This window comes from Armigeres subalbatus, unplaced genomic scaffold, assembly GCF_024139115.2.
Source record: "Armigeres subalbatus isolate Guangzhou_Male unplaced genomic scaffold, GZ_Asu_2 Contig382, whole genome shotgun sequence".
Lineage (NCBI taxonomy): Eukaryota > Metazoa > Arthropoda > Insecta > Diptera > Culicidae > Armigeres > Armigeres subalbatus.
The window spans coordinates 27,037-157,045 of NW_026943133.1; the positions used below are offsets into that span (position 1 = coordinate 27,037).

General features: G+C 40.0%; 6 protein-coding genes, 1 long non-coding RNA gene and 1 pseudogene across 10 annotated transcripts in view; 5 read left to right on the plus strand and 3 right to left on the minus strand.

Annotated features, from left to right (window-relative positions):
* The window catches only part of LOC134204082 (pancreatic triacylglycerol lipase-like), a 23,574-nt gene extending 17,927 nt beyond the window's left edge, over positions 1-5,647 (plus strand). Inside the window, exons 2-5 of one of the 2 annotated variants that reach the window (XM_062678911.1) lie at positions 3,305-4,282; positions 4,463-4,678; positions 4,745-5,078; positions 5,218-5,647. In XM_062678911.1, coding sequence (XP_062534895.1) covers positions 3,305-4,282; positions 4,463-4,678; positions 4,745-5,078; positions 5,218-5,323 — 1,634 coding nt within the window. In that variant the 3' untranslated portion in view covers positions 5,324-5,647. The remainder of the gene's footprint in view (positions 1-3,304; positions 4,283-4,462; positions 4,679-4,744; positions 5,079-5,217) is intronic. The other variant, XM_062678912.1, reaches the window with a different exon arrangement.
* Positions 5,648-9,009: 3,362 nt separating this feature from the next.
* LOC134204085 (serine/threonine-protein kinase Nek5-like) lies at positions 9,010-32,825 on the minus strand. Of its 2 annotated transcripts, XM_062678915.1 has the most exons (3): positions 32,753-32,825; positions 32,506-32,646; positions 9,010-9,936 (listed from the first exon to the last, which is right to left on the minus strand). In XM_062678915.1, the coding sequence occupies exons 2-3, from the start codon at positions 32,571-32,573 to the stop codon at positions 9,156-9,158; spliced, it is 849 nt and encodes a 282-aa protein (XP_062534899.1). In that variant the 5' UTR covers positions 32,574-32,646; positions 32,753-32,825; the 3' UTR covers positions 9,010-9,155. The 2 variants fall into 2 exon arrangements, with proteins under 2 accessions (XP_062534899.1, XP_062534898.1); XM_062678914.1 differs by having other exon boundaries at positions 32,506-32,814.
* On the plus strand, positions 15,385-16,243 carry LOC134204078 (uncharacterized). Its single transcript, XR_009977771.1, has 3 exons — positions 15,385-15,613; positions 15,707-15,812; positions 15,877-16,243. It is a non-coding gene; the product is annotated as an uncharacterized LOC134204078 (long non-coding RNA).
* Positions 32,826-33,181: 356 nt separating the features above from the next.
* Positions 33,182-34,546, plus strand: LOC134204084 (uncharacterized). Its single transcript, XM_062678913.1, has 2 exons — positions 33,182-33,483; positions 33,545-34,546. Exons 1-2 carry the CDS (start codon positions 33,469-33,471, stop codon positions 34,409-34,411), a joined length of 882 nt encoding a protein of 293 aa, XP_062534897.1. The 5' UTR covers positions 33,182-33,468; the 3' UTR covers positions 34,412-34,546.
* A 1,326-nt stretch (positions 34,547-35,872) lies between these two features.
* LOC134204086 (probable U2 small nuclear ribonucleoprotein A') lies at positions 35,873-37,370 on the minus strand. Of its 2 annotated transcripts, XM_062678916.1 has the most exons (5): positions 37,352-37,370; positions 37,138-37,234; positions 36,919-37,066; positions 36,228-36,787; positions 36,032-36,167 (listed from the first exon to the last, which is right to left on the minus strand). In XM_062678916.1, exons 2-4 carry the CDS (start codon positions 37,217-37,219, stop codon positions 36,271-36,273), a joined length of 747 nt encoding a protein of 248 aa, XP_062534900.1. In that variant the 5' UTR covers positions 37,220-37,234; positions 37,352-37,370; the 3' UTR covers positions 36,032-36,167; positions 36,228-36,270. The 2 variants fall into 2 exon arrangements, with proteins under 2 accessions (XP_062534901.1, XP_062534900.1); XM_062678917.1 differs by lacking the exon at positions 37,352-37,370 and having other exon boundaries at positions 35,873-36,043; positions 36,318-36,787; positions 37,138-37,339.
* Positions 37,371-45,721: 8,351 nt separating this feature from the next.
* Positions 45,722-47,560, plus strand: LOC134204081 (eukaryotic translation initiation factor 3 subunit G). The gene is made up of 3 exons (XM_062678910.1): positions 45,722-45,856; positions 46,037-46,487; positions 47,099-47,560. Exons 2-3 carry the CDS (start codon positions 46,040-46,042, stop codon positions 47,461-47,463), a joined length of 813 nt encoding a protein of 270 aa, XP_062534894.1. The 5' UTR covers positions 45,722-45,856; positions 46,037-46,039; the 3' UTR covers positions 47,464-47,560.
* Positions 47,561-55,528: 7,968 nt separating this feature from the next.
* On the minus strand, positions 55,529-119,261 carry LOC134204076 (facilitated trehalose transporter Tret1-like; annotated as a pseudogene).
* LOC134204077 (uncharacterized) lies at positions 81,638-85,412 on the plus strand. The gene is made up of 2 exons (XM_062678907.1): positions 81,638-83,355; positions 84,474-85,412. Exons 1-2 carry the CDS (start codon positions 81,949-81,951, stop codon positions 85,410-85,412), a joined length of 2,346 nt encoding a protein of 781 aa, XP_062534891.1. The 5' UTR covers positions 81,638-81,948.
* Positions 119,262-130,009: the final 10,748 nt, after the last annotated feature.

Sequence of the window (130,009 nt, forward strand, 5' to 3'; positions counted from 1 at the left end):
AACATTCTGGAGAACTGATAAAAAACAATTCAAAAACATACAAACAAAAAAACACTTGACAAACGCCTTCTACCACTTAGAGTTACATAGAGATTCGAGAGACTTGACCACCTTCCTGTCGGAGAACGGAATGTTCAGGTTCACTCGACTGATGTTCGGAGTGAACTGTGCTCCGGAGATATTTCAGAGGGAAATGACCCGTATCCTGGAAGGTGTTGAGAACATTATTATTTACATCGACGACGTCCTCATATTCGCTGACAGTTTGGAAAAACTGCGTGCCACAGTCGCCGAAGTGCTGAGAATTTTGAAAGCACACAACTTGACTATCAACTCAGCGAAATGCGAATTTGATAAAACAACGATTGGTTTCCTCGGGCATCAACTTGATGAGAACGGTTTCAACACCAATGGAACAAAAGTCAGGGATATACAAAGATTCAGACAGCCACGCACAGTTTCCGAACTTCGCAGCTTTTTAGGATAAGCTTCGTTTGTCAGCCCGTACATCAAAGGGTTTGCAGATATTGCAAGTCCATTGTGGGCAGCAACTAGTGCCGATGGATGGATATGGGGTCATGAGCAAGAAAAAGCTTTTCAAAACCTGAAGGAACAAATTATGAACTGCACAACATCCCTTGGCTACTTTTCGGAAGAAGACAAAACGTTCCTCTACACGGATGCCTCCCCGAATGCTCTGGGTGCAGTTCTTGTTCAGCAAGCCAGTAGTCAACCACCTCGTGTGATTAGTTTTGCTTCAAAAGCCCTTACAGCGACTGAAAAAAAGATATCCACAAAATCAGCGCGAGGCTTTAGCAACAGTTTGGGCTGTCGAGCATTTCGCGTATTTCTTGCTTGGCAGACCATTTGTTATTCGCACTGATGCGCAAGGTGTAACGTTCATTCTCAGAAGCCGTAAGGCTAAGCCCTTACAAATTCGATGTCGAGTACGTGCGTGGTCGAGAAAACATAGCCGACCCACCAGGAAGAAGAAATAAGAGAAGCAACTGCTGAAGATCATAAACTGCACGAGGTATTGCTTTTAAATTAAATCAATCGTTGATCCGAGGTCACATATCACTTTTGTTTTTTTTTTCACGACAGGTAACAGACGCTCTCGATTCTGGAATGTGGCACCACACATTAAGTGTCTCTTACTGAGCAGAAGACACTGAATACAGCCTTACTGTTGAGGTTGAAATACGTATCTGTCAAAAGTACGATCAAATGGTGGAATGGAATGGAATTGTACAAACTTGTCTTATGACGTAAAGTCATATTCCACTAAAAGCTCAAAATAATTTTCTTATCAAAATGCTTTTTTTGTTGTTGTTCATAAATAACCTAGGAACCTGATATCACAGCATTTTTTTATTATTATGTCATTTGTTTGTTATTCACCTCGACCCGGGTTCGTGCCGCTCTTCGTGAAATCTTGATTATGCCCAGACGGTATGTTGCACGATTTTGTTGTCTGTGCTTGCGATGTCGGGGCCCTCCTTAGCCGTGTGGTAAGACGCGCGGCTACTAAGCAAGACCATGCTGAGGGTGGCTGGGTTCGATTCCCGGTGCCGGTCTAGGCAATTTTCGGATTGGAAATTGTCTCGACTTCCCTGGGCATAAAAGTATCATCGTGTTAGCCTCATGATATACGAATGCAAAAATGGTAACCTGGCTTAGAAACCTCGCAGTTAATAACTGTGAAAGTGCTTAATGAAACACTAAGATGCGAGGCGGCTCTCTCCCAGTGTGGGGACGTAATGCCAATAAGAAGAAGAAGAAGAAGAAGAAGAAGAAGAAGCTTGCGATGTACATACTGGATTTGTTGGTTTACCGATTTTAACAGTGCCTGGTGAAATTCAGTTTTTCAATAGATTAGTAATTTTAATCCATTGTTTTTAATAGTTGAGCAAAATCTTAAATAGTTCACTTGTCATAAGACGAGTTTATACAATCCCATTGAATTCCACCACTTAATTGTATCTTGACTGATACGTATTTCGACTTCAACACTAAGGCCGTCTTCAGTGTCTCGTACTTGACTCAACTCTAAGTCGAGTCAAGTACGAGACACTGAAGACGGCCTTACTGTTGAGGTCGAAATACGTATCTGTCAAGATACAATTAAGTGGTGGAATTCAATGGGATTGTATAAACTCGTCTTATGACAAGTGAAGACATTCCACTAAAAAGCTCAAAATAATTTTCTTAACTTAAATAGTTTCTTAATAGATGATACCAAAATCTCCTTATCGGTTGGAAGACGGTCGAGATATTAGCCCATTTACTGAACACTTTTCGTGACGGTCTCAAATTTGAATCTGCAGAATGACCTATCTTCCCGGAGGACTTAATCCTATGTCAAAACATGATGTTTCGATCATTCCTCGAAGACACTAACAGAGAAGGTGGGGTTGCTTCTTCTTCCCTATCAGTGTCTGGGGTTTGCTCCACCAGAGACAGAGAATGTCCGGAAGTGCATATTCGGTCGAGTGCCTGTTTACCAAGAAGATTCAGCTCACAACTATTTCTGTGCCCTAGCGAAGGCTTCAAACAAAACAGTGCACTGTGGTCCTACGGAAATTTTGGAGGGATGGTCTTTCAGAAATGTAGGGGGTTGGTGTCAGGCTCTGTAAATCAGACTTTAAAACTATGCGACGAAAAGCGCCAATCGATTGATAGCTCCAAAGTCCAATGTGAACATTTTGAATTGATCTTATTAGTTTAGGTTAACATAATTTTTGTACATTCTAAGCCAGACCTACTCAAAATTGCGTCGAATTTTGAAACAATTTGAAAATGAGTAGGTAAAATACCTTTACATTAATAACATGATAATTTCACAAGATTTAGGTGTTCCGTTTATAATATGAAATCATTATTTTATTGGGTAGGCTTTGTTCAATGTTTGGGTCGTTTAATTTTGAACGAAAACTATTCGATGATGAATTCGACGCATAACATCTTACTACTTTAGGTGATTTAGGTGTTCCGTTTATAATATGAAATCATTATTTTATTGGGTAGGCTTTGTTCAATGTTTGGGTCGTTTAATTTTGAACGAAAACTATTCGATGACGAATTCGACGCATAACATCTTACTACTGTTGCGACTATTAACCTAAACCAACTATTTGAAAGCACAATATAGGATATTTTAGTATCAATTCCATTTTCACAATCCGTTACTGTACTTTAATACTGATCCTATTAACGACAATTTACAGCTCATACGAGAACGCCCGGTTGCGACGTGACCAACTCACGAGTACCTTCTCTTCAACTACTTTCAACCACTTTACAGCAACTATCCAAGACGATTTTCTCGTACTTTCCAAATGGGTGACAGTAGCAATCGATACCATACCAGAAATAATGCCACGCAATTCCCCCTTTTCCCATTCAGATGAAAACATGACCCGTTGCTACGGGGAGCTGGGCTGTCTGAACATCACCAAAGAATGGTACCACCTGATCTTCCGACCGTTCAACGTGTTCCCACTGCCACGGAGTGTGATCAACACCCGGTTTATTCTGTACACGGAGAAGAACCCAACGGATGGCCAGCTGCTCCAGGCCGAAACGAAGGAGACCATCATGAAGAGCCAGTTCCGCTCCGAATGGGACACCAAGTTCATCATCCACGGGTTTATTGATACCCCGCTGTCCAACTGGGTGTCGGAAATGCGCGACGAACTGATCACGCGCGGTGGTCTCAACGTGATAGTTGTGGACTGGGCCGGTGGATCACTGCCTCTCTACACGCAAGCCACGGCAAACACTAGACTGGTAGGATTAGAGATAGCGTATCTGATCAAGAAATTGGCGGAATACAAAGGACTCAGACCGGAAGACGTTCATCTCATTGGGCACTCATTGGGTGCACATACTGCAGGGTACGCTGCCGAAAGAATTCCAGGCTTGGGAAGAATTACAGGGCTAGATCCAGCTGAACCATATTTCCAGGGGATGGACCCAATTGTAAGGCTTGACCCTTCGGACGCCGCTCTGGTGGATGTGATCCATACGGATGGTCGTAGTGTGTTCCGGCTGGAGATACCGGGGTACGGAATGTCCCACACATGCGGACATTTGGACTTCTATCCGAATAACGGTAAAGAACAACCGGGCTGTGCCCTCTCGCAAGAAGGAGCTGCCACCATTCCGCTAACGCTGATCAAAGACGGTATAGAGGAGGCGTCCCGTGTTCTCCTAGCTTGTAATCACATTAGAGCCATTAAATTATTTATCGATAGTATTAACGGAAAATGTCCGTATGTAGGTAAGTGGTATGAAGGCGTCAATTTACACCCGATTCAAATTCAAAATTTCATATAACTGATCAATCAATGGAGCAATTTTGCATACTTTTCATGAGTTTGTTTCACACAGCAGTAGAATGGAATCGGATGTATTCCTATTTTATTTCTTAATGCTGAAACTCATAAACAAATCTCCTTAGCCCATCGCTGCCCTTCCTATCAGCACTTCCTGAGTGGGAACTGCTTCAAATGCACTTCCGGAAACTGCGCCCTGATGGGCTACCATGCGTCGCTTCCAATCACAACCACCAAACAGAACATTTCAGAGAACGATATTGCCGTCGGCTCATCGATCCCGGTGGCACCCCAACCGGGCAAGTACTTCCTAGCTACAGGACGCGATTTCCCCTTTTGTCGTAAGTTTCAATGATTCTTCGTAACAAGGACCGACTTCGCTTCTCACCCAATTTCTTCCTTTCCAGAGCGTCACTACCGGTTCACGATCGAGCTTGCCAAGCCAAAATCGGCCGAACAGTGGGTCCAGGGTCACCTAACGGCGGGAATTTTCTCCGAGCGAGGAGCGATCCGAAGTATGGATCTCACGCCGAAGGGTACGGCGCGGTTCGAACACGGAACCGTCTACCAGGTAGTGGTGACCAATCCACACGATCTGGGCGATCGCATTCGAAAGGTGGAATTGTCCTGGGCGCACGACATGAACGTGTTAGAGCCGACCACGCTGTGCCTATTTTGGTGCAACAATCACCTCTACGTCAAATCGATTCAGGTCGAAACTATGCAGATGCCATCTCGAGAGTGAGTCGGATTTTATTTCTTCAATCTTATTTTAAACAAATCAGTAGGATTTGAACCCATGACATTTATTTTTAATCTGAACATAATAAAACTGCTCATGGAAAAAATGTTAATTTCACATTTTTGTTATTCAACACAGGAAGCGCAACACCGAATATTCAAACAAGCTGTGCGCTCCGAAGCGCGAGTTTGCCGACATTGCCAGCCGTGGTTCGTACTCTTTCTACGACAACTGTAAACGATGAAACGGAAGTTTTACTGGTTTTGCTGATACCGTTGAAATACTCTCGTGAAGTTTGAGCGTTATACATAGCTAGAGAAACCTATCGACGCTTTCCCCGATTAGAACCCGTTGCAGCAGAGATACATATATGGAAGAATTCAATGTTGCTGTTGTACGGATCGGTTATCCATAATAATTAATTTTTTTGGTACATTCAAAGTTAATTGCCTATATGCCGGGTATTAAGCCACCCGGAGTGGAAATTAATTACTATGTCTGAAACTTGATTATGCATATGTACAACATGTGATAGATTTAGTTCGGAAAAGGTATTGGAGGGTAACCGCCCCTTCGGTGGGGTTTGATCCCACGACCCCAGTTCGCATGACAGGTGCTTTCCCTACTAAGCTACGAAGGACCTCCGTCGTCCACCGCAGCTTAGCGGGTACTGATGAAACCAAATTCCCAGCACCAGGTACCAGCCGATCTCTCGCAATACATTTTCAGAACTAACTCTCTCAAATGTATTTTTGTACACAATGTCAACCAAGTAGGATGAGTATTTAATATTGTCCGGCTCCTACACACTTGCTTCATCAGCAACGGCGCTCAATGAAGTAGGGTTGTGTGAGGTTGTGCCAGTTTGGTCGTCAGATCCCAACACGACCACACAAGCGAAGAGAGATCGCCACTCGAGATCAGTACATTCAAAGTTAATTGCCTATATGCCGGGTATTAAGGCACCCGGAGTGGAAATTAATTACTATGTCTGAAACTTGATTATGCATATGTACAACATGTGATAGATTTAGTTCGGAAAAGGTATTGGAGGGTAACCGCCCCTTCGGTGGGGTTTGATCCCACGACCCCAGTTCGCATGACAGGTGCTTTCCCTACTAAGCTACGAAGGACCTCCGTCGTCCACCGCAGCTTAGCGGGTACTGATGAAACCAAATTCCCAGCACCAGGTACCAGCCGATCTCTCGCAATACATTTTCAGAACTAACTCTCTCAAATGTATTTTTTGTACACAATGTCAACCAAGTAGGATGAGTATTTAATATTGTCCGGCTCCTACACACTTGCTTCATCAGCAACGGCGCTCAATGAAGTAGGGTTGTGTCAGGTTGTGCCAGTTTGGTCGTCAGATCAACACGACCACACAAGCGAAGAGATCGCCACTCGAGATCAGTACATTCAAAGTTAATTGCCTATATGCCGGGTATTAAGCCACGGGTGGAAATTAAGGTCCTTCGTAGCTTAGTAGGGAAAGCACCTGTCATGCGAACTGGGGTCGTGGGATCAAACCCCACCGAAGGGGCGGTTACCCTCAATACCTTTTCCGAACTAAATCTATCACATGTTGTACATATGCATAATCAAGTTTCAGACATAGTAATTAATTTCCACTCCGGGTGGCTTAATACCCGGCATATAGGCAATTAACTTTGAATGTACTGATCTCGAGTGGCGATCTCTCTTCGCTTGTGTGGTCGTGTTGGGATCTGACGACCAAACTGGCACAACCTCACACAACCCTACTTCATTGAGCGCCGTTGCTGATGAAGCAAGTGTGTAGGAGCCGGACAATATTAAATACTCATCCTACTTGGTTGACATTGTGTACAAAATACATTTGAGAGAGTTAGTTCTGAAAATGTATTGCGAGAGATCGGCTGGTACCTGGTGCTGGGAATTTGGTTTCATCAGTACCCGCTAAGCTGCGGTGGACGACGGAGGTCCTTCGTAGCTTAGTAGGAAAGCACCTGTCATGCGAACTGGGGTCGTGGGATCAAACCCCACCGAAGGGGCGGTTACCCTCAATACCTTTTCCGAACTAAATCTATCACATGTTGTACATATGCATAATCAAGTTTCAGACATAGTAATTAATTTCCACTCCGGGTGGCTTAATACCCGGCATATAGGCAATTAACTTTGAATGTACTGAACTCGAGTGGCGATCTCTTATCGCTTATGTGGTCGGGTTGGGATCTGACGACCAACTGGCACAACCTCACACAACCCTACTTCATTGAGCGCCGTTGCTGATGAAGCAAGTGTGTAGGAGCCGGACAATATTAAATACTCATCCTACTTGGTTGACATTGTGTACAAAAATACATTTGAGAGAGTTAGTTCTGAAAATGTATTGCGAGAGATCGGCTGGTACCTGGTGCTGGGAATTTGGTTTCATCAGTACCCGCTAAGCTGCGGTGGACGACGGAGGTCCTTCGTAGCTTAGTAGGGAAAGCACCTGTCATGCGAACTGGGGTCGTGGGATCAAACCCCACCGAAGGGCGGTTACCCTCAATACCTTTCCGAACTAAATCTATCACATGTTGTACATATGCATAATCAAGTTTCAGACATAGTAATTAATTTCCACCCGGGTGGCTTAATACCCGCATATAGGCAATTAACTTTGAATGTACTGATCTCGAGTGGCGATCTCTCTTCGCTTGTGTGGTCGTGTTGGGATCTGACGACCAAACTGGCACAACCTCACACAACCCTACTTCATTGAGCGCCGTTGCTGATGAAGCAAGTGTGTAGGAGCCGGACAATATTAAATACTCATCCTACTTGGTTGACATTGTGTACAAAAATACATTTGAGAGAGTTAGTTCTGAAAATGTATTGCGAGAGATCGGCTGGTACCTGGTGCTGGGAATTTGGTTTCATCAGTACCCGCTAAGCTGCGGTGGACGACGGAGGTCCTTCGTAGCTTAGTAGGGAAAGCACCTGTCATGCGAACTGGGGTCGTGGGATCAAACCCCACCGAAGGGGCGGTTACCCTCCAATACCTTTTCCGAACTAAATCTATCACATGTTGTACATATGCATAATTAATTTTTTTGATCGATCGAGAGGCACACTTATCGAAATTCTTATTCAGTTCGTACAAAATGTGTTTCCGTCTAATCGTAGAATTTCATGTCGTAGGAGAAAAAGCTTCATATGTGATTTTAAGTGCGTTTATATACTTTTTCCTCTGAATTGAATGGCTGATGCAATTGAATGAATGGACAGAAACGTGACAGGCATGATTGAATTTTGAATGAACGCAGATTTGTTGAGAAAGGAAAGTCATTTATTTTTGTCTAGTTAAGAATCGAATACAAGTACCATAAAACCACGTGTTCCCTACAAGCATATTCAATTGTACAAATTTCTTCATAGAACAATTTAAACAAAAACGTAACTATTTCCCGCGTGCTTTTATCATACTTTGTAAACAAACGGTTGATTATTTAGAAGTTATAAGAATATTTCTATGAAATTTATTTACTCCATTGTCTTGAAACTTGAAAAATTTACCTGTTGTTATGGTTAAATTTTCATTTCTAAATTCTTAGCTTTTACTGTTTCTGTAGAGAAGAAAATCATTATTGATCCTGTCTAGTGGAATGTTCTCAACTGTCCATAAGACGAATTAGAGCTTTCACACTGAATTCCATTACTGGATTATGAACCAGCAATCAGCATCATATAGCTAAATGGTAAGGCCGGCATTAATGTGTCGAATTTGACTCAACCAAGTACGATGCATAGAAGATGGTCTTTAAAGTCAATGTCAAACAACGAGTCAGTAGAATTACAATCCGGTAATGGAATTATATAAAAAGTAATAACTCATCTTATTGAAAGGCTGTTTCTATAGTTGTGAGGTGATAGTAATGAAAGCTTTCAACAACAACTTTGAAGTTTGATTATGCATAACAAAATTTATTTGCGATCTACTTTATAAAATCAGACACTTTTCTACATTCCTTAGAATAAACGCTAAGATATGTGATACATTCTTCAAATAAATTATAAAATCAGACGACATAGTCAGTTTCTCTTCCATATCACATCTCCCGCTTCATCAGTCGAATAATGCGATCATTTTTCAAAATTTTCTCCAACGTCCAGCGTTTTTCCGGATTTACCTGAAACATCATCTCACACAGTGTCTGAATCTCGTCCTGATATCCCCTTCGGACGCAATCAACCCGTGGCGTCACAAATCGTTCCTTACCGTCATCTCCTATCACCAGACAGTTCTCCATGAATGGATGCTCCAGCATGCACAGCTCGTAGAAGATAATCCCCAATGGCCATATGTCGCTTTTGTAATCGTACGCTTTTCCACTGGCCACTTCCGGGGCCATGTACAGCGGTGTTCCAACTATCGTCATATTGAGTTCCTCGCCCGGGATCGCATTTGTGAAAATTTTTGCTATGCCAAAATCGGCCAACTTCAACCGGTTGTCGGCATCGATCAGAACATTTTCCGGCTTTAGGTCACGGTGGATTACTTTACGTTGGTGTAGATACTGAAGGGCCTCTGCAATGTCTCCGAACTTTGCCATTACAGAACGTTGACATAGGTACTCATTGTGCTTTGAACGCCGCTCCAGAAACTTTGCCAGATTTCCACGTTCAGCAAATTCCGTTACCATGTTCCACGAGTCTTCGGTTTGAAAGAAACCGAAGTAACGAAGAATGCGTGGATGGTTCACCTGCGACAGAATGGTGTGCTCTTTGAGTACCGCCTGGTAGGCATAGTCTGGGCTGCTGTATGGAATAGATTTTACCACGGTACGGCGGCTTCTTTTGTCTTTCTTATTGCGAAACAAACACACGTGGCTGCATTTAACGGAGAAGAAATAGGATATGATTAATTTTGAAGATTTATTTTTGGTTGTCAGCTTTCAGGCTTATTTCTATAATAGGTAACGTTTTCTTTTAAAAATTGGTGTCAGGAAGTCATTAAGCAATCAAAAATGGTAAGAATGCAGTTATAACAAACTCTTCTTCTTATTCTTATTGGCATTACATCCCCACACTGGGACAGAGCCGCCTCGCAGCTTAGTGCTCAGTGCGAGCCAGGTTACCATTTTTGCATTCGTATATCATGAGGCTAACACGATGATACTTTTATGACCAGGGAAGTCGAGACAGTTTCCAATCAGAAAATTGACTAGACCGGAACCGGGAATCGAACCCAGCCACCCTCAGCATGGTCTTGCTTTGTAGCCGCGCGTCTTACCGCACGGCCAACGAGGGCAAACAAACTACACCCCTGGAAATAAGTAAAAGTAAAAGAGGATAAAAGTTATTTAGTAAAATTAATTTTTATTTTACTTTTGATGTTTACATATTGTAATATGGTAATATATTAAGTGATCGACCTAGGTCCTCCTTCTTTGTGTCGTATTTAAAATTTCTAGTCCTAACTGTCGCGACCAAGCTTTCATTCTATGCCGCTTTAATACAGCGACCGGGGTTGGATGAATGAAGCAATGAAGATGAGGAGGACCAATGCGTCAGCACCAGATATACTCCCGAGGAAGGTAGCTTCATGAGAGAACAGTTTCAAAGTGCTTAGTGAAGAATGCTTCCTCGCTCCATATGACACTGCTGTACGAAACAGCCGGAGAGTGAAATCAAGCACTCACTTATAGTGAGTTGCGCATTTCAGTTGGAATGAATGTGTAAAAGAGAGGTATATGATGCATTCTCTCTCTTCCTCGCTAATATGGTTTTGCATATACACAACACCTTGCACAACACTCACTCGCATCTGAAACACTGCCGATGAAAGAAGGAAGCATCTTCCTTTCACGCTGCCCTACTGAACAATGGCTCCTCGGCACTACCCGGCTTGTGAAGATACCACCTTCAAAACTCCCCACTTTCAATGTATAAAACGAATGCTTTATATTTGCCTCTTCCCTTGTTCGTGCAGCCAGCAACACGTCGTCAAGCGCACATCAATCGGTGCACCGAAATTGAAACCTCACTACGGGCTAAAAACGAAGCATTCGTTCGTTTTTGAACGAATTTTCCAAGGCCTGTACAGCGAGCATAAAGGTTCCCCCAAACACGACAGTCGTGTCACGATTCTATCACTTGGCGACAGCGATTCTGTCGCCATTGGTTTGGAAGGGTATATAGAACATTGCCTGCAGCGACCCAATGATAGAATCGCGGTGACTAGTTGTCGCCGTCGCGGCTATGAAATCGCTAAAGGTTACTCCTGACGGAATCCAAGATTCAAAGTGCTCGCGTTTTCGGGGGCACACCACTCGATACGGAAGCAACGCACAACTGTAATTTTTGTTGACTTAGCATTGCTGCGTCGCAGCATGCGTGAAATAATAAAAATGACAGTTGTGCGTTGCTTCCGTATCGAATGGTGTGCCCCCGAAAACGCGAGCACCTTGAAACATGGATTCCGTCAGGAGTGACCTTAAGTCTGGGGGAGCCTTAAAACCTGACTGTCATCGTCCTGATAATAGCAGAGGCAACCACCTGTTGGTTGCAGCGAGGAGAACCTCACAAACCTCGCTGCAAAGCCAACCGCAAGGCCAAGCCGTCTGCTATTCCACTCCAACGCACGCCTCCTTCACGATGTACATGGCAGAGCTCCAGTTGCTGCCGATGTCGATGTGTTGCCTGTTGCCTCCATCCCAGCTGCTGCCGATGTGTCGCCTCCAGTCCAGGGTCCAGGGCTGTTCCAGCGACTGCCGATGTTTCACCTCCAGCTCTGTGTCTATCCTGCTGCTCCGACGCGAGTCTGTTCACATACTTACGCCGAAAAATCGAAATCAAATTTTAGTTAAAAATACATTTATTTTCCATTTTTCGTCGTACACATTATTTTTATAGCATTTCAAGTGGTTGGCCTTTGGGCCCTTCAACTTAAGTTTAGTTTCTAATTTTAATTGTTTAAATTTTAATTTATACAAGTTTATCTAATTTTTCAAAATAGCCTTAAAGAAGCATTGGTTAATTTTTAAAATTTGTGTAACCTAACTATTTACACAAATATTTACAATAATAATTTGATAACCTAGATTGGAACAAGCGCCCTAATTGAAGCTTGGTCCGAAGATAAGCAACGAACCCTAAACCGATCTCTACACTAACCAAAGCGTTCTTGTAGTGTTTTAATACCGGTCAGACGGTGGACCTCAGAAGTTGGCGTCCTCCTGGGAGGGGTGTTATGGAACGTACACACGGTCAAGCAGTTTGACCAACATTGACTCCACCTCTCGTTTATTCAAACATCCATAAAGTTTCACCAACAGCGGCACGAACAATCAATTTATTCGACCAACAATATCACACACGAACAACCGAAGTGCCAACTTGAGCACCAACCATCAAAAAATATATGGGGGTTTGTGCAACTTCACTACAAATGCTCAAACATGTTCGGCGAACCTTGACTCCACCCCCGACAACTCAAACCAAAATCAAACCGTTTTAATTTTTTCCAACCGAGCCGCCAACTGTCAAATGGTTGTTCGAACAACTTCACACACGTTCAAACAAAACAGCAACCAAAGCGTTTTCTCGGGGGCGAAGTCAATGTTCGTCAAACTGCTTGACTGGCGTGTACGTTCCATTAAGGATCATCCTCAGGAATTTGTTCAGCACACTTTGGAGTATCGAAATCAAATGATGCGTTATTATTATTATTTATTCAGACTAAGGCCGAAGTGGCATGTGCGGTATATAAGAGTCTTCTCCATTCGGCTCGGTCCATGGCTACACGTCGCCAACCACGCAGTCTACGGAGGGTCCGCAAGTCATGTTCCACCTGATCGATCCACCTTGCCCGCTGCGCATCTCGCCTTCTTGTGCCCGTCGGATCGTTGTCGAGAACCATTTTCACCGGGTTATTGTCCGACATTCTGGCTACGTGCCCGGCCCACCGCAGTCGTCCGATTTTCGCGGTGTGAACGATGGGTGGTTCTCCCAACAGCTGATGCAATTCGTGGTTCATTCGCCTCCTCCACGTACCGTCCGCGATCTGCACCCCACCATAGATGGTACGCAGCACTTTCCTTTCGAAAACTCTGAGTGCGCGTTGGTCCTCCACGAGCATCGTCCAGGTCTCGTGTCCGTAGAGGACTACAGGTCTAATGAGCGTTTTGTAGATTGTCAGTTTGGTACGGTGGCGAACTCTATTCGATCGGAGCGTTATGCGGAGTCCAAAGTATGTACGATTTCCAGCCACTATGCGTCTCCGAATTTCTCTGCTGGTATCATTTTCGGCAGTCACCAGTGAGCCCAAGTACACAAATTCTTCTACCACCTACCACCTTCGTCACCACCGATGCCAACTCGCGGTGGGTGGCCTACATTGTCTTCTCTTGAACCTCTTCCTATCATGTACTTCGTCTTCGACGTGTTGATGACTAGTCCGATCTGCTTGGCTTCCCTCTTCATTCTGATGTAGGCTTCCTCCATCTTCTCAAAGTTACGTGCCATAATATCTATGTCATCGGCGAAGCCAAATAGCTGGACGGTCTTATTGAAAATTGTACCACTCGTGTTAATCCCTGCTCTTCGTATTACCCCTTCCAAAGCGATGTTGAATAGCAGACACGAAAGACCATCACCTTGCCGTCACCCTGTGCGGGTTTCGAAGGGACTCGAGAATGCCCCTGAAACTCGAACTACGCGCATCACCCGATCCATAGTCGCTTTGATCAACCGTGTCAGATTATCCGGAAATCCGTTTTCGTGCATTAGCTGCCATAGGTCCCGATCGATTGTATCATATGCGGCCTTGAAGTTGATGAATAGATGATGTGTGGGCACGTTGTATTCGCGGCATTTCTGCAGTACTTGGCGAATGGCGAACACCTGGTCCGTGCCCGTGGTGGAGCGTTCGCCCATAAAATCAGCCTGGTACTGCCCCACGAACTCCCTTGCAATTGGTGCTAGTCGACGGCATAAAATTTGGGAGAGTACCTTGTAGGCGGCGTTCAGCAATGTGATTGCGCGGTAGTTGCTACAATCCAGCTTATCGCCTTTTTTGTAGATGGGACACACGACACCTTCCATCCACTCCTGCGGCAAAACTTCCTCCTCCCAAATCTTGGTAATGACCCAGTGCAGCGCTCTAGCCAGTGATGAATGGACAACGTATAAATCGTTCGGTTTTGAATCATTCGCTTTCGTTCCTCTGACGATTCGTCAAAAGACTGTTAGAACAAAATAGCAATATTTTTTTTTTAAATCTTTATTTAGGTGTTTTTTTTTATTCTAGTTTAAGTTCAACACCGCAAAATAGCAATAGGCGTTCTTCGATAAAGATTCGATTATTTTTTAAACACAATTTCGAATATAATACTGCATTTCAAAATGCATAATAGCCTATTCAGATTACGCCATTAATGACATAATAATTGGCGTTTCAGGGTAAATACGCTTTATGATGTCATTATTTACGTAATATTCCATACATTTTGCGCTGTCAAAAGATACCCGCTAAAAAGAATTTATTACGAACAATTATTACGAGAGAGCTTTCGTTCTAACTGGGATGCAGGGAGAAATTCAACAAAACAAAACTGACAAGCGTCACGCTCTCTTTGCCAGAGAGAAAATTCTCTCTGTTTTCATTTCGTTTCGTAGTTGACAGTCATGCTCTTTCTGTCGCAGCAGGGTCGAATGCATGTTAGATGGAAATCTTCTGAGCGCTGAAGAATAACTCGGATTGTGATGGTTTTGTGGAAAGCATTTTATATGATGAAAAATAATGATGATAATTATTTATTCTCCACTTATTCAACATGAATTGTTTAAAAAACAGATGCTCTCTAGAATTAACATGAAGTATTTACTTACTTCATAAATACAATACATTTAAATGTTACAATAAATTCTTTTATACGTTTATTGTTTCCCTGTATTTTGTATTTTACATTATAATTAGAAACTAATATTCTAGTTAACGTATTCGCACAATGAGGCAAGCATTTTTGAAGATAAAATTAAAATGATTTCTAAAACATTGTTGTATTGATAGAACAACAAATGAATACAATTGAATAACAATACACTTTGTTGTCAAAAAATAAATAAATCGAAATTGTAATTTACGAAATGTTCCGAATTTCAAGTAATAATTCAAAAATCAAAAACGACATTATTTCATACAAATTTACTTGAAAAAGGCAATTTGTAAAATATTTTTTATTATTTGCTTTTTTTGTGTGATTTACTTTGAGAGTGTATGTCCTCAGCACTTTGACAGTTTACTCCAGATGTTTATGTTTTCTTTCTCAACCTCGATCTCAACTATAAATAAAATGTGTTGCGTGTAGACATTATTCCATCTTTTTATTCCTTCTGAAGAAGTACATTGTGATATTTAATTGGAAATTGTGATATGAAAATGAAAACAGTTTGCAATAAGGGTTGGGTGTCGGAGCAAAAAACAAAGTGCCATTTTCTTTTAGCTTCTCATCTGGAGCTCGTCTGGGGCGGTGCTGTTTTCGATTTAGCCGGACCGGAATGCAAGGTAGGAGATGATTAGATATCCGGCAAGAATATACGATGATTACCGTATCGGAATAGATTACTATTCATATTCATTCAAATTAACTCCCGTTAGGAAAAACACATCCTCTAAACCATTATGGAAGTCATCAAGAATATGATATTCAGCCAAGGCTACTCTCATCGTTATTTAAAAATTAGGATCAAAAACAAGATCAAGGGTAAGTGTTTGTTGATTCATGAGCTTCGCAATATAAAACAGAATGTTTCTTTTCTATACTACAGGAAAACTTAATCATAAGAGGTGCAGAGGTGGAAAGTGTAATGAGAATGTCCGCAATAATCCAGCACAGTAATTAGGAATGTATCGTTCCACGACCTCGCAGGAGGAAATCACCCATTTCGAATGCATCCTTCATCAATAGTTTCCGTGGAATCCAACTAATTGTGATATAGTTTTAATTTAACATATATAATTGATGTTGTGTCTCCAGATAATGTGTTAATCGAACGAAGTCCATAAATTGAAATGTTAAATTTTTTATTTAAATATTTAAGTTTTATTGTGTGTTAAAATCAAATTTAGTTTAAGTTAAAATAACATTAAGTTGATATTATGTAGTACTACACACTTAAAATAAATCGCCGAATTCGGTAAAATTTTACCGAAATCTCAACAGCAGAACTGTTCGGTAAATAAGTTTACTGATTTTCGGTGATTTTGACAGTTGAACAATGGAAAAAATTACAAAAAATCTGTAAAATAATTACCGAACAGATCTGCTGTTGAGATTTCGGTAAAATTTACCGAATACGGTGAATTGAGTTAAGTGTGTATCCTGTACTATCCCATTAATTCCACCACTGCATTCTAACTTAACCGACACGCGTTTCAACGTCAACAGTAAGGCTGTCTTGAGTGTCTCGTACTTGGCTCGAGTCGAGTACGAGACACTACTGCCGAGGTCTAAATATGTTTTTGTAAAGTTACAATCAAGTGGTGGTATTTATTGGGATAGCACTAACTCGTCTTATTATTGTGCTTCCAGTTGAAAACCGAAGTGAGCTCTCGCGACAATTGAGTTTTTCCTTATTTCCTGATGTCGCAACTGCATCGCGACTAGTGCGCATCTATGCCACCGTCGTGCGCCATGATGCGCACTAGTCGCGACGTAGTTGCGACAAACGGAAACGGGAGAAAACTCCATTGTCGCGAGAGCTCACTTCGGTTTTCAACTGGAAGTACAATATATCTTACAAGTGAAGACATGCAACTAAAAAGCTCAAAATAATTTTCTATATCAAAATTAATTGTTTTTCACGTATCAATAAAAAATGGTAATACATAAAACTGTACTATATTTCTATTGTAGTATTGGAGCAAAATGTATTTTATATCATATTGTACTTTTACAGTAAAACAATAAAAAAAGTAATAGAAAACATTTAAAACACGTTATTTTCTATTGTTTTGTCCTTCGAAATCGTCTCATTGAAGAACCGTAAAATCTATTGTTTTGCTCTAAATTTTGTATGGAAAATTTTCAAATTTTTTATTGTAAAGATACATAACAACCCCTATTTTTTTTTGTAAAAGTGCCATTTACCATTCATTTTATCGTGGAAAACCATTGTTTCTTATGTGATTTAATTGTCAAAATTCCATTACATTCAATGGTAATTACTATGTTTTGAATGGTGTTGTAACAATAAAAGCCATGGTATTTCAATGGTATTTTTTATCCGGGAACACCATCAATAGGTAGGTGAAGGTTCCCGCTACCTGTTGGTGATGTTGGTTTGCGTGGGAGAGCTATCAGATTCGTCAAATCGTCGTTTGAATCTTTGTTTACAAAAGCAGATAAGTCGTTTTTGAAAATTTTGTCTTGATTTGTTATCTTTGGAGGAAAACCAAAGCAGAAAAAATCATGAAAACCTGAGAATCTCCGATGATGATAACAGTATAAATGAAAACCTAATGTTGCTTCTGAAAACATTACGTATAGGAAATCCTGTGAGAACAACACCAAAGAAAATCGAATCAATTTTCTTGAGTACCCCGGAGTTTTTCGTTCGGAATTCTTGAAGTAGTTGAAGAAGTTGTGCTTAGGTTTATCACTCTGGAATGTGGAGATAGCGCTGGTAGAGTCTACAAGTACGAAGATGTGTTCCCTGGACGGGTAGATAACGGCGCCTTCAGCCGAAGAAATGCGCTACATATCTGGGAGGCGGTCCGAGATAGTGAAGCCGGTCCCAGTGACCCCAATACCAACTCCACCCATCCGTAAACCGACCTTCTAAGAGTCACGGAATTGCAAATTATTTATATTCACCGCAGGCCATAGTGTGTATTCTCCTGCAGTGGCTGCGGTTAACGAGCCGGCTAGTGGCAGATGGCTACCAGCGCACGGTGGCAAAAATGCAGAATGCCAGCCTCGGCACAGGTAGACTCGGCTGGTGTTGCGAGTAACAATTCTGAGGCGGCTCGAACGTAGGAATTGAAGGACCTATTGTTGTTTTTTTGATGAGGATGAGACAAGGTCCGAACCATTGACGAATACATTCGTTAATGTCCGAACCACGTTGTCTCTGGTCCGACAATTTATTTTGAGTTCGTGGCAGTACAAAAGAAACGAGAGGCTCCGATCAATGGAGACATCGAGAACTTCCAAAATCTTGTTGATGGAAATGGGTTAGTCACCCAACCAGCGGAATGAGGAAGTGTCCTCGAACGCATTTGCTAGTGGTCAGAGTCTACCAAGTTCCGGAAAAAAGCAAGTTGCTGGAAAATCCCCATTCTTGCCACTGTTAGAAGTCCTGATGAATGCCTTGGAAATGTTCTAGATCCGCGTGCTTGTCGTCGTTGTAGGCGTTGTGCAGTACATCTTCCAGATATGCGACGTATGTGCCCGTGCCGTATCCCGGGCGGAATGCTTGATAGCGAAAGCCGAACCTATTATCGACTTCTAATTTACAGCCGCTGATTTACATTTACAGGATTGCAAATCTTTCCACAGCTTTGAAGGCCAGTACATTGTGACATCTCGAGAGGAAATGTTGTTTTTGTGGATGGGTACAACGAGGCTTTTCCGCCATTCATCCGGAAAAATTCGATCAGACCAAGCTTGGTTGATCAACCCCAGAGCAAGGTTTTGGCGGAGTTGGGAAAGTTTTTGATGATGAAATAACCAACCATATCGAAACATGATGATTTTCCATTACTCATTGAGAGGGCGAAGGCAGCTCTGAGGCGGAAAACGCAGAATTGAAATTGGCGTTTTGTGAATCCGGGGAGACTTGAAAGATGGAGAGTGGCCGCTGAATCTCAGGTGGATAATCGCTAACGGAAACTAAATGAATTACAATTATTTGTATTATACATTATTAATTATTTCATGGAACGAAAACTTATTTCGAATTTCAGATTATTGAAGCCTTGATATTCGATGATATCAAAAATGTATGGTTTTGAGTAATTTTCTATTTCCAGTATACCTCTGAAGCCCCATATAGACAAATACAGACATTTTACTGAGATTAACACAGATAGGGGGAATGACGGCTTTGGCAGGTTTTGTTCTATTATTGGCAGGGGGGTTTTTAAGGACTGATTTTGCTGAAATTTGGCCTGAACATTCTTTGCATATCAAAGAATATTGTGGCCAAATTTCATAAAATTCGGTCGACAAAAACCCCCCTGCCAATAATAGAACAAAACCTGCCAAAGCCGTCTGTTCCCCTATTTAAAAATTGTATCTGGCATCCCTGTTCCAGAAATAATCTGGACTTAAACAAATCTTAGCGGAAAGAATAATTTGAGAAGTTTTCTACGATTCTCTGGAAAAATGTTGCTTTTCCAAGATTGCTTAAGGATAACTAAGAAGAAGCATGACATACATATTTGAATTCTCAATTATCGAACATTTTTACAAGCTTCATGGATCACAGAAATATATATGAATCTTCAATGGTTTCAATCAATTATTGCTTATTATTGGTTATGGATCTAGTGATCCAAAGCAAACTTTGAAGAAATCGTATGATTGTCAAAGAATCTTTTGAGAGCTCAAAATTTCTTACGGGCCAGATTTCAAGTGGACTTTATAATGTCTGTGGTTCCTCAGATTTCAATAAAACTTTTCAGGTTTGTAGAAAACCTTTTTCCTTGGGCTTCCAATAATTCATTTAAAAGCACTCCATCTATCAATACTTTAAAATTTTTTAATTAATCCCGTTTGCTGATTTCAATAACTTTTTTTAACCGTCTAAGACGAATTAAGTACTCTCCATTTAATTCCACTAGTTAATTTTCGTTATCTTTGCAGATACGTATTTCGACCACAACTGTGTGGTCGTCTTCAGTGTCTCGTACTTGACTCGACTTGCCTTTTTTTACCTCTGTAAAACTTTTAGAGCAAGGATATTTCTGATCATTTAGTAATCAAGGTACGATCATTCAATAGATTGCCAATTAATCATTACAGATGAATTCCAAAATATTGATAAACTACTAAATCATTGAACCCAAATTACAAGATGGTCGAAAATATCCTTGCTTTAGACATCTTGAACGCTTTCGAGATTATAAAGTGCTCAAAGTCCTAAAAAATAATCAGTAGTCTATTCATTCAGGATCTAAGAAAACTCTATGATAATACTCTGATTAAATTTGAAATCACCTTTTTATAACATGGGTAGGACAATGCTTTGACTGTCCCACCCAGGAAAATTCGTGTGTAGAACATGTCCTACTTGTCCCACCCACTCCCGGCGCCACTGAAATTCATTATGCTGTCAGTTTACCAATTCGTGCTGAGATTTTGTTTTGGTTCATTTGTATGGATTTGACTGTCGGATTAACGAGAGAAACCTCGATAGTCCGGCCATACATTTGTCGGATCAGCTGGAGTGTACTGTACAACATGTCGTAGCGTGTATGGGGCTCCTTAAGAGCATGCAACCCAGAACGCTGGGACTGTCTTCGAGTGACTTTTCGTAAACGGATCAAATCTTTGGTTAGTGTATCAATGGCACATGTTGTTCACGGCCAGGGACATCGCCTCTCAGTTGGCGTAGGGCTGCTCGTTGATTTCAGGTATCGAATCATTTTAATAGGATGTCTTATCCAGCTTTCCACGAGCGGTAATGGCCGCTAGCTTGCCTGCGGGTTTGTTTCTGATTTGACGTTTGTGGAGGTCAACTGCACCCGAGACTGCACCCACCGTTCCGAGCATTCCAATGTGACCAGCGATGCCAGATTGATTCAACATCAATTCCGTAGATTCACTAAAAAATGTTTGCTGGCCCTATTTCGGCGTTCCTTTACAATCCTAGTATACAGAACATTACACGACTGATCTCTTACTTTTCTCAATGCATAAAAATTAGATAACAACAAGACTACTAACCGTTAAAATTTATAGTTACTGGTCTTGTTATATCCTAACTTTCATAAAAAACCAAAAAGAAATACTATATTCCATTTAGGGGAAAAGACTGCTTTGGCAGGTTTTGTTCTATTATTGTCAAAGGGGTTTTTGTTGACCAAATTTTATGAAATTTGGCCACAATATTCTTTGATATGCAAAGAATGTTTAGGCCAAATTTGAGCATAATCATTAATCAGTCATAAAAAACCCCCGTGACAATAATAGAACAAAACCTGCCAAAGCCGTCATTCCCCGTCAATTCAACTACGTTTTGGTATCATTACAGATACGTATTTCGGTCTCAACTGTGAGGGCGTCTTCAGTGTCTACTACTAAACTAAAGTACACCCGATTCTGTTTTTACACGGCCGTGTAAAAAAATCCCATACACAATTTTTGCAAAGTTGCTCCATTTTGCATGATTCGTCGAGAAATCATGAAACTTTTTTTACACGGATTTTCGAATTTTAAACTGAAAACTTTTTTTACACGGAACGCATCCCCCGTGTAAAAAAAAGAATCGGGTGTACTAAACTCGTCTTAGACAGTTGAAAACATTCCACTAAAAGAGCTTAAATAATTTATCTGAAAAAGAAATAGAGAGTAGAGTGGGGTAAGAGTACGTTTTCGATTTTTTGAAGTAATAAAAAAAGATAAACTAGCAGCACTGCATCAGTTTGACAGGTAAGCATTCTGGCCAACTATTATCATGTGTAATTGTAAACGATTTGAATAAAAAACAAGAGAGATATGGAGTTAGATAATTTTTTGATCGTTTTGCGAAAAATAATTGGATTTCCGCAACTAGTATTTCATTACCATATATACGTTCAATCAGGTGAACATTATACCATTTCGATAACCTATCAGGGCTGGTAGCGACCGATGCAGCTCAAAAAAGTGACTTTAGTGACCAAAACTGACGAAAAAAGGGACCAAATAGTGACTTTCAGTTGCAGAAAAAGTGACCAAATAGTGACTTTCAGTTTCAGTTGCAAGTTCGATGAGACGAAATTAAGCGTTTTTGGGTCGAATGAGAATCATCTTTCACTCACCACTCTTTTGCCTTAGAACGAACTCAGAAGAGAAATGAAAATCGTACACGCTAACTTTTATCTACTCAGAAAAATTGTATTGGCCTTCCTTTTAATCCCACGGAAATTTTATTAAATATCAGTCAAAAACAGTACTCAAAACTATGAGTAGTCCTCCGAGAAAATCAAATTTTTACGCCACTGGAAGTGCGCGAAACATGGTTATCACTCATAAGATCTGTTTTCTTTTCTGAAAAATGATTTCTTGGCAAAAATCTGCGTGAAGGAGCATTCCCTTCACGTGAGAATCAGTGAAAATTAAGTTCACTGGATTAGCTGAATACCTATAGGTATATATTTAAGAAAGATGCACGATTTATCATAGGTGCCACGGAAGTTATTGGAATTTTCAGTGCAAAAAAAACAACAGTACGGATCGTTTGGGTAGAAAACGGAACAACAAATTATGAAGATCCAGTACAACGAGCCTGCGATTGAACGCTCAACCTTCTGCTTATACTGCAGGACTATGCTCTCTGAACTATTTGAATTTTTTTTTTCCAAAATACGCAGATTTCCCTACTTGCTGTACGTATTCATGAACGATTTTTGCTATGGAATTCGAAAGCGCATGCAATATTCAAAATGGGGGGACTTGGTTCTCTCTCTATAACATCTACTCAATAAATATTTTTTTTAGAGCAAACCCTTCATCACATCTGTCAAATCTACAAAAAATAGCCGCTTGAGAACAAATTTATATTTTCTTGAATTTGTTTGCCAAACTTCTCAAGTCTCAGAATCAAGTCTCCTCATATTGTGACAACAACTCAAAATCCAATTATCCTGAAATTGTGGTGGAATGTTGGCATTTTTATCAGTGAAGATCATTTAGCATATTGACGGCTTGTGCTGTGAAAAAATGATAGCATTTTGTCAATATTAGGGGAAGTTGTTCAAATTTTGCTTAAATACATCTTTAGGAGGGACAAACACAGTAAATAATAGAGTAAATAAGGCTGTCAATCAAAAAATAATTCGCCACATAACGATCAGTTGTCTAGAGGATCTATAATAAAAGTACACTCTAACAATACTGCTATACTGCCGTTCTACGCATAATTGTCCCATGTTATCTTTGATGAAAAAACCCAGTCAATTTGTCCCACTAAATTTAGAATCCAAGACAAAATTTTCAAAACGACTTAACTGCTTTTGTAAACAAAGATTCAAACGACGATTTGACGAATCTGATAGCTCTCCCACGCAAACCAACACCAACAACAGGTAGCGGAATCCTTCAGCTACCTATTGATGGTATTGGTTTGCGTGGGAGAGCTATCAGATTCGTCAAATCGTCGTTTGAAACTTTGTTTACAAAAGCAGTTAAGTCGTTTTGAAAATTTTGTCTTGAATCGATTGGATCTTGAGATTTACCAAATATTTTTTGGATGTTAATGAGCGTAGGCAACACGTTTGCAGAACATAAAACGAATCACTACTTATTTAAATGGTTTTCAGACTAGATTTTCATAAAAAACAACTTCATTTTTTCAGTGAGACAAATTGACTCGTGTTTGAGATTTTTCATCAAAGGTAACATGGGACAATTATGCGTAGAACGGCAGTATAGTTCTCGGTAAAACAGCGGAGAATTAAGTCTCCCAAGGGGTCAAGTCTCCCAAGGAATCAAATCTTCCCACCTTCTCCTACTGTATAAAGTTTGAGCTTTAAAACAAAATCGGAATTGGCAGGTCTCCTGCTTGCATGACTGTATACCGATTTATAAATTGTAACGTGAAACTCCTTCAATTAGCTACTGGTGAAATGCCAGTAAAAGCAGCGAGTTAAACGGCTGACGAAGTTTCAGCGCGATCATTTTTTAAGATCTGTAATTTTATTTCCGCCATGATCAAAGCATCATCCGATGGGTACATAAGGTTTTATTTAAAAAAAATCTCAGTCAATAGTTTCAAAATAGTTGAAAATAGTGACTTTTTGCGAGAAAAAGTGACTTTAGTGACTTGAGGTCGAAAAAAGGGACTTTTTAGTGACTTGCCCGAAAAAAGTGACCAAGTCACTAAAAAGTGACCCGCTACCAGGCCTGCTATTGTATAGAGTACTTTATGGTGCAGAACACCAATCCGGTTGGTTTTCCAAGAAGTCAAAACCATTACTTGACTAATTTTTGGGACTGTGGGGTAAAAGTACGCATATGAATCTTCAAGTTTTGATGTCAAACCCGTAACACCGGGTGAAATAATGGGCCAAACACAATTGGTACGTTTGCGTACGTTTTGACAGTTTTCCCATGGGAAAACTGTCAAAACGTACGCAAACGTACCAATTGTGTTTGGCCCATAAGACTTCTTCCAAAGCGTAAAGATCCACAACTAAGAAAAAAGGGACAGAATTCGAAATTATAACAAGTTTTTAGGATAAGTTGAAGTAATTCGGTGTTAGAAAGGACTTAGCGAACCAAGCACTGAAGCGAAATAACAGTACGAAAACACAATTTCATCTAAATGATAATTTCATTTAATCAAAAGAAATATTCATAAATTACGCAACGTTTATCTGGGAGGGGTTGCGAGATGTATGACGATCCATATAATTTTCAGAGGATTCATACAAAAAGTATAATATGGGGGGAGGGGTGATGGAATAACCAAATTTTACGTTACGTGATTGGTGGACTTCCTTTAAGGAAAATTCATTTGTATACGCCACGTGAAACCTGCTATATATTTTTACCTCTGTAGTTGTTTGTATATACAAAAAAACCCAGATTAATCCACCTAGCAGTGATGATGCCTTTCTCGTGCATTATAAAATATATTGAAAGAATCACATTAGAAAGGTCAAAAAAGCTCTTTAGGAGAATAGATCACATTTTTTCGATCATTTTGCATGTTTTTGCATTAGTTAAAATGTATTGCCACCATTTTCGGAAAAAATTTTTTTTTCGGTTTTGAATTTTTTTTCCAAGGGGGGACCCTTGGGAAAAAACAATGATTTTTCAATAATTCCGAAATGCAATGTCCGATCGAGCCAATTTTCAATAGCAAACAATGGGACCGCATTCCCCGTCGAATGCAACTTGTTGCGAGTAAATCGGATAATGCTAAGTTCCAAAAAGTGTGTCTACAAAATTTGAACACATACACACATACACACACACACAAATACATACATACACACATACAGACATCACCTCAATTCGTCGAGCTGAGTCGACCGGTATATGAAAATCGGCCCTCCGGGCCTCCTATAAAAATTTTGTTTTTGAAGCAATATTATAGCCTTTACGTACACTTAGTGTACGAGAAAGGCAACAATGGTTTTTCGTATGAAAGTGCACATTTTTAGGACCCCCTCCCCCTTTAAGAGTTACGTAATCTTTTAACATTCCCTAATATATGCTTATTAAACATCAATTAAATGTTATTAACTCTTATTTGTGTTAATATATACTTAAAGCATATGATTGGACAAATGCGTACTCTTACACCCAAAAAAATCTGCACGTTGTTTCCACCTGAAAAAGTACGTAGATTTTTTCCACCTGAAATTCACGTAACTTTTACCTGTTTTTTGATAGAATTCTCATTCTACGTGAAAATCAGGTAAGTTCTACCTGAGTTTTGGATAGAATTCATCGGACACGTAAGTTTCACCTGAATTTTCTGAAGCATTTGCAGCTACGTGTGCACGTAAAATGTACCTGAAAATTCAGGTGGAAACAACGTTTAGATTATTTGGAGTGTACTCCACCCGATCCGCACTTTTACCCCACCGGTGGGGTAAGAGTGCGTTTTTCACTTGTCTTGCAATAAGGGTTCTACTAAAACGAATCTCAATAATTTCAATATTTTTTCCACTGGGTAACTTAAAGGAAGAGTATATGAATCATCGACACTGATTTGATATGCAGAAGCTTGCTTTATAAGGGCCACATGATCGATTGAAAACTAAGTGCGTACTCTTGCCCCACTCTACTCTACATATTTTTGACTACCGTTTTCACATTTTATTTCAGTACATACATTCAAAGTTAATTGCCTATATTTATTAGCCACCCGGTATTAAGCCACCCGGAGTGGAAATTAATTACTATGTCTGAAACTCGATTATGCATATGTTGTGTACTTAATACACAGTATTGGCGCTTTGATGTTGCACGAAGAAGAAGAAGCAGAAAGATGATAATCGAAAAAATCTCCACGGGAAACCATACGGAGAAGTTTTTAAAACTCTTCTCAAAAAATCTAAAAGCAATTTAATTCAAAACGGTAAGCAGTACGGGGTTGGACTTTTCTTATACTGTGTTTTTTACTTTTTTGTCTTTCTCGTATACTGCCCATGATCGCATATTTGTAACATTTGCATTTTGGTTGATTTTGTAAATCGTTTTTCAATCCCTCCCACAAACTCAATAATTTCCGCCTTACCACAGATAACTAAGATAGTAAAGCCTATTTTACTTTTGTGGGATTGGATGCAATCAATTGACCCTTCTGAACGAATCACAGGCTTTTTACAAAATGAACAAAAATGCGAGTGTTACAAATATGCGATCATGGGCAGTATACTAAGTATACGTAAAGGCTATATGATCGCTCCAAAAATAAACTTTTTATAGAAGGCTCGGAGACCCATAGTGTTATATACCCACATATACCGATCGACTCAGCTCGACGAATTGAGGTGATGTCTTTGTGTATGTGTGTGTGTTTTTTTTTTCCTAAGCAATGGGGGGGAATCTGCTCAACAGACATCCTGGGTTGTCCAGGAAGTGCGGGGAGGGATCACCTCCAATAGCAAACGAGGGAGGCAGGACTACATCCCCGACCCGCTAAACCGTTTCCATTGCCGCCAAGCCCATAGTCCCTTCGGTACAACCAGAAAGTAATGCTTCAAAGGGGGGCCAGTGCACAACGCACCCTCGAGGTTAGCTGCGTGTCCTTGCAGCATCGAACTTCGTGACTCGCTTTTTTAGAAGAACACCATGGTATCGTGCCAGCGCATTACCGGCTTTCCAGGTGGCCTTACCACGCCCTATGTCCTCGGAAGGTGGGAAGGGTCGACTTCGCGCCTGCTTCCCTCTGCACGACTGGTATCAAGAATGATGATGCCGCGTGCACCCCAAATTGACCTTTCTGCGATAGGGCCTATTCGCCAGCACACAGAGGGACTTGCCGACGCGGTGCCTACGCCTGCCCCAGCCTTGACGAGGACCCCTTTCCGTCCTCGGGCTCGGAACCCGCCCGGTTGACCTACGCCGCGAAAGCGACGATACCATGTTGTACTTCGCGCGGCCACTTGTTCGATAAAAGGATCGAGTTCGACCACAGAGCATGACCCCCGGTATGACCCATGAAGCCGACTCCGATCCCTTGGACCACCTCTTATTTGCGCCTGAACTAGCCATCCTTGAGTCCACGCGCCACCTTCTGTGTAGCTCCGAGACGATTTGGGCGATAGCCGATAAAACGGCGTTCCAGCCAACTTCATCTTTACACATCCTCCGAACTAGGTTGTCCGGGGTAGTGTCCAGACCACATGTGGCAAGCATGTGGTCACGCATTGCGCGAAAACGTGAGCACACGAACAACACGTGTTCCGCCGTTTCCTCTAAACCTGCGCACACCAAACACTCGGGCGAGGCCGAGCAAGCCAGCTGCGTTACCTGCACTGTGATTTTGCAGCACGCTTAAACGCCGGGCACATCGAACCCCCCATTGGGTGCTTGCTGTTTACAGCTTTGCTGGAACAAATCAAACAATTGGGAGGGTTCGTGCAGCATTGTGCCTTATGTCCCTCCAATCCGCAGCGTCGGCAGAGATTGCTTCTGTCAGGGCCTTTGCAGTCCCATTGCTTGTGCCCCGGTTCCAGGCACTTGAAGCAAACTTCGGGTTGCTCGTATATGCCCACAGGGCATACCGACCATCCCACCTTGACGATCCCTAACTTGACTACCTTGGAGGCGTCCGCTGCAGATAGCCGAACCAATGCTACCTGCGTCCCTGCCGGACCTTTCCGTAGCCGAACGGCTGCGGTGGGCGTCTCCACTTCACACTGTCGCCGCAGTGCCGTGCCGAGCTCTTCGACTTCGGTGATCTCGTCCAGGTCTTTAACCCTTAGATTCACCTCCGTAGTGAGTGCCCTCACCTTGACCGTCTCGCCTAGAACTTCCTCCGCCAACTTCTTGTAGGCGGCGCCTTTTTGCGAGACGCCCCGCTTCAGCTCGAGGATCATCTCGCCCATCCGGGTACGTCTTATTCGACGTACGTCGGCGCCGAGTTCACCGAGCTTGACGTCACTCCTCATCGCCTTCAAGTACGTCGGCGCCGAGTACTTAGCCTCGTCCGCCGTGATGACTAGGGCATCGCCCCTGGAGCGATTGGCGCCTACCCTAGACTTCTTGCTACCCGCATTCGCCTGGGCCTTCTTTTCGGCCCTTGACGTCTTCGGTTTCCTTTTGTTCGTGACCAGGGTCCAGGAGGCGTCATCCCCCTCTATTTCCCTGGTCTGGTGCGGCTGAGAGCTCTCAGCCTGCCGTAACCCCTTACCACTGTCTTTACTGGGTGGACGTACCTTTCCAGGTCCTTCCTCCCCCGGTTTTGGAGGTACCTGGCCGGGGTTCAACTTCCCAGCCCCACTACCCTTGTTCGGGGCAGTAACCCTCCGCGTTTTGGAGTAATTTGTAATGTAAGTTGTGAATGAGCCCTTAACCGATTTACTCGCAACAAGTTGCATTCAACGCAGGATACTCTACCATTGTTTCCTATAGAGGTTGCTGGCGTTTAATCATCCCTCTCTCTCAAGCGCAAAGGAAAGATAGGATTTGTTTTCATCGGGAAACGCTTCCGATGAAAACAAACTCCATCCTTGCCACGCGCTTGAAGAAGAAAGACGATTAAACGTCAGCAACCCTTATTGAAAATTGGTCAGATCGGACTATGGGCTAGGAAGTTATGGCCAAAATACTATTTTTATAATGCACGAGAAAGGCACCATCACCGCTTGGTGGATTAATCAGGGTTTTTATACTGCGTTTTAAGTGTAATATTAGAATATAAAATTTCGAATGGAAATATTGTGTTTATTATACAGTAGAAGAAAAGTCCAACCCCGTACTGCTTACCATTGCTAATTAAATTGCTTTTAGAATTTTTGAGAAGAGTTTTAAAAACTTCTTCGTGTGCTTTCCTTTCTTTCTGCTTCTTTTGTGCTTTTTTTCTATCTGCTTCTTCTTCTTCATACATGCACGAAGAAGAAGAAGCAAAAAGATGATAATCCAAAAAATCTCCACGTGAAACCATACGAAGAAGTTTTTAAAACTCCTCTCAAAAATTTTAAAAGCAATTTAATTAAAAACGGTACGCAGTACGGGGTTGGACTTTTCTTATACTGTGTTTTAAGCGTAATATTAGAAAATAAAATTTCGAATAGAAATATTGTGTTTATTATACAGTAGAAGAAAAGTTCAACCCCGTACTGCTTACCGTTTTCAATAAAATTGCTTTTAGAATTTTTGAGAAGAGTTTTAAGAACTTCTTCGTATGGTTTCACGTGGAGATTTTTTACATTATCATCTTTCAGCTTCTTCTTCTTCATGCAACATCAAAGCGCCAATAAAACGGTAAAACTTCATGCGTCACAGATTGGGTGGGTAAAAAGATATTTTAGTTACAGGGTTGTTACGGAGATCCTGAAATATTTTCCGCGCCAAATCCGCGCCGAGTAAAATCAAATCCGCGCCATTTCCGCGCGACTTAGAACTAAATTCTAAGCAATTACACGTGAAATTTCAATTTTTTTACTGAACCTCATTTCTTCAAGTTCGCTTTTATAATATTCTTATTCTTTAATGGCAATACATTCCAACTAGAACTTAGCCTGATTTTCATCTTTTCAACTTCAACTATATTAGCATTTTCTCTACATATTGTAGCCTTCGTGGCCGTGCGGTTAGCGACGTCAATCGTATAGACGTATGGGTTATGGAGCGTGGGTTCGATTCCGCCCCGGTAAGGAGAAAACTTTTCGTGATCGAAAAAATCTCCACCGGTCCACTGGGTGTTATGTGTCCTGTCCGTTGTCTAGGTGTTAAGTGTTCAGTCTGAACGACCTCTGATCGAAGACGGTGTTCCATTCTGTTTTTTTTAAGTAGCCCGCATTTAGTATTACAACCACTCTAGATGGCCCTATAAGTGAACAAGAACTAAACAGCCAAAACTATTTAAATAGGCACCGCTTTTAAAACGAAATGATGGTTTTTGCATGTTTTGTTCCGTTATTGTCAGTTGATTTTTTGTTGGTCAAACTTTATAAAATTTGGCACAAGATACATTGATATACAAAGAATGTTCAGGTCAGATTTGATCGAAATTGATCATAGATAAACTTGTTATTATGCAACTTTGTTGTCATTATTCAAGACAAACACATTATCACAAGACAAACTTGCGTAGAGATCAAGGAATTAGACATTGCAGCTCCGGGTTTGATCAAAACTTCTGTGAAATAATTATTTGAATTCATGGTTACTTAAACTCCATTGATTTGCCAGGTCAGAATCCTGATTTGAAGCGTAAATTCCTTCGGATATTTCAGAGGAATATTTTCAGAAATTTCAATAGAATTTTTTGGGAATTTGGCAGAATAATTTCCGTAAACTTTAGCAAAAATTGATCCGATTTGTGTGTTATTTCTCCTTCAATTCTTGTAGCAAGTTTCTCTAAGAGTTCATGCATAAATTTCGACAACATTTTTAGTGGGAATTAATTTACAATTTTTTGACCGTTTTTTATTTTGACCGTACTGGAATTTCAGCCAAAATCTCCGAGAATTCCTGCAGAAATTCATCATTCGTTTATAGATTCATCCCAGAAATGGCTGCGATTAATCCTAAGGGAAATTTTCTTGCAAATATTTGCAGAAATCCAACTGCTCTCAGATCTGCTGCAGAAGTCGTTGTATAATTGTACAAAAGCTTCACTAGGAAATTTTGGAATTTGACGTAAGTTCAAAAAACAACCTGCGGAAAATCTTCAGAGCCTTGCATAGATCTTCTAATGAATTCCTGCGGGAATCGCTTGAGAAATTCTTACAGAAATTGAAGAAATTCCGCGAATATTCCCCCAGAAATATTTTTATAACTTTTTGCATTTTGAATGCTACAAAAATCTTTCTAGGCTATAGAAATATGATGATATAAGTATAATGCTAAATGGTTCATCGTAAAAGAAATAATCAATCAGAAACTGACAGGTATCTCGGAATTACAAAAGAAATTGACAAGGTGGAAATGAGAGTTCATGTCCTTCAATAGACATGATTTGTGATGTTTCAGAATGGTTTAAAAATAGCAACAATGCAAAAAATAGCAAGAATGCTTCAGAGTATAATACATATTCAATAAGGGCTTGGGCATATCAGAAAAATAATGTTGGTAACCTTCAAGCGTAAGTTTTTTTTTCAACAACATCTGCTAATGAAAGATCCAAAAAGACATAAAACTATTTTGTAAATTAACGTCCTTAGATCTAGCATTTTATTTATTAAATTTTTACCTAAAACTAAATCCGCGCGAAATCTTAAAATCGTTATGTAAATCCGCGCCAAATTCGCGAAATCCGCGTAGTCGTAACAACCCTGGATAAAGATTGTCGCTGTCGTCGCTGTCCGGAACATCTTTTGCTGGCGAGGATAGGGGATCTAAATGTCAATGAAGGAAAAATACATACGATTTGACAGTTTGATACCACACATGTTTTGGACAGCAGAACAAAGGGAACCGAAGCGACAATCGTTATCTAGTAAGGGTCTGTTCAAATATTACGTAACGCAATAGGGGGTGGGGGGTTGTTTGATTTTTGTTACGATTTGTTATAATATTCATTATCTTTGAAGTAGCATGAAATATACAATAGATAATTATTTATTGCACTGTCCTTTAAATTCTACTGAAATTAAGATTTTTTTCAAAAAATAGCATTTGTTACGCGTTACGCATAGGGGTGGGGGTGGTTTTGAAAATTGTTACGGATTGTTACAAGGGGGTGGGGGGTTCTTAAAAACAACGTTTTTCGCGTTACGTAATATTTGAACAGGCCCTAACTGAAATATCTTTTTATTTTAGTTACTAGATAAAGATTGTCGCTTCGGTTCCCTTTGTTCTGCTGGCCGAAACATGTGTGGTATCAAACTGTCAAATGGTATGTATTTTTCCTTCATTGACATTTAGATCCCCTATCCTCGCCAGCAAAAGATGTTCCGGACAGCGACGACAGCGACAATCGTTATCTGGTAACTAAAATATCTTTTTTGCAAACAAATCACAGAGGGGTGGGGATGGGGGATCAAATTTGTGTTTTTTTGCGTTATGAACTTTGTGAACGAGCCCAATTCAGTAACGCCTACCCGAGTCATAAAATGTTACTCACCCTCCATAACAACCAGATCCCAGATGAGCTTCAAACTCCAGATTCACTACATCAATATTCTGCAACATATTCGCAAGCTTTTACTAAACAAATACAAATTCTTTACACATTTGCAAAACAGTCGAAAAAGATTTAAAGAGTCTTTAATAAACACAAAAAAACAGTCGAAATGTAAGACAACATGAATAAATAAAAATTATTAGATTGTTGAATATTCTTATGTGCGTTGCTGGTGAAGAATACAAACATTATCAGAATTTCTATTGTTTCTCACGCTCCTTCACTCGGCGGTACTTTCATTACAAAACTTTCCAGGGATCATTCTATTTCACGACCCACATGTTGGCAACGCTGTTCCCGAGGCCGGCTCTTGAACTGAAACTGAAAACGACTATACTTTGACATGAGCTCATATTTTTTACCCTGGGCTTCTCATTTCTCACTTTCTAGCATCCGCGAATGACGACACATTTTATGTATCTTTTTCATCACTTTACAAGTATTGCAAATTGTAAAATACTCTAGTTTCAGTTTTGTTTTTAATATGAACAATCATGTTTAATTTCTTGCATTGCAAAACCACATTGCAAAATACCAGATTTTTTTACAGCTTTATTATTTTAGTACGGCATCTTAGGATGCACTTTTTTCTGCCCATCTCGCTTTCACCGTGTTCACAAATCACAATCGTCAGCAGCGTCATCACCGCGCAGGAGTGATTGAGTGAAATTTTCCGACTTTTTCTTCGCCGTGAGCACATCTCAGGGCTCGCTTGGCGCTGCTCAATATCCACAAAATTGTGCTAAATGAGTGTGAGATTTTGAGAAAATCCTGTTTTCGAGCGCAAGAAATCGTTCGTTGTTCACCAATAATATTTACCTAAACAGTTCGACATTTTTTTGTGAGCGCGTTAGCTAAAAATCACCAAACACGGAGTCTGGAATCGTTCCCTGTTCCTCCGCCATGGGGCCACTGGATGTAAAACCCTTAATCGATGAGAGTTTTGATCTGTGTCATACATGTTTGTTCGCTTTTTCAGAAACCAAAAAGTGCGTCCAATGAGCAAAAGGAGGAACTGGTTAAAATATTCGAAGAGTACAATCATCGGCCCAAGCAGGAAAGTGCTGAAACAGATTACAAAGAGCGTCAGAGATTTTGGATAGAGGCCACCCATCGGTTGAACCAAATCCCTGGCGGAACATTGAAATCTACGGCTAAGTGGGTGAAATATTGGGCTGACGTGATTATCAATCTGAAACGAAAGTGCCGGTTAGTAGCCGAGGGAAGATCCAAAAAGATTGGCCCCAACCCGCTGGAGATTCGGATACTTACGGCATCAAATTGTTTTGATGTGCTGGACCAGTGGACTAAAGCACTATCGTCGGATACCATCGTGACTTTGGATGCAGCCATGGTTAACGACCACGAAGAATATTTTCCGGACGATACCGGTGTCCAGAAGGAGGAGATTGTCATCGAGCATTATGCCGACGACCAGTTAGATGAGGAATTTGTCACCACCTTTTCTAAGCCCATGGTGACCGTACACGACCAAGAAACAGTTACTACCGAGTTGGAAATCCGGAAACCCACCGCAGAAGAAATAAAGAACATGGCCGTGAACGCCACTATGACCACGACGGAGTACGTGGAATTGACCGCGTCCGCCCTTGAAGGGACCAGCGAGTTCCTGAAGCCAAAACCAACTCGACCTGCCGAGCATGAGAGGCTGCGGGAAGATCTGAAACGAACATCGGAGAAGCTGGAATCAGTGATGAAGAAGCGACGATTGGATGATTCCAAAATAGCCATCGCACAAGCGCTGACCAACATGTCGGCCGCGATGCTGCAGCTATCGAATGGTCTCAACGATTTGGCCAACGCGCTCACAAACGATGCAATCTAACGGTACCATCCGACTGTCGATTGTCCGAGATCGTACCCAACGCACTGGGTATGATTAGGTCTTTACTTTTAAGGAATTAATAATATTGTGTGGATAAGTTGTGCAAACAAAAATAAAATTTTATTGTAAGTACGAGTGGTCACATTTTGTCAATTTCCGAACATTGTAATCCATCATTGTTTAGTACCATTCAAGCACGGTTTTCAAAACTACAAAAGGAAACGACTGTGAAAGGTTCGTCATGGATTTTTAGAATGTATGTATGGCCGAAAATTAAAATGTTTAATATTAAAGAAAATTAAGTCAATAATTAAATGAAAGAAGTAAAAATCGTAATTTCTGCTCTAAAGTGGAGTTAGATCAAATTTATATGTTCTGTTTTTTTTTCGTCTTTGTAAATGCGTAAAAAATCATTCGTCTCTTTAGGTACATTTAGCATTCACCGATTTTTTCGCAAAAAGTTGCATTTGGCGCAATTCTGTCCCATTGTTTCCTATTGGGAATTGGCCAGAACGAACTATGGGTTTGAATACATTTCTTCTTCGTACATTAGAGAAAGGGATTATTACGGCTAGATTTTTTACTTTAGCTTTTAAAAGTTACCGTGGACCCCCGATAATTTGAACGGTACCTCATTCAAATTAACGGGGTTCATTTTTAATTTGAACTTCTGGTTACTCTATAAGCATCAGAAAAACTGGTTTCTGGCTGCTCTCTTTGCTTGTTTGTTTTGATTCTGCGTTCCATTTCACGATGTTCCATTTTTCTTCTCTCGATTCCACGTGGTAAATGACGTTTGAACCATTTTTAATTTGAACGATGTTCAAACTAACGGGGTTCAAATTAAAGTGTTCAGATTGAAAACGGTCATATTACCGGGGGTCCACGGTATATAAAAGTAAAGAGTTAGCCGCAGCTTTTCTGTAAAAAAAATTGTGTCCATTTGCTAAAATAATTGATGTGGCAAAGATATTGATGGTTTTTACTGTGTTTTAATCTTTCAGTTTTGGATCTATGAATCAAATATCGAAATTAATAAATATTAAACAGTCAACAGCCGTCAACATGAAAGTCGATTTGGTCAGATTTCAAGGATTTATTTAGTACCGGCCTTTATTTTGGATTCTACTGCACCGTGGAGTGAAGTGGAATGAACGATACCTTATTACGGATTCCAAGTAAGTGAAACAACTGCTATTATGGTTTCTACTCCACCTCTATTCTCGCTGCGCAGAGTACAGAGTATCCACTTCAATGTAAAAATTACTAAATACAATATTGCTTGTATAAAGAGCTCTAAAAGAGCTACATAATTTCCTTAAATAATTTTAAATTGGAAAGAAAAGGAATGGTGTATCATTCAAAAAGTCGGAGCACTAAACAGCATGCATGATCATGAAGGTGGCCCGCCCTTAATTTCGGAGAAAAACGCTACAAATATAAACGATGAACCTGATAATCTAAGTAACTCATAGAAATGTTTTTATTTCAGCTCTCTCGACCTCTACAAAGCTTTTAATTTTCATGTGTATCTGTATCTGTTCTTATTTGTAAATTTGTTAAAATAGGAAACAAATCAACCTTATTTTTCCGATTAGCGAATGCGCCATTAATCGGTTTCCATCATATGACCTGGAACGAACAAATGAAATCAAATAGTATGCATTAGTAAATGTGCCAAATAAAACGCTACAGAAAAAGTGAATTTTGCAATATTGCTATCCCAGATTTTTGGTCCAATTCAAGCGAGATCGATCTGCAATAAAACCGAGCGTCAATACGTTTTGCTCACAAAGAAAATCATTCATTTTGGAACCTCCTGCTGTATATTGTCCTGTCGAACCACGCGTATCCGTTGCCTAAAAAGAATAAAAAATATCGCAACTGAACAAACGTTTCAATTTACCATTGAAGTTGAAATCGCCCGTTATTTGCCCCGACTGCAGCATCCTGGTTAACCGTTCCACCTCGTGCAAATTCGTGGCCCGCTTGATGGCTTCTTTGATCCTCTGAATGTCGGCTGTCGTCGCATTTTGAACCATCGGTTTATCCACTGCCGGCATCGCAAGCTTCGCCTTTCTCATGATCTCTCTCTGCAGCTCTTTACCCTTCTTGCTTTTGAACAGCTCCTTGGCCGCTTCCCGTTCCTTCAATTTGATTTTTCTAAAATCCAACAGCCGCAAATTGGGAAACCGAAAAGCCACATATTCTCGGTAATACTGTTTCGTTGAGACGGGATTCGTCAACAACGAGAGGGTTTGCAACTTGGGCAGTTTTGTGAGCGGTTCTAAATCTCCAAGCTCTTGAACGTTGTTTCCCGTCAGTATTACGCTTTCCAAATTTGGCAACGATTCATGCAGAGTATCAATAACTCTCCTAAAAAATTGAAGCAATGTAATAAAAGAATTTTATTTGTTATTATGAATATTCTGCTATAAATTAAAAACTGGAGAAAACAGTGTCTCCTCTCCTCTTGTCTCCTCTATGAAGATTTAATTAGGACTTACACAATCCGGTTATTGTTCAGCAGTAAACATTTCAGTCTAGGTAAATGTGGAAATCCATCTAACTTGCGAATATCGTTATCCGAAAAATCGATCGTATCAAACTGATCCAACGTTGCTCCCATGTTTTCGATTTGTGGTATTTTGTATCCTGCCAAAAGTCCAAACATTCCGCTCAAAATGTTAACCTCAACACATCTTTGAGTCATAAACATCACTTACCGCGTAGATCTAATTCACGATCCCGACAGGGATTCATATACTGCATTGATTGATTAATCAGATCCGGCGTAAGTTTAACCATTTTAGTTGAGATTTACTAAAGAGGAATGATATTGATTGAATCTCGGTTTGTATTTATTCAGGTAAAAACTTGAGAAACGCCGCATTCACTTTTCTATTTTTTATGTGACAACTTCGACAACTTGACGTTTACCTGATGCCATCAGATCACCCATCACACGCAACGCAGTCTCGCGGTGAGATCCGCAACCGTTTCATGCGGGTGGCTGGCCCCAGTGCAAATAGTATGCGAAAAGACTCATGGGTCTGTTCAAATATTACGTATAACGCAATAGGGGGTGGGGGGTTGTTTGATTTTTGTTACGCTTTGTTACAAAAGATATTTTAGTTACTAGATAAAGATTGTCGCTTCGGTTCCCTTTGTTCTCCTGTCCGGAACATGTTGGGTACCAAGCTGTCAAATCGTATGGATTTTCCATCTTTGACAATAAGCTACCCTATCCTCGCCAGCAAAAGATGTTCCGGACAGCGACGACAGTGCCAATCTTTAATATAGTAACTAAAATATATTTTTTTGTTACGCAAAATATAGGAGGTGGGGTTCTTCGAAATATTGTTACAAATTATTTGCATAGTAACAAATTATTTGCATAGAGAAAAAATATTTTAAAAATTGAAAAAATATTCATTATGTTTGAAAAAGCATGAAATATAATGGCTGGTGCAATAACAGTTTATTGATTCGCTCTATGAGGGGTTATGAGAAAACCGGGTGGGCTGATGAGATGTGGTCCAAGATAGATTTTACACTGCTGCTGGGGACACCATATCCGCCCAAAGTACAGCTGCCAGTTGTAGAAAATGTTTCTGCTTGAATTAGCCTCTGCTGCTGTCATCGATTTTCTAAAACATGCAATTACGTCAATACCAACAGCACAATAATCATTTGCTTCCAGCATCACTTACCGCTATTCCGGGGAATCTGCTGATCACAAAAACAATCGTAACTGAACTTTAGTACCGGAGAGTGCAGGAATTTTATCGCCGGCCGTCGGCTAAATGCATGTCAAATTTTGCCAGATCTTTCACGATCGAGAACGGAGTTTCAACCAGCGAAAATCATTGGGAAGCGAGCTGCGCAGTTCTTTTAAGGGTGCTCCGCCTTCTGCTGTTCCTATAAGGATGACAGAGGAAGTGCCATGAATGTTAGAGGAGCGGATCTTTATTTAAACTTACCTATTGACCGGGTGCATGCAACGGCTGTAATTCCATGGGTATCCGTATCCGTTAGGTCGGAAAGGTGTTTATTTATTCGTGCGCTAAGGTGAAGCTAATTGTAAATAATTTTAGCTTATGAAACTTCGGCAACTTCCCCAAAACGGATTTATTGGTCTGATCCTGGTTTTCATCTGTCATAAGACGAGTTTAAACAATCCCATTGAATTCCACCACTTAATTGTATCCTGACAGATACGTATTTCGACCTCAACAGTAAGGCCGTCTTCAGTGTCTTGTACTTGACTCGACTCAAAATCAAAATAATTTTCTTATCTGGTTTTCATGTCAATTTTTATTTTTTCACCCAAATATGAGTAAATTAGTTTACCCATATCTTGGTAAAGTCATATTACAAACCATTTGAGTGAAATTGCCTGATTTTCTCAGTACAATTCACTCATAATATGAGTAAAGTTTGCAGTACCCAAAAATGGGTGATTAAAGTACCCATAAATAGGTAAACTGATCTAAGCGTGTACACAAATGACCTTTATGTGGTGAGTTATTCTTTGGATTGACAACCTTGTTTATTCTGCAGGGCAGTTTGTATGTTTTGACCTTCCTAAAGATTTTTTTATTGGCCACGCAAAATTTGAACAACTTTTCATAACAATGACCAAAGTCTTTCGTTTTTTCATAGCAACAAGCCATAAATATGCTTATTGATCTGTACTGATGAAAATGTCAACATTCCATCAAAGTTTTGAGATATTATGATTTGAAGTTATTGCCTCAATATGGGGACACTTGATCCCTCATTAGTCTTCCATACAAAAATTTGACGAAAAAATTCAAAAAAATATAAATCTGCTCTTAGGCTTCTAATTTTTTGTAGATTTGACGGATTTGATGAAGGTTTGGCAGGAAAAATTATTTATTGCGTAGATCTCATAGAAAGGGGATCAAGTCTCCCCAAATTTTAAAATAGCATGTGCTGTCGAATTCAATAACAAAAATCGTTCATGTATACGCACAGCAACTCGATAATTCCGCGTATTTTGAAGGGAAAATATTTAAAAAACCTGAGGGCACCTTTCTAATTTTATCAAAGCAAGTTCTTGGAGAGGGATCAATTTCCCCCGAATATTTTCAAAGTCGATTTTTGACAGCTCTCCAAAAAATCGATTGTGTATCAATAACAACAATAATTTAAGGACTGTAATACATCAGTGAAGTTACATACTATATTTCTCAGAGAGTCTGTGTGGAAATCGCGTATGTTTATTTACTTTTGGCTGTGATACATCGGAAATCAAAAAAAGGGATCAAGTCTACCCAGTCTCCCCTAAAGTTGCACAAACCCCCATATATTTTTTGATGGTTGATGGTGCTCAATTTGGCGCTTCGGTCGTTCGTGTGTGATATTGTTGGTCGAATAAATTGATTGTTCGTGCCGTTGTTGGTAAAATCTGATGAATGTTTGAATAAACGAGAAGTGGAGTCAATGTTGGTCAAACTGCCTGACCGTGTGTACGTTACACGGAAGCTTGAGAGTACACGCAAAAAAAATATCGCAGTCAAAACTACCATTCCGAGGGTTATTTTAAGAATATGCACCGACGATTTTCAGCAGAAAACAAACCCGTTTGATTTTACCATGCGCGCAGTAAAAATCAACTGTGGCCCTTGCGGAATGTTGTCACTTGAACTGAAACAGTGGTGAATTTGTCTGAAACCATGGTAAAATTTACTGAAATTCCATGGTTGTTTTGAAAACAGAGTGTAGTCTACGAAATAGTAGTTTCTACCACGGAATTTTTTTCAGTGTACCCACACTGAACCAAAACAAAATCCCGAAAGCATCGGAACATTGATTCGCTCAAGCCCTTTAACGAAAATCAGACGCTTTTCGGATGATTGTCAGTTGGCTGCTTCTGAACTGGATGAAAATCATGCATATGTGAATCATCCATATTGCGTACACTCTGAAATAAATTAAAACCAAATAGTATAAATTTCATGCTAAATCGCTATTTGCCTGGTTGACCCCAGCTTCGATTAAGTTATGGTTATTCATGGTTAGTATAACTTTGACAAAAACGAAGTTTAGTATAATATAGCTATATTTAATATAGTTTAACTTATATTTATTTATAAATGGTATCCAGTTTTTTGCGCTCGATAATGGCGGCCGAATGAGTGCCTTTTTGACATTCAAGAGGTAGAAAATATTTACATATTTTAATCAATGTAGGCCTTGAATCATTGGAAAACATTGGCACTCATCTGTTATCAACAAATATATGTATTTGACATGTTCCATTATATCATTCAAGGAATTGGTAATTCTCCTATGGATTTTTGGTCATAATTTCATTTTATTTTCTAGCATAACTGCAAATTTACAAGCATGTTTCTGCTTTATAAGACCTACTTGAGCAGAACCCCAGAACCCCCTGATTCACCGGAGCGAGCTTGGGAGCGAGTCAACGGCGGTGGGGTGGATATGACTCCGTATCATCGAATAATGCCGTAGGACGGAGGTCTCGATCGGCTATTCACTGGCGTCGGTGATGGCGTCTATTTGCGATCCCAATGGTGGCCGCATGGATGCTAGGAAGGGTTCACGTTCAGACGGGGCACGCGGCAGCAGGTTTGATAATACCGGAGTGCAGAGGATTACGACCCTAGATCGTATACCTACTTTCGGGGGCTCCGTTTGATGGACCAACGTAGCTAGATATACAATTCAAAGGCACGTGAATTACTAAGGAATGGCAACCTCCGAATATGCGGGGCGCTATAATTGATCACCTGCACTTCAGATGCACAAGAAAAACTCGAGGCTAGTTTAGCCACAATAGCTCCATAACTTTCTGGTTGGAAATTTGGGAAAATAAAACTCACTACAGCTCAACTCAATCGTCACTGAAATGTGCTTTTCTTAGGTCAAAAATTCCTATTCTACTATTTTGATGCCTCTCGAGTAAACAGTAAACAGTCGATCCCTCATTGCTTTTATCTTCTTGCATCCTTGAACTGGATCAATGGATCTCGTCACCCACTAGGCAACCAAATAATGTAATCGAACATGGTGCGCCTCGCGCATATATCGACTGAATCATGCGCATCAATATAAAACGACCGTTGGAGCTCATGAATCCACTTCACAATATGATACCTGTTGGGAATAGTCACGGACCTTCCCAACATATTCTTTACTTCACCTTTTCAAAATTGCCAGTTTAACCAACAATTAGTTGAAACTTCTTAACAATACTCTATTTTCCCGTAATCATGATTTATTTGTTACCCGCCCCGGTAACAGGCTAGTAGTGCCAAGTTGACCAAGAATCAAGGTGGATAAGTGGATAAGCGTGGGAAATACAAGACGTGCCTATCTAAGTACATGCAAATCAGTGAAAATAATGCTCAAAAGCCACCTTGAAAAATTGTTAGATTTTAGTAAGTCGAGCGTAGTAAATCCATTCTGACACTTCCTGGCTATCGCCTCACTCAGGTGTCTAGTTGCAAATTTTCTTTCCCTTAGAAAGGACTGATTGTCATTATCATACATTTATCGATATCCTATGGCTTCTACTCTAGGAATAGTTATTCCTAGAAAATACAATAAAATCATTATAAAAAAGCATTATGAGAGTATCAAACCCATGAACAACGTAAAGGAAAATTTTTGATTGGTATTCTGTCTGTTTGTTGATACCGGGTGAGTGCCAATGTTTTTTAATAAGTCAAAGCCTGCATTGATTGAAATACCGTGGACCCCCGATAATTTGAACGGTACCTCATTCAAATTAACGGGGTTCATTTTTAATTTGAACTTCTGGTTACTCTATTTGCATCAGAAAAACTGGTTTCTGGCTGCTCTCTTTGCTGGTTTGTTTTGATTCTGCATTCCGTTTCACGATGTTCCATTTTTCTTTTCTCGATTCCACGTGTTAAATGACGTTTGAACTATTTTTAATTTGAACGATGTTCAAACGAACGGGGTTCAAATTAAAAAGTGTTCAGATTAAAAGCGGTCATATTACCGGGGGTCCACGGTATGTAAATATTTTCTACCTCCTGAATGTCAAAAAGGCACTCACGCGGCCGCCATTATCGAGCGCAAAATACTGGATAAGATCCCGTTTTTTTGTTAATTTTTGTTCTAAAAATAAGAAGAAAAAGCATTGTGCAAAATTGTAAAATAATGTTGGATTATTTATTTAGAATAATATTTATAAATATTTATAATGTTTGCCCAATGGATTTACATTTTACATATAGTTTGCTGTTGAACGGGAATCGCTAGAACCAGAATGAACCAAGGCATGCATAATATTGAAAACAGAATCCGTTGCGGTGTCTATTAATGAAACTCATTGCTGTCTGTGGAAGGAAACCGGACGAGAATTGAATAGTTGATGTCGTGATTCCGTGATTTCTATCTGCGGAAATTTTGGAAAAATATAAACAATGTTAGAAATGTGGATTATCCCATGCTAGGTAAATTACAAACCGCTGGCAAAGTTGACAACACTCCCTCTAATTCCTTCACACTTAGAAATTATGACCGAATTCGGTTGTATTTTTAACCGTACTAGATCGGTTCACCATTAAAGAACCGAACAATCGTTCAAAGTCAAAATTGTTTTTAATTGAAACCCGAGTTTCGGTATAATTGGAAATAATTTGACAGTTCAGCATGTTAGATGAACCGAACACTCCGGTTAACCGGTTGCCTGTACGAGTTCGGTGCACTAAAACCGAGAAAACTCGGTTTCAAACCGTTTTGACGTATATCGCAACCGAGAAACTCGGTTGACATATCAGTCGTGCAGTCTAGAAGTTAAACGTCAGCCATTTTTTTAATTGCGTGCCTAGAAGTTTTTCTCGCAGTTTTTCAATAATTATTTGAAAAAAAGTAAACCGAAGTTATTATTCGAAAAAAAGTAAACCGAAGAGAGGAAAATGAAGATGAAGAGAAAGAAGAGTGGCGTGTTTGAGTGGATATAGCGAGGATATAGGTAAGAGAAATTATACATGATTTTTTTTATGAAACACCATTTTTTTTCTAATTCCAGGCAGACGAAGATTTTACTAGAATAATTTCTAGTTGATTTTGCACCCTGTTACAGGTTTATGTTGGTCACTATGCAGTTGGTAATTGCCGCAGCGTTTGAAGTGTAGTTATGTGGTGGTGTAATGGTTAAATTTTATTGAATTCATGCATTTTTAAAAGTAACATGAATTTTTACGTGAGATATTGTTTGATATTATCAATTTCCCACCTTATCGGCCGCGACGATTTGAAATCGTCGCAAAGCAAATCATCGCCGAAATCGTCGCCAGCAAAAATGGCCATAAGATCTGTCAGATCAACTGTGAACAAAATTGTTTGATTTCAATAATCACATTATTTCCCGAAATTTAGTACTATTTTTCATGCATATTTTCATAATTTGGCTTTAAACTACCACAGATTGAAAATAATGATATTGGCGACGATTTTAAAGGTGCTTAAAAAGTGATCGGCGCGTTTTGTTACCAGCGAAACTGACAATATTATGCTGAATAAAAGTAATGTTGATAATTGAATAAAATGAGCGTATTTTCTTATAATTATAAACATCAGCTTCATAATAACCCTGCAATATCTATGGGAACCGAATTCCGTTATTGTAACCGAACTGTCGGTTTATTTGACATTATTCGGTTAAATTTGAAAACAACCGAACAACCGATGTTTTTTTAATGAACCGAGTATTTTCGGTCGTTTTGACAGAAAGGGCTTGTTGAATAGCTTAACGACTACTCGGTTGTTAACCATTGAACCGAGCAGACAACCGAGCGTTCAGCAGATAAAAACTCGGTTAAAATTTAACCGAGTTCGGTCAAAATTTTTAAGTGTGTTCAAATCTTTTTCCACGAACATTTCTCCACTCTGTAGTAATTGATTATATGATGAGCTGTAATGAGGGACCGACTGTTTACTTTGATGACATTTACTTCCAGGGTGCAGCAGCAGTAAAAAGTGTAGACAACAACCACCATGTTTACGGTACTCGTCACTGAGCGGCGATACCAGCGTTTCTATCTGTGGTGTTAAGCCTGCTACTCTATGTTATGAGATTTTCACATTTTTCACCATGAGCTCATGGAAGAATGGTAGTTGGAAATCGATAAAATGTATGGGAAAATCAAGTATTTCACAAATTTATGGAAAATGGTGGTGTTTTAGAAGAAAGTAGTGATAAGGAATGAAGTATGAGGTGAAAAGATTAACTCCTGCACTTAGTTTGCACTAATTAGTAGTCTACACTGCCAAAAATATCTATATAAGATATATGTGTCGTCGTTATAAATTTTTGCAATAGCTCCACCCTAATATAATCGATATAGAACCACACATAAATTAAATAATTGCTAATTCGAGACCACACATAAAGTTTATTTGGACATATATTTTATTAGTAGTTCGCGTGGAGAATGGTTATGTGTGCGCTGATATACATCATAAGTTAAATCTATGGATTTTTGCCAATAAATATGTGTGGATTTTTAGTAGTGTAATAGTGATGAAATTTCGATTTTACTACCATTGAAAAAACGCCATCTCTTGCATTAATCGTTTTGTCTGGTACCTTATTAATAATAAATCACCGCTGTAAATTTTACTGTTTGATAATTGGCATGTAAGAATGTAAGAGATTTGTTTCTTACCGTGATAAAATAATAAAGTTTTTAGCTGCAAGCAAAGCTGGATCTTGTTTGAAGCACGCCATTTTTTTCACTCCGAACGACAACAAGTATTCTTTTGGAACATTAATTCATTGAATGCGAGCATAGATTAAACAGTAAACGTAAATAGTATACATATTAAACTATGTATCGTATAACTTTCGAATATAATGGAAAAGATTTAATTTTAATCTAATTTCGATTTTCTTTATTTCTGAGTGTACTTTAGTTCTCAATAAAACAGGGGGTGATCAAGTCTCCCCGGGGATCAAGTCTACCCACCTTCCCCTACTACAAATGCTCAAAGATGTTCGGCGAACCTTGACTCCGCCCCCGACAACTCCAACCAAAATTAAACCGTTTAATTTTTTTTCCAATCGAGCCGCCAACTGTCAAAGGGTTGTTCCTGGTTGTTCGAACAACTCCACACACGTTCAAACAAAGCAGCAACCGAAGCGTTTTCTTGGGGGCGGAGTCAATGTTCGTCAAACTGCTTGACTGGTGTGTACGTTGCATAATGCATCAGTCGACCGACATCATGTCGACGCAGAGCATGTCGACATCCAAAACTAGGTCGACATAAAACTAAATTCTGACAGAACTGTCATCCGCTCGATCCCTCGATCGGCCATTTTTGTAGTGCTGGTAAAAATCGTAAGCACGAAAAAAGTTATTTTTACGGTTTTTGTGCAAAATTTCTTTATAAATAATCAGTTAAAAAGTTGCAAAAGGAAGAGTAAGTTCCAATCTAAACAGTGTTTTTTGTTTCACTTGAGTGAAACCTTCGCGAAGATATATTTTGTAAAATAAAATTGGTGTTAATCACGTTTCGTCATCTAACAAAATATGCCAAGCAGACACGAAAGCATTTCGCAAGCTGTCATTTTTTTTCTCGTTGTTATTTGTCTTTCCTCAGACGATGCCTGCGCTAGACGAAATCAAATCCTCCTGGGCCGATGAAGTGGAGTTAGATTCCGGCTCGTTGCCGCCGCCGACGGAAATTATCGAAAATGGCCAAAAGGTCGTCACCGAGTATAAATACAAAGATGACAAAAAGGTGAAGGTGGTTCGGACGTATAAGATAACGCGACTGGTGGTTCCGAAGAGCATCGCCAAGCGTAAGAACTGGAAAAAATTCGGCGACTCGGAGAATGATAAGCCCGGACCGAACCCAGGCACAACAATGGTTTCGGAAGATATCTACATGCAGTTTGTTAGCAACAAGGAGGAGGAGCAAAAGTCGGAAAATCCGCTAGATTCGGTAAAGAACATTGCCAAGTGTCGGAATTGCGAGGGCGAACATTGGTCGGTGCAGTGCCCATACAGGGCACAGTACGAATCTGGAAAAGCTAAACCAGCCATACAAGGTGAGATTGATAACCTTTGCATGGGGAACTGTTGTAATCATTTTGTTTATAAACTGTTGGCTCTAAGCAGCTTAAAGTCTTTCGGAATATTTGCATTTAGATAGTATTTTATCGAAATTATGCCTGTTATTCTTTTTTCCGTGGCATATAGGGCATCTCGCTTTAATAGGATGTTATTTTTTTTTTCTATAATGTTTCACATTTCTTTTCTTTTATTTGAGTTTTCTCTTTTTTATTCAATATTGCAATAATTTCATATTCCATCATCCAAAAAAATTAAATAAACATTCCTCGCGTGATTTTTGAAAACGTCGTAAGTCCAAATGAGAGACTCTCTTTCATAACGCTCCCTTTGGCTAATATTTAGGCTAGTTTCAAATTTGTTGCAATATTTTCACCTCAGCACACTAGACAAAGCTATTTTCTTCAGATCGGTGCTGGAAAATCCAATGTAAATGTTAGAATGGCTTTGTAATAATCGAAAGAGAAAGTAAACAAAGAGAGGCTCTCTTTTGGACTTACGACGTTTTCAAAAATCACGCGAGATTCATTTTTTTTTAACTGCGATATTGTGAAGCAGAATCATATTTTTACTGTTTTTACAATTCCAGTGCCCCAAGAAATGGCCCCAACAACTACGAAGAGCGGCAAATACGTTCCCCCGAGTATGCGCGAAAGCCAGAAGCCGGGTATGGGTGGCAACCCGAGAGGACGCGACGACACCACTGCCATCCGTATTTCTAATCTGTCGGAGGCGATGACGGAAGCCGATCTGGAGGAGTTGGTGAAGAGGATTGGTCCGCACAGCAAGATGTTTTTGGCTCGCGACAAGAACACCGGTCTGTGCAAAGGGTTCGCCTACGTACACTTCAAATCTCGCCGCGACGCTGCTACTGCTATTGAGCTTCTCAATGGGCACGGCTACGATCATTTGATCTTGAATGTCGAATGGTCCAAACCGCAGAATCCGCAGTAGGAATTGTTGCAGAGTTGGGAATTAGGAACTAAGTTGTGGTGCGCGTTATATTATGCTTCATGCTAAGATGTGCTTTCCAATATATGGCGAACTGGAATTAATGTTGTTTGACGCTTTCCTTCTATTGACGAAGAATTCCGAAATCAATGTCCGATGTCTACGTTGCGGTTTTCAAGCTATGTGCACGCTACGTCCACGCAAAGTACGCAGCTTCAAATGGAGTAATGCATACGTATACGTGTCCACGACTACATTTGATGCTGGGTACCTTGCGTGAACGCGGCGTGCCCATTTATTTAGTTAACATCTAAACAGATAACACTGAATCAACAATTTGACGCCACAATGCACGGTTCGAGGCCGCATCTCTCCATCCTCGGATACGCCCCACGCTCGCCAAGTCGTTCTGCACCTGGTCTGCCCATCTCGCTCGCTGCGCTCCACGCCGTCTCGTACCTGTCGGATCGGAAGCGAACACCATCTTTGCAGGGTTGCTGTCCGGCATTCTTGCAACATGTCCTGCCCATCGTACCCTTCCGGCTTTAGCTACCTTCTGGATACTGGGTTCGCCGTAGAGTTTGGCGAGCTCATGGTTCATTCTCCGCCGCCACACACCGTCTTCTTGCACAGCACACCGCCAAAGATGGTCCTAAGCTGGGTGCTGCGGATAGAACCGCTTTTCTGCTCTCAAGCGAGTAGCGGGATATTTTGAAATCAATCCTATGAGCAGAATTATTTTGCAGTTCTCCGGCTGTCAAACATTTCCCGCTCTTCTAATTTCTCTTTCCATGCTGCATGAAGGCGCACGAATGCGCGAGACTCTACATGACTTTACGATGGTTTACATACATTTCTGCTCCAATTAGCTGCTGAATCTCGTGAAATCTCGTAACGAGTGCTTTTTAGTGGCATTCCTACTAATTATCCACTCGAAATATAATGTGAATATATTTGTTACAAAGAATGCAAAATTCAAACTAAGTTTGTTTTTATTTTTTTCCCCAAATAATAACAATACTTCTCAACACAAAATCTAAAACGAACATAACCACAATCTTCAATGTTTGGCTCCGGCACAATAGAAAATTTTGGCTTCAGTTTGACAACCAAATCGATTCTATCCGCACCACCCAGGTCCTAAGCACCCGTCTCTCGAATACTCCGAGTGCTTGCAAGTCCTCCTCGAGCATTGTCCATGTTTCATGTCCGTAGAGGACAACCGGTCTTATTAGCGTCTTGTACATGACACATTTGGTGCGGTGGCGAATCTTTTTCGACCGCAGTTTCTTCTGGAGCCCGTAGTAGGCCCGACTTCCACAGATGATGCGCCTTTGTATTTCACGACTAACGTTGTTGTCAGCCGTTAGCAAGGATCCGAGGTAGACAAATTCCTCGACCACCTCGAAGGTATCCCCGTCTATCGTAACACTGCTTCCCAGGCGGGCCCTGTCGCGATCGGTTCCGCCCACAAGCATGTACTTTGTCTTTGACGCATTCACCACCAGTCCAACTTTTGTTGCTTCACGTTTCAGGCGGGTGTACAGTTCTGCCACCTTTGCAAATGTTCGGCCGACAATGTCCATGTCATCCGCGAAGCAAATAAATTGACTGGATCTGTTGAAAATCGTACCCCGGCTGTTCCATCCGGCTCTCCGCATGACACCCTCTAGCACAATGTTGAACAACAGGTACGAAAGTCCATCACCTTGTCTTAGTCCCCGGCGCGATTCGAACGAACTGGAGTGTTCGCCCGAAATCTTCACACAGTTTTGCACACCATCCACCGTTGCTTTGATCAGTCTGGTAAGCTTCCCAGGGAAGCTGTTCTGGTCCATAATTTTCCATAGCTCTACGCGGTTTATACTGTCGTATGCCGCCTTGAAATCAACGAACAGATGGTGCGTTGGGACCTGGTATTCACGGCATTTTTGAAGGATTTGCCGTACAGTAAAGATCTGGTCCGTTGTCGAGCGGCCGTCAACGAAGCCGGCTTGATAACTTCCCACGAACTCGTTCACTAATGGTGACAGACGACGGAAGATGATCTGGGATATCACTTTGTAGGCGGCATTAAGGATGGTGATCGCTCGAAAGTTCTCACACTCCAGCTTGTGGCTAGCTTTTCCGGGCCCATCTTGATGAGCTCAGCTCCGATACCATCCTTACGCAATGCGGTCGGGTCTGAGCTTGACGACCGACTGACAAATAGCTCACACAATCTCGATCAGTACAGTTGCTGATGAAGAATGTGTGTAGCCGCCACACATTCTAAATACTCACGCTCCTCTAATGTGAACGTGTACTATACACATGTGGAAGTGTTGGCTTCAGAAATGGATTGCGAGTGATTTGACTATGCGTCCAATTTGGGAATCTCGAGCTCATTCAGTAGCCGCTAGGTTGCGAAGGCCGACGGAGGTCTTTCGTAGCTTAGTTGGTCTAGCACCAGTCTAGCGTACTGTAAAGTTGTGGGTTCGAGTTCCATCGAAGGGAAAATGGTTACCTCCAATACATTTTTCAAATCATTATCTTCCACTTCCACATAATTGATGGAATCATAGTAACTCGCTAACCAGTTGCTAAGCATAGGTCCATCGCTAACAACTACTTTATTGATAGCAACTAGATTGTTTAAACTAATAACGAAAAAATAAACTCATTCCCAATTGTTCTCTTGACCTGAATGGTTTTTTTTTCATCAGTAAGATACGTCCAACAGGTTAGGGACCTGCGTTTTCAATAGATAGAAAAGATGGAGAGAACGGGTATTGTCAAGCTATCCAATGGAAATTATGACACTTGGAAACTGGAAATAGAATTTCTACTTGTCCGGGAAGGCTTATGGAAGTATGTTGTTTCTGGTGTAAAGCCTGCGTTGGCTGCTGATCGGTCGAATTTGGCGGATGTTGCCGCTTGGGATGACGGCGATCAAAAACGACGATTGGGTTACTGCTTAGTCGGAACCAACATGGTCACATACGGAATACTACAACTGCCAAAGCCGTGTGGGATAATCTCAAGAAGCAGCACGAAAAGAAATCGTTAACTTCAAAAGTGCATCTTCTAAAGCGAATTTGTGATTTGAAATATCATGAAGGCGATGACATTGAAGAGCATTTGGTGAAATTTGAAGAGTTATTTGAAAAACTTTCGAATGCTGGTACGAAACTGGATGAAGATTTACAAGTGGTTCTGGTCTTCAGAAGTCTACCAAGTTCTTTTGATGCCCTTACAACGACCCTGGAGAATCGTTCAGAAGATGAACTTACATTAGAACTTGTCAAAGCCAAAATTCTCAACGAGATTCAGAAGCGAAGCGGAGACATTTGCATTCACCGTTAAAGAAACTGCTGCGATTAACTGGATTGTGGACTCAGGAGCTAGTTCGCACATGTGTACCAATAAAAAGTGTTTCGTTACTCTGGAAGAAGCAAAAGATGACACACCACGCTTTGTGACGGTAGCCGATGGCAAGAAAGCCCTAGTAAAGGTGTAGGAAAATGCAAGATCAACTGTTATGGAAGCAACGCCGAGGAAAAAGAAATCATTTTGAGCGACGTGCTGTTTGTTCCAGATCTTGACATGAACTTGATATCCGTTGGCTGTTTGGTCCAAAAAGGTGCTGGGATAACATTTGACGAGAATGGCTGTACAATAATGGGCGGACGACGTATTGCAGCTGTTGCATCTCGAAGAAACGGACTGTACCATCTACGTTTAGTGGAAAGAGCGAGCACTGTAATAGAAGAATGTGTACTGAAAAACTGCATCCACGAGTGGCATCGGAAGTTAGGACACAGAGACATTCATGCTATTCAAGAATTGAAGCGTCGTAAATTAGCAAATAGTGTTGGTATTAAAGATTGTGGTCTGAAGATGGAATGCGAAACCTGTCTGCAAGGCAAAATGTCACGTTTATCGTTTCCGAAAGTTTCAAGAAGACGTTCTAAAACAATTTTGGATTTGATTCATAGTGATCTATGCGGACCAATGAATACGGTAACTCCAGGTGGACGTCGATATTTCCTCACGTTCATCGATGACTGCAGTCGCTATTAGGTTCTGCAGCATGACGTCACGAATGAATTCGGTCCTCGTCGAATGAACTTTTTTGACAGTTCAGTAGTACTTTCCACTGACTCTCACAAAGATCGAGTTCGTGATTGGTTGGCTGCCCCCGAGTCCAACGCGAAGTACTACTAATCAGTCATCAGTTTGAGGTTAGATACAGACGCTGCAGAACCTAATTCAACCGTGTTCTTTCTACGTGAGAAGTCAGAAACGTTTGAAGCATTGAAGGATTTCGTGCAGCAGATGAAAACTCAGTTTGGCAGACCGCCAAAAATATTGAGGTCAGATCAAGGCGGTGAATATTGTGGTAATGACGTTAAAAAGTTCCTCCGTAGCGAAGGGATACTGCAGCAATTCACAGTGGCCTATACTGCCGCTATCCGCAAGTCAGACTTATCTGTATATGGACGCCATATCCAGATAAGTCTGATTTGCGGTTAGCGGCAGTATACGCCACAACAAAATGGTGTTGCTGAGAGGAAAAATCGGTCTCTGGTGGAAATGGCCCGTTGTATAATTTTGAACAGTGGATTGTATTATAAATATTGGGGTGAAGCTATAAATACTGCCAATTACCTACAGAACAAACTACCTACGAAGCCTGTGGAGAAGACACCATATGAAGTTTGGTATGATGTCAAACCAGATTTGGAGCGAGTGAGACTTTTCGGATCGCAAGCATACGTTTTTATACCGCAACCGAAACGAAGAAAACTGGAACCCAAATCTATCAAGATGATTTTTGTTGGATATTCACATCAACATAAGGCTTGGCGTTTCATCGATACAACAACGAACAAAATTGTATTCAGCAGAGATGCGAAATTTTTGCCTTCGAGACCAGCCACGGGAGAGTATCCAGCTAAAGAAATCCAGGCAAACGATATTGTAGAGCTTCCGCTATCACCTACAGTAGAAAAAGATGAACGTTTGTCAAATAATGAAGAAAATGAAAATAATGAATTCAACGATAGTAGCGTATTTGAAGATGCCAGTGATCAGCATGACGAATTGATAGAAGAGGGAAGTGAGAACCAGGAGGAGATGGTTGATGTACAGGAGGAGCATTTCTCAGAAGTACCAAGACGATCGACTCGTTCTACCAAAGGTGTATTGCCGAAACGCTATGATGCGGATGGAAGAATGGTTCATCAATTGTCCAGTGAGCCGCGATCGTACTGTGAAGCTATTGGTTGTTCAGAGAAGATGTTCTGGATGGCTGCAATGCAAGACGAACTCAAGTCACTGGAGCAAAATAGTGTTTGGGAATTAACAACCTTGCCTCCAGGAAAGAAAGCAATTGGATCACGTTGGATTTATAAGAAGAAAGAAGATGAGTTTGGAAATATCATAAGATATAAAGCGCGACTGGTAGCACAGGGCTTCACACAACTTTATGGACTGGATTATGATGAAGTTTTCGCGCCTGTAGCAAAGCAAGCAACGTTCCGAATGCTGTTGACAATTGTCGCCAAAAAGAAAATGAAAGTTCGGCATATTGACGTGAAAACTGCCTACCTCAATGGAGAACTCAAAGAAGAGATTTTTATGAAGTTACCACCAGGATTTCACGGAAAAGATGATCAAGTATGCCGACTCAGAAAAAGTTTGTATGGTTTGAAGCAGTCTGCAAGAATGTGGAATCAAAAGCAATGAAGAACTTCTGAATTATGGTTTCAAGCAAGCTGTGTCAGATCCTTGTCTATATGTACGAAGACAGAAGAATCAATTGGTGTATCTCCTTGTTTATGTAGACGACATGCTGCTGGTAACAACGGGCGATGAAGTTTATCATGATGTCATTCGGAAATTAGGAGCAGAATTTCAACTGACGGAACTTGGAAATGCAAAGCACTTCTTGGGTATTCGAATATCGCAGACTCTACATGGATACTGTTTGTGCCAGAGAAGCTATATAGAGAAGTTAGTGAGCACATTTGGTTTAGCAGATGCAAAATAATCAAAAATACCAATGGACCCCGGATATATACAACAAAAGGAGGAGTCAGAGAGGCTACAAAATAAGGATCAATTCCAAAGCCTCGTTGGTGGTTTGCTGTATCTAGCCGTAAACACTAGACCCGACATTGCAATCAGTGCGTCAATCCTTGGAAGAAATGTTAGTCAACCCAGTACATACTGCTGACTGGATCGAAGCTAAACGAGTTTTGAGATACCTGAAGAATACTTGCTGTTATCAATTACAGCTTGGAAACGAATTCAAATCTTTGGAAGCTTATGCTGATGCTGATTGGGCAGGTAAAGTTAAAGACCGAAAATCAAATTCAGGTTTTCTCATCTTATATGGCAATGGAATCGTTTCATGGTGTGCAAGAAAACAAACATGCGTAGCTTTATCATCCACTGAGGCTGAATACATCTCACTCGCAGAATGTTGTCAAGAATTGAAGTGGATCCAGAACTTATTGAAGGATTTCGGTGAAATCGTGAAGTTTCCTATACGAATCTACAAGGATAATCAAAGCTGTATAAAAATGTTAACCAACCATGGAGAGAAACGATCGAAGCACATAGACACAAAATTCCATTTTATCAAGGATCTAGCTGAACGCAATGAAATAGAAGTAAGTTACTGTCCAACAGAAACAATGCTAGCGGACATACTCACGAAGCCATTGAATAGAGTAAGATTAGAAACATTACGTACGAAGATTGGAATTCGATTTGTAAGCGATGAGGAGGAGTGATGGAATCATAGTAACTCGCTAACCAGTTGCTAAGCATAGGTCCATCGCTAACAACTACTTTATTGATAGCAACTAGATTGTTTAAACTAATAACGAAAAAATAAATTCATTCCCAATTGTTCTCTTGACCTGAATGGTTGTCTTTTCATCAGTAAGATACGTCCAACAATAATGTACATATTCACATATGAGTTTTCATAACATTGTAAATTAATGTCCAAGTCGGGTGGTTTAATCCCCGGAATATAGGCAATTACCTTTGATTGAACTGAATAGTGAATATTGATTATATTATAGATAGATAAGAGCAACCAATAATGGCGCAACGCAATAATGGTTGTAACTTCGCAGGAAGAAAATTTGCATTTTACAAGCAATAATTTGAAGCACATGGGCTATCGGATAACAATTTATGTGTGATTAAAATTTCGATTTTTCTTAGAAAAAATTGTCTTTTGAACGGTTTATTACGGTATCATTTTTTTCTAGTTCAGTATCAGAAACCTTACCGAGAAGGTGTGTAATTATATCGCATGGAACTTTTACTCGTCTACGCCACTGTAAGTACATCATGCACCCAGCAGTAATGTCCTTCTATCTGTTTCTCTTCCAAGTTCTGACTAATGCGGAGGGGCAGACTTAATGATTAAGTACTAACTCTAGCTAATCATAATTTGATATCTTTCTTATCTATTGAGTAAACGTTGGTTTATATGATATTTACTCTTTTCGGTGTAAGTTGAGGTCCGCTATCACATTGACAGAACTACATAGTTTAATGGCGATCTGATATATCGCGTACCATTACGCGAGTGATTTCTCATTTTGTCACATTCTAATTCACACACGCTCGCTCAAGCATTATCATCTCGCTGTCTTTAAAGCACTTTATGGTCCGTTGGTTTCCTGAGTTTCTTATTCTATCTAGTTGGAGTAGATTGTGATTGTTTCTTGTTTGAATCAGATCATATAGTCTCAATGTTTATGTTTTTTGAAATCGCATTCAAACCCGATTTTAAATCAAACTGAGCATTCTCAGAGATTTGTTTTCCTTATTTACGATTGGTGTACAAAGTAAAACATGTGCGGTTTTATTATCTGTGAATATTTTATCAAGAATATAAATTTGTTTCAGTACAATTATTGTCAAGATAAAGAAAAAGCGATACACAGAAGAAACAAAATGGCCACTTTAAGTCTTTCAAAGAGTCAAGTGCTTAAATAATACTATAAGAAATGAGAAAAAATCAACACATAAAATCTCATATACACCAACACGAGGTAACTAATAATATATAAGAAAATAGTACCGCTTTGTCTAATTTGAAAATTCTTCTGAAACGAATTTCGACAAATCGTAATGTGTGAACAAAGCAAAAGAAGGAAGAAATATTTATCACTTCCAGTTTCCGTATCAAACAAATAAAAATACTTCTCGTTTCCTCGTATGGCACACTGACTGAAGAAGCCCGTGAGCAGGCGGCAATGGAACCAGCCAAGCCAGGCACTTACGGAAGCAGCTTGTTCTTCTCCACCGTCAGCAGTTGAGGCTTGGAGTTGTTATTGAGTTGTTGGCCCTCGGCTTCCTGTTGTTTGGATTTCTTCAGCGACTTGATGCGGCCTGAGAAATAGTCTTCGATCTCTTGCAACGTTTTGCCCTTGGTCTCCGGCAGGCAGAGGTAGAAGAAGACCGTCCCTGAAAAAGATGTTTTGTTAGAATTGTGAAGATGCTTCAAAATTCATTGCACCTGCCCGAAAACGAGATGCATGCGTACAGAATGAAAGCCCCGTGCCTCTCGAGCAAGTGGGCCAGGAATGGATAAGTCTTGACGACGATGAAAACAAATATGTGCGCCATACAGGTCGTGAATCCTCCTACGATTCCCCGCACCTTCATTGGGTACAACTCTCCGATCATGACCCATGGTACTACCAGGAAGCCAAGTGTGCAGGTGATGGTGAATATGAAGATACATGCTACTGGGAACCATGTTGCAGTGGGGCGATCGGAGGAACGGCCATTTCCCAGGTCTTCTTGTAGTACAGGTACGTTCCTAAACCAATCATCGTGACACCACATCCAATGCCAGAAATGAACGTCAATGGACGCCGACCACACCTTCTGAGCAATATTGCGGCCAAGATTGTGAAGACGAATCGAACAACTCCAAGCATTATAGTACACGTGTACTTATCCATTGTGGTGCCAGAATCTTGGAAAATCTCCACAGCGTAGAAGGTGATTGTGTTGACGCCGCTGAACTGGTACATCATGAAGTAGAGGGTCAAAATTCCAAAAGGCTTCAGGCAGGATGGATGCAGTAGAGCTTGGATCGTCTCTTTCGGCGACATTTTCTTCTTTTGGTTACTTTTCTGGGCAAACGTTTGCAGTTGCGTAACTTCTTTCTCCAGGTTGTACGTGGAACCTCTCAGTTTGGCTAAACTCTTTAGTGCCTGATCCGGTTTGTTCTTGGATACGAGATAATTTGGGGTCTCCGGCATGAACAACATCAGTGCAAAGGCCAACACCGGAACACAAGCGGAAATTGCCGAGAGGATCTTCCACGTGGTCACCGCTCCCAGAGTGTACTGAAACAGTACCCCTAAGCTGATGCCCGTTGATGCCAGTGCACAAAGCATTCCTCGAAGGTGGGGTTGCGTTACTTCCGATGTGTAGACACGGGCCGGGGCTCCAACCATACCGGAACCGAACCCGGTCAGAATACGTCCCGCATAGATCATTTCCACGTTGGTGGCGCACGCTATGATGATCCAGCCGATAATCATGGGAATTTCCGTTATCAGTAGGGCCTTCTTGCGTCCAAAGTTGTCCATTACGTAGCCACTGAGAAGGCACCCGATGGGTGTTCCGATCGCTGATAGAGATGCTGAAGAAGAAGAAAGGAAGGTATCAGGATTAGATTTGGTCAATGTATTTATTGAATAGTAATTAAGGGATCATTAAGCAGTTAGTCGAAAAGGGATCGACAAAATATCGACTTGACAAATTTCTATTCTGAGTGATTGCATGATATCGCCTCGACCTGTTGCCTGTTTCAGACCCGAGATAAACTCGGAAAAATATATTAAGCTCTTTTAGTGGAATGTATTCAACTGTCTAAGATGAATTAAGTACTCTCCATTTAATTCCACCAATTATTTTCGATATCTATGCAGATACGTATTTCGACCACAACTGTGTGGTCGTCTTTAGTGTCTCATACTTGACTCGACTCGACTCGAGTCGAGAATTTGATTCAAATACCATACATTTTATTCCATAATTCATAATAATAATACGCCTACGTAACGCCTACGTAACGCATTCAAAGTGAAAGTATAGGCACTAGCGAAGGAAGGGGTAAAAAACAGATCCTTCCAAAAATTACATCTTTTTCCTTTCTCCTACAACAAGGTTGTACCGAAAGGCTATCATTTCCAATCGACTCTGCTCGTCGAGCTGAACAAATGTTTGTCTGTCCGTGTGTATGTGTGTGTGCGCACACGAAAACCGAAAAACGTTAATCACTTTTTTATATAGTAATTTTTAACCGATTTTCTCGCAACAAGTTGCATTCGAAGGTGGACCCTGCAGCGATTGAAAGAGCCGTAATGTAGGCATTTATTTATTATGATACACAATACTAATTTAAAACTAAAAGATTGAATCGGGTAAGGCATCGTCGTCGCTAGGTGGATTAATTTTGGTTTTAAGATAATAAATGAAAAATATATTAAGCTCTTTTAGTGGAATGTATTCAACCGTCTAAGACGAATTAAGTTCTCTCCATTTAATTCCACCAATTATTTTCTATATTTTTGCAAATACGTATTTCGATCACAACTGTGTGGTCGTCTTCAGTGTCTCAAGTGACTCAAGTCGAGTCAAGTACAAGACACTGAAGACGACCACACTGCGAAGATATCGAAAATAATTGGTGGAATTAAATAGAGAGTACTGAATTCGTCTTAGACGGTTGTATAATAAATGAGTTTGAAATGATTTACGGGTTAAGCTTTTTTGTTGCGATTATAATCACTAGTTTCTCAAACAAATTATTCATTTAATGTTTGATCCACAAAATACGGAAAATAATACCTACAATAAAAAATGCGAAGGTTACTCTTACTACCTTGCTACGCATAACTGTTGCAAAATCGTAGGAATCAGAATATTTTTTCAAGCTTTGTGATATTTCCCGCCACACTGATTCATAATAAATAGTTTACTCATGCACCTTCGTAAGCATGGTCAAAATACGTAAATTCATGTTTTTGGTTTGGCGATCTCCACACTTTTTTCTAATTGGCAACCACTATATCAATAGGGCGCTGCTCAAAATCCCCAGTAACAGTTAACCTAACGATTTATTATATTTATTACATTATTCCAAAGTTAAATCGTGCTTTTGGATGGAAAGCCCGTAAATGTGACGCAATTTCGTGACTTTGCTGAATTGCACCCTGAGACACAGACGAAATCATCAAGAAGCAACAAACGATAGGTACTTTTAGTTCATTCAAGACACCGACATAAAAAAAATCACTAGAGTCGAAATAAGGATAACAATGTTGAAGCAAGCAGGCGGGGATTTATAATATCAAAGTCTGAATCGATTCTATCTCCTTCAGTGCGATCAGTTATACACTACTAAAAATCCACACATATTTATTGGCAAAAATCCATAGATTTAGCTTATGTTGTATATCAGCGCACACATAACCATTCTCCACGCGAACTACCTATAAAATACATATCTAAATAAACTTTATGTGTGGTCTCGAATTAGCAATTATTTAATTTATGTGTGGTTCTATATCGATTATATTAGGGTGGAGCTATTGCAAAAATGTATAACGTGACTGCCTTACTATCTTACATCACATAAATGTATTGGACCTGATGAGTTGACCATATTTTAGAGAAATATTTTCAAATAGTATCTATTGCGGTAGATCAGAATGTAAAATACAATGTCAACGAATAGAAATACTTCTTGTCAACTTTAATTTAATCTGCCAAGTAATCCATTCCCTGGCATGGCGTAGGTATGAAATGCCAGACTTTAATTATTGCTGTAACGCAGCAAATCTCCATTGATACACTCCATCGATGATGGGATACCTTTGCATGTCCGCTATCTGAAGTTCAAGTTATCACCAGGCAATCAACATATGCAAAACAATCATTATCGCGAAAAATTGTTGAACAAGCTTGAAACAGATAATAGAGAGTAGGCTGCAGAGTTGTTCGTTTCTGTTGCTACCAGTTCTGTCATATCTGTAAACATCTTCAAGTGTGCTATAATTTTATTACTTGCTTGTTCAGATGCATTCATGCATTCGAATGCGAACTCACAGCTGTAGGCGCACCAGACATCGATAAGGAATTTCCATAAAACATTATCGATAAGCGGCACCATCATCATACAGGTAGCATCTATAGTGACAGACAGTCCAAGGCAAGGAAGAAACGTGCTTCGCTGAACGTGCATGACAGTTTTATTGCACCATCGAATTCATTGCAGAAAGCCGGGTGAAATAGCAAAGCAAGCTGTTGTTCGTAATGCTTATTATAAAGCAACAATTTTTGTACAGCTAGTATTGTGACTTGCAATTAATTAACAACTTTTGTAATCAATTTTCAAGGCTCTCGTAGATGAGCAAAATTTTCCCCAATACAAATTTCACGTAGATATTGTGCCTTGCAACAGAATGACGACTTTCATGATCATTTTCCAAGTAGATGCGAAAAATTTCCCCGCTGTACAAATAGCACGTGCTATCCAAGCATTCGCCGCCGGAAAGCACCAAGTGGTGTTTTTTTCTTTGCGACCAAAAATGAGCGGAGGAGTACAAATTACAATGGATCAATCAAGGTAACTCATTTTGCACTCACCGCATCAAAACAACGGCGGCACTGTATATGCATATTTCTATTCATGTGTGTTTGACAGAACATGTCTACGGTGGCGCAATCTGTTCATTTCATAGCGGCAGTTTTTGCTTATTGATTGGTCCATTCTATAAAAAAAAACACGAGAGTGTCCATTATAGGAATATTTTGGGGGGTCCATAATAGGGAAAACGAACGTTCCGACACGAGTCGAGTCAAGTACGAGACACTGAAGACAGCCTTACTGTTGAGGTCGAAATACGTATCTGTCAAGATACAATTAAGTGGTGGAATTCAAGGGGATTGAACAAATTCGTCTTATGACAAGTGATCATATGAAGTGTCGACCTAAGGGAAGCAATTTCCTATTATGGACCCCAAAGGACTTTAAAATGTTAATTTCAACGAATAACGTCAAGTATTTGAGTCTTTCATGTATGTATCGTGGAGAGGAGATGCAGAGCTTGATATTAGATATCAGGCAAAATTAATATTTTGTAAATTTCCACTCCTTATGTCAGGAAGAGCAAAAATTCGCTACTAGGGGGTCCACTATTGGGCATTTTACCCTAGCTTTATCATACACAGTGGTGAATCAATCTGTTTTAGGCTGCGTCTCATGTCCTGAATTCAATGAAAACTAAACTGTGACAATTAGAAACTTTAAAATTGACTGAGAAAGTGATGACAAGTTTTGTAATTCCAAAGAAAAGTTTGAAATTGTGAAGCATTTTTATTAGCCAAAAATATCTGATGACACCAATTTCAGTACACCCGATTCTTTTTTTTACACGGGGGATGCGTTCCGTGTAAAAAAAGTTTTCAGTTCAAAATTTGAAAATCCGTGTAAAAAAAGTTTTATGATTTCTCGACGAATCATGCAAAATGGACTTTGCAAAAATGAGGTTAGGATGTCGTAGATAATATTATTCTATTGAGGTTTAAAATATGTTTAGAAGATTATGATGCTATTTTTTGGATTATGATCCAAATTGCCTGACATTTTGCCAGGAATCCTTAATCATTAAAAATAAGCTGATAGACATATGGGAGTTGGAATTGTCGAACATTTTTTGAAATTTGAACTACCCTAGTACCCTAGGTGCCCTAGTGTAAAGTAAAATAAAAGCACAATTGTACAAATTGTTATATTTGACGAGCTCGGTGGTCTAGTGGCTACCACTTCTGCCTTATAAGCAGGAGGTCGTGGGTTCAATTCCAGGCTCGTCCCTTTCCTACTTTGTATTTCTATCTTAGTTCTTTCTGTGTTTCACGTTCTACCAAAACGATTCATACTGTTATAATCTTCCACACAATCCCAAAACCTCCCGTGGCACCTATAAGAGGTCGTAGAGTTCTCTGCATCTTTCTTAAGTAGGTGGCCAACTAACCATCCTATCCCTTCCCCAGCATTCGCAAGGACGTGGCTAGGACAGATCTCGACTATTGGAGAGTGCAATGCTTCCATCTAAGAGATAGTGATTAGTCCCAAATCAATATCTAAGGTAACGGATGAAAGTAATGCTACTCTCATACAATAATCTTGGCTTGTACCACCTACGAATTTGTGCGAATTGCTCAATGCTAATGCTAATTGTACAAATTGTTATATTTGACAATTTGTGCAGATTCAGATTTCATAACACTGGCGGTGCCAGAGTTCTGGTTATGTTGGGGCACCAGCATTTTTGGCGTAATTGGTTCATTTATAATTTGGCGTCAGTAGTACAAACTATAATTGGGGGAATATTTTTTACGCGAATTATTTTTCGGATTTTATTCTATTATGTTACTATTATGTTGTTATGTCTATTATGTTATTCTATTACCTGAAAGGTTTGGCAAAAATCACTCCGGGTACCGTATCGTCCAAAGGTGAAACGGCGGTCGGAGCCATCACCATCGTGGGTGTCAACATCACCAACGGTGAAACTTATTTGGATCTGGAGCTGGTGAATAACCGTATCCAAAAGGAGGTAAATTTGCAAGGAGGAACGCACTTGTAAGGAAGGGACGCTCGCTGATTGCTCCAGTTTAAATTAGAGGATAAGTATATTTCCATCCAAGGTAAGAACAATGAGTTACATGTTCTAAGCAACTATTCATTTTGCACCCATTTCAATAATAAATCGTTTTGACGATTCATACGTTCTTACTGATTAATTAAACTCTATCGTTGATTTTTCGTGCTACTTGAAAAGCCTCGTTTTGGCATAACATATTTATTGTATGTACCCTGGACCTGTGCTTCGTATGTCACATGGCGTTCATTATTTTTTTTGTTTTTAAAAATTTCTTCATAATTAAATGATTATAATTATAGGTGATCGAGGTTTGTAAATTTTGTTTAAGAATTAGATTTAATTTTATTATGTTATTTTTTATCTCGTTTCAGAGAGCGAGTAATGGCGCTTTAGCCTAGGCATAAGAGCCAGGACATATGGGAGAAATACCTGTGTCCCATCCCTGGAAGATCAGCAAGGAGTGACACTAATCTTCTTAGCAATGTCACTTCCAACTATAATTGGGGGCGTAAATCAATGAAAAAATGTCCGGCAGTTCCGGCAGGGATTTCTTCAGACATTCCTTTGTAAATTTGTTTAAGAATTCCCTTAAAATTTGTTTGAAAATTCTTTCGGAAATATCTAAGAAATATCCGGAGGAATATTAAAAGAAATTGTTTTGAGGCTACCTTGGAAATTGCCTTGGGATAAATGTATCGTAAATTTCTTTAGCCTTTGGAAATTCCTTTTGACATTCGTCCAAGAATTTCCTTTGAAAATTCATTGGAAACGCTTTTGCAAATTTCTCCGGTAATTCCTTAGAAACTTCGTGCAGGAGATCCTTCGGAAAATCTTTTAAAGAAGCCACACAAGTTTCTTACTAAATTCCTGTTGTAATCTTTCCAGAAATTTTGTTAGATTTTTCAGGAAATTTATTAAAAATGAAAAAGGAAATACTAACTGAATTTTCGGAAGAGGAAATTCTAAGGAATTTCAGATGAAACTATTCTTAAAATAATTACTGAATAAATTTCTAAAGTGGTTTCCGAACGTTTCAAAGGAATGTCCGAGGGCTTGAGATTCATTAAATTTCCGGAGGATTGTCCGAAGGAATTCCTTAAAAACCGAAACAATTTCCAGATGATGTTCTAAAGAAATTCCGAAGAAATTCCTAAACTAATTTCCGCAGGAATTTCTAGATAATTTTTTTTCTGAAATTTCTGAAGGAATTCTCCCAAGGAAATTTCGGAAGGAATCCCTTATACCAGGGCTGCCCAACGTACGGCCCGCGGGCCGGATGCGGCCCTTTGCTCAATTTGTTTTGGCCCGCGTTGTGTAAGAAAAAATACGCCATAATCGGCTTAAAAGCTTTTCTATCTGACTCGAGAAGCTCCTTCTTATTATCTACTAGCAGACCCGACGAGCTTCGTTTCGCCTAAAATTCATTTATTCTCTGCTTAGTTCTCGAGTTATGCAGAAATTTCTGTTTCATTTGTATGGGAGCCCCCCTTTCCAAAGGAGGGAGGGGTCTCGAACCATCTTAAGAACCTTCTCCGGCCCCAAAAACCTCTGCATACAAATTTTCACGCCGATCGGTTCAGTAGTTTCGGAGTCTATAAGGTTCAGACAGACAGAAATTCATTTTTATGTATATAGATTAATTAATAAATACTGTAGGTTATTACTGAATAAAAAATCAGGGCAAGCACGGAGTCGAATAATGCAGCACGGGCCAGTTCTGCTGGTAATGATATTTTGTAAATACTGATGAAACCTGATGAAACCGGATGAAACCTTTCCACGACGGACAACTTGTTCTTCTTCATTGGCTCTAACCTCCAACTGGAACTTGGCGTGCTTTTCAATTTATTATTCTATTAGCATTTCCTTAGTTATTAATTGGAAGCTTTTCTATGCCCACCAATGCATGAGTGAGTATGTATTTTGTGTGGCAAGCACGTGTACAATGGATACACTATGCCCAGGGAGTCGAGAATGTTTCCAACCCGAAAACATCCTAGGCCGGATCGAGAATCTCCGGATTGTCAATCCTACGCCTTTGCTCGCAAGGCTACTGGAGACTCCAGACAACTTGTTAGATAATGCATATAGGCTGCCTCCTTCACTGGTATTAGTTTCTCGTTCAGCACGTTGAAGAGTTAAAGTTCTCATAGAAAAATTATAAATTACGTTACGTGGACAAGCCACCTGCTTCTGATTCTACCTGCTCACAATCGTTGAAAATACTAAATGTAAAATACAAGGCACATGCAACTGGCTTTAGAAGGGGAATTTACTACCATCTTCAAATCACAGAGGAATGAGCAGCTTTGATCCCAATGAAGGAAACGACTACCGGTATCGACCTGAGGAAAGCTGTTAGTAGGACCTGTATGAAGGAGCTTGAACTCTTCTTAAGGCCTAACAACTGATGGAGCTCCGGCAATGACGGGAAAGAACACTGGCGCTGTGACACTTGAAAATTAAAGGAATTTGTTTATTTATAAATCAATTGTTAGCTAATTACAAAAGTTAATTTGTGCACATTGCATTTTTACCGAAAAAATGATCAATATTCGTTATGTAGCGTTGCTCGTTAAAAGTCATCTTTACCTACGCGATGAAACTCCTCAGCCACCACTAATTCCAATTTATATTGACGAAAACGGAAGCAGAATACGGAGATTTGTTGTTGGCTAACCCATGGTACCTGGCTTGAGAGCGAAATAAAATCACACTATTTTTACAGGATAAAGCAAAACCAAAGCCCAAGCTGCATGATCCTGGATGGGTGAGTAGCTTGGCCTTTATAATACATGTCACCAAACATCTCAATGACTTGGACATTACGCTGCAAGTCAAGGATCAACACGTCGAACTTTCATTATCCAATGTTTCAAATGGAGATAATTGACCTCAAATGCAACAACGAGCTCAAACCTGAATTGCAAAAAGACGAATCTCTTGGAAGATATGTTCTCTATCCAGAAGTACATATTAGTGTGAACAATTCTTATCAAGTATGGAAATAGTAAAAAGTAATTGTTGAACTTGTTGCGAAATTCTATAACCGATTGTGAAATCAAAATGCGACGTGTATTGGAAGGAAGTCAACAGTTCCATGTCCTGTTACGTAAAACCCAGCGGTGATGGTGCCTTTCTCGTTCGCTCAAAAGGTTTGGAAAAATCTAAAATAACACCAATAAGTGGATTGGTCTTATTTTTCATATTTATTTATATGCATAAAAAATTCTCGCTAAACGCAATTTGTTGCAAACAAATCGGATGAGCATAAGAACAAAAATGACATTTTATTTTGTAGTTTTAAAATTAGTATTTTCACCTTAACTTTTGACCCAATTGTACGATCCGGCCAAGAGTTCAGTGCGAGATTTCTCTTGTTTCGGACAGCAGAACGATCGCGCGATTGGCCGAAATATTGTGTTCTGTATTGCGCGGCCATGGTTAGGTAAGATCACTGTGTATAAAGAATAGCACGGTCGTATCGCTTATCAGAGTGAATCCAGATCCAACGATGCCTACCAACTAACTGATAATCCTTCCTGTGGTTTTTGTGGAGACGCAGAGGTAAACACGGTCTTCAAATAGTAAAAACCACCTACTAATATTCCTTCCCTCTTTCTAACTGACTACAAGGACGTGGCCGGCGCCGTTATTGATCATTTGAATATTAGAGTCACTGAAACTTGCACACTGAGAATGCTTGAACAATCCCAGTCAATCATTCAGTTGATTCTTTGTGCAATTTCACTACCGTGCGGGACCGAAATCCGTACAGCACCGAAATCCGTCCACCTCATGAGATATCAATGAATTAAAGGGTGTTCAAGTAATTAATGTAGGAATAATTTATCTTTTCCTAATCAGATACTTGGCAGTAAGCTTCTAGGGCAAAGCAATGGAAAAAAGGCTTTGAAATTAAAACAGCAAAAATCAAAAACAAATCGCCACTCACCAAACGCGGAGTTTTTGCCGCCATTTTGTTTTCGGGTATAGCATAATTGCACCAAAAGTAACTGTGGTTTAATTGCTAATTACGAAACATTACATAAAATAAGCGGAATATAAATCGAAGGGATCGCTTCTCAAGGTGCGTATCGAACTATTTACAGTGGTAGTTTAGTCAATCAGACTGCTTCAATTTAAATATTTAGTTAAATAATAGCTGTACGGATTTTGATACTTTGATTCGAAATCCGTCCACGGTGGACGGATTTCGAGTCAGGAGTAGTAGATTCTATCCATAATTTTATCATGTTTTTCGTAGTTTTTAATGAGTAAATGTGAAACACTTCAAAACTAGAAGCCTTTATGCTCCTGTGTCAGTGGCAAACGTTTTATTTACATTCGATTCCTATTTTCTAATGACTTTTTCATATACTAAGGTGCTTAAGTGTACGGATTTCGATGCCCCACGGTAATTCTGGTCAATCACGGAGTAGCAACCATAGATATGTGTAGTCAGTCAAAGCTAAGCTAATTGTATGATCCGGCCAAGTTTCTATAGGAAACAATGGGACAAGATTCTGCGTCGAATGCAATCTGATGCGAGAGACCTGAGAAGCACACATATTGCACATCAATCACAGTAACTTATATATGACCGGATTCAGTCACAATATGGTTACTGCAACCAGATTTGTTGAACTTGTGTTGCTTGGGGAATAGATGAAGTCTAAGTGCTAAAAAAGTGAGCTAGACTTTTTTGAACTCTTTTTCACAATAAATAGTAATTTTACCATAACTTCTAAGCCCATAGTCCGATCTGGCCAATTTTCAATAAGAATCAATGAGACATTCTGCGTCGAATGCAATTTAATGCGAGCAAATCGGTTGAGGAAAAATACCTGAAAAAAAACTTGTTGCGAGCAAATCGGTTGAGGATAAGTGCCCGAAAAATGAGTGATATTTCTTACGCGATCCCATAGTCCGTCTCTCGATCCCATAATCCGATCTAGCCAATTTCAAATAGGAAACAATGGGACAGGATTCTGCGTCGAATGCAACTTGTTGCGAGCGAACCGGTTGAGGATAAGCGCCCGAAAAATGAGTGACATTTTTTACGCGATTTTTTCATATGAATTTGTATTTTGGCCATAACTTTCGATCCCATAATCCGATCTGGCCAATTTCAAATAGGAAACAATGGGACAGGATTCTGCGTCGAATGCAACTTGTTGCGAGCAAATCGGTTGAGAATAAGTACCCGAAAAATGAGTGACATTTTTTACGCGATTCTTCGTATGAATTTGTATTTTGGCCATAACTTTCGATCCCATAGTCCGATCTGGCCAATTTCAAATAGGAAACAATGGGACAGAATTCTGCATCGAATGCAATTTGTTGCGAGCAAATCGGTTGAGGATAAGTGCCCGAAAAATGAGTGACATTTTTTACGCGATTTTTTCGTACGAATTTGTATTTTGGCCATAACTTTCGATCCCATAGTCCGATCTGGCCAATTTCAAATAGGAAACAATGAGACAGGATTCTGCGTCGAATGCAACTTGTTGCGAGCAAATCGGTTAAAGATAAGTGCCCGAAAAATGAGTGACATTTTTTACGCGATTTTTTCGTACGAATTTGTATTTTGGCCATTACTTTCGATCCCATAGTTCGATCTGGCCAATTTCAAATAGGAAACAATGGGACAGGATTCTGCGTCGAATGCAACTTGTTGCGAGCAAATCGGTTGAGAATTAGTGCCCGAAAAATGAGTGACATTTTTTATGCGATTTTTTCGTATGAATTTGTATTTTGGCCATAACTTCTGATCCCATAGTTCGATCTGGCCAGTTTCAAATAGGAAACAATGGGACAGGATTCTGCGTCGAATGCAACTTGTTGCGAGCAAATCGGTTGAGGATAAGTGCCCGAAAAATGAGTGACATGTTTTGAGTAGTTTTGCGCACACACACACACACACACACACACACACACACACACACACACACACACACACACACACACACACACACACACACACACACACACACACACACACACACACACTCAGACATCACCTCGATTCGTCGAACTGAGTCGATTGGTATATAACACTATGGGTCTCCGGGCCTTCTATAAAAAGTTTGTTTTTGGAGCGATCATATAGCCTTTACCGTATACTTAGTATACGAGAAAGGCAAAAAAAGCACAAAAAAAGATTATTCGAAAGCAATAATAGCGTGTTTAGTTTTTCTTCGATTTTTTCTTTTCTTTTCTTTAAAACTAAATACTATTCTGAAAAATATATATTTTACTCTGATTATTTTGAAAATGTATAAAAATATATTTATTTCCGAATATTTACTGGCCCGCCTGCAAGTTATCAATAAGCCTGCCCAACCTTTTCCGTTAAAAATCCTTCCGAAAATTCCTTCAGGATTGCCTATTTTATTTTTTAATAAATTTTAAGAAAAATCTACTAAAAAAAATTGCGGAATAATCCATATGGTTTTACTAAAAAAAAGGAAGTTTGATGAATTAACCCTTTCCATAGGCTTTTCCATAGGATTTTCCGAAGGAATTCTTGGAAGAAACTCAAAAGGAATCAATGGAGACATCTTCTTAATTATTCCTGGATAACAATTCTGAAAGACCTTCTTCTTTTTATTGGCATTAGCCGCCTCGCAGCTTAGTGTTCATTAAGCACTTCCACAGTTATTAACTGCGAGGTTTCTAGTCCAGGTTACCATTTGTGCATTCGTATGAGGCTAACATGATGATACTTTTATGCCCAGGAAAGCCGAGACAATTTCCAATCCAAAAATTGCCTAGACCGGCACCGGGAATCGAACCCAGCCACCCTCAGCATGGTCTTGCTTTGTAGCCGCGAGTCTTACCGCACGGCTAAGGAGGGCTGAAAGATATCTAGAAGAAATTTTCGAATAAATTCGTGGAGAAATTTCAGAATGAGTTCTCAAAGAAATTGTCAAAGGAAAGCCAGAATTATTTTCGGAGAGATTTGGCAAAGGAATTCTTACAGGAATTTACGATGGAATTTTCAATAGAATTTCCGGAGATATTTGCAAAGATTCCTAGAATTTCTTTTAAAATTCTTTCGAAATAACTTCAAAAATTAATTCGGAAGTTTCTCCAGGAGTAATTAAAATTCTAAGAAAATCAGTTGATTTTCTCAGGACATTTTTTCGTATATAATAAAATTTCAGAGAAATGATCGATTTGGTAGGTCACGTGCCCCATCGTGCCCCAGCTTATCTTCGCCAGTATTCATCAATTCATCCAATTCACATCTACATTGTCGAACTTACTTAATTTGTCCTAATCCTCAAATTTAAACGATGTCATCAAAACGGGTCAGATTGTCTTATTTATCTGTTAAGGTCGAACAAACATAACTAATATTCTCAATTTATTTATAGTCTATATGTAATTAGATTATACATTTTCAAGAGTTTTTATTGCTCATGTACATGGTGCACTTTCGTTTAGGGTTATTGCTATAAAATGTTTGAGGTTGAAAACCTGAGAATAAATTCATTTCCATGAACGGTATTACCGATCCGGAAGGCTCATTAGTGACTGCACTTGAACCAATAAACCTATACCTATTGGTAACTATGCACTTTGTTAATAATCCAATTTGTCGGATTGTCGGTGAAACACTTCAGAGTTCGAAAAACATGCGGTACAAGTGTGACAATCTATGTATTGTATCTACCAAAACCGGTACCAATCAAACGAAAGAGAGTCGCTACTGGAAACTATCGACATATCGAACATCAATATTTATAGCAACCGACCGGCATTATCTCTGATATTATTTATTCATTTATCACCGAGCGACGGCGTGCTATCGTTCGATGTGGATCGACGTGCTCGATGCGGTCTTCATAGCGACGTCGTAGCCTTCGTCGCGACTAACTGTCTCTGCGTTTCTTCAACCTAATAAGAGAGGAGACGTTACTTGCGAAACGAGAAGCCCCACGATTGTACAGTGAAACAGCTGATCGGACCGCGATTTTTTGTTGGTGCTAGTTGGCCGGGCTGTTTGCAGAACAGTATTTCACCGAAAACAGCGTACTTCCTAGGTGTCACGAGTCTGATCACTGCACTACAATCGAACCTATTTCTATTTATGTATTTCCTGGCAATTGAAATGTGGAACAGGTTTATTGAACCTCTTAGTAATCTATAATAAACGTCGATGTAAATCCTGGCTATTCAAATTAGTTTCTGCATACATTTCACCTCGATAGTTCCTTCAATATCGAGTAAGGGGAATTCTCTGTAGAAGTTGTGTATGTAGTTTAATGTTCGAGAAAGTATATTGAGTAGGAAACTCTTGCAACCATATCCAACTGTACTTCGGAATATCTCAAAGTGACCACCATAGGCCGCATCGCATATCTCGCAACGGCGTTATTCTTGAGATAGCTGTCTTTCACTCGATAAACAAGTTGGGACGTTGAACCACGCATTCATGCCGTGCGCTTGGTTTATTGTAGTTTGGTGTGTGGCGGCGCACTGTTTTATTAAGGTCATCAGCAGTGACCGGCTTTGTCAAAGATAGCCTGTGACAGATATGAGTAACATTGTTGATTCTGCGGATAAAATGCGAGCGCATGGCAGTTAGTAAAGAAGATTTGAATCCAATATTAGGGGTTTTTTTTTTTATAGAAAATACCTAGGAATTTTATTTATGCATGCGTCAATCTAGATTATTCACTTTTGTTGGCGACACCACCTTTTCCATGAGAGTATAAAAGGATTTTTTTTAAATTAATATGTGATTTTGCTTCCGAATTCACGATGTTGCTAGTCAATAATGTTGAAACCGTCGAGAAACGATTTTCGCCAATTGAATTTCTTTTCAATCTCAGATATCAGCTCTAGGAAATTTGACAAATGGAATGTCAAAAACTCATTACAAGTTATAAGCGTTGATGAATTAGTCAGCATTATTCAGAGGAGATGAGTTTACTGTATCACGTTTATCTTGGCTATCAAACAACCTTCAGCATATAACAGATCTGCCCATGATCACATAGTTGACGTATAAGCCAAAATTACCAAAACACACTTTTTTGCGGATATGGATTCTTCGTATGGTTATACATATGCTCAATGAAAAAATATTCATGTTTTGTTCGGAAACATTCGAGTTATGGCGATTTGACGAAGTTGACGTACCTCCATTACCTGCTGTAATATGGAGCAAAAACCTGTCTCATATTTTTTAGACAGTCACAATCCACTATTTAAGCACAACATAGGTTTTCGTTTTACTTTGTCGTATTTCAGGACTTATTTATGATTTGGGCGTAACTAATTTTGTAATCAAAAATTAATATGCAAGTTCCTGCTAAAGCAAGCATTTCTTGTGAAATCCACGGTATAATCCGACAAAATAAGCTTTCCATCGAGGTGTAGCTCTGAGGATAAACGTTTACATTCTTTTGAATCAATAAAATAATGTTTGTTTGCTAAATATTGTCGCCAAAAGTTTTGATTTAAGAAAAATCGCGATCATTCAAAAGGAAGTATAATATAAAAGAAGAATGAAAAATCATTAATTATGTAACGCAATGATTAGCCATTCATATCACACTTTTTTTAGAAGCATATCAAAATTGATAATGGGAAATCACACTTATCTTAATCGCCATTCCTCATCTAAAGTGTAATAATTTATGGGTATTTTCTAAAAGTGCATATCAGAACCAAAATCTAGCTTCATTTTTTGCGTGACAGGAGAGGTCTGCCACTAAGGACTTAACACATAAGAATTAGTGCGTGTTAAATGGCTTTGTATTTGTATTTCAGCTTGATAATATTGGTATGTATATTTCGAGCACATTTACTGGGAAGGATCCTAATATATTCCACGGCTGTTATTTTAGTTTTTACAATTGTAAAGGCTCCACCAGACCTAAGCGATTTCATCGCCGCGACGGCGACAACTAGTCGCCGCGATTCTATCGTTGGGTCGCTGCAGGCAATGTTCTATTTACGCTTCCACACCAACGGCGACAAAATCGCTGTCGCCAAGCGATGGAATCGCGTCGCGACTGTCGCATCGCGTGTATAAATATCAAGATGTGTTATGGATAAAAACAAACTAATAGCTCGAGATATCAATCACTTCTTCAAAATACCATTAACTGATAACCTCATGATATTTCAGAGCAAATTTTGATATTGTCGTCTGATATTTTGTGCTTTTATATCCTACATATGAATCAGGCCCATATCTCATTTTGCAATCTAATCACGATTGATTTACTTCTAATCCTCGTCTACTCGGGTATTTTAAAATAGGGATTGGAACCATTTTTGCTTGAAATTTGGTTGGAACGAGGGCTTTGTCCAATACATAAAAACGGTAACTGCTTGTACACTTGTTACAGAACCATTCTAATGCTGTAATAGTGCAAAAATTCCCGTACGGTACTGATTAAATTTTTTGCTACACGAACTCTTCCACACATAATTTTAATTTTCGCGGAAAGAGCTATCCGAAAAACCTTTCCCGGAAACTCGAACTTTTCAAAAGATTTCCCTTCTTCAATCAGTAAATCGTTGGAACTAACTACAATTATTCTTTAGCGCTATATCACCATACGTAGTAACCTGGATTTACGCCATGATATGGGAACAAACATTTCACAAAACGTTTGTTTGATCGCATAAACTGTCGTATGCATATTTTGACCACTTCAATCAAAGGAATAATAATTTATTCCCTGCGGCCTTAAAATAACTACTAATATTGTCCATTTACACAGATTAGTTCATGTATTTTGTTGATTGATATGATGATTCGGGTAAAATTAATAAAAATGCGTTTTCCCAACATCGATGGTGCTGGTTGTTACGTCAACTATGAAATCATGGGCAGAGATGGGATACTCATATTTACTTCACCCATTGTGGCTACTAAAACTCTGATAAGCAACAAGCCACGCGTATGTCATTTGCGAATCACATCATCGCCGTCAAGATCTTCAAAACACCTCGCCGAGCGTAACAAAGGGTAACCCGCACTGCACCACATGATGAGGTTGCGAACTTACATCATCATAACAACAAAACAGGATGCATGGCAACAACGGCCGAAAAGATATACCACCAAAGGATGGCCCTGACCGTGCGATTAAAATGACAATTGCTGTCCATGTGAAAGGATTGTAAATCTAATCGGTTTAATTAGGCACTCACGACAAGAGATCGCTTGTCTTTATTCGTTTGCGACCGTGCCTCATGACTTTATCGGAGTTTGAAAGTTCGCAAAAATAAAAGAGCCAACTTTGACGACTGATAACGATGATACGGCGATTCTGCCGATAGCGGTATTGTTGGGGACTTCTGCAGAATTCAAACAATGACTGTATCGTCTTATTTGCTGTTGATCTGACTGATTCCACTGTTGTTATCAGCGCAGTTGGGCGTTGTTGGTGTCGGTGAAGTGGTGTGGTGAGTAAATGATAGAATCATAAACAATCCACACTCTGCAACACGTTCGGGAATGCCGCTAGAAGCGAGAATGGGATGTTTACCTAGTTGGATCAAGTGTGCCAGCTGCCGGTGTTTGTTTTGGTGATTGTATGGCTATGGAAGTTTCAAACAATTTATTTGCTGTTTTTGGTCAAAATGTCTCGCTAATCAGAAAGAATGAGGTGATAATACTTGAGATATGTATTTGAGAAACAGAATTTTGAACAGGATTTGATTTGATAACGAAAGCTGATAACTAAATCTGTTTTAGTTTAGGAATGGTTTTAATAATTTTGAACGAGAAAACACTATTTTACCGACATTTTCTGGCAAATTGGAGACTACTTAGAATACTTTTATGCAGAAATTGTGACATAATTAACTGTTAAATTTCGATTATATCACAATTTGGATATCTTATTGATAGTTAGATGACAAATAACTAACTAGATAGCATCAAATATTGTATTTTTTTAGATATGTTTCTGTAGTTCAAACATTTTAGAATATACCTAGTTTCAATAAGTTTGAGTTACTAAAAATCTCAAACAGTGTTGGTAAAACCATTCTCAAATTTTAATAAATATGCAAACTGGTTTACCATTTTTTAGGAAAATAACGCGCTTGAGTTTTATTTTTTTCAAATCTGCATCGTTTCTCTCATCGGCCAAACACAATCAATTCGCTCCTAAAAGTGTTTAAAACTAGTCGTACATAAATTTTGGTGTTTATATTTGCAAGAAAAACACAAAAAATCTGCAATTATTCAAACGGATGATTCAACTTATGAATTATATTTTTGCGCGATGAATTCGGCGAGTTTCAACTCACGATTGACTTGAGGCAGCCATGGGTTTTGAGATTTAGTTTTTTTTGACGAAGGACTACGTCTGTCTTTTCTATATTGGGGTACACTTTACGATTGCAAAAATCAAAGACCGTCACGAAAATATGATAGACTTTGAACGTTATATCTCAGTCGTTTCTCGATGGGTTTCCATTTTTTTACCATTCGATCAAGGAAGAGTCAACGCTTCTTTGTATTTATTTGAAAATACTGATTTTTAACTATTATCGATAATTGATAAAAAGTTTAGAAATAGCTGAACCAACCAACCACGTACATTCAACGCAAGCACAGACATCAAAATCAACCAACTTACGATTTTGAATCGAATCCTCAATTTAAATAAGATTTCAAATCATTTTCAACGAAAAACCATCGCATTGGTGGTGGTCGTCGACGTGGTTGCTACAGATCATTCTACGTCAACGAACCAGCATTTTATGCGAAGACAGGATTTGTTACAAAAACGGCGTCTGTTGCGTTCCCTCGCCACCAGTGGCGATGCTGCCACTTGGCGGCGTCTTAGCGAAAAATCGTCAATCGGCCGTCGGACAATAACAGCACGAAGTTAAATTTCAAGCGGTTGGTTATTGGAAAAGCGAATTGGGGAAAGAAAATTAATTCTTCTCAAGACCAGCATTTTCTGAACAGAAAGGGTTGATTTCAAAAATGGACTGTCATCGTCGTTTGACGTGGTAGTTTAGTTGCTGTTAGAGATTCCATTCGAACAAACTTATTGCATAATTTTCCTCCAACGCGCGCTTGCGATTCTGCTACCGAAGGCAACTTTTAGTCGTCGCCAAATGCTTAAGTTTTGCACTTTGAAGAAAATTCATCTCGTATCAACCTTCTTTTGTAAAAAAAATGTGCACCGGAAAGAATCGATTTCATATACAATGAATAAAAACTACAATACCAAACAATCTTGCCAGAAAAGTTCACTTTACGCCGACGACAGCAAAATCGACGCCACCTTAGTGGAAAATATCTACAGTAACCACCCATCGGCGACCGTCGCTCGGACCGACAGATGCCAAGCGATAATGTTTTGTAATATGAAGAAACTTCGTCTTGGGTCAAATTTCTGTTGTTACTCTTCTCAACAATACGCATTTTGAATAACTAACAGCTCATAACCAAATTCAGAATCGGTCCGCTCTCTGCGGAATCCCGATCAAAATGGCTCGCACGCGCCGGAAAGCAGCTTTCTTGTATCTAATGAAGTAATCCCATTAGCCGCGCCACTTCATTGATCGTTTTAAGTGCACACTTGTTGCTTACTTTGTTGAATACAAGAAAGCTGATTTCTGAATTCGACAGAGAGCGGAGTCATCGCATTGATGGTGGTCGTCGGCGTGGTTGCTGCAGATTATTCAACCTCAACGAACCAACATTTTACCCAACCAACAAAATGGCGTATTTTTAATTTTACCCAACCAACAAAAAGCGTAAATCGTTTCTTGTCAGGGCCACCATATTCAACAGAAGGGTGTTGATTCAAGATGATTTTTTTTTTCAAATCGACAGAAAATTCAATAACAGGCGTAGGCAGCGGTAATGGCCGTCAGCTATGGTTGCGGAAGAAAAGTTATTCGCTGCTATAGCTTATCCCGAGCAGGAGGAATTGGCTAAATAATACCTGATTCTGTTATTGATACCATACTCTGTTATGAACTAGCCCTGCATAAGAGGTAAAATACCACAGGAACAACACCAATAATGTATATGCATAATACTTAAGCCATAACAAACTCAGTTATTAAATTGAATTTCAATATCAAATGGATAACCAATTATTATTCGTTTGGTATTGAAATACCTAAGCATGTTATGCCTCAAGTATTCTGCATATAAGTTTTTGGTATTATTTTTTAGTATTTTACCTCTTATGCAAGGCTAGTTCATACCAATTTCTGTTATCAAGGTCGTCGCTCCTGCTCGGGATGCAGCCATTTATGGAAGGACATAAAGTTTTCTTACAAGATTTAGTCATTTGGTTGATATTAATGTTTGGAAAGGCGCATTATAAAAATAAATCTGACCTAGTTTATAAGGATCGCCACAACAAACTCGGGAAAGGCGCAAAAAGTAAAATTTTAATTAGCAAGGAAAGAATAATTTTAAAATTTCTGGTATTCTGAATACATATTCAATTCAGTGAACCCACTCAAAATCAGATTATTATTCAACTGTCCTGTTGTTTGCCACAATTATGTATTTTCAATAGTGCGCATTTCCAATCACAAACATCAACAAATCCAAAGTTGGAATCTTGAGAAAATTTCACTTGATGTTTCAATCTTTTTCATAAAAATGTGTAATTCCAATACAAACATATAGAAAATGATTTAAAGTTCCATGATGCAAATAATATACACACTATAAAACTTGCTGCCAACCTCTAAGCAATACCTACAGGGTGTGTTCTGCTACTAAGTATTAAACCTATTTCGTGAGGCTGGGTAGTCCTACGTCACCTTTGCATACAACCCGATTGGACTGCACTTTTGAGTTTTTTTTTTCAACACTGCCCAACAAGTTTGAAAAAATTAAGGATTAAATACAGGATTCAAATAAAGGTGTCAAAATCCGTATAGTAAATTGCAACTTTTAAGTTGCCAAAATCGAATACTATCAAAATTAAACGATTTTTGTTTTTTTGTTGTTGTTTGATACATTTCTCCATTTATTGTGAGAAAAATCTGCTTGGATATTTGACGTTATTTTTCTAATTTTCTTTTTACGCGACGTTCCATGTGTTTTTTACGTAAGTTTAGGAATCCACAGTATTCTATTTTATCTCGAGATCAGCAAGTCAGCATTGAATAGGAAGTTTCAAACTCTAAATATGTTGAAAAATCAAAAAAGATTACTAGATTCGAAAAAATATTTGATTGGATATAAAACTTATAAAACAAAATTCTAAAAAATCAAAGTGTGAAATTGATAAAATCGCGGATTAAAAACAAACCGTGTTTAGATCGATTTTAGAAAGCAAAAGAGTGATTTTGAGCGAAAACAAAAATTTGGGTTGTAGAGGGATAAAACAAGTATAGAAGAAAATCAGCATCCGAAAAGGTCAATAGAGCATGAGCATGAGCATGAGCATGATTGACCGCCCACGGTTGCTCCTCCGTTATTGCCAGGTCAGCTGTAATTACACAGAGAACCAACAGATGATGTTTGGGACTAACATCAACCTCAATGTGTAAGAACTGGTGACCCAAAATTAAGCAATACCAGCGCCGGCCGTGTCCGAATGCAGATCAATTAGGAAATAGGTAGGATAATGTTGACGTGAAACTCGCTTTGATGGAAGCCGACGAGTCATCTGCACTTCCACGAGAAATCACTGGGATGTTGGATATATGGGGAAGGGAGTGTAGCAGGGTTCGTTTTGGTAAACGGTATGCCGTGTGTAGCGTGTAGTTTGCTCGAGGTTACACAAAAACACTGTCAAACGCGTACTAATTAATTGACTTATCGACCGCACAAAGCAGAACAAAATGTTTCGATGATCGCGCGATCGTTCTGCCTACTGAAAAAAATACCATCAAACACGCACCAAACTTCCTCTTGCTTACACATTTATTGACCCGCACAAAGCAGAAAATAAATTTCGATGATCGCGCGATCGTTCTGCATGCTAGAGGTTATAAGTACACACGCGCACTAAATTCACACATTTATAAGACACGTTGTAGAAGAAAGTGTTTACTTTAAACAATTTTTCAACACTTTTTAGAGGTACACTGGTGCATAATAGTTACAACATGCGATTTCCGTTTTATAAAAAGTAACAAAATCTCCATGACGGTTTTATGCTGTTATTTCTACACAACATCGTTGTTCTTATTTTCTACTTCTTATGTCCAACACTTTCATTGTAGTAAGAAAACGGGCGACTTGGATGATCAGTTCATAGTTTCATAGTTTAGTCAATTTATACACGCAGTAAATACGTTAACAAATCATTTTTTGTCGCGTTAGATTCCTCAATATATTATCGCACTACAAGCAATTTTTATGATTCATAACACAAGCACTCACTTCGTCAAGTAGAAAACGAAATACGTATCTGTTGATACAAAGTGATTATAGTGGAAGTAAACGGAATAGTGAAGTTTTTTAACTCTGTACTTATAGTTGTTTTTATACTCTATTCATTTCAATTTTCAACATCATTGGATAACATTTTTATAACTTATTATTATGCCTTCTTTAGATTCTCACATTTAAAAAACGCTTTAGGCGTAATATTTTGTTCACGCAGATTTTTTCACTTTGCCAAAATAAAAGAAAAAACTATATACCATGTTTACTTCAGAAGATGGAGCACTTTCTAATTATACATCATTGTACTTTTATCTTCAAGACATTTGCTCTTCTATTATTTTTTTCAGTCATTTTCAGCCCCCATAGTTGTGGGCTACTTTTTTCTTTCAAAAACAATTTCTTCTGTATTTTGGCCAATCAAGTGCGACATTTCGCTTACTGGCTCAACGTTATCGATGCCGTGGAAGGCTCTCATATTTTCCTTGATGAAAAACATAAATTATCATCTCCTAGTTTTAAAATTTTCACCCTCATATAATACATATAGTATTATCATATTTATGATACGGAGAAACCGTGTTAACGCCCATGACTTACGTTACGCCTAGAAAACGAGAGGGAATTCTATGAGGCGGGCGATCCATGCAAGTCTTAAAAATGCACAGGAATTTTAAAATTAAAAACGGTTTGTAAGTTGAAACGAGAGGTTGGTTAAGTGCAACGTAGTAAATTTTACTTCGATTTTTAGTGCCACGACCTTGGTCACGACACATAATTGATGTATTATTGAACATTTCACCATCTCCAAAAAATTCCAGCGTGCAAAATAAGTGGAAAACTTAAAAATGCAACGTACTTTAGAATTATGTTAACCGGGTTTCGAGAATAATGGAACGAGCTTACCGAGTTGGTTGTATATTAAAGAACTCCACTGGACAATTCTTTTTACGTACACCTTTTCTTTTCTGATGCTGGAATTTTCTGATGGGATGCTGGAACACGAAAAAATGACAGAGCGAAAAAAATACACATCCGGTTATCAGCATCCGAAAAGGTCAATAGAAATCAAAAACTGTTGAATAGATATTTGCAAAATGAAAATTTTTCAGGGTGAGATTTAGTTCGGTATAACAACTGTAACTTTTGTTTACATAACTAATCTAACTGTTGTGTTATTATTCGCTTGAGATTCTCGAGATCTCGAAACAAGGCTACGAAAATTGAGCCACCCCATGAGCGTAGTAGCCTAGTCGTAAGCGTAGCCTAGACAACGCGATTTATTGACAGCTATTGACATTGCTATCTCCATAATACAAACATGCCTTGCCCATGCTCATGGACGAGATGCATTTCCATGGATATTCTAATCACTTCTTCTGTGGACTCTAGGGTGGCTCAAATTAGTATGGGAAAAACTTTTTTCAATTTTTTTGATGGGCCGTCCTCTTATTCGGCTCTATTCGATGCCCTGATGCTCTGGACAAAATTTCAGCCAAATCGGTCAACGTTTGGGTGGTGCTAAACTTGTTGGAAGTTTATATGCAAAAATGTATGCAGAAATATCCAAAAACAGTGAATTGCAGTTGGACGGCACAACTTACGATGAAGAACTATGATCAGTGTTGTAAAATGTCATTTGCATTCGTTTGTATAATTTTCCCAGAAATTTTTCCAGAAGATAGCTATCAATTCATGATGTATGACGAACTTATAGCGCTTAAATGTGCCTACAACTTTGTCTAACAAGGCATTGCTGTAAATATGTAATCTGGGGCGTGGGAGGCAAAATGTCATTCAAATGACATTATGTCAAATGACACGTGACATTTTGAAGAGTTTTCACTCTCCAGCCTCAGATGTTATATTTAGAGCAATGTACCCTTGGACAAAAATGTAGCCCTACTCAAGAGTTATGAGTACATCTAAAATTATGGAATAAATTTGGCTTCTAAAGAAAGTTATGAACGAATTAGTCAAATGACATGCAGATGACATTTTACAAGCCTGACTATGATACTCATTCAGATCTTGGAGAATTTGATACAGAATGTTATGCAGAAAACCGCGAGAAAATTAGAGTTTGCCCGGCTAAGTTATTAGCATTTCTCTGGAGTGGGGCTTAAGCAAATTTCGTTTCTTTTACCTTTGAAAAGAAATAAATTCACCCATACAACACTCCAGTAAAATGCTAATATCTTTGTTCAATAAACTCTAATCTTCTCGCGGTTTTCAGCATAACATTCTGTATTTAATTCTACAATAACTAAATGAGTATCATGCTTCTTGATCGTAAATTATGCCGTCCAACTGCAAATCCCCGTTTTTGGATGTTTCTGCATACATTTTTCCATATAAACTTCCAACGAGTTTAGCACCGCCCAAACGTTGACCGATTTGGCTGAAATTTTGTCCAGAGTATCAGGGCATCGAATAGAGCCGAATAAGAGGGCGGCCCATCAAAAAAAATTGAAAAAGTGTTTTTTGAGCCACTCTAGTGGACTCGTACCTTTCTAAGGAGTCGCCCAGAAAATGATTGTTCACGATGGCAGCTCAAGGGTAAAAATCTAGGAATACCTTGCCGTTCCTGTTTTCAATGTACTGAGCTAACGCCAAAGCTGGCTACACAATAACATACAAATCGGGTTTGTTTTTTACAGGGATTGTCAGAAGCAGAAGTACTAGAACGCTAGTGGCGATGTAGCTATTTTAAGTATTTTCCAAAATATGCTTTAGCAAGCTTAATTAAGCTGTGTATTATGCATCATGTGGTAGTGCATGTTCAGTTTCATCACCTACATCGGTTTGACACTTGGCAGCTAGGTCCAAGTAAACTAGATGTTGATCACGCGAATAAGAGCGACATTAGCTATACTTTTGAATCAACTGTTAAGCGCCAGAGAACCCACTGTGGGTGGCAATCGGCTTTGTGTATATGAACTTGGTAGAAAATTTCCTTTATAATGTAGGAAACATTTACGTTAAATTTTAACCAATTTAACGTATTAAATCTCCGGGACGGGACTTAGCATACCTAAGTGATCTGGACCAGAGTGTAAAATAATCGAAATTTTTTGGTGAAGCCCACCATTTTCACTTGTCAGCTCACTCCTGTGACGTAATAGCCTAGCATGTATCTGCTACCTTTATATATATTACCTTGTATCTTGACATTTGTATTCTCATGACCTGTAATAAAGAGACATTGATTCACGCACAACAACGTTACATGGTGTCAGAAAAAAGTTACTGAATATTCTTTAAATATTCGTGAATCCGGTGCGATCGTTTGTGGAAATATCTGGCAAAGTGCAGAGAATGCACATCGTGTGCCTATTTATGTTCATAACGCTGTTATTTGGCGTCTAGGCGAGGTCTATTACGGTTTAGATAGGAAGTCAAAATCGAGTTCTACCGGCTTCCGATAAAATGGCGTCGGCTGCAGGCTTGAAGCCACCTAAGCCGATCGTGTTGGGAGACAACATGGCCGCCCAATGGAAGAATTGGGTTCGGCAATATTCTTGGTTCGCCACAGCAACGCAGCTGTCGGAAAAGTCGAACGAGGTGCAAGCGGCAACATTTATGAGTGCGATAGGAGAAGATTGTGTACGAATTTACGACACGTTTGGCTTACGCCCAGAAGAAGAAAATGACGTTGACGTGATAAAAGCTAAGTTTGATGAATATTTCACTCCCAAATCTTGCATAACCTTCGAACGATATAATTTCAATCAAATCGTTCAGCGGGAGGATGAACAGTTTGACAGTTTCGTCACTAGAGTGAAAGAGCAGGCCAAAAAATGCTCATTTAGTGTGCTTAATGATTCTCTTGTTAAAGATCGAATCATAATCGGGGTAAAATATACTAGTCTAGTGCCACAGTTACTGAACGATGATTTAATGCTGCAGAAGACAATAGAGTTGTGCCGTAATTTCGAATTAACAACCATTCAAACCAAAGCGTTGGCAGGAGAAGCAAAAGTGGACGCAGTGAATTCGTCAATGAAGAAACATATTAGTGGTCGATACGAAGAGCGAGAAGTGTTTCAATGCAAAAAGTGCGGAAGGAAACACATGAAGCGATCCTGTCCTGCCTTTGGTAAAACATGTCGAAAATGTGGAGTGTCAAACCATTTCGCCGCTATGTGTAAATCCAAGAATGTCGTACACGCCGTTGGAGTATCAGAGGAGAATGAAACGGAGTCCGATGATGACTCAGAAGAACTGTTCATTGGTACAGTGGAAAGCACAAGAAATGAGAGTGACTGGTTTGAGGTAGTGAAAGTACACAACAAAAAGTTCTCGGTGAAGCTTGACTCGGGTGCCCACTGTAATGTGGTACCATTGTGGTTGGTAAAGCAGCTGGGAATCGGTCTGCATCAATCGAAAACGAAATGGCTGGTTTCGTTCTCAAATCATCGAATGAAAGTGCTTGGAGAAATCTACCCGGTGTGCCGCATTAAGAACAGAGACTGCAACATCACGTTCAAAGTGGTTGAAGAGTCCGTAGTGCCAGTGCTGGGTAAGGATACGTGTATTGCTCAACGACTGATAGCGCGAGTGGATACCGTTCAAGTGTTAGACGAAACAGTGTTCAATGGACTTGGGTGTCTAAAGGATTACGTGTACGATATAGATCTGATCCCGAATGCTCAGTGGGAGACGAGACCGGCGCGTCATGTCCCACATAGCATCAGAGCAGCAGTAAAGAAAGAGCTGGATTCCATGGAACGTCTCGGTGTTATAGAAAAGATTCACACAGCAACTCCGGTGGTCAACGCAATGGTCCTGGTTAAACGAAACGACAAGCTTCGCATATGCATCGACCCATCACAGGTAAATAACAATTTATTACGACGGCACTATCCTCTCACAACGATAGAAGAGATAGCAACTCGACTCAAAAATTCTAAATACTTTACAATTCTTGACTGCAAAAAGGGGTTTTGGCAGATCATGGTCTCGGAAAGGACGACTAAGTATCTAGCTTTTGGAACACCATGGGGAAGATACGTTTGCAAGCGGTTACCTTTTGGGCTGGCTTCAGCTCCAGAAGTGTTTCAAAAAGTTATGTACGATACTCTGGAGGGCATTGAAGGGGTGCAGTTTTCTATGGATGATATCCTGATTCATGCGAAAAACTCAGAGGAGCTAGCTAAAATAACTGAAAAGGTGGTAAAAAGGCTACAGGCAGCAGGGCTCAAACTCAACAGAGACAAATGCTTGTTCAATCAGACAAGCGTCAAATGTCTTGGTCACATAGTAACTGACGGCGGGTTGAAAGTAGATCCAGAAAAATTGGATGCTATTGTTATCTCAGAACACCATCAAACAGAACAGAACTTCAAAGGGCATTGGGAATGATAACCTACATGGGAAAGTTTGTTCCCAATTTGTCGGACGTAACAGCACCACTAAAAAGTCTTTTGTCCAAAGGGGTTGATTGGGAATGGGGATGTGATCAAGAGGATTCGTTTCAGAAAATCAAATCTCTTATGCAATCGCCTCCAATACTTCGATACTACGATCTGAATTTACCGGTAACCCTGTCAGTGGATGCAAGCTCGCACGCTCTCGGAGCTGTTTTACTACAACAGGGTTGCCCAGTAGCGTACGCATCCAAAGCGTTGACGCCTTCTGAGATTAATTACCCCCAAATAGAGAAAGAAGCCACTGCCATACGCTTTGCTTGTTCAAAGTTTCACCAATATATATATGGAAAGAAACTAACGATAGAAACCGATCATAAACCCCTTGAATCCATATTTAAGAAACCACTTGATAGAGCTCCCCCCCGTCTACGCAGAATAAGACTAGAAGTAGCCCCTTATAATCCCACAGTCGTGTACGTCAAAGGATCCAACATTCCGATCCCAGACATATTGAGTCGTGATGTCGATAACACCTCAACAACTGAAGAAGATAACCAAATAGAGGTACATATTGTATTGCAGATGACCAAAAGCGCTAGCACGGACCTAAAGCAGCACTCGGATGCGGATTTGGAGATGCAGTCACTAAAGGCGGTGATTATGCAAGGTTGGCCGGAATCAAGAAACGACCTATTGCCAAAATTACGAAAATTCTGGGGTTTTCGAGATGAGCTGACTGTTTATGACGGGTTAATATTCAAGTCGAATCAGGTGCTCATTCCACATTCGATGAGGAACTCTATGCTGGTGAAGATACATAGTGGACATTCCGGCATTCAAAGCTGTATTCGCAGGGCAAGGCAAGTGTTGTTTTGGATAGGTATGGCTAGCGACATTCAGGAAATGGTAGAAAATTGCGCGATATGCCAGCGTCATCAACGTAACAACACGAAGAGCACCATTATCCTAAAGGATATTCCCGGCCTTCCTTTCGAGAGAGTCGCTTCCGACCTGTTCCACTTGAAAGGAAAAGAGTATGTTCTTCTCGTCGATAGCTTTTCTGGATACTTCGATTTCAAACAACAATCTGAAACAACATCTAACCAAGTAATCCAACAATTGAAAGAATGGTTCTGTGTCCACGGCATTCCTCAAATTTTGGAGACGGACAATGGTCCTCAATATGCTTCTGAAGCGTTTCGCCAATTTAGCCGTCAATGGGGTTTCGAACACCAGACATCAAGTCCTCACTTTCCAAGAGCAAACGGATTAGCTGAACGAAGCGTGCAAGTAGCCAAATCGATGCTGAAAAAGTGTAGTGATGATCAGTCGGATATACGGCTGGCATTACTTCACATGCGGAACACACCTCGTAGTAGTCTCATACCATCACCCAATGAAAGGCTTATGGGTCGTTTGGTACGATCGAACATGCCGATGACGTTGGAAGCACTAAGGCCTAGAGTAGCAGTGAACGTTCAGCAATTAATGGAACGCGAAAGAATGATACAGAAGAATTAAGCAGATAGAGGAACTCAGGAACCATCGCAGTTCGCCGAACAAGAACAGATTCTCGTGCAGGATCAATCGTCGCAGAAATGGACGCCAGGGACTGTAGTGAAACAACTTGATCAGCATCGTTCATATCTGGTATCCGATGGCGATAGAACAGTGAGGAGGAATGCCCATCACTTGCGCAAGTTACGCGGCGGTGGTCAAGTTGAAGAACCTTTGCAAGAAAATCTACAGCCTGAAGATGATCTGAGTGCATCAGTGGCTGAGGCTAGTATCAACAGAAGACAACATTCAACAATCGAGGCCTACAGAGAAGACGTAACCGCGGCACCGCAGATGACACGTTCTGGCCGCACAGTAAAACCAAAAAGATGTAATGAATATGAATATTACTAAAAGGGGAAGATGTGACGTAATAGCCTAGCATGTATCTGCTACCTTTATATATATTACCTTGTATCTTGACATTTGTATTCTCATGACCTGTAATAAAGAGACATTGATTCACGCACAACAACGTTACAACTCCCAGATACATTCATAGTCGGCTCTGGACTGTCAATATTCGGTTGAATATTAGTCATTGAATATTTATGCACATTTTACAAATTGATAAACTATCTGAAATCTGAACACGTTTCAAAAGAGTAAAGTAATTTATCACATAGAACTGAATCCGATTTTCATCCGCGAGGCACTTTGAACGGTAAACTTCAACATAAACAATGCTAATTATGTTTTTTTCTGCACATAGTAAGCACACTCAGTGAGAAAATTATTTTGAGCTTCTTAGTGGAATGTCTTCACTTGTCATAAGACGAGTTTGTACAATCCCATTTAATTCCACCACTTATTATTGGAATAAATGGAATGGAATTAAATGGGAAATTCGGACCGAAGTTGCTTCATATTTTGCTCTGACTGAACCTTTCAAAAATACAGAATTAAGTGAAACCTCGTCTACAGTTGTTCTTGTATCTCATATCATCCGAACATTTTTAGCATAGATTATTATTAGTCATAGAGATGCATTATTTTTTAATCTTCAAGTTCAAGGCTTGCTTCAACTCAGTCCAAGCATTCTGACCGACGAAGAGCCATGATATAGCTGTCAGTAAGCTCTATGTGGCCAAACTTCTAAATTAGGCACGTTTCAAAGCAGTTGTCGACTCAAATGGTTGTTTCTCCAAGGATGTGTTGATCGCGTTGATCTGCCAACGGTAGAAGTGGTGTTATTTTTTAAATCCCTGCGTATTCCGCAGTGAAAAACCCCTTGATGAGCTAATGAATAACCGAATAACCAGGAGGAAACTACCTGTGACATTTTTGGCTAAAATGATTGATCTGTATCGAAGAAATCGAAAGATTCCGTGCCAATTTGTTTAAACCAGTTTTGTATGGTTTTCTCGAAATTGTGTTGAATGCACTTGTGTAGATTCTCAATCAAAAATGTTTCATATATTTAAATGTATCTACAACTTTGAGTTGCCACGAGTACGTTGATTTATGTTCTTTTAATGGTTTAATATAAGATACAATCGTATGTTAAAGCATATAAATGATTTCGATTGCGAAGCCCGCAAAGTGTTAAATGCAACTGAATCTCTAAATGAATTGGTTAAAAAAATATTCCAAATATAAATCTGACATCATGACACAAAGCCAAAAATGTTCCTATCATATTTTCGATCTGAAACTGAAGTACACTCGTGTAGCTGATGTCAAGAAAACAAATAAAATTACCTCAGCTTCTTTTTTTTAATTCGGGTAGTACAGCAGAATATTCCAACTCAAATATGGGATATCAGTAATTTACCATCTACTGCGGTGTAAATGTTCGACATTATTAAATATTTAACTAGACAGTTCATAAATAGCTCGACACATTTCTTCCCCCAATTCTTCAGCTGGAAATAGAAAATATCCAATCCATATGTTAATCAGCTGAGCACGTATAAAGGCCTGAAGTGAGAACAGCTGCTGATCGTTCATTTTCTCCGCAAAGTGCAGACGGCTGTTTGCGAACAGAGGAAAATATGATCGACAAAAACTTGTTCTCGTTCCATTGCCACGCGAACCACGCACGCTCACATTCGAGTGCGAAAGACGGACCGCCCGCCACGCCACGGATATCATTTGGTTTGAAAGACAAGACAAGCGATGCGTAGGTATGATTTGCAAAACCGTTCGCGAATATACTTCAGGCCGGGTAAACAAATGTAATCAAACCCATTCAACAACAATAATATCTGAATCTTGAGGAAGCGTCAGTCGGACAATCTGCTTCACTGTTGCTACGCGCCACTCATTGCCCAATCAAAGTTCACCAGGCGGTAGACCACGTCGTAGCCGGTTTTACTTGGATTGAATCTAAATTTAGCGTCCCCACTCGCAATCGTTTCCGATCGTTGCCATCAAATCGATCGATCGAGACATGGCAGTACCTAGAAGCTAAAATCAGAATGATTAGCAGAATTTCGGTATCGGAAGAGGTACCCATGTGCAGTGCACTACAGTGGATGATGGGACGCGTCGCGACGGCTACTTGGATTTCACAGATTAGGTTTGCGTTATACAGCAGAAACTTGTTTACCAACAGATCTTGAAGGCGTTTCTTTCGGCAATGCGCTTGCGAAAACAAAACACGATAAAATTTGCGCTTCGCGGTTGACTGGGAAATGGTTAAAGTGGACTCGATGAAATGAGATAAGTCACACATACCAGTTTCGGCCAGTTGGGGAAGTTCTTCGTAAACACGCTTGTTGACGGATTTGTTTTGCGGAGAGCATTTACCCTGTGCTAAGAGCAACGATCCAATTCAGACACGTTTCATGTTCATGATTACAGTTTGTATTTAGGTTACTGTGATTAATGTCGACGGATGCAGGCTTTTGTTTTGCGAATTTGATGCAGGGTGCCGCTTGAAATTTGTATCAAAAAGTGATTCTATATTGAAAATTATGATTTGCGGAGATTTTTGTGTCAATTCAATTGTCTACTACATAACTTTTACCTTAAATCAGTTTATATTTGTCAATATATTGACTCTGATTCTATTAATCAAAAATTGGATTGTTTTGGGTAACCAGAATCAAAACACAGATGGTAACAACGTGGCCCACTAATTAGTTGCACATCAGCCAAACTGAGACTATAAAATTGCATAAATTTACACATGTGCGACCGCATGGTGAATAACCGGGTCATGTTCTCTTTGTTACGGAAACCCAAATGACACCCGCCGAAAACTTCGAACACGGGTTGGTAGAGCAGAGTATTCGATCACAAACTTGCTTTGCTCGCTTGGATCATCAGATTGCATACATCGCATGCACCAGCTGGGAAAGGGGAGCTATATTTATCGATTTTGTTTGGACGAAGACCCGAGCTGTTTACCAACGGTTCGATTTGTGGACTTTATGCAGTGAAGCCAACAGAAATTTGTTAAGGCTGGTCAGTTGTCCGCTCTTCGTTGTTCGACGATTACGAAAGAAAGTGGCTACTTACCGACCCACGATGCTTGGCTTTCGTCCACTGGGATCAGCGTGTCCGGGGCGTGCAGTTGCGGAATGACAACGGCCGAGAAGCCGAAGATCAAACCAGTGTTGATGGTTCCAATGTTGGCAATGAAGGCGGCGATCACCTGGCGCATGGCTTTGCCCCGTTCGCTTTTGTCTGGTTGGCCTTCGAGATTCGGCAGTGTAACGGCGCCCTTTTCGTTGGTGGTTATAATCTTGGGTACTGGGCCCTTTTCTACGAGGGCTGCATTTTCCATTCTGTTGGTCCATAATGGAGAAAAGGGAGATGGTTAGTATATGTGTTTGTCACTGTGTTATTAATTATTGCCTATTTTGATAGAAATATATTTTTTACCATTTGGACCACATTTGTAGACAACCTCAAAGTTTGGGTCAAAATATAGAGAAAAGACATCTACGCAAGCACAAATTTATTTCGAAGCTCTGCATAAAATTATAATAAATACGCCTATGCCGTGATGCCTAAGTGCTGAATAAAATGCAAATTGAATACTCTTACTCTTTCTCTCGTATGCGAAACTAAACAAGTATAGCTCAAATTTAACATTGGTCAACAGAGTTTAAAAAATAAAACGAGCCGTAGAATAATTCAATATCTTTGCGCTTCATTAAACTAGTATGAAAGTAAAAAAAATCGCTTACTAAATGTTCACTTGTCATAAGGTGGCGAGTAAAGACATTCCACTTAAAAGCTCTGAATAATTTTCTTAACAAAACGAAGCATTAATTGTCATACCTAACTCAAACTTGAACCAAAATTGTCACCTACACTGCCGTAATCTGAAAAAGTGACGTATACGCCATTTTCCAAAAATGGTGTTAACGAGACTCATCGAGCTCTTTAACAGAAAAATGGAAAACATGCATGTTGTAAAATGGCTGTTACGTTACTTTTCAAGATTACGGCAGTACATCATCCTTTTAAATATTGTTAATTCGGACAACCGAATTGTTGCTTAACTTTTCAATAGAACCTAAATGACATTTTTTAATTATTTAATTTTAATATTGCAATCTACAGAACAATGTAATAGCTTTTGATTGCAGTATTCAAATTAATTCATGAAAAATATGCTTCAATTTAGGTCCTTTTAAAAAGTTAAGCGAAAATTCACAGCTCAATTGGTCTCTGGCAATCATCTCCAGTAGGCGAAAGATTCCTTTGAACCAACAGCTCGCACCCGTGGAAGGAAATTTCGGAAGTCAAAACCTTGTTCGGCGACAACAACGCTAGTGTAGGAGGGATGAAATGTACAGACCGGTGTGGTGATCGGACTGAACAATCTGCATACTGTATCGATAGACAACAGCCCACGACGCATAAACTTTGTAGCCTTCCGCGGAATACTACTCCTACTGCACGCTCGTGCACGTGCATATATAGCTACTTCTTATGCACGAACACAGATTTCCGGATAAAGTGACATCGTTGATCAAGGCGACGATGGATCGCGATGTGCGTAGTTCGAGTTTCAGGGACATTCTCGAGTCCCTTCGAAACGCGTAGTGGGTTACGGTAAGGTGATGGTCTTTCATGCCTGTTCTTCAACATCGCTTTGGGAGGAGTATTTCACGAAGACATTGATAGTATGGCAAGTAGCTGAGAAGATGCATGAAGCCTACATCAGACCGAAGATGGCAGCAAGCGGGTCGGACTAGTCACCAGCACGTCGAAGACGAAGTACAGAATAGGGCTTAAAAAGAAAACAACGTTAGCCATCCCCCACAAGTTTGTATCGAGGTGGTTGAAAAATTCGTGTACTTGGTTTCACTGGTGACCTCCAATAATGATACCAGCAAAGAATTTCGGAGACGCATCATGGCAGGAAATCGTACGTACTTTGGACTCCGCAAAACGCTCCGAACAACTAGAGTTCGCCACCGTTCCAAACTGATTTTGTAGTCATTACACCGGTAGGACTCTACGGATACCATTCCTAGACGATGCTCGTGGAGGACCGATGCGCACTTACGACGATTAACGGACCCTCTGAATAACTAATAATAATATTTGGCAGATGGCCAAGGGCGTACGCATTCAAGGTTTTATGTACAGACTTATTGAATTTTGGTCAATCCACTGTTGACAAAATCAAGAGCGCAAGGTTGTTGGTGTTCTTTGCTGGACGCAGATCGCGCGGTTATCGAAATGTCCGGGTCTGCTGTACGGGTGAGATTATTAATAAGAAAATGAAGAAAAAAGGGAAACGGCAGCTCTTGGCTCTTCAAGTTTCTACCTAAGCAATAAGGTAATTAGTTGTATAGGCAAATAAAGTAGGCAAATAAGATTAGATTAGGTACCTAGCATAGTATAAATAGTGTAAGCTGCGATTGTTTTCTTCAAGTCGAGTCAAGTACAAGACACTGAAGACGACCTCACAGTTGAGGACGAAATACGTATCTGCAAAGATAAAAAACTTAGTGGACTTGAATCGAAAGTACCAAACTCGTCTTAGACGGTTGAAGAAAATGAAACCATCAGTGCAAATTTGTTCGCATTTTGTATAGGACGCAAAACGCGGTAGTGCATGATTGGACGCGTCTGTGTTAGGACACAGAATAATCTCGAAATCCGGGGATGTATGTGTGGTCGGTGAATAATTAAAGAATGCGTGTTCGTATTTCAAGCGTTACGCAGAACGATCGAAAGGAGAAAATGAGGACTTGGGTAGATGGTTGTAGCTGTATTTTGCGGTGGAAGGAGATGCAGTCAAACTGGTTATCGGCTTTGATTTTTTAACAACCGCATTGAAATTAGTTTTAGAACCGCGGGCTTTAGTTTTTCACTGGCTGGAAATTAGTGAAGTTAAGTGACCGTCGTGAAACTCGAAAGTGCCGTCTTCTGTATAAGCTTGTCTAAGACTTGAATCAGCAATTTCCGGATTTAGCACGACACGAGATTAGTTATAATATAGTTATAATATTGTAAATTGCGGGAGTAGGAATGTTCTTGATTTGATTTTTTGAATTCCTCATAGCTTTGGATTTTTTATAGGAATAACTAATATTTAGATAAGAAATAACAGCGGTTCTCAACCTTCCAACTTTTGCAACTTTTGCATAAATTGAGGTACCCACTATTTTTTGCTGTTTATGAAAATAAACGTAACTCATAAGATATATGAAAAATGGACCTAATGAGTGGATCTTCATAAAGTTAGCTGAAATTTTTATAAATCTGTGAAACTTTCAAAGTTAAAGTAAGTTTATACATCGAGCTTCCAACAGGAATTTTATAACGATTTCTAGAGTGCTTTGAGAATATGTCGTATGTGCAAAAGAAAGTCTGTCTCTCTGGTTCCATTCTTTATCGATTATTACAAAACTATACCATAATTAACTTCGGATTTCTTGACAGGAATCTAAACACAATAGCTTTGTCTAGCATGCTGAAGTGGAAATGGAGCATAAAACGGAAAACTAGCCGATCTATTAGCAAAAAAGAGCGTGAACAAAGAACCTCTCTCAATCTAGATTTAAGGCTTCCGAGCCTCTTGAAACGAACCTTCCAAGCCCTTTGATGGAAAGGTTCCAAGCATCTTTAAAGACGGTCTTCGAACTCCTTAAAAGAAGACTTCAGAGCTTATTGAAAGAACGCCTCTGAACCTGAAAGTAGGCTTCCAAGAGCCTTGTGCATTTTGAAGAGAGGCTTCCTAGCCTATAGAAAGGAGACGTCCGAGCCTCTTGAAAGAATGCTTCCGAGCCCATTGAAAGAAGACACCCGAGCCTCTTGAAAGAAGGATTCCGTGTCTTTTGAAGTATCTGAGTATTTTGAAAGGACGCTTCTGAGCCTCTAGAAAGTACGCTTGCAAGTCTTTTGAAAGAAGAATATCAAATCTTTTTAAAGGAAGGCTTTCGAGCCACTTGAAGGAGGCTTCCGAGCCTCTCGAAAAAAGAATTCCGAGCATTTCAAAGGGAGGCTTCCAATCCTATTGAAAGGAGGTTTATGAACCTCTTGAAAAGAGGCCTCTGAGCCTCTTTAAATGAGCCTTCCGAACCTTTTGAAAGAGCCTTCCAAGCCTATCAAAAGAAGAAGAAAGAAAAACAATATAAGAAGGCTTGCAGCCCTCTTGAAAGAAGACATTCGGGCTTCTTAAAAAAGCCAAGCTTCTGTAAAGAAGACTTCCGAGCCTGTTGACAGAAGACTCCCGTGGCTTTTAAAAAGAGCCCTCCGAGCCTCTTTAAATAATGCTTCCGGGACTATTGAAAGAAGGCTGCCGCACCTCTTAGAAGAGGGCTTTCGGGTCTCCTGAAAGGAGGCTTCCTAACCTCTTGAAATGTGTAAGACTCTAATTTTGTGGCCCCGGAACTGCTCAGTTCCAGAAGGGAACTGGCCTAAACCCCTAGCTGCTGGTCTAGCCACGGCAGTCGTCTAGGGTGGACTCAAAAGGTCTCTTTTGTTCCGGGTCTCAGGGTCACTGATGTGGGGAGGTTTTCGAGAGCGCAAAGGACCTAACCAGAAAACTGAAAAATGGATTTGGAGGCTTTTATTACAAAACAAAAAAAACTTACAGGTGGGTGGCGATAAGGTGACTAGGTAACGCGGTGAGGTAGTCGGCGGGCTGCCGAACGAAAATGATGCCAGAAGGAATCCGGCCAATGATGCAGTCGACGGTAGGTCAGACGGTTATGACCCCTGCAGGCCGCGTAGGGAAGCGGACTTCGGTGTCGTTCAATGGTGGCAAGACAGTGGTTCAGTCAAAGGCGGTCGGTTGGAAGTCGGACTAATAGGCGGGCGGATGGCCAGGTGGCCGGATGGAAAAGCGGCTGACACGCGACCGCGTGATAATACGGCCACTGGCAGTCGGCTTGAGGCCGAATAATGGTGCTACCGGACGGTCTAACGAAACAGCGACTGCCACGCGTCTGGACGATGATACGGCCACTGGCAGTCGGCTGGAGGCCGAATAATGGTGCTAACGGTCGGCCTAACGAAAAAGCGGCTGACACGCGGCCGGACGATGATAGGGGAAGTGGGGGTAACACGCCCATAGGGGTTAAAACGCGCCACCCCTGAATAAGGTTAAATATCCCCATTGTGATTATTTTAAATAGTCTATACGATGAATCAATGAAAAATATTGCCATTGGATACATATATTTCATGATTTTTCTCTAGTTACACATGAAAAACTCGAAAAAATGATTTTTGCGTGTTTTGATGCAATTCTAGCTCGGTGAAATTTAGTCTTTCTATCGCTGTTATTCATTGGTAAATTGAAAATTGAGCCATGAGCCATGCTGCTTACTCGTGTTCTTTATGTTCCACACGAAATCGTCGTCAAAATTGGTCTTAAAACGATTTGATGGGCCTTCAAACTTCTGAGGTCGGTGTGGGGCAGTACGCCCATGCTCATTTCGTATGACCGATCGGTAGTCAGTCGCAGATATGCTGTTCTTTAGTATGCGCTGATGAAAACTGGCTGAAATGGTGGTTTTCATTGATAAAAATGGCATTTTCCTTAACGTGGGCGTCCTACCTCCAGTTCCCCTACGGCCACTAGGCGGCGATGCAGCCGGACGAAGATGCGCCGACAGACGACTGCGCGACGTTTCAGTCGGCAGTGGCTTGGATGGTGAGGTATCTGACGGAAAGTCAGATGGTGATACGGGTAGCACGCGGCCGGTCGTTGTAATTTACGGCGGAAAGCCGATGATTTTCCGGATGAGGATTCCGCCTGCGAGTGGCGGACTATAGAGCCACCGGTGGGAGGCCGAGCACGGAGGCAGTCTACGAACTGCTATGCGATTGGCCTCGAAAATCTCCGGCGTCCTTTGCACCAACTCACTGTGACACTTCTTTAAATTTTCCAAGAAGGGCAGAACTCTCCTCGTTGATTCCACAACGCTGACTACCATCACTTCTTTTTTTCGCTGTCCCTCCAGCCTCTTGCTAGGGCACTCATCTCTTCACAGAAAAGACGCGTTTTATGTATCCGCCTTTTCCTCTTTTATCTATATTATCGCTTACTGGGCGATGTAGCTCATTTTGCGGCTTGCGTTTCAGCCACCCACCGCACGATTTGATATCACCGTTTACAAATCTTTCCTACGCACAATGTAACTTTACATTTTTACGCTCGAATGAACAAAACCCGTTACCCGCCGGTAACAAATGTGTCCTCCGAACCTCTTGAAAAGAGTCCTCCGAGCTGCTCAGAGAGGCTTCCGGAAAGTGTAGAAGGTTGCTTCCAATCTTCTTGCAACGATACAACTGAGTTTTTCGAAAAAAAAACGCTCATGTCTCTCAAATGCCACACCCGAACTGGTAGATTTTAGTTCAGAAGCATATTTTTAACATGTAATTCAAATTATTGTTTTAGCCAGGTAGATTGCATAGAAGAATTTGTAAATTTGCTTATTCGTCGTTTTTTCCTTTTGATTTTTTGTCATACAGCCGTTTTTCCATTGTTCTCGTTGTGGAGAAATCTTTTACTTATCATCTTTGTATACATTTACGATATGTAGCATACCATAAAAGACTCTTTTTCGCAAGCTATCATGATTAGGAACTGATTTGCAGAAGTATACCCCATGATAAATTTCGTTTAAGAAGCTCCAAACGCGAGGGGCACTGATTCTAATAATGCATTTCAACTTGTTATATAATAATAATAATAATATATAATATATAATAAATCATAACTTTTCTGTCATGACGCTCAGGTAGGAAGGGAGGAAATGTATAGACCGGTCATCGGACCGGATAGTCTGCACACCGTATCGAATGACAACGGCCAACGATGCATAAACTTCGCAGCCTTCGCAGCACCTTCTTTCCCCGCAAAAATATCCACAAGGCCACATGGAGATCACCCAACCAAGAAACGGAAAACCAAATCGAGCACGTTCTAATCGACGGTAAATTCTTCTCCGACATCACGAACGTCCGCACTTACCGCAGTGCGAATATTGAATCCGACCACTACCTCGTTGCAGTATGCCTGCGCTCAAAACTCTCGACAGTGTACAACACGCGTCGAAGTCGGACGCCGCGGCTTAACATTGGGCGGCTACAATACGGTAGACTAGCCCAAGAATAAGCTGGAAGTGGCACTCCCAACGGAAGAGCAGCTAGGCGCAGCTTCTCTTGAAGATGGCTGGAGAGATATTCGATCCGCCATTGGTAGCACCGCAACCGCTGCACTTGGCACGGTGCCCCCGGATCAGAGAAACGACTGGTATGACGGCGAATGTGAGCAGTTAGTAGAAGAGAAGAATGCAGCATGGGCGAGATTGCTGCAACACCGCACGAGGGCGAACGAGGCACGATATAAACAGACGCGGAACAGACAAAACTCGATTTTCCGGAGGAAAAAGCGTCAGCAGGAAGATCGAGACCGTGAAGAGACGGAGCAACTGTATTGCGCTAATAACACACGAAAGTTCTATGAGAAGTTGAACCCTTCACGTAAGGGCCACGTGCCACAGCCCGATATGTGTAAGGACATAAACGGGAACCTTCTTACGAACGAGCGTAAGGTGATCCAAAGGTGGCGGCAGCACTACGAAGAGCACCTTAATGGCGATGTAGCAGACGAAGATGGCGGTATGGTGATGGACCTGGGGGAGCGCGCGCAGGATATAATTCTACCGGCTCCGGATCTTCAGGAAATCCAGGAGGAGATTGGCCGCCTGAAGAACAACAAAGCCCTTGGAGTTGACCAACTACCAGGAGAGCTATTTAAACACGGTGGTGAGGCACTGGCTAGAGCGCTGCACTGGGTCATTACCAAGATTTGGGAGGAGGAAGTTTTGCCGCAGGTGTGGATGGAAGGTGTCGTGTGTCCCATCTACAAAAAGGGCGATAAGCTGGATTGTAGCAACTACCGCGCAATCACATTGCTGAACGCCGCCTACAAGGTACTCTCCCAAATTTTATGCCGTCGACTAGCACCAATTGCAAGGGAGTTTGTGGGGCAGTACCAGGCGGGTTTTATGGGCGAACGCTCCACCACGGACCAGGTGTTCGCCATTCGCCAAGTACTGCAGAAATGCCGCGAATACAACGTGCCCACACATCATCTATTCATCGACTTCAAAGCCGCACATGATACAATCGATCGGGACCAGCTATGGCAGCTAATGCACGAACACGGATTTCCGGATAAACTGACAGGGTTGATCAAAGCGACGATCGGGTGATGTGCGTAGTTCGAGTTTCAGGGGCATTCTCGAATCCCTTCGAAACCCGCAGCGGGTTACGGCAAGGTGATGGTCTTTCGTGTCTGCTACTCAACATCGCTTTGGAAGGGGTAATACGAAGAGCAGGGATTAACACGAGTGGTACAATTTTCAATAAGTCCGTCTAGTTGTTTGGCTTCGCCGATGACATAGATATTATGGCACGTAACTTTGAGAAGATGGAGGAAGCCTACATCAGACTGAAGAGGGAAGCCAAGCGGATCGGACTAGTCATCAACACGTCGAAGACGAAGTACATGATAGGAAGAGGTTCAAGAGAAGACAATGTGAGCCACCCACCGCGAGTTTGCATCGGTGGTGACGAAATCGAGGTGGTAGAAGAATTTGTGTACTTGGGTTCACTGGTGACTGCCGAAAATGATACCAGCAGAGAAATTCGAAGACGCATAGTGGCTGGAAATCGTTCATACTTTGAACTCCGCAAGACTCTCCGATCGAATAGAGTTCGCCCCCGTACCAAACTGACAATCCACAAAACGCTCATTAGACCGGTAGTCCTCAACGGACACGAGACCTGGACGATGCTCGTGGAGGACCAACGCGCACTTGGAGTTTTCGAAAGGAAAGTGCTGCGTACCATCTATGGTGGGGTGCAGATGGCGGACGGTACGTGGAGGAGGCGAATGAACCACGAGTTGCATCATCTGTTGGGAGAACCATCCATCGTTCACACCGCGAAAATCGGACGACTGCGGTGAAGAAGGCGAGGTGCGCAGCGGGCAAGGTGGATCGATCAAGTGGAAGATGACTCGCGGACCCTCCGTAGACTGCGTGGTTGGCGACGTGTAGCCATGGACCGAGCCGAATGGAGAAGACTCTTATATACCGCACAGGCCACTTCGGCCTTAGTCTGAATAAATAATAATAATAATAACTTTTCTGTTGTTAAAGTAAGAAAAGAAAAAAATCAGTCTCCCTTCCCAAATGTTTCATCAATGGTAAGAATTTCAAATAAGAAATAAATAAACTCCAAATGCAGTGTATTGCGTATTGGGTGTATTGGGTATTCAGAAAACGCCCTGATAAGACTAATTGTAGCATTAATAATAAATTTGATGTTAATGATGACGATGATATGTAAAGCATATGATAAGTATATTATCATTCGAAAGACTATATATTTGGCGTTGAAACATGATGAAATCTATTCTAAGATGACGTGTTCAATCCTCAGCAAGTATTTCTTCTTTAAATTGCACATTGGCTTTCTTTGATTAACAGTGCCAATTTTAAGTGTACGAATATATATTTAGAATGGTTATATTTTATAAACAAGCAAATTTAAATAATTTATTTGGAAATCGAATAAAGCCACATGAAAAAATCGTGTTTGAAAAATAAAATAACATAATAGAAATCGCCACTTTTACTATTCGGTTCGCCATTGTTCGAAGACAACCCTATATACAAATTATCAAAATTATTCATACAAAATGATCACGAAGTGGAAGCATGGCTATTTCAAAAACCATGACCACGTGGTTTATGGATGATCATGCTATCTTCAGAATTATAATTATTATACCTACCTACTCTTCGTTCCCCAAAAGCATAAATTATTGCGCGTTAGACCTTGACTTTCTGCAAACAAGACCAACAAGTCTGGTTGCGCCCAAAAGTGTATCTCAAACTCATCTAAATTCATCGATAGAGTATGTTGGGGTAAAAGTAACAAATAAAGATAACATAAATCGGTCGCTTTTTTTGCCTTGATAAACGCATTTCTTACGCGGTTTAAGGGATTTATGCAATTTGTTTTCAAGGTTTTGATTTACGCGGAACGTATCCCTCGCGTAAAAACCGACTTCAGTGTAATATTTTGGTTTTATCATGAGAGATGGTTTGTAAAATTCGTAAGTAACACATCGTAATATCGCAATTAAATGCGCGAGCAAGGCTGCTCGATCCATCGAGCAAGATTGCTCGATGGCCCAAGGCTGCTCGATCCATCGAGCAAAACTGCTCGACAGCGCAAGCAAGCGGGATGCTGATAGGGCATCCCTGCGAAGTAAATGTGCCGCTGAATTGCACAAGAAATGTCCGCGTGCCGCTGAATCGCGATGTGTGAAGTTCATTATTTCACACTTGAGTAATGCCGAAATGAACACTTCCGAATATGAATGCCCGAAAGCTTTGCATAAATAAAGGTGAGAAATAAAACCAAGTGCAAACCGTTAAGCATTCCATTTTCCATAGCAGCTATCTTTTAGCAGTTCAAGAGTGGCTGGGCCGGCCCACTGAGCAAACAAAATTTGTATGTGAAAAAATTATGTATAAAATATTGTCGAACAAACGATTTTCTTAGGCACATTTGCTGAACTGTAAAGGGTGTTTTTTTTTCTGGAATTGGCTCCAGAAAAAAAAATGCAGATTGTTTCAGAGAAAAACAAACGAGCAAAAAGGAAAACTAGAGGCTCTAAACAAAAAAAAAGATGGAACAACAGCTCACAACGGAATGAATATTTAAAAAAAGCCCAGCCCAGAAAATGATGTGGTCTTTGAAAAACTTCTATCTCAAAACTCCTGGCTTAGCCAGACATACGACACCCACAGGCACCATCATTGGGGTGTCCTTTGCTGCCTCTGTGAATTCCAGGAGGGTGTTTTTCCAAAAATTGAACTTTTCAATAGTTCGAGCAAAGACGATTTCAGTGGAAAATATGAGGGAAATTAGCAAATATTCAAACACTTTTTTCTCAAAACCCCTGGCCTAGCCAAACATATGACACCCGTAGGCACCATCATTGGAGTGTCCTTTGCTGCCTCTGTGAATTCCAGGAGGGTGTTTTTCCAAAAATTGAAATTTTCAATAGTTCGAGCACTGACGATTTCAGTGGAAAATATGAGGGAAATTAGCAAATATTCAAACACTTTTTTCTCAAAACCCCTGGCCTAGCCAAACATATGACACCCGTAGGCACCATCATTGGGGTGTCCTTTGCTGCCTCTGTGAATTCCAGGAGGGTGTTTTTCCAAAAATTGGACTTTTCAATAGTTCGAGCAAAGACGATTTCAGTGGAAAATATGAGGGAAATTAGCAAATATTCATACACTTTTTTCTCAAAACCCCTGGCTTAGCCAAACATATGACACCCGTAGGTACCATCATTGGGATGTCCTTTGCTGCCTCTGTGAATTCCAGAAGGGTGTTTTTCCAAAAATTGAACTTTTCAATAGTTCGAGCAAAGACGATTTCAGTGGAAAATATGAGGGAAATTAGCAAATATTCAAACACTTTTTTCTCAAAACCCCTGGCCTAGCCAAACATATGACACCCGTAGGTACCATCATTGGGATGTCCTTTGCTGCCTCTGTGAATTCCAGGAGGGTGTTTTTCCAAAAATTGGACTTTTCAATAGTTCGAGCAAAGACGATTTCAGTGGAAAATATGAGGAAAATTAGCAAATATTCAAACACTTTTTTCTCAAAACCCCTGGCCTAGCCAAACATATGACACCAGTAGGCACCATCATTGGGGTGTCCTTTGCTGTCTTTGTGAATTCCAGGAGGGTGTTTTTCCAAAAATTGAACTTTTCAATAGTTCGAGCAATGACGATTTCAGTGGTAAATATGCGGGAAATTACCACACATTCAACCACCGTTTTCTCAAAACCCCTGGCCTAGCCAAACATATGCCACCCGTAGGCACCATCATTGGGGTGTCCTTTGCTGCCTCTGTGAATTCCAGGAGGTGTTTTTCCAAAAATTGAACTTTTCAATAGTTCGAGCAAAGACGATTTCAGTGGAAAATATGAGGAAAATTAGCAAATATTCAAACACTTTTTCTCAAAACCCTGGCCTAGCCAAACATATGACACCCGTAGGTACCATCATTGGGATGTCCTTTGCTGCCTCTGTGAATTCCAGAAGGGTGTTTTTCCAAAATTGAACTTTTCAATAGTTCGAGCAAAGACGATTTCAGTGGAAAATATGAGGAAAATTAGCAAATATTCAAACACTTTTTCCTCAAAACCCCTGGCCTAGCCAAACATATGACACCCGTAGGCACCATCATTGGGGTGTCCTTTGCTGTCTCTGTGAATTCCAGGAGGTGTTTTTCCAAAATTGAACTTTTCAATAGTTCGAGCAAAGACGATTTCAGTGGAAAATATGAGGGAAATTAGCAAATATTCAAACACTTTTTCTCAAACCCCTGGCCTAGCCAAACATATGCCACCCGTAGGCACCATCATTGGGGTGTCCTTTGCTGCCTCTGTGAATTCCAGGAGGGTGTTTTTCCAAAAATTGAACTTTTCAATAGTTCGAGCAAAGACGATTTCAGTGGAAAATATGAGGAAAATTAGCAAATATTCAAACACTTTTTTCTCAAAACCCCTGGCCTAGCCAAACATATGACACCCGTAGGCACCATCATTGGGATGTCCTTTGCTGTCTCTGTGAATTCCAGGAGGGTGTTTTTCCAAAAATTGAACTTTTCAATAGTTCGAGCAAAGACGATTTCAGTGGAAAATATGAGGAAAATTAGCAAATATTCAAACACTTTTTTCTCAAAACCCCTGGCCTAGCCAAACATATGACACCCGTAGGCACCATCATTGGGATGTCCTTTGCTGTCTCTGTGAATTCCAGGAGGGTGTTTTTCCAAAAATTGAACTTTTCAATAGTTCGAGCAAAGACGATTTCAGAGGAAAATATGAGGAAAATTAGCAAATATTCAAACACTTTTTTCTCAAAACCCCTGGCCTAGCCAAACATATGACACCCGTAGGCACCATCATTGGGGTGTCCTTTGCTGCCTCTGTGAATTCCAGGAGGGTGTTTTTCCAAAAATTGAACTTTTCAATAGTTCGAGCAAAGACGATTTCAGTGGAAAATATGAGGGAAATTAGCAAATATTCAAACACTTTTTTCTCAAAACCTCTGGCCTAGCCAAACATATGACAACCGTAGGCACCATCATTGGGGTGTCCTTTGCTGCCTCTGTGAATTCCAGGAGGGTGTTTTTCCAAAAATTGAACTTTTCAATAGTTCGAGCAAAGACGATTTCAGTGGAAAATATGAGGGAAATTAGCAAATATTCAAACACTTTTTTCTCAAAACCCCTGGCCTAGCCAAACATATGACACCCGTAGGCACCATCATTGGGGTGTCCTTTGCTGTCTCTGTGAATTCCAGGAGGGTGTTTTTCCAAAAATTGAACTTTTCAATAGTTCGAGCAAAGACGATTTCAGTGGAAAATATGAGGGAAATTAGCAAATATTCAAACACTTTTTTCTCAAAACCCCTGGCCTAGCCAAACATATGCCACCCGTAGGCACCATCATTGGGGTGTCCTTTGCTGCCTCTGTGAATTCCAGGAGTGTGTTTTTCCAAAAATTGAACTTTTCAATAGTTCGAGCAAAGACGATTTCAGTGGAAAATATGAGGGAAATTAGCAAATATTCAAACACTTTTTTCTCAAAACCCCTGGCCTAGCCAAACATATGACACCCGTAGGCACCATCATTGGGGTGTCCTTTGCTGCCTCTGTGAATTCCAGGAGGGTGTTTTTCCAAAAATTGGACTTTTCAATAGTTCGAGCAAAGACGATTTCAGTGGAAAATATGAGGAAAATTAGCAAATATTCAAACACTTTTTTCTCAAAACCCCTGGCCTAGCCAAACATATGACACCCGTAGGTACCATCATTGTGATGTCCTTTGCTGCCTCTGTGAATTCCAGAAGGGTGTTTTTCCAAAAATTGAACTTTTCAATAGTTCGAGCAAAGACGATTTCAGTGGAGAATATGAGGAAAATTAGCAAATATTCAAACACTTTTTTCTCAAAACCCCTGGCCTAGCCAAACATATGACACCCGTAGGTACCATCATTGGGATGTCCTTTGCTGCCTCTGTGAATTCCAGGAGGTGTTTTTCCAAAATTGGACTTTTCAATAGTTCGAGCAAAGACGATTTCAGTGGAAAATATGAGGAAAATTAGCAAATATTCAAACACTTTTTCTCAAAACCCTGGCCTAGCCAAACATATGACACCCGTAGGCACCATCATTGGGGTGTCCTTTGCTGCCTCTGTGAATTCCAGGAGGTGTTTTTCCAAAATTGGACTTTTCAATAGTTCGAGCAAAGACGATTTCAGTGGAAAATATGAGGAAAATTAGCAAATATTCAAACACTTTTTTCTCAAAACCCCTGGCCTAGCCAAACATATGACACCCGTAGGCACCATCATTGGGGTATCCTTTGCTGCCTCTGTGAATTCCAGGAGGGTGTTTTTCCAAAAATTTATCTTTTCAACAGTTTATAAGGTCAGTGCAAAATTGGATACATTGAGTTTGTTTGAAACCGCAGAATAGAAAAAGTTTGCTAGCGCAATTCAGCGGCACCATGTAGCACCAATTCATGAACATCAAATTGCATATATTAAGGCTCAAACGTAAATGACTGCACATTGTATTAACACGTTTTTCCGAATTTTCATCATTATTCTTGTTTCGATTGCGGAATGCATTTTTCGCAATACACATATAGGTTAATTGGATACCCTTCCTAATAGCTGACTTTCTTGCGTAATCGCAGTTTCAATGGATGATATGAATGCATGATATATTTTATGAATAGTCGGAAGAAGCTCACAAATCTTCAAACAATCACTTTTGCTAAAAAAACTTCTGGCCTAGCCGGGCATATGATAGCCGTAGGCACCAGTCTTCAGTAGCCCTGCAAGCAACGGCGTAGGATTGCCAATCCGGAGATGGCGAGTTTTTTTTTTGTCTTTATTAAGGAGACTTTCAGCCCGAGGCTGGCTCGTCTCTGAGCGAGATGGCGAGTTCAATTCTTGGTTCGGTCTAGGATATTTTGGGTTGGAAACATTCTCGACTCCTTGGGCATAGAGTATCCATTGTACTAGCCACATTACATATTCATGCAATGGCGGATATAGAAAAGCTTTTAATTAATAACTGAGGAAATGTCGTGGGGCCCAAAATCCGTACAGCACCGATGTCCATCCACTTTATGAGATATTATTTAATTGAAGGGGGTTTACTGTAGTCAATTTGTGAATAATTTATCTTATCCTGTTCATATACTTGACAGTGAGCTTTTAAATCAATAAGATGAAGAGTAGGCTTTGGAATTTAAATAAAATTAATCAAAAACTAATCACCACCCGCCAATTGTTGAGTTTCTGGCGCCATTTCGTGTAGAACATTAAATGTACCACCAAAAGTATCCGTGTTTTAGATACAACCTGCAAATCATGAAGTAAAAATAAGCGGTATTTAAATCGAAGGGATCGCTTCTCAAGGTGCGTATTGAACTATTTACAGTGGTAGTTTAGTTAATCAGTCTGTTTCACTTTTATTATTTAGTTACAAAAAATGCTGTACGGATTTTGATCCTTTGATTCGAAATCCGTCCACGGTGGACGTATCGCGATTCAGGATTTGGTTCATTATTTTACCTTGTTTTTAGTAGGTTTTAATGTATAAATGTTGTACACTTCAGAACTAGAGGCCTTTGTGCATTGATACAGATGAAAATCGTTTCATTTGGATTTGAATTTTGTGCAAGCATTTTCATATACTGATGAGCTTAACTGTACGGATTTTGATGCCCCAGAAGTTCCAGTTGGAATGTAAAGCCACTGAAGAAAAAATTTAAGGGTTGGGTACAAGACTCGACCGCCCGACGTTAAGGTCACTCCTGACAGAATCCAAGTTTTGAAGTGCTCGCGTTTTCGGGGGCACACCAATCGATAAGGAAGCAACGCACAACTGACGCAGCAAAGCTGAATCAACAAAAATTACAGTTGTCTGCCGCCTCCGTATCAAGTGGTGTGCCCCGAAAATGCGAGCACTTGAAACTTGGATTCTGTCAGGAGTGACCTTAACTACGTAAAACAGTTTGGCGAAATGAAGAACCTAGCAAGTCCCATCATTCATGAACATTACAAAAAATTTCTTTTGATTCCTTTTGAGACAACACTGGTTTCGAGCAATATTCAAAACATGAAATTTGTTGGATAACGACTATTAAAAATTTACATTTTGAAAGTAACTGATATATTTATGTAATTAAGTCAAAATTGTTAAATTCTCGAGTTTTGTATAATATGAGAAGTTTAGTTTTGTTTGATTAATTTGTTAGGGTTTTCACTTAAAAGTTCAATTTCATTGTTTTTTTTTTTTATTTTTCGATAAATCTTCTAAATGAGCTTAACTTAATTTGGGTAGGGTAAAAAGCCCAATAGTGGACCCCCTAGTAGCGAAATTTTGCTCTTCCTGGCATAAGGAGTGGAAATTTTTAAAATAATTATTTTGTGTGTTATCTAATATCAAGCTCTGCATCTCCTCTTCATAAAACACTCAAATACACGACGTTATTCATTGAAATTAACATTGTCTCCAATTGACCAATTTTATATTGTTATTTATCTCAATGGTACGCATTGGAAATCACTAACAGAACATAACCAGAAGAATTTACTGAACTCCAAGAGTGTGCTGGTCACTAGTTGTTGCACTTCGGAAAAATCCTCTCAGCTTAACAACATTTTTCCAAGGTATCATGGTAATCAAAAGAATCGATTTACTTTAAATGACTGCATTTACTATCAACAATTACCGCAGCTCCACCATCGACGACGCGATCAACATCAACGCGGCAGCCGTTGTCGCTTGGACCACAACCGGGCAAAATTTTCACTCCAATGAGGCTGGCCGACCGTCGCTCCACCATCGTTAACTGCCGCCTATCGCCCAACGTGAAGCAATAAAATTTGGACTGGTGGTGAATGCGCCAAAGACAAAGTACATGCTTGTGAGCGGAACCGAGCGCGACAAGGCCCGCCTGGGAAGCAGTGTTACGATAGACGGGGATACCTTCGAGGTGATCGAGGAATTCGTCTATCTCGGACCCTTGCTAACGGCTGATAACAATGTTAGTCGTGAAATACGAAGGCGCATCATTTGTGGAAGTCGGGCCAACTACGGGCTCCAGAAGAAACTGCGGTCAAAAAAGATTCGGCACCGCACCAAATGTGCCATGTACAAGACACTAATAAGACCGGTTTTCCTTTACGGACATGGGACATGGACAATCCTCGAGGAGGACTTGCAAGCACTCGGTGTATTCGAGAGACGGGTGCTTAGGACCATCTTTGGCGGTGTGCAAGAAGACGGTGTGTGGCAACGAAGAATGAACCACGAGCTCGCCCAGCTCTACGGCGAACCCAGTATCCAGAAGGTAGCTAAAGCCGGAAGGGTACGATGGGCAGGACATGTTGCAAGAATGCCGGACAGCAACCCTGAAAAGATGGTGTTCGCTTCCGATCCGGCAGGTACGAGACGGCGTGGAGCGCAGCAAGCGAGATGGGCAAACCAGGTGCAAAACTTGGCGAGCGTGGGGAGTCTCCCCCGGTCTGGGGCAGCTGAGAGCTCTCAGCCTTCCGTAACCCCTTACCACCGTCTTTCCTGGGTGGACGGACCTTTCCAGGTCCTTCCTCCCCCGGTTTTGGAGGTACCTGGCCGAGGTTCAGCTTCCCAGCCCCTCTACCCTTGTTCGGGGTAGTAACCCTCCGCGTTTTGGAGCGGCCCCCAGGGAGCTCATCCCCTGGAGACTGCATCCCCCGTTTTTGTGTCTGCTCCGTTGGAGCAGTCACCCCCGACGTGCCCGCGAATACTTGAGGCTCAGTCTGGGTAGACTTTGGCACCACCGTGTCGGTCGATTCGACCTTGCCTAAATCCGCGAATTCTTGGGCCTCAGTCTGGGTAGACCTCGACTCCACAGATTTCACGGGTTCGCACTTGGCCGTCCCGACCGCCTTTTCCAGCTTGACATCCAACACCGACTTTCGAAGGTTTAGCAAGCTCCTCTTGAGGTCCTTACTGATATTATGCTTCGATGACGCAAAGTCGATGATGGCGTCCAGCTGTTCCGTCGCCACCTCGAAGGCCGAAAGCCCATCGCGTTTGCGGTTCGTCGCCTCCACAAGCCATGTGCCGTCCATAACCACTACCGGCGTAGCCGGCATTTGCGTAACTAAGGAAAAATTCTAGGGGGGGCTAACTTTTTTCTATTCTTACAGTCAAACACACAAAAAGTTATTGTTATTGTTGTTCAACTGTCCGCAAGTTGGCCTACCAAATAGCTGTTTCAATACATCCAGTGACGACTTGAACAGCTCTGACATAAAAATCTGGAAATGTCGTAAAAAACTGAAGAGCTTTAGATACATAAGACTTTCGAGTTTTGCATAGCCATTAGAAATAATTTCAAGGTATTGCGGGCTTCATGGCCGTGCGGTTAGCGACGTCAATCGTCTAGACGCATGAGCTAGGGAGTATGGATTCGATTCCCCCGGTAAAGAGGAAACTTTTCGTGATCGAAAAATTCTCCACTGGTCCACTGGGTGTTATGTATCCTGTCCGTTGTCTCATGCCAAGTGGTTATTGCTCAGTCTGTACGACTGTCTAAGCTGTCGAAGATGGTGTTCCTGTCTTACATTTTAGTTACCTCTCCTTGAAATTTCAGGGTTTATCGAGCTTTTTTCGGATTTCAAGAATTATGGAATTTTTTTTCGGATTATCAAGATAATTGGAAATTCAAAGTTTTCGGGAAATAGCAGCAACATCGCTTGAATACTTTACCAGATAAATCTGCAGAAAGAAATGCCTTCAAAATGTCTGCTATTACAGGCATACGATACGTTGTACTCAGCTATCTCAATATCGAATGGTTTCTCTTGATAATCCTTCCAGAAATGCCATGCATCTTCAAGGGAAAGCTTGAGGTCAAAGGCACACTTTTAAAAATAATACTCAAAATGCAATGCAACGCAATGTAACCATAAAAATCTTAAAGAGTTGATGATTTGCTGAGCTGAGCTGAGCTGTTAGAAATTCTTCGGTGTCTCCTGCTCAAGTTAAACAATTGTCTTTTTCATGTTGTCTAAATATTACAGGCAGTTTATTATTTTACTTGAATTTTCTTTATTCAATCAAAATCTTAGCTATTGTATTTGTTCTGTTAGTCTGTTACTTCTATTATTCAATCAGCATTGAATCAGCATGAAAATACTGTTCCAACTCCAACATTTATCTCGACAGAGTTCCAAAATGACTGTAACCATGCCCGTCCTATCTCTCACCTTGGCTCATTTCTCATTTTGGCAGCACAAATGTCAATGCATAGGGGAAATTACGGCTTTGGCAGGTTTTGTTCTATTATTATCAGGGGGGTTTTCTATAACTAATTATGCTCAAATTTGGCCATAAATTCTTTGCATATCAAAGAATATTGTGGCCAAATTTCATAAAATTTGGTCAACAAAAACCCCCCTGACAATAATAGAACAAAACCTGCCAAAGCCGTCATTCTAGGTGAAAAGCACATTTAAAAAACATTTTGCGCGCTGAAAACGAGTTGTGTTTTGGCGTTATGTGCCTCCGAAAGTGTAATTTACTTCAGAAATTAGATTCGTACGCAATTCACCTTAAGCAATTATATGTGTGACTGAGAATAAAAGGAGCGTAATATCCTTCGTGTTTAGCATTCCTAACCCAAGATATATCAATTTTTCGAAGTTAGAAAACATGATAAAATATATTCAACTTACACACTTAGAATATTTTACAGTGTACGGTAATTTTTTACCGAACTTTCAACAGCTGAACGTACGGTAATCAGTTCGGTAAACGAAAAAAATTACAGAACGTTCGGTAGTTTTATTTTTCGATGATCTGTCAAAAACTACCGTACCGTTCGGTAATTCGAAAATCAAAATTACCGAACGTTTCGGTGCTTTTTCCGTTTTAAATGAAAATATTAATGCTTAATGCTTTCAAATGTAATCAAATAAAATACGAGAACACACTTATAGTTTTAAAATATGACTTTTCTTTATTTGTTTTCTTCCATCATTATGGTGAATAGAAAAACATTATTAGAATCAGGCACAACCTTTCCCTCGGTTTTTTCAAACCAAAAAATCCTGAAATCACGGCTAACCATGTGTTTTATCGTTCATTGCGGGATGTGATAATCGTTTCAGGCTGAAAAAAAAACTTGTTTTTAATTCCTCCATCATTGGAATGTAGATGCATATTTTTGCCCACATATCAGAAGTTACCGCTTTTTCAGTATATAGGATGGAAAATGTTGGAAAGTTCGAAGCAACAAAGCATCAAACGAAAATGGCGTTGACGGATTATCACTCTACCGTAGTTTTGTAATACATAACTTGTTTTGCAGTTTGTTCGGTAATTATTCTACAATGTACGGCGATAATACGATTTTACAGAACAAACTGTAAGTTCAACTACCGAACTCTGTTAAATCAGTTTAGAATTACAATTTGTTCGGTAACATTTCACTGGTATTCGGTAAAATTAATCTAGTTAACCAAACTTACTGTAATTTCTTTGGTTTACCGTAGTTTTTCGTCAAAAAAAATTACCAAACAGCGAAATCTATTTTAAGTGTGTACTGTAGAGAGAGATGATAAGATGAATAATATGAATTATTCATTATTTGCAGTTACGCCCAGATATGATCAGAGCGCTAGATATGTGCCATATCCATGCAAAGTCGTGGGAATTCTAAGGGGGGCTAACTTGATTCTAGGTGGGGCTATAGCCCCCCCTAGCCCCCCTGAAGTTACGCCAATGGAAGCCGGGGAGAAGGTGAAGTGACCCACGCTAGCGCTGCGCACCGAGCTGCCGACTATTGCCTCTGACCTCCTAGGCGGAGACCTGAACAACCCACCTCTTGCGAAGGGGTTGTCACCTACAATCACTAATTGAAGAAGAATTGACTTGGTTTTCCGTTTTGATCCCACGAGTTGCTCGTGAAAAGAGGTCCACCACGCCAGAGCCCAGCATGACGCGGTAAGGGACAATTACTGTGGAGGGTGCCCAGGTATACCCCACAGGCTCCGTTAAAGGCCTAGCTCATTATTTCACCCCCCTGGCCATGCATCCCCTCGGCACGGGTCGCTTAACGCCTTGGGATTAGGGGTTAGGGACGATGATCCCCTTGGTCGCACCCTCTCACTCTATCTGATGTCACAAGGACAACAGTGCCCAGGCTGCACTACCAGCTAAGTACAAAACCCTTAGCTGGCGGGCGATGTAGAATCTTGTCCAATTGTTTCGTATTGAAAATAGGACAGATCGGACTATAAGTTTCGAAATTATGGCCAAAATTCGTTTTTTTACATAAGAAACACATACAAAATTCTCACTAATTTTTCAGGCACTTATCTTTAATGAATTTGCTCGCAAGTTCACGCAACAAGTTGCATTCGACGCGGAATCTTGTCCCATTATTTCGCATTGAAAATTGGCGGAATCGGACTATGGGATTCGAAGTTATGGCCAAAATACATTTTTTTACAAAAAAATCTCACTCATTTTTAGGGACTTACCCTTAGCCGATTTGCTCGCAAGTTACATTCGATGCAGAATCCGGCTCCATTGTTTCCTGTTGAAAATTGGCCGGATCGGACTATGGGTTCAGAAGCTATGGCCAAAATACTTTTTTTTAACCAAAAGTGCGTAGAAATTACTCACTCGAAAAAAACGAGAAAGGCACCATCACCGCTAGGTGGATTAGTCTGGGTTTTATTTTCTTTATGGAAATTTTCTTATTTTTTTATTGCTCTTTATTGATCATTTTGTGGAAAATTTTTATATTTTTATTGTAAAAATATATTTATTTGGTGGAAAATTTTGTAATTTTTTATTGCTAATATTGCTTTATTTATGGAAATTTTGTTTTTTTTTTCGTGGAAAATTTTTATTTCTTTATGGAAAATTCTTCTTTTATAATTGCAAATTTTTGCTTTTCAAAGTGCTTATTTATTTTTGTTTTGTGGAAAATTCTTATTTGTTTATGGAATTTTTGTTTTATTTGTGGAAATTTTGAATTTATGTATTGGCTTATACCCTGATTTCTTCATTGGCAATTTTCTAATTTTTTAGGGGGAGTTTTTATTTTAGTCTTAGATTAATCCTTTTAGGTTTCTACAATACTTTTTCCCAGATTTCTATTAATCCGTTAAAACGAATAAAACGTTAACTCCCTAAAATTTGATTATATTTTTGTAGAACTAGTAATCAGACATATCAGACAGTATTGCAAAAAAAATACCTGAATGATATGCTCTCACCAGAATAATGGGTAACACAATGCCTTGACTGTCCCAGTCCCACCCAGGAAAATTCGTGCGTAGGACATGTCCTACTTGTCCTACCCACTCCCGGCGCCACTGAACAGAACTAAGAAAATAGCGTAGGGGTTAGAAATTGTCTATTTCTATCATTTCCAAAGAAATTAAATGAAAAAATAAATTGAAAATTTCACTTATCTGCTCTTATAGAGAAGTGCGTTCGCCTCCGGTGTTATTCATAGAGGAGATCTTCCGTCATACTACGGCGCGCTTTATGCTTGAACCGCATCGTTGCCCGTCGGCAGAATTATAGGAAAACGTCGCACTAGGATCATCCATCGGCTCTTTTATGTCGTCGATCCTTCCGTCCTATTTTATTGTTGATTTGATCACTTTCTCTCCAGCAACTAAACTCCAGGTCTTCATATTTGATAAATCTATCGACTGGCTTCACAGGGGACGGCTGAATCAGCAGATGGATTCAAATAAAGTTGTGCTTTACCAGCTCTCAATGGCATTGGAAAGTTTAGAAAAATACGACGGGTGAATATTCCGTTGCCGACCTAGTAAAGAACCATCGGAAGAAAACCTTCTGATACACGGAGGCATCAAAGAGTACCCCAATCGATATGTACTAAAATATTATCAATTCAGTGCAAAACCGAATTATAACCGCTAACGAAGTAGGATTTTTCTCACAATCCATAAGTTAAACCTAACTTCGGAAGTAGTGCGCTGTTTTTATTTGGTGATGTGCTATACAGCTTCCGAAATAAGGTTTAACGTACGGATTGTGAGAAAAATCCAATTTTGATAGCGGCTATAATTCGGTTTTCTACTGAATTTATAATAACAAAAAATCTCACAAACAGATCATATCATGCACTTCTCATGCATTTCGCAATCGAAACAAGAATCATGATGGAAAATTCGGAAAAGCGTGCTAAAACGTGAAAAGCCATTTACATTTGGGCCTCAATTTATGCAACTTGATGTTCATTAAGTGTTGCTACATCGTGCCGCTGAATTGCGCTAGCAAATTTTTTCTATTCTGCGGTTTCAGACAAACTCAATGTATCGAATTTTGCACTGAACTTATAAACTGTTGAAAAGTTAAATTTTTGGAAAAACACCCTCCTGGAATTCACAGAGGCAGCAAAGGACATCCCAATGATGGTGCCTAAGGGTGTCATATGTTTGGCTAGGCCAGGGGTTTTGAGAAAAAAGTGTTTGAATATTTGCTAATTTTCCTCATATTTTCCACTGAAATCGTCTTTGCTCGAACTATTAAAAAGTTCAATTTTTGGAAAAACACCCTCCTGGAATTCACAGAGGCAGCAAAGGACACCCCAATGATGGTGCCTACGAGTGCCATATGTTTGGCTAGGCCAGGGGTTTTGAGAAAAAAATGTTTGAATATTTGCTAATGTCCCTCATATTTTCCACTGAAATCGTCAGTGCTCGAACTATTGAAAAGTTCAATTTTTAAAAAAACACCCTCCTGGAATTCACAGAGGCAGCAAAGGACACCCCAATGATGGTGCCTAAGGGTGTCATATGTTTGGCTAGGCCAGGGGTTTTGAGAAAAAAGTGTTTGAATATTTGCTAATTTTCCTCATATTTTCCACTGAAATCGTCTTTGCTCGAACTATTGAAAAGTCCAATTTTTGGAAAAACACCCTCCTGGAATTCACAGAGGCAGCAAAGGACACCCCAATGATGGTGCCTACGGGTGTCATATGTTTGGCTAGGCCAGGGGTTTTGAGAAAAAAGTGTTTGAATATTTGCTAATTTTCCTCATATTTTCCACTGAAATCGTCAGTGCTCGAACTATTGAAAAGTCCAATTTTTGGAAAAACACCCTCCTGGAATTCACAGAGGCAGCAAAGGACACCCCAATGATGGTGCCTACGGGTGTCATATGTTTGGCTAGGCCAGGGGTTTTGAGAAAAAAGTGTTTGAATATTTGCTAATTTTCCTCATATTTTCCACTGAAATCGTCTTTGCTCGAACTATTGAAAAGTCCAATTTTTGGAAAAACACCCTCCTGGAATTCACAGAGGCAGCGAAGGACACCCCAATGATGGTGCCTACGGGTGGCACATGTTTGGCTAGGCCAGGGGTTTTGAGAAAAAAGTGTTTGAATATTTGCTAATTTTCCTCATATTTTCCACTGAAATCGTCTTTGCTCGAACTATTGAAAAGTCCAATTTTTGGAAAAACACCCTCCTGGAATTCACAGAGGCAGCGAAGGACACCCCAATGATGGTGCCTACGGGTGTCATATGTTTGGCTAGGCCAGGGGTTTTGAGAAAAAAGTGTTTGAATATTTGCTAATTTTCCTCATATTTTCCACTGAAATCGTCTTTGCTCGAACTATTGAAAAGTCCAATTTTTGGAAAAACACCCTCCTGGAATTCACAGAGGCAGCGAAGGACACCCCAATGATGGTGCCTACGGGTGTCATATGTTTGGCTAGGCCAGGGGTTTTGAGAAAAAAGTGTTTGAATATTTGCTAATTTTCCTCATATTTTCCACTGAAATCGTCTTTGCTCGAACTATTGAAAAGTCCAATTTTTGGAAAAACACCCTCCTGGAATTCACAGAGGCAGCAAAGGACACCCCAATGATGGTGCCTACGGGTGTCATATGTTTGGCTAGGCCAGAGGTTTTGAGAAAAAAGTGATTGAATATTTGCTAATTTTCCTCATATTTTCCACTGAAATCGTCTTTGCTCGAACTATTGAAAAGTCCAATTTTTGGAAAAACACCCTCCTGGAATTCACAGAGGCAGCGAAGGACACCCCAATGATGGTGCCTACGGGTGTCATATGTTTGGCTAGGCCAGGGGTTTTGAGACAAAAGTGTTTGGATATTTGCTAATTTTCCTCATATTTTCCACTGAAATCGTCTTTGCTCGAACTATTGAAAAGTCCAATTTTTGGAAAAACACCCTCCTGGAATTCACAGAGGCAGCGAAGGACACCCCAATGATGGTGCCTACGGGTGTCATATGTTTGGCTAGGCCAGGGTTTTGAGAAAAAGTGTTTGAATATTTGTTAATTTTCCTCATATTTTCCACTGAAATCGTCTTTGCTCGAACTATTGAAAAGTTCAATTTTTGGAAAAACACCCTCCTGGAATTCACAGAGGCAGCAAAGGACACCCCAATGATGGTGCCTACGGGTGTCATATGTTTGGCTAGGCCAGGGGTTTTGAGAAAAAAGTGTTTGAATATTTGTTAATTTTCCTCATATTTTCCACTGAAATCGTCTTTGCTCGAACTATTGAAAAGTTCAAATTTTGGAAAAACACCCTCCTGGAATTCACAGAGGCAGCAAAGGACATCCCAATGATGGTGCCTACTGGTGTCATATGTTTGGCTAGGCCAGGGGTTTTGAGAAAAAAGTGTTTGAATATTTGTTAATTTTCCTCATATTTTCCACTGAAATCGTCTTTGCTCGAACTATTGAAAAGTTCAATTTTTGGAAAAACACCCTCCTGGAATTCACAGAGGCAGCGAAGGACACCCCAATGATGGTGCCTACGGGTGTCATATGTTTGGCTAGGCCAGGGGTTTTGAGAAAAAAGTGTTTGAATATTTGCTAATTTTCCTCATATTTTCCACTGAAATCGTCTTTGCTCGAACTATTGAAAAGTCCAATTTTTGGAAAAACACCCTCCTGGAATTCACAGAGGCAGCGAAGGACACCCCAATGATGGTGCCTACGGGTGTCATATGTTTGGCTAGGCCAGGGGTTTTGAGAAAAAAGTGTTTGAATATTTGCTAATTTTCCTCATATTTTCCACTGAAATCGTCTTTGCTCGAACTATTGAAAAGTTAAATTTTTGGAAAAACACCCTCCTGGAATTCACAGAGGCAGCAAAGGACACTCCAATGATGGTGCCTACGGGTGTCATATGTTTGGCTAGGCCAGGGGTTTTGAGAAAAAAGTGTTTGAATATTTGCTAATTTTCCTCATATTTTCCACTGAAATCGTCTTTGCTCGAACTATTGAAAAGTCCAATTTTTGGAAAAACACCCTCCTGGAATTCACAGAGGCAGCGAAGGACACCCCAATGATGGTGCCTACGGGTGTCATATGTTTGGCTAGGCCAGGGGGTTTGAGAAAAAAGTGTTTGAATATTTGCTAATTTTCTTCATATTTTCCACTGAAATCGTCTTTGCTCGAACTATTGAAAAGTTCAATTTTTGGAAAAACACCCTCCTGGAATTCACAGAGGCAGCGAAGGACACCCCAATGATGGTCCCTACGGGTGTCATATGTTTGGCTAGGCCAGGGTTTTGAGAAAAAGTGTTTGAATATTTGCTAATTTTCCTCATATTTTCCACTGAAATCGTCTTTGCTCGAACTATTGAAAAGTCAAATTTTTGGAAAAACACCCTCCTGGAATTCACAGAGGCAGCGAAGGACACCCCAATGATGGTGCCTACGGGTGTCATATGTTTGGCTAGGCCAGGGGTTTTGAGAAAAAAGTGTTTGAATTTTTGCTAATTTTCCTCATATTTTCCACTGAAATCGTCTTTGCTCGAACTATTGAAAAGTCCAATTTTTGGCGAAACACCCTCCTGGAAATCACAGAGGCAGCAAAGGACACCCTTATGATGGTGCCTACGGGTGTCATATGTTTGGCTAGGCCAGGGGTTTTGAGAAAAAAGTGTTTGAATATTTGCTAATTTTCCTCATATTTTCCACTGAAATCGTCTTTGCTCGAACTATTGAAAAGTTCAATTTTTGGAAAAACACCCTCCTGGAATTCACAGAGGCAGCAAAGGACACCCCAATGATGGTGCCTACGGGTATCATATGTTTGGCTAGGCCAGGGGTTTTGAGAAAGAAGTGCTTGAATAGTTGTTTCATTGCTGTATTTTATTCAGCAAATTTCCTGCATTGGTCCATATGAATAATGTGTCAAAGAAAACAAGCGTTTACTTTTCTCCGCCGGTTGGTGGTCATATTCGCTAGTTCTAGCGGACAATGCACTATCGGACAATACTAGCGCGACATTAGCATAATGTAAACAGGAATTTTTCACATGCTAATAACCGTTTACATTATGTTTATTTCACAATAATTTTATCGGATAGTGCATTGTCCGATATGATTAGCGAATATGAAAACAAGCCATTGCATTGTTTCATGCTGCTGTTTGCGCATATTTTTTGTTGGCGGCTGGATGCTGGCAGCGGTGGGTGGTATAGTTTTTCATTCAGCGGCACAATTCGTATAGCAAGATGCCCTATCAGCAACTTCGCTTGCTTGGGCTTTCGAGCAATCTTGCTCGATGGATCGAGCAGCAATGGGTCATCAAGCAATCTTGCTCGATGGGTCGAGCAGCCTTGCTCGCGCATTTAATCTGGATCATCGTAATTGCTTATTTGTTTGCTATTTGTGATATATTGAAAATTTAAATGTTTGCCCCACCGCACCCTATATATGCCAACCTATCAGCCAGCCGGCTTCTGCTTCAACCATGCCGTAAGTAAACCGATGAAGAAAACAAGCTACTCACCCCGTCATTTTATCGCTGTTTTTCTCCTATTTCAGCTGCTACTTTATTTACACTCTGCCTGTCCGGCTTGTGCGTGCTGTTCTAAGGCTCAGTTTGTCAGAACGATCAACAGCAGCAAGTCTCTACATCCAGTTTTGACACACTTTTGTTCACTGAGAGATGGGTTGTTACAAACGAACGCAATTTGCACTTTGCTTCTGTCTGTTGAGGTCTATTCACTTTCAGCACCAACAATCAGCATCAACAGTACTGGTACATATATTTGCACTCACTTCTTGGTTTGGACTTAGGTGGTACAATAAGATAAAAAAGCAATGAAAATATTTCCGATTTGTCACAAATGGTGCTTGCATGTATTAAAATATCACAGTTTGGGAAACTATCTACGGCTTCGAGGAACTACACACCCTTCTCTAGAGCAAATCTAAACTTTCTGAGAAGTTGCACCACGCAGATTGGCGAAAACCAAGGCCGGCCAGCGGGAAGAACACTGTCATCTTCTGTCGCCCGTTCGACGCCGCCTGAATTATGCCGCCGATGGTGGGGTTAATTGCAAACGATTGTCCCGGCAGGGCATCGACGACTATCCCTGTGCTTCAACGGCAGGAGACTGCGTCGTATCGCTTGTGGTGTGATGCCTCCTGCCTGTGTGTGGTTCGCGCGACATGGAAAGGAAAATTGATATAAAATGGAAAAGGGTTAATTAATTGGATCATCACTGGGTGCAAGAGTAGGGTTTATTGTGGTAGTTTATTTGTGTGAATGCACAGAATCGCAGCAAAATTCAAATTGAAAGTAATGGTTCTAATAAAGCTACTCTTGAGATGATCTCAAATAGGCAAATATCTTTGTGGAGATCTGTTGAATTGTATGTACCCAGAATCATTACCATTTCAGTTGCTCGCTTCAACACCATGCAGAAGTGCTTCTTAGTGTAACCGCCATCTCTTAAGAGATGTTCCGACATTACGTGGTTACTGCTTGTGTCAAGCTATTATATGTGGCCATTCCGTGAGGCCATAGAACTTATGTCCTTAACGTGGTAGAGTTTATAGAGCCATTACCATTAATATAGAATGGGCGTATTTGTAGAAAACTGTCGAGTCTAGTACGAGACATTGAAGACTACGTTACTGTTGAGGTCGAAATGCATATCCGTAAACTTACGATCAAGTGGTTTAATGAAATGAGATTGTACTTACTCGTCTTATGACAAGTTAAGACATTCCATTAAAAAAAAACTCCGTATAATTTTTATTTTACTTGGTCAGTATTCACTATTGAAGATTGAATACCTAGAAACTTGTGCTAAATAAAAAAATCAAACATGAATTGAAACAGCTTTTTATGTTGCAGTTACTTAATGTGAGCACGGTAAATGATGGATTAAATAATTTTTCCATCATTCTGAATTCAGGTTTTTTTTTGTATTGAAAGTGATTTAAAAAAAATCCGTTTTATATAAAATCTGGCAATTGTTTCGATTCAAAATATTCCTGCTCTTGTTAGCAGCGAATAATGGTGCTGTTCTTCGCCTTATGGATTGACAATTCATACAACGTCATTTTTATTTCTGTATATTATTCGATCTGCCATTCCTTGAACCATGCAAATAAAAACACCTCCAACGCATTCGTCAATCCTCCTATCACTCACAATAAGTTTACATGTACCTAGATTTTATGTCAACATGATCGTACAGAAGAATAACCAAACGTAATTGTGCTTTGCAGTCTTTGTTAGTCTTTTGTTTATTCCAACACAAGACTCGTTACGATGAAAGAAGCAGCATTTGATGAAATCCCTCTTCGTCACTAATAGTCAAGTGAACCACATTTACAGTCTACTTCAAGGCACATGTCAGCGATAACTTGCAGCTCGACGATTATATCACAATTTATTCTTCATTCGTACATACTATTGGCTTCAGGAGGGCATGTGCAAATACCGTTTGCCGTTCAACTATGCAAAAACAAACACAAACTATTAACCACACTATACACTAACTGGCCGAGCAACAGTTGATAAGAGGCGGTATGGATACTCACTTTCCGAGCTCAACCGAATTTCTCACTAAACAGTAAACAACCAGCACTTCCACCGCCAATGATGATGATCCCTGACTGGTGGGTGACTTCCTTGCAGCGGTTCGAAAGTTCCGTGTTGCTTGATCCCTGGCTGTAGATGGACTGGCGGTGGCTCGAGTCGTTCATCGGATGTCTATTGGCACTTCAAGAACGGATATGTTCGTCAATGTTCAAACACACGATTGTGGAAAAGTCTATTTGAGATAGTTCAGCTTTCTCTGACTGTCACTCCTTGTATGATAGATAGATTGGGTCTGCTCTATACTATCAGTAGCGAGGATAGTCACGATGGACGGACGAATGAAACTAAGCTGCGTTCCGTTTCAAACTAAATCGTTTCGGTTCACTTGCCCGGCTACTTAAATTGTCCGCTCATCTATCGCATCGAACACCATCTCGAGAACATGCGCTCCACCGATCCGATGCACGCTTTAAAATTCGCACACATGGCTGAATGAAGGTCGGAAAGAATGGAGTTTTTCCATTAGAAAAAAACTTTCCTAAACAATTGTAAACTGTTGTAAATTATATTTTTTCAACACTAATATATTTCCTTAAATACTTGGGATTTAATTGCGATTTACGACAGTTTAATATACTGTCGTAAATCGCAATTTAGTTTATATTCCAAACTGTACATAATAAAATCGTTTTTGTCTTGTATTACTATATACGAAAAAGAATATATGGGTAGATTCAAATCAAACTGACTAAATAATTTCATTATATTAAAATAGAAAAAAAAATACTACTGAAGGTCGATTGTGTATGCATTTTTGGCACTTAAGGACACTCCTCATGGAGTTCAAGTTTCAAAGAGCTCGCGTTTGCGGGGGCACACCACTCGATACAGAGGCGACGAACAACTGTTATTTTTGTTGATTTAGCTTTGCTGCGTCGCAGCATGCGTGAAATAATAAAAATGACAGTTGTGTGTTACTTCCGTATCTAGCGGTGTGCCCCCGAAAACGCGAGCACTTTGAAACTTGAATTCCGTCAGGAGTGACCTTAACATTAACCGATTTACTTGCATTCAACTGGGATCGGCCGGATTGGACTATGGAATCAGAAGCCGTGGCTTAATTTTTTTCCGCCAATAATGTCTGAAGAAGTCTGGCCCATTTTAGAGGTATTTTGCCATAACCAATTTGCTCGCAACATGGTGTATTCGATAGGGCAGTCCTGTCCCATTTTTGCTGGTAGTGTGTGGATGGGATTACTACTCTCGAGTCACTAAAACCAACTTCCTTCGCACTAGTCGATCCTACCCCTTCCCTTGCAGTGAAAAGTGAGAAATGCGACTATTGGGGCAACCCACTTTTCGGCACACATGCGACTCGCCTTTTCAGTACCTCACGGTCGGCATACGCGCTTGATTCTCGCGACCAAGAAAACACCCGAATACCGTTTAACAATCTTGCCACTTTATTGGTACACAGGTACCTTCACTTTTTTTTACAAATTTTATTTGCTTATTATTTAATACATGCATTCATCTCTTTGACTAGGTGTTCCGTGTTTTCTTAACACTAGCATTCTTATTTGGTGGGGTTTCGGTCACCGTAAAACTTTATATTTTCTGGTTGATTTTTATCGGCGAAGAAAAATACATAATTTCCGTTTTTTTAATAACATTTCGGCTTACTCCACGTTTTTCAATATCTGATGATGGCTGAATGGAGTAAGCCGAAACGTTATTAAAAACCCAGATTAATCCACCTAGCGGTGATGGTGCCTTTCTCGACCTTCGTAAAATGTGTGTGCTTGAAAATAGATGAGCTAGTAGCTAGGAGTAAAAAAGACAAATTTCTTTGTCCGTTCTATGAAAATCAGATTATTTATGGCAAAGATATTGCAGATCCAGTTGAAAACCGAAAATCATATTTTGTCCTATTCCCGGATGTCGCGACTGCATCGCGAGTGGTGCCCGACTATGGCACAGTTGCGCACTACTCGCGATGCAGTTGCAACATCCGGAAATGCGAGAAAATGCGATTGTCGCGAAACCTCAGTTCGGTTTTCAGCTTGATCTACAATATGCTAATAAGAATTTCGACATTTTTGTTTCCTTTTCCAATCTTTTTGACGTACATACCCCTGTTTTATTTTACCCAGTCATATATTTTAAGGATATCACTTTTGGATGTAAATTGAACTGAAGCTCCGACTACACAAAAAGAAAACGAAAATGTAATTCCCATCAAGCGAGCGGAGGGCAATATTTGTTATGATATAAATCTCATGACCGTCCTTCTACCAAACTCCCGTATGAAGATGGGAGGGAAGTGTATCAGTGTGGAAGCATCCGATAGTTCGTTTTCGGAAAGAAATTATAGCCTTTCGGTACAACTTTGTAGCACAAGAAAGGCAAAAAGTATTTTGGCCATAATTTCAAAGGTAATAGTCCAATATGGCCAACTTTCTAAATAGAACAGGATTCCGCATCTAATGCAATTTGTTGTGAGTAAATCGGTTGAGGGTAAGTCCATTAAAAGTCAGCTAGACTTTTTACTCGCTTTTTATAACACATAGTATATTTTGGCCATAATTTCTGTGCCCATGGTCCAAATTTTCAATAGAAAACAATACGACAGGATTCCGCGTCGAATGAAACTTGTTGGAATTATAGATAGTGGAATATATAGATGAGTGAAGATAAATCCTCTGTCTCCAAACGAACTGTCAAACGTGTCTCCAAACGAGCATGACGTCACGATTTCAATGGAAACGTTAAGGGCTGTGACGTCATATGTGCGTGTGCACGGGCAGAAAAATCGACTCAGCCATGCTTTCGCTCATCTATATATTCTACTATCTATAGTTGGAATTAAATCGGTTGAGGATAAGTTCCAAAAAAGTGAGCTAAACTTTTCGCATTTTGGTGCGCACACACACACACACAGAGACATCATCGCAGTTCATCGAGCTTATACGTATATAACACTATGAGTCTGCAGGCCTTCTGTAAAAGTTTGGTTTTGGAGCGAACATACAGCCTTTTCGTAGAAAAAGGCAAAAATGGTGTTTCAGCCATAATTTCCGATCCCATAGTCCGATCTAGCCAATTTTCAATAGAAAACAATGGGACAAGATTCTGCGTCGAATGCAATCTGTTGCGAGCGTCAATAGATGAAGTCTAAGTGCTAAAAAAGTGAGCTAGACTTTTTCGAACTCTTTTTCACAATAAATAGTAATTTGACCATAACATCTAAGCCCATAGTCGATATGAGACATTCTGCGTCGAATGCAACTTGTTGTGAGCAAATCGGTTAAGGATATGTGCCTGAAAAATGAGTGACATTTTTTACGCGATTTTTTCGTATGAATTTGTATTTTGGCCATAACTTTCGATCCCATAGTCCGATCTGACCAATTTCAAATAGGAAACAATGGGACAGGATTCTGCGTCGAATGCAGCTTGTTGCGAGCAAATCGGTTGTGGATAAGTGCCCGAAAAATGAGTGACATTTTTTACGCGATTTTTTCGTATGAATTTGTATTTTGGTCATAACTTTCGATCCCATAGTTCGATCTGGCCAATTTCAAATAGGAAACAATGGGACAGGATTCTGCGTCGAATGCAACTTGTTGCGAGCAAATCGGTTGAGGATAAGTGCCCGAAAATGAGTGACATTTTTAACGCGATTTTTTTGTATGAATTTGTATTTTGGCCATAACTTCTGATCCCATAGTCCGATCTGGCCAATTTCAAATAGGAAACAATGGGACAGGATTCTGCGTCGAATGCAACTTGTTGCAATCAAATCGGTTGAGGATAAGTGCCCGAAAAATGAGTGACATTTTTTACGCGATTTTTTCGTATGAATTTGTATTTTGGCCATAGCTTTCGATCCCATAGTCCGATCTGGCCAATTTCAAATAGGAAACAATGGGACAAGATTCTGCGTCGAATGCAACTTGTTGTGAGCAAATCAGTTGAGGGTAAGTGCCCGAAAAATAAGTGACATTTTTTACGCGATTTTTTCGTATGAATTTGTATTTTGGCCATAACTTTCGATCCCATAGTCCGATCTGGCCAATTTCAAATAGGAAACAATGGGACAGGATTCTGCGTCGAATGCAACTTGTTGCGAGCAAATCGGTTGAGGGTAAGTGCCCGAAAAATGAGTGACATTTTTTTTAGTAGTTTTGCGCACACACACACACATACACACACACATACACACACACACACACACACACACACACACAGACATCACCTCGATTCGTCGAACTGAGTCGATTGGTATATAACACTATGGGTCTCCGGGCCTTCTATAAAAAGTTTGTTTTTGGAGCGATCATATAGCCTTTACCGTATACTTAGTATACGAGAAAGGCAAAAATGGTATTATTTTCGATCCCATAGTCCGATATAGCCAAATTGCAATAGAAAACAACGGGACATGATTCTACGTCAAATGCAACTTGCTCTGAGCAAATCGGTTGAGGATAAGTGCCCGAAAAATGAGTGACATTTTTTACGCGATTTTTTCGTATGAATTTGTATTTTGACCATAACTCTCGATCCCATAGTTCGATCTGGCCAATTTTGAATAGGAAATAATGGGACAAGATTTTGCGTCGAATGCAACTTGTTGCGAGCAAATCGGTTGAGGATAAGTTTCCGAAAAATGAGTGACATTTTTTACGCGATTTTTTCGTATGAATTTGTATTTTGGCCATAACTCTCGATCCCATAGTTCGATCTGGCCAATTTCAAATAGGAAACAATGGGACAGGATTCTGCGTCGAATGCAACTTGTTGCGAGCAAATCGGTTGAGGATAAGTGCCCGAAAAATGAGTGACATTTTTTACGCGATTTTTTCGTATGAATTTGTATTTTGGCCATAACTTCCGATCCCATAGTCCGATCTGGCCAATTCCAAATAGGAAACAATGGGACAGGATTCTGCGTCGAATGCAACTTGTTGCGAGCAAATCGGTTGAGGATAAGTGCCCGAAAAATGAGTGACATTTTTTACGCGATTTTTTCGTATGAATTTGTATTTTGGCCATAACTCTCGATCCCATAGTTCGATCTGGCCAATTTCAAATAAGAAACAATGGGACAGGATTCTGCGTCGAATGCAACTTGTTGCGAGCAAATCGGTTGAGGATAAGTGCCCGAAAAATGAGTGACATTTTTTGAGTAGTTTTGCGCACACACACACACACATACACACACACACACACACACACACACACACACACAGACATCACCTCAATTCGTCGAACTGAGTCGATTGGTATATAACACTATGGGTCTCCGGGCCTTCTATAAAAAGTTTGTTTTTGGAGCGATCATATAGCCTTTACCGTATACTTAGTATACGAGAAAGGCAAAAACGGAAATTGTGTATTTTTCATCACCGATAAAAATTAACAAACCAGAAAAAAATATACTATCATTCTTATTTGCTATGTTACATTTTTAGTAATTAATAATACATTTCAATTGCCTCTGGCAATTAGGATTTTTCCTCTGGTTTAATTGAACCATGTAGGAATTACAATGTTTTCAACTTAAACTAAACTCAACCTATTTTGGTGTCAGGCCATTTGGCCGAACGCCATTTGGCCGAATGCCGTTTGGCCGAACCGGTCGTTTGGCCTAATAGTTAAAAAATAGACCTTCAGGTTACGAGTAGTGAAGAGTAAGAAATGAGAAGAATGAAGTGAGAAGTAAGAAGTCAAAAGTGGGAAGTAAAAAGTGAACTGGGAACAGAGAACTTCCTTCGTCCTTCTTCTTACTTCCTTTTTTTCTTTTGCCTTCTTCTTTATTTTTATTCCTTCTTTCGTCTCCCTTCTTTCCGTTTTTCTCCTCCCTTCTTCCTTTTTCTTTCTTCCTTCTTGCTTCTTCCTTTTTCTTTCTTCCTTCTTGCTTCTTCCTTTTTCTTTCTTCCTTCTTGCTTCTTCCTTATTACATCTTCCTTCTTCCTTTTTCCTTCTTCCTGCTTCTTTCTTCCTTCTTCCTTCTTCCGTCTTCTTCCTTCCTTCTTCCTCCTTTCTCCTTCCTTCTTCTTTTTTCCTTCTTCCTTCTTCCTTATTCTTTCTACCGTCTTCCTTCCCTTCTTCCTTTTTTAATTCTTCCTTCTTCTTTTCTTTCTCCCTTCTACTTTATTCTTTCTACCTTCTTCTTTCTCCCTTCTTCCTTCTTTCTTCCTCTTTCCCTTCTTTAGTGTTCCTTCTTTCGTCTTCTTTCTATCGTCTTCCTTCTTTCGTCTTCCTTCTTCCTTCTTTCTTTTTCCTTTTACCTTATTCCTTCTTCCTTCTTCCTCCTTCCTTATTCCTTCTTCTTTTTTTTTCTTATTCCTTTTTCTTTTTTCCTCATTTCTTCTTCCTTCTTCCTTTTTCCTTCTTCCTTCTGCCTCCTTCCTTCTTCATTCTTCCTTCTTCCATCTTCCATCTTCCTTCTTCCTTTTTCATTCTTCTTTCTTAATTCATCCTTTTACCTTCATTCTTTTCCCTTCATCCTTTATCCGTCTTCCTTTCTCCTTCTTCCGTTTTTATTCTTCCTTATTTATTCCTCTTTCTTCTTTCTTCCTTCTTCCTTCTTCCTCTTCCTTTTTCCTTCTTCCTTCTTCCTTCATCCTTCTTTCTTCTTTCTTCTTTCTTCTCTCATCTTACTTCTTACTTCTTCGTTCTGCCTTCTTTTTTTTCCTTCTTCTTTATTCTTTTTTCCTTCTTCCTTCTTCTTTCTTCCTTTTTCTTTTTTTATTTTTCTTTCTTCCTTCTTCTTTTTTTTCTTTTTCTTTCTTCCTTCTCCCCATTTCCTTCTTTCTTCTTTCTTCTTCCTTCGTATTTCAACTATTCGGCCAAACGGCATTCGGCCAAACCCCTAATTTATACTAAGGGTACAAGGAGCTAATCTTTGCAATAGAAGATTGCAACGATTTTTGTCTAAAATTGGAAATTATTTTGTTGGACATTTGTTGCAATGTCTCAATATTAGAAATTCTATGAAGTTCATTGGTACTATACCACGGAGGCAACTTCAGAAACATTTTCAAAATTTTATTTTGAATCCTCTGAAGTGCCTTCTTTCTGGTATTGCAGCAACTAGTCCATATTGGCACAGCATACAACATGGCAGGTCTAAAAATTTGTTTGTAAATCAAAAGTTTGTTCTTAAGACAAAGTTTTGATTTTCTGTTTACAAGTGGATATGGACACTTAAATATATTTGTTACATTTGGCTTGAAGACCTTCAATGTGATTTTTAAAAGTTAATTTTTTGGTCCAGCAGAAGTCTCAAATATTTGGTTTCGCTTGACCAATTAATTGGAATCCCATTCATAGTGACAATATGTCTGCTAGAAGGTTTCAAATAAGAAGCTCTCGACTTATGTGGGAAAATTATAAGCTGAGTTTTGGAAGCATTCGGGCAAATTTTCCATTTTCGCAAGTAAGTGTAGTAAATATCTAAACTTTTTGGCAATCTACTACAAATGACACGAAGGCTTTGCCCTTTGGCTGAGAGGCCTGTGTCATCTGCAAACAAAGATTTTTGACACCCTGGTGGTAAAATGCTTTCTCTATATCTGGAAGAGCAACTCGAGTCGAATATTCTTCAGATTTGTTTAGCCGAATTAAATTCGTAACTCTTAATAACTGATGGGTGGTTGAATGCCCATGGCGAAAACCAAATTGCTCATGAGCTAAAATAGAATTGTCATTAATATTAACCATCATTCTATTTAAAATAATCTTTTCAAACAGTTTGCTTATTGAAGAAAGCAAACTGATTGGGCGATAACTAGAAGCCTCAGTTGGATTTTTTTCCGGCTTCAAAATTGGAAAAACTTTGGCGTTTTTCCATTTATCTGGAAAGTATGCCAATTGAAAACATTTGATAAATAAATTAACCAAAAAGGATAAAGAGCTCTCAGAAAGTTTTTTTTATATGTATGTAGAAAATACCATCAACACCCGGGCTTTCATATTTTTTAATTTTGTAGTAATAGATCTCACTTCATCCAAATTAGTTCCCAACGAAGGGTAAAAAACATTCTCTTGATTGAGAATGTCTTCGAAGTTCCGAGTAATCTGATCCTCTATTGGACTAAAATTCTTGAGAAATACCGTTTTGTCGTCGTACGTGAATAATTTATGCCGCTTCTCAGTTAAATACCGAAGAAGACGTTTGCGATCGTCAAAGGATCCCGGCATAACGCAGCAGTCACTCTTCCTGGCAATCTGAAATGAAACCTTGATCCCCTGGAGGTTACTCAAAATCTCATTCCTAAAGCCAGAAAACTCGGCAACAGATACCACAATTGGCGGAATCCTTTGCTTTTTCGCATGGATCGAATCACCTGGGCTAGAGGTAGATTCGATTTGCTCAATTTCGTCATGAATCAAATCAAACTGATTGCTCAGTTCGATAGGAGAAGAATTATTTTGAATGTTAGAGTTAGAAGGAATATCTGAAGTCTCCAGCTTCCTTCTATTTTTTCCGCGCTTTGGCAGGACGGTCTTGAAACCTTGTGTCTTAGAAGGAAGTGGAGAATTCAGCGACTCCCTCTTTCTCTTGTTTTTATTAATGCTCATTGCTGAGCGTGGAGACGTGACCTTCTAAATAATAGGTTTTTTTTTCCCAGAACGGTGTCCCTGTGGTAATCCTACCACGCTTGTCGGAATTTTACCTCCGCAAACGGGTCCAACGTAAAACGATGGGACGGTTCCTTGCAAAGATCGTGACGGGATCAGTAGGTACAAATAGCGCTGAAAAGCACTGTTGAAATTAAAATAGCTTCGGGTAGTAGAAAAATATATTAAGCTCTTTTAGTGGAATGTATTCAACCGTCTAAGACGAATTAAGTACTATCCATTTAATTCCACCAGTTAATTTTCGTAATCTTTGCAGATACTGAGACACTGAAGACGACCACACAGTTGTGGTCGAAATACGTATCTGCAAAGATTACGAAAATTAACTGGTGGAATTAAATGGACAGTACTTAATTCGTCTTAGACGGTTCGGGTAGTATTAAAAACTTCCTTCCGCAAAGAGAGAAAAGCTCAGCACGAAAGCACGATGCGGTCTGATACATATTCCATGTTTCATTCCATCCGCCCAATATTTCAATCTCTATGGGTTTTGTAGAGAAGTGTGAGCAGTATTCATAATATGAATTGTAATATAGGGTAAAATGCCCAATAGTGGACCCCCTAGTAGCGAAATTTTGCTCTTCCTGGCATAAGGAGTGGAAATTTTCAAAATATTAATTTTGCGTGTTATCTAATATCAAGCTCTGCATCTCCTCTTCACGATACATACATAAAACACTCAAATACACGACGTTATTAATTGAAATTAACATTGTAAAGTCGGACTAAATATGCCCTATAGTAGACCCCCTGGGGGTTCATAATAGGAAATTGCTTTCCTATAGCCGACACTTCATTTGATTTCCATGTTTCGTTTCGGGACGTTCTTCTTCCCTATTATGGACCCCCCAAAATATTCCTATAATGGACACTCCTGTGTTTAATTTTTATAGAATTGTAAAAAATCAACTAGTTTTACTTTCCATAGCATTTTCAATGCATGTAATCAAATCATAGGATTGTAAGGTAGGTTCTCCCGATGGAATTTCATAGCAAAATGTTTCCATTGTGCTGTAATAATGAAAAAATGTCTGGAGGGTCCACTATTGGTTGGGGGTCCACTATTGGGCACTTTACCCTATTTCAGCAATGTTATAACTGGAAATAATTTAAATACTTTCCTACGCCCCGCATAATAAAAAACATGTTATATGGTCAGAATCATTATTACGATGTAAGATATAGCTTCACAGTTTACGTTGCGGTTATCGAATACTTTTCGATCGATTCAACCATAACTGCTCGACATCATCACTAAATGTCAACATATAACATGCTGTCTCTAAAATGTTCTTTATTTCCTGCATTATATGTCAACATTTTATCATACTGTTGAGTGAAAATTTTGCACGCGAAAACAGACGATTTTTTATGGTGACATAACTTAACAACCCATTCAACATATTGTTATTTGTCAAATAACCGTACCACAAACTGTTAAAACTTTATATGAGATTGTTCATTTACAGTTGTCAACAGTAAAGGATACTGTTGTCGACCGCACGGGAAAATATCCATGTACAGTTTGTAATTATGCGGGACTTAATAAAGTTGTGAGTCACTAATTCTATCTTATTTTAGTAGTGTAGGGATGTTGCATGTTCAGTTATATAGATCATATCACTTAGCAAGGTGAAGCAAGATCTATGTAACTTTTACCCTTACCATTCCTCTCCAACAAAGCGCAACTCATGTGATAATCGTGTAGATCCGGAGGTATACAGAGTCTCTAGAACCAACGAATGTCAGACAACCATTCTTTTCATTCCCCGATGACCATAAGAACGTGACCGGTGCCGTTAAAAATAAAACTCTTACATTGCGCACATTGATGATAAGAAGCCGTGTAGGCCTGCATAATATTTAATCTCCTCATTTAGTTTAATGGAAAAAGCGGGGAAAAAGCTGCACATAATAGTGGCGTCACCAAAAGAGCTTAACGAACAATCTAAGGCTCAAGGCTATTGTATGAGAGTACCTACAATCACTTACATCTTTACTACTACGGGCAATAAATTAAGACTAATCATTACCCTCTTAAGTGCAAGCGAGAAACTTTAGAACTTTTTTATAATTAATAAAAAAATCCAGATTATTCTATTCGTGATATCCACCAACTGCTCACGAGTGCGGATCTATCAAGCGCAGTGTTTTATGATCTACATCACAAAATTTTTAAAAGCGCTTCTTAGCGTGTATGCGGCTTTCTTCTCGGCAGCGCGAAGCGCCAAAAGCCGGGAGAGTGCCGGTGAGCGGAAAAGCCGAAGCAGGAGTTGGATACGCGACAAAGGAGGATGGATCGCCCAGTTCGATAGCGCACTTAGCACATGAGAGGATAGCATGGTTTTTCCGCTTTGATAGGAGGAAGCGGCAGACACTTTTCTCTCTGTTCACATTTTTGTTTTGCAGCATAATATAGTTGGGAGACCTAGCATAGAATGGCTACTAGGGATTGGTTGGACCCACCTGAGGGAAAAATGAACGTCTCGATTA

Coding starts and splice junctions, on each gene's coding strand:
- LOC134204085 (XM_062678915.1), bottom strand. CDS start 32,573: ATGTTGCAGAATATTGATGTAGTGAATCTGGAGTTTGAAGCTCATCTG. Junction 9,937..32,505: donor GGATCTGGTTGTTATGGAGG/GTGAGTAACATT, acceptor CGTTAAATGCAG/CCACGTGTGTTTGTTTCGCA.
- LOC134204086 (XM_062678916.1), bottom strand. CDS start 37,219: ATGGTTAAACTTACGCCGGATCTGATTAATCAATCAATGCAGTATATG. Junction 37,067..37,137: donor TCGTGAATTAGATCTACGCG/GTAAGTGATGTT, acceptor GACTTTTGGCAG/GATACAAAATACCACAAATC. Junction 36,788..36,918: donor CTGAACAATAACCGGATTGT/GTAAGTCCTAAT, acceptor TCAATTTTTTAG/GAGAGTTATTGATACTCTGC.
- LOC134204081 (XM_062678910.1), top strand. CDS start 46,040: ATGCCTGCGCTAGACGAAATCAAATCCTCCTGGGCCGATGAAGTGGAG. Junction 46,488..47,098: donor AGCTAAACCAGCCATACAAG/GTGAGATTGATA, acceptor TTACAATTCCAG/TGCCCCAAGAAATGGCCCCA.
- LOC134204077 (XM_062678907.1), top strand. CDS start 81,949: ATGGCGTCGGCTGCAGGCTTGAAGCCACCTAAGCCGATCGTGTTGGGA. Junction 83,356..84,473: donor TATGCATCGACCCATCACAG/GTAAATAACAAT, acceptor ATTGTATTGCAG/ATGACCAAAAGCGCTAGCAC.